At 44.7% G+C, this 144,179-nt stretch overlaps 1 protein-coding gene across 1 annotated transcript; it reads right to left on the reverse strand.

Annotated features, from left to right (window-relative positions):
- Positions 1–310: 310 nt before the first annotated feature.
- VWC2 (von Willebrand factor C domain containing 2) lies at positions 311–110,579 on the reverse strand. The gene is made up of 3 exons (XM_045865155.1): positions 109,887–110,579; positions 89,528–89,657; positions 311–462 (listed from the first exon to the last, which is right to left on the reverse strand). The coding sequence occupies exons 1-3, from the start codon at positions 110,577–110,579 to the stop codon at positions 311–313; spliced, it is 975 nt and encodes a 324-aa protein (XP_045721111.1).
- Between the last annotated feature and the right edge of the window lie 33,600 nt (positions 110,580–144,179).

The following is a 144,179-nucleotide window of genomic DNA, read 5'->3' on the forward strand; positions in this document are numbered from 1 at the left end:
GGGATTATAGAAATACATTTAATATAGAATAGTGTCCTTCGGTGTACTTACTGTGAAAATAGCACATTTATTTAGAGAGGGGGGGTTTATGCCCAAAGTTCTTGTGGATGTTTTGAAATATACCCATTTCCTTCTTTTGCAGTAACTGTTAGCAAGAAACGCAAAAGTACCAACCATGTTCCATATTCCTCCTCAAAAGTCTTCTCCTGTTGAATGCTATTCCCCAGAGTCATCTAGAATGTTCCCGTCAGTAAAAGGTTCTAGAAAAACGTCTGTTTTTTTGTTCTTGTGTGTGTGTGTGGTCCCGTTCCTACATTTGCCTGCACTCATGCCTCGTGCACATGGCCTGTCTCTCGATCCTCCACGTGCCTTCCTCGTAAGTACAGTGACATATGGTGCATTCGTCAGTCTTGACTTCTCTTCCAGCGGGGATGACAGTTGTTTCCGCAAAACAGTTTGGGCCTGCAACGCAGAAAAACGTTTTACATTAGCAGTGTGCATAAATATATAATGCATTTAATTAGGTAGCCAGCTTCACGGTGTATGTTTTATTCCCTCTCCTGTGAATGACAGTGGGAAAGTGACCATTTAAACAATATGAAGCACTCCTACTTTTGTCCTGAAATGAAACTGGCCCTACTTAAATCTTTTATGATTGGCAATACTGTGATCTTCACTAACTGTTCCATCCAGGGGGCCTTCCACAGAAGTCTAATCTGCAATCACTTGATTTAATTAATTCTAAGTGACCACAGAAAAAAGTTAATTAACTGTGACTTTCAAAGAACCGGTCTCATTCTTCATGGCACCTTTACGAGAGGGAGTTTAAATAAGCAAACTGCTTGGAGTGACAATAAGTCCCGTGTAACTTCCGCACCTCTCGGAGCGGGTTTTTGGATATCGGACATCAGTGCCCGAGGGGCTTCTGTTGGTCCCACCCCCAGGGCCTCTGACTCACTCAGTGTGGGATGGAATCGAGAATGTGCTGTGATAACATGTTCCCACGCACTATGCGCTGCCGCCCGTCCCCCAGACCGGGACCCCTTTTGAAAAGCACCATCTTAGCGTTAACCAGGGCTGTATCTTCCACAGGCTTCCACGCCAGCCCAAGATCTGCTCTACCTCCAGACCTCCCTCTAAAATGGAAACGTGAGCACTTACTGGGGCCTAAATAAGGGCCCCCAGCTTTGAACTTGAGCACTGAGTCAGATTCTCATTCTCCCTTCTTTGCCTCTATAATCTTTGCTAACGTGCTCACAACCAAAATATGCTTAATTGTGATGTATGCAGCCATAAAAGCGATAAAAAAAAAAAACATTCGCCTACAAATTTTTTAAAAATAAACTAATCCAAACAAGCTCCAGGATAAAAACTGGCTCTTATAATTCTAAGCAGAAAAACTCATGGTTTCGTGGCTACTGGTTTTCACATTAACCAAGTGGTCAATGTCATCCTCTGGACCCCGTGCCCCAGTATACACAGCCCCTTCTCCCTGCAGGGGCTCTGCTTTCTTCTTACCCCCAGCCCTTCCTACTCAGACACAGCCCTAGGATTCATCCCTTCACTTATTTTTTTCTCTGTTGGAGACCTTGAAGCATGCACAATCATCCATGTGGGGATGAATCCAAATTGCAGCTCCAGTCGCCTCTCTCTTGAGCGTTGGTTCCGTGTTTCCAGCCTGCTGACACTTCAGACTTACCAGGTGTGGTCAAGACCCTCTCCTCCATCAGCTTTGGTGAATTACAATGTTTTAAATACAGACCCTCGCACACCCAGTTGGCCAATGTGAGGTCCTCTATCTCTGCACATTCCCACACAACCTACTCAGGGCTGCCTCCTGACCCCCGTGGCCCGGGATGGATTCCTCAGCTCTCTCTCTTTGAGGTCAGAGCCAACAGTGGTGTGGCAGCCGGTCTGGGCAGGACCCACTTTGTCAACACTTGTCCCACTCGGCACGTGAAACACCTGTTAATTTTACATTCCACTCTAGCTCTCTTTAGCATGCTTCTTTCTGTTTGTTTCTTTTGCAGAGTTTAATCTAAAGACACAATCTCCTTCTCATTTGTCCTAATATCTACCAGTGTGCTTTGCACATAGAAGACACACCATAATTGCCCAGAAAACCTGTACTTGCGGGTGTTAGGTCCTTACAGATCTCCTCTCCAGAAAAATCTGGATTCAAAATCTGATACCACTGCTAATAGTTATGTGATCTTGGACTAAGTAATTTCATTGTTTTGAGCTTAAATAGCCTCATTTACAGAAGGGCAGAGGACCTGGATAGACACTTTTCCAAGGAAGACATCCAGACGACCAACAGACACATGCAAAGATGCCCTACATCACTCATCATCAGGGAAACACAAATCAAACCCACAGTGAAATACCACCTCACACCCGTCAGAATGGCTAAAATCAAAAACACAAGAAATAAGTGCTGGTGAAGATGTAGAGAGGTGGGAACCCTTGTACACTGTTGGTGGGAGTGTAAATTGGTACAGCCACTGTGGGAAACAGTATGGAGTTTCCTCAAAAAATGAAAAATAGAAATACCATACAATCCAACAGTTCCACTACTGGGTATTTATCCCAAAAAACCAAAAACACTAATTTGAAAAGATACATACACCCCTATGTTTTTGCAGCATTATTTACAATCCCCAAGCTATGAAAGCAACCTAAAAGTCCACTGATGGCTGAATGGATAAAGAAGGTGTGGAATATATACTCAAAGGGATATTATTCAGCCATAAGAAAGAATGAGATCTTGCCATTTGTAACAACATGGATGGACCTAGAAAGTATTATGCAAAGTGAAATAAGTCATTCAGAGAAAGATAAATACTGTATGGTTATGTATTTATGCATGTGGATGCCCGATTGTTCTACCACCATTTGTTGAAAAGATTATCTTTTCTTCAATGCATTGTGTTTACTTCTTTGTCAAAGATCAGATCACTATACCTATTTGGATTTATTTTGGGGCTCTCAATTCTGTTTATTGATCTGGTTGTCTTTCTTTTGCCAATACCACACTGTCATTTCATGTGGGTTGTCAAACTTGTAGGCACAGAATTGTTCCTTATATTCCTCTGTTCTCTTTCTAACTTCTGTGGGATCTGGAGTGATGTCCCTTATTTCATGATATTAGTGATTTGTGTCCTCTCTCTTTTTCCTTTAGTTAGCCTGGGTAGAGGCTTCTCAGTTTTATTGATTTTTTTTTTTTTTTTCAAACAACCAACTCTTGGTTTCTTGGACTTTCTCTATTTCTCATTTTCAATGTAATTGATTTCTGCTCAAATTTTTTTTTTAAAGATTTTATTTATTTATTTGACAGAGAGAGAGATAGCCACAGCAGGAATACAAACAGGGGGAGAGGGAGAAGCAGGCTTCAGCTGAGCAGGGAGCCCGATGCAGGACTCGATCCCAGGACTCTGGGATCATGACCTGAGCCGAAGGCAGACGCTTAATGACTGAGCCACCCAGGCGCCCCTCTGCTCAAATTTTTATTATTTTTTTTCTTCTGCTTACTTTGGATTTAATTTGCTGTTCTCTTTCTAGGTTCCATAGATGGGAGTTCAGACTGATTTCAGTACTTTCTTATTTTCTAATATATGCATTTGATGCCTTAAGTGTCCCTCCAAGCACCGCTTTTCTGCATCCCACAAATTTTGATCAGTGTGTTTGCATTTTAATGAAGTTCAAAATGTTTTAAAATTTCTCTTGAGACTCCTTTTTTGACTGATGTCTTTTTTAGAAGGCTGTTGTGTATCTCCAAGTATCTGTGGATTTTCCAGCTATGTTTCTTTCTTTCTTTTTTTTTTTTAAGAAACAGACTCTTTTTTTTTTTAAAGATTTTATTTATTTGAGAGAGAGAATGAGATAGAGAGAGAGCATGAAGGGGGAGGGTCAGAGGGAGAAGCAGACTCCCTGCCGAGCAGGGAGCCCGATGCGGGACTCAATCCCGGGACTCCAGGATCATGACCTGAGCCGAAGGCAGTTGCTTAACCAACTGAGCCACCCAGGCGCCCCATCCAGCTATGTTTCTGTTACTGATTTCTGGTTTAATTCCACTATGGTCTGAGAGAAGACGCTGTATGATTTCTGTTCCTTTACATGTGTCACAGTGGGTTTTATGGCATGGATTGTGCTCCATCTTGGTAAATATTCCATGGGAACTTGAGAAGAATGTGTATTGTGCCATTGTTGGATAAAGTAGTCAATAGATATCAACTGTATCCAGTTGAATGATGGTACTGAGTTCAACTGTGTCCTTACTGATTTTTTGCCTCCTGGAGCTGTCCGTTTCCAATAGGAGATGTTGAAGTCTCCAACTGTAATAGTGAATTCATGTATTTCTTCTTGCAGTTCCATCGGTTTTTGCCTCATGTACTCTGAAACTCTGTTGTTGGTGAAAACACGTTGAGGACTATTATATTTTCTTGGAGAACTGACCCGTTTATCATTATGTAATTACCTCCTTTATCTTGGATATCGTTCTTTGCTTTGAAGTCTACTCTGAAATTAATATAGCTACTCCTGCTTTCTTTTTATTAGTGTTAGAATGATTTATTTTTCTCCATCCACTTTTAATATACATGTTTTATATTTAAAGTGGGTTTCTCGTAGACAATACATTGCTGGGTCTTAAGTTCTGATCCACTCTACTTCTGTCTGTTAGACCATTAACATTTAAAGTGATTATTGAAGGGTGCCTGGGTGGCTCAGTCAGTTAGGCGTCCAACTCTTGGTTTTGGCTCAGGTCATGATCTCAGGGTAGTGAGATTGAGACCCGCATCAGGCTCCACGCTTAGTGGGGAGTCTGCTTGAAGATTCTCTCCCTCTGCCCCTCCCCACACTTGTGCATACGCATGTGCTCTCTCTCTAAAATAAATAAATAAATCTTTAAAACAAATAAAGTGATTATTGATACAATTGGATTTCTATCTACCATATTTGTTACTCTTTTCTACTTGATGCTTTTGTTCTTTGTTCCTATTTTTGTTTCCTTCTCTTTCTGTCTTTTCTGGATTTAACTTAGCACTTTATATGATTGTATTTTCCCTCCTTCTTAAACATATGTTGCACTTCTTTTTTTTTTTTAACTAATCCAAGCCCACTTTCAACTAACGCTCAAGTGTAGTGTGAATAATGACAAATAACAAATAATCCCAACTCCTCCCTCCCAGCCATTGTATCCATATTATTATTCATTTCACTTATTCATAAGCATAAATAAAGGTATCTATCCAACTACCTATCAGCATACATAACTGAATCCATAGTTACTAGTATCATTTTGAAGGAACTATTTTCTGTTAGATCATTTAAGAGTAAGAAAAATAAGGGTCACCTGGGTGATTCAGTTGGATAAGTGTCCAACTCTTGACTTTGGCTCAGATCACAATCTCAGGGTCATGAGATCAAGCGCCACGTCCAGCCCTGAGTTGGGCTCCACGCTGGTCATGGGGTCTGCTTAAGATTTTCTCTCCCTCTCCCCGTCCCTCCCCACTGCACACACACGCTCTCTCTCTCTTTAGAAAAAAAGAAAAAGATTAAGAAAAATAAAAGTTTTTGTTTTACCTTTACTTAATCATTCTCTGATGCTCTTCCTTTATGTAGATCCAAGTATCTGCATTTCCCTTCTCTCTCTCTCTAAAGAGCTTCTCTTGACATTTCTCGCAAGGGAGGTCCATTGGCAGAAAGCTCCTTTAATTTTTGTTAGCCTGAGAAAGTCTTTCTTTCTCTTTCAGTTTTCAAGGACACTTTTGCAGGGTATAGAGTTCTCTCAATACCAAATATTTTACTCTACTCTACTTGCTTCAGTGGTTTCCAAAGAGCAGTCAGATATAATCCCTGTATTTGCTCCTCTATAGATGAGGTGCTTTGACCTCTGGCTTCTTTTAAGATTCTTTCCTTATCTTTGATTTTCTGAAGTTCGAATATGGTATGCATACGTGTAGGGTTTTTTGTTTTTTGTTTTTTTTGGCACTTATTCCGCATGGTGTTCTCTGAGCTACCTGGATCCATAGGTTGGTGTGTATAACATTAATTTGGGGGAAATTCTCAGTTATTCCTTCAAATATTGCTTCTGTTCTTTTTTATGTGTCCTCCCCTTCTGATATTCCCATTATGCATGCATTACACCTTCTGTAGCTGTTCCATGGTTCTTGGATAGTCTGCTGATGAGCCCATCAAAGGCATTCTTCATTTACGTCAGTGCTTTTGATCTTTTTTCTAGCATTCTGGAATTTATTTTTGGTTCTTTCTTAGTGCTTCCATCACTCAACTTACATTACCCATCTCTTCTTGCATGATGTCTACTATTTCCATTTGAACGCTTAACATATTAATCATAGTTATTTTAAAATCCTAGTTTGAGGGGCACCTAGGTGGCTCAGTCGGTTAAGTGGCCAACTCTTGGTTTCGGCTCAGGTCATGATCTCAGGCTCAAGAGATCAAGCCCCACACTGGGCTCCATGCTCAGCGGGGAGTCTGCTTCTCTCCCTCTCCCGTTTCCTTCTGCCCTTCCCCCACTCCCTCTCTTCCCCTCTCTCTCTCTAAAATAAATAAATAAATCTTGAAAAAGAATAAAAAATAAAATTCTGGTTTGAGAATTCCAACATGCCATATCTGACTCTGGTTCTGATGCTTGCTCATCTCTTCGAACTATTTTTCTGGCCTTTTAGTATGCCTTATAATTTTTATAAATTTTTTGAAAGTTAAATAATGTATTGGATAAAAGGAAGTACTGTGAATAAAACTGTAGTAGCATGGTGGGAAAGTGTGGGGGAGGGGAAGCATTCTCTAGCCTATGACTCGGTCTCAGTCTTTTCCCAAGCCATTGACTCTGGACTGCAAAACTCACAAGTGCTTCTTATCCCTACACCCACTTTGGTTGTTCAGGATGGCTAGATTGGGCTAGAATTGGGTACTTCCCTCCTCCCATATGGAAAGCTAGGGTGAGATGGAGTTGGCTATGTCCTGTACCCCAGGTCAGTTAGACTCTGGTCAAATAGTTTCTCCTGAGGGCAGACAGACGCTGTTAAAAAGAATAGAATACTCTGAATGATTTCAAAATGGTTATTTTCCCTTTCTCCCTCCCTAAGACATTAAAGCTCACAAAATTAAGGGAACCCTCCATGACTGGGTCCCACTGGAGTTTTTGACTGTCACACTCATCCACACTGAACCTCCAGCAATTTCTCAATTACAAGTTGGGTTTTCATCAACTACAGTTTAGGTTTTCTTAGCCCAGTACTGGTTCCCATGGAGGTTTCTGCTCTGGTAAGTTGTGCTTCTCTGTATCTATCTGTCTGTGTCTCCAATTTTAGGGGGAGCGGTTTACCCTGTGACCTTACTTCTCTGATGAACTGGAAACCACAATGACTGATTTTTGAAGACTGAACCAATTTTGCATACCTGGAATAAATCCCACTTGGTCACAGTGTAAAATTCTTTTTGTATATTGGTGTATTTTGTTTAATAATATTGTAGTAAGAAATTTTGTTTATATTTATGCAGGATATTGATTTGTACTTTTTTAAAAAAAATTATCTTTTTCTATTGTCTTTGCCTGGTTTTGGTATCAGAATAACACTGACTTCATAGAATGGGCTGGAACCTGCTCCGTCCTCCTCTGTTGTTGGAAGACATTGCATTGAAGTGGTATTAATTCTTAAATAGTTGGTATTATTCTCCAGTGAAACCGTCATGGTTTTGAGGGAGTTTTAAAATTATGAATTCAATTTCCTTAATAGTTTTCATATAAATTATCTATTTCCTATTTGGATGAGTTGGAGTAGTTTTTATTTTTCAAGGACTTAGCTCTTACCTTCCGAGTTGTGAAATTCATGCATGTAGAGGTGCTGATAATATTCCTTTGTCACTCTTCATTTCTGTTGGGTTTAGAGGGGTATCTCGTTTTATTCCTGTTATTAGTAATTTGCATCTTCTCCCCCTGCTAAAATCCTTTGTTTTGCTAGAGGCTTATCAATTTTGTGGATCTTTTCAAAGAACCAATTTTTCTTTCATTGACTTTTCTCTAGTGATTTTCTGTTTTCAATTTTATTGATTTCTGTTCTCATCTTTACTATTTTCTTCTTACTACTACTTTTGGTTTATTTGGCTTTTCTTTCTCTAGTTTCTGAAGTGATGAGTTAATTGATTTGAGAATTTTCCTCTTTTTTAATGTCAGCATTTAGTTCCATAATTTCCCCTCTGGTACTGCTTTAGCTGTTAATCTCATGGGTGTGGATGGGTTGTATTTTCCCTTTTCATGAAACATTTAATTTTACAGGCTGTAACTCAAGGACTGCTGAGAACCTTGAGGAAAAAAAACCAAACAACTTCTGCTTCTGCTAACTTCATAAACTAAAAGATCAATTACTGAAGAGAATCCTCATGTATAAAAATAGATTCTGGCCACCAAAGCCATTTAGTGGCAAGTAAACCTCCATATATTTTACTTCATTAGTAAATAGGGTAATAGGGAGAAACAGCTTTTAATCTTTATCAATTAATCTCATTATAATTTAACTTTCATATTTATATGCTACTTTAGCAGAAATAGGAAGCATAGAGAACAGTTTGACAAATTTGGAAAATGAGATTTAGAACAAGTATTAGCCAAGTCACATGGCTCGTAATTAATTACTGCTACATTACATCATGTTCTTCTCGCCTGGTTGTTAGGAGAGGACCCTCTGGCTAAAGATGGCTAACTTCAAAACGAACACAGTATAGAATGCTTTCCTTGCCTCTGGGACAGTTGTTCAAGGTGACAGCGGGTAGACATGGCTAAACCGAACCTCTCTGTGCTAATCTGCTGTCAGGGCAGAGGGTTCGCATTATGAAAGCTGCTGTCTGTACCATCGGGACCCCGATGTGGCTAGATGTGGCTGATGCACAGAATCAGAAGAGCTTGTACCAGACCGAGCGTGGTGAACGGAGGCCTGATCATGGAGGGCCGTCCACGGAGGGAGCTTCTCCCATCCTGTCGGGGTCCTCCACACTGCATCTCCTGAGGTGTAGTCTGTGTCGAGTCCCCGTTTTGCCCTGGTTACCAGCACAATTAGCCCTGACAGGTGTGTTCACTTAGTGTGTCCTCAACTCACGATACATGAGGCTGAGGCTCACAAATGCCAAATCCTGCACCTGCTGGGACATTTGTAATGAGCCATCCCCCTGGCTTCTCCTGTGTCTCCACCAGAACCTCCCCTCACAGTGACAACCTCCGAGCCCAAGAGGGGTGCTTTCCCTGATGGGGAGCCCCAGGGTGCTGGAGCCACGACCACACTGCAAATTCACCCCAGGGTCTGGGATGGAGCTCAGGACACGCACAATCGGATTACAGTTTTAGAATTAAATCATGAACTGACCTAACTAAAATGAAACTAACACGGCCATGCGGTTGGGTAAGTTGCCAATATGCTTAAATTTTAATAACAAGCAATGGTAAGCAGCAAGAAGACGTGGTGTTAATGAACGCAAATGTCCACAGGTGCCTGGCACCATATCTCCTTCTCCTGCATCAAAGACTAAACACTGAGGCACAGCCCGGCACCCGAGAATGACAGGGCACTGGGGCCGAAATCCATAGGAGCCCGGCAGGGCCAGCATGGCTCAAGGCAGCTCATTTTATCTGAGGCGCTAGGTTATTGGCATTTGTTCCTTGGGACCCATGACGTTAAAATAAGAATAATTCCCATGTATGCTGAACTTCACATCAGTTCCTAGTCTTGAAACAGTGACGTTTTCTCGACCCTACTGTAAATCACATTCCTTACCCACAAATCTGACTTCCGAACATGAAATCCCCCCGCTGGTATTTACAGAGGAAGCAATGTATTTCAATTTCCTTGTCATGCACCTGGTGTATATGGTCTCGAAAAGGAAATACTATTTTCCTAACGTGCATTCTCATCTCCCGGCCAAGTCAAATGAAATAACCAAGTACATGTTCGTATGTGTGTGCACCCATGTCCATGTGCACATGCACGTTCTTCCGGGAAGGATCTAGTACAAAATCATTGTTTAACTAGAAATCGACAAAAGGATTGAGGAGGGCACATTCTGCATGGAGTGCTGGGTGTTGTGCACGGACAGTGAATCGTGGAACACTTCATCTAAAACTAATGATGTAATGTAGGGGATTAGCATAAGAATAAAAAATAAATAAATAAAATAAAAATTAAAAAAATAAAAAAAAAGAAATCGACAAAAGGACAATTAAATAAGGAAAAATTTAAAATGGCATTAAATTATGCACGAAAAGGAAATAGGTTTAATCTCTGTAAAAGAGACCTTCTTCTTCAAAGAAAGCTATTCTGTCAAAGGGATATCCTGTCCGGGAGGCAGCTCCAGGAGTGAGCCATGAGGTCACGATGTCCCATCTTTCAGCTCCTGGGAGCTGATGTTCCTTTCAGCTTCCTGGGAGCACAGCTATATTCCAATGCCTGGAACTTAGGAGTAGGTAACTCCTGGGTCATCTTATTCCGATCCTTCCAAACTGATTCAGTTTATCGTAAACCACCCAGTCTGCACCGAGATTCAAGAAACAAAACAATCCCTCATTTTTAAGCGAAGCATTCTCAGAAAACACTTTAGTAAATAATAAGGAGAAACGAAAGAAGTATTCCCCAAAGTTCTGAAACGTGGTGAAAGGTCTGCTGCTTAAAAGAAGTCGCCCCCCCTCAAAAAAAAATTTTTTTTTTGATTTAAAAAATAAAAGAAGTTCCCACTGTCAGATAAATCAGGGCAGGTTTCGTTAAACAAAGCAAATGGGGTCTGTCTCCTGCAGATCTGATCTGCGTCTTCACTACGCCAATCTGTACCAAGAGCCAGGGAGGAAGGGCTCGCGTGTGCAACCTGTTCTAAACTCACCTGACCGTGGAGACCTTTGTGCACAAACAGTTACGAATATCCTGATGGGCATTTTTATTCCACAGAGCAGTGTTTGAAAAATGAAGCCACAAAGTAAGCGCAGAGCGGGGGACAGACCCCCCCACCCCCCCGCCATGCACGCGCTTGCAGAGCCCACAGGCGGACACTGGAGACCAGCACAGGCCAATTCTCCCGCAGGCTAGCAGATGCGTGGGGCCCAACCCGCAGACCCCCCCCCCGAAATGTTTCCTAACCCAAGCACACTGCTCACCTTGTCACTGGGGAGGCAACCACGGGTTTCGGTTTTTACTGACCTTGGTTTCAGAATTATAGATTATGTTATTCCCTGGTAATAATCCACACCCATGAAACCACCACACGAACCAAGGATCGGGACATGACTGCGACCTGAGAAGCCCCCTGTGCCCCGACCTCAATGAGCAACAGAACTCATAGGGTTGAGCGTGTCTGCACTTTGTAGGAGTAGACTCGTCATGTATAGACCCGTCAGCGGCAGGTGGCTCTTCTTTGTTGGGGAGTTCCTGCGATCATGCATCTTTAGTTCATTCTTGCTCCGTTTTCTGAATATTCTACAATGCATTTATCCTTCCTATTATTGATAGATGTCTGACTTCCAAGTTTCTGTTAACAGTAGCTGGCTAGACTAGTATTGTGGTAGCTGTTATGGACGTAAAAGCTGGACCCCAGGAGTCGGGTACTCGGGTCACATCGGGTATGTGACCTTTCAGCCCTAGTAGAAACCCATTCATACACATTTTCCCAAAGTGATTGTGACGATTTAGTCCCCAGAGTCAGTATGTGATAATTCCAGTTCATCCAGGTCCTTGGCAACATTTGACATTGTTAGTTTTTATTATATTTTATCAGATCAAGTGCATGTGTCATAATATTGGATTGTGGGTTTTTTTATTTTTTAAATATTTATTTATTTATTTATTTATTTATTTATTTATTTATTTATTTATTTATTTATTGGAGGGGAGAGAGCACAAGCAGGGAGAGGGACAGGCGGATAGGGAGAGAGAATCTTAAGCAAGCTCTTTTGTCTCCCTGCTGCTTGGTCATTAGCAATTAAGTACAATTTTGCATGTGTTCTCTATCCGCTTATGTAAAAATATAATGGGAATACAATTTCAAAGTCTGTAGCAAATACACCTGTCCTACCATTAATAGGATAATAATCACCTAACATGCATGTGGTTCTTTGTGGCTAAGAACTTCGAGTTCTGCTTTATCTTTGTCTCGCGTCCATTTGTTCCCACGGGAGAAGCGTGGGTGTTAACTGAAGGTGGGAAGGTTGAGGTTTAGGATATTCGACCTACAAAATACCAGACCTGGAAATCTCGTGCTCAGACGCCCTCGACCTACAGATGGGAGAATGGAAGCCTAGAAATCCGAGACAGTGGAGGTGAGATTAGATATTAGGCTTTCTTTTGCAAAATGTGTATTTGTCTCTCGAACTTTCTGGATGTCATCTACTGTGCCAGAAGGCCTCCCTGTTTCACAGTCGCAACTGTGAATGACGGTGACACACGGGGACACGTATGTGCTGTTGCCGAGGACCAATGAAAGCTTCTGGAATTCAAATGGGATATTAAAAAACCGTGTTAATTAGGCCTGTCATTCCTTTCCAATATGCACTTTTCCCTCCAACAAAAGTTTACTGGTCACCCTGGAAAGCCATCTGTGGGAGCCCTGAGGAGGAGGGGAACAGGGAGGGTCTGCAGGGATGTCCTTGTGTGTCCCCAGAGTTCTGCCCAGAATACTCCCCTGCAGCCACCTCCTTGTTTGCTCGCTCTGACAGCCCTGGGTCCTCGCACCTGGGATGTCCTCCTTCATTTGGCCATCTTAACTGCTGTCCCCCTCCCCTTCTCATGCAGACCTTCCCGCTGTCCCAACCCATGGGGCACAGATGCCTCAAGCGGGAAAACACTGGCATTGTCACCTGACTCTTCTCGTGGCACCCAGCTCTGTCCAATGCCACGTCACCCAGGTCAACCTTCAACACAGGGCCGACGTGGCATCCTGCAAACCCATGGACAAGCGGCAGTCCAAGAAATGGCCCTTTTCAGTGCCGCGGATACATCTAAGAAGTCACAAGAAACACACACATCTGTGATCGTGGTGAAGTGAGCCCGTGTGACCCCCAAACAAGGGATGTACCAGCGGGACTGGAAGAGAGACTCGCCAGGGACGTCTGGTGTCCCCCGAAGTGCCCACTCTGATGGCCACACGCAGTGCTTGGCCCGTGCGCATGTTCCCGCCGGCCTCGCCCTGCCACACAGGTGTCGGGGCTCAGCCTCTGCGCCCCCCGGGGCTGGGGCTGCACCGGGACGCGGCTCCCACTTCAGCCAGGCCTCCCAGGTCCCAGCATTTGCAGCAACCCCTTCCCATGGAGCGCGCACAAGGGCTGTTGGACCTCACTAAACACAACCAGCAAGCTTGGGATAAACCATAATGTTACGAAAGAGGGGGAAGAAAAAACCCCATATTCCTAATAGAATAGCACGTACTAGAACCACACCTTTATAGCCTGATACCGCACCTAAATTGTTATCTGAGCAAGAACTAAACTTAGAAAGTTCAGTGAGCAACTGAACCACAGCTCCCGAGCTGACAAAAGAGCTAAACCCCATATTATTCTGTACAAATAAGGAAAAGTAAAGCAAAGATGGCCCCTGGATAACGTGGACCAGGATTGCACACAGGAGGAAAAAAAGAAAAAGGGACATCTCGTGGTGTCCTGGTGAGGGTTTGACAACAGGCTCTCAGAAAAGAAAGAAGGAGAAAAAAATGTTAAAGATGTGGGAAAGAGAGATGCCAATTAGTCCCTTCACGGAGTCCAACCTGGAACTGCCAGGGTGTGCGGCTGGGCTGAGCCAGGCGCCAAACCCACACGGTTCAATTCGAGCAAGAGAGACACCTGCATATCACGTGCCACTGACAGGAAGGGTCAGGAGTCATTCTACCTAGCTCATGCCATTTTATGGAAGAATAAAACCTATGGCATGCACACAAGAAAACGATGAGAGAATTAGATACTAAAGGAACATTCTAAACCCCTCCTGGGGCGCCTGGGTGGCTCAGATGGTTAAGTGTCTGCCTTCGCCTCAGGTCATGATCCCAGGGTCCTGGGATCGAGTCCCGCATTGGGTTCCCTGCTCAGTGGGGAGTCTGCTTCTCCCTCCCCCTCTGCCTCTCCCCCGGCTTGTGCTCTCTCTCTCTCTCACTCACTCTCTCTCTCAAATGAATAAATAAAAATAAAATAAACAAACAAACAAATAATGATGTAATGTGTGATGATTAACATAACATTAAAAAAAGTAAAAAAACAACAACAACAACAAAATAAAACCCTTCTAAAAATCAATCAAGTCAAGGAAGAATCTGCCAAAGGCACAGAGAGAGGTCCAGCGTTCTGGGGTCAGCAAGCAAGGGGGACCACACAGAAGCATCTGGAGACAGACTCTGCCTCATGCATTCTCAGAATGTTCCAGAAACTCCAACAGGAACATAAATATGTTTAAAAACACCGAAAGGATAAAAGCAAACAACACAGATTGAAAGCAAAGTAAAAAAACAAAACCGATAAAGGTCCCATAAAATAGGAAACAGAACAGTCTCATCGGGTCCTACGATTGTAAGGTAGGGATTACTGGGTCTACGACAAGCTGCATGTTTTCAGTTAAAAGCAAGGAAGAGAAGCCGAAAGAAGCAAACCAAAATGCGGCCAGCAAAGAGCGCAAGCACAGATCAACGATCAGCAAATCTGAATAGAAAGATGACTTTTAAACAGTGCATCATTCCTATAGAAAACAACTGATCATATTACATAAAGAAATGAATACAGACATTTTGTAATAAAAATGAAATCTAAAATATGATGAAGGAACATTTTAGACTGTACATATATACCAAAGAGCATACCGATGAAATACTTGAAGAAAAATCCATTTGAAGTCAAAACCAGAAAGTACGGTCCCGTCATTCTAAATTGCATCTACACCGTGAGGCGGTTCAGCTGAGGGCTTATGGCTATAAAGAGACATTATCTTCGTAGAGGTCAGGCTAATATGGCCGACTGGCACCTTCAGATAAGAATATGCTTCATGTCTGAATATTCAAGGGCTTTTACTAAAAGTGACTCAGAGCCACACAGATGATTTCAGTAAACAGAATGCAAACACAGTTTGCCAGGGTCCCCTCTTCCGGGACCGTGCGGTGGTGCCCAGGACGCACTTGGCATTCACCCAGCGTGGTGGCCTCAGACCCCAACCAGCCCCCAGCCCCGAGGGCCGTTCCTCCCCTGCAGCTCCCCAGCCTCCACCACTCACCTGACCTCTCCACCTGTCCACGCTGACACCCAAGGAGCCTTTTCGAATTTGTGTCGAAAATTTAACTCTGGCCTTTCCTGAACCTCCTCCTTCCGCACATCTCCCCATGCCTCTGGTTACTCAGAGCAGAACCCAGACGCATCTTTGATCCCTGTCCCCTTCTCAGATGCCCAAAGACCAGCACTCTCCACCTGCTTTACCCTGCAATGCTTGGGGCCACCACCCACTTCCCACCACCTCCACTACCTCCCCACCCCAACCCCAGGGCTCCAAGCCCCAGGGCCTCTGGGCTCCCCCTGGCCCCCCTTCTGTCCTTGCAGGACGTCCTCCCGCGGGTGGGCAAAGGGATGCAGCCAGCAGTCAGCCAGCCCATCCCTCCTCCCCTGCCGCCTCACCTCTGCACTGTCTGGCCCATCTGCACACCTACCCCCTCTGCTTCCTATCTGTCCTCAGGAGAGAGTAATAACCTCCAGCAGTGTGAGCATCTGCACTCACGCTGCATCCCCTGCCCAGACCAGTGCTTGGCCCACCGCAGGAGCATAGTGTTTATCCTCCTCACAGAATGAGCATCCCTCCTTCACTTCCACTGTTTATGGCTGTTATGCAAAATTCCACTTTGTGTAGTTTATCCTGGATCAGTAGAAACAACTGAACTCTGTTATGATTTATGTTAGCTACCCATTACTTTATTTTTAGGGTTGCTTAATTGAATAATTGAAAGCTAGTGGAAAATTATCCTTTTCGCCCCCAATAATGAAACTGGTACGCTGGTTTCATCTCTTCTTAGACTTGGTAGACTTTCCAGATAAAATGGGAACAATCTTAAAAGCATACCTTGGCATTTTACTCTTAAAGTGAGCTTCAGTTGAAACAGACATTCATTGTATTTAAAAATGTTGTTAGAACAAATCCTAATTGTTTCTGGAGTGATTACCTTTTAGGATGTGTTCTGCTTATATTTAATTTACTGTCCTATCCATATCAGTAAGTGGGATTTTGCTGTAGCTTTCTTACAGAGCCTTTTTTTTTTTTTAATTTGGTTGTGGTGGAATCATCCTAATCTTATGAAATGTATCGAGAAACTTTCTCTCCTTTTGTAAGTTCATGACCTGAGCCAAAACTAAGAGTCCGACACTTAACCGACTGAGCCACCTGGGCGCCCCTCTAACTAGAGACATATTATTTGCTTCTTGAAAGCTTGCAAAAAGTCACCATGAAAATTCTCCTGAAACTAAATTATTCAATGATCATGTCCATTTCTTGTAAGCTTTTAAGACCATTCCAATGTTCTACTTCTCCTTTTGTGGCATTTTTAGTAAACCCAGAAATACTTCATGTCTTTGAGACTTTGATATTTTATTAATAACTAACTATGTATTAAACCTTACACTTGTACAATGCATTCTTCAATATTATAAACTCAGATCCACCACTATTATATCCTCTTCATGGCCCCTCATTTTGTAAGTTAATGTTTTCCATCTTTATCTTTATTTGACTCGTTAGAGATTGTATTTTCATTGGTTTGGTCAAAGGAGTTGCTTTCTGAGTTTCAGTTTCTTATCTTGTCTTGGATTCTCTGTCTCGGAGGACAGACTGGGGAGACAAACCCCAAGTGACAGAGCGGCGGGGGTGGGGTGAGAGGCGAGAGGAGCGTTCATCCCTCCGAGGCTCAGTGACAGGCATGACTCAGCCTTGGGTGGGTTCCTGCCTCAGGGAGGACAAGGCACCAGAGAATTCAGATGTGAAAAATACATAATTGTTGCTTAAAAATTGCTGTAATTCCCTTTTAGGAATTCGAATAGAGAATCAGATGCCTTTAGATAGTTTCTCCCCATGCTTCTGGAATGGGACAGTTCCCACATGTGGCTTTAGGAGGGGTCCACGTTCATCTGTTCATCTCTTCAACTGAAATCTGGGGTTGGGGAAGCCAAGCACTTGCCAGGACATGCAGACATGTCTGTCTGTCTGTCTGATGCTCTCCCTCCTGCCCCCCCTCCTTTCCTACCCAGCTACACCGTTGTATCCAACCATTACAGTGGAAATCTGAACTATGTGATGTACGTGGGAAAAGAATAAAGGAGAACACAGAAATGAAGACAGTGATGGTCTATTGATATGAAAGAAAAATGTTTTCCTCTCTCTTTTCTTCATTTGCTTTTTATTGCTATAACGTATGTGCGAATGTTGTAAGATGGGGTGGGGGACAGGCATTGCAGAGCGGAGAGAAATACCCAGCAACCTATGCTCCTACTTCTATTTGCAAATATTGGACAAATTCCCTGTAAGGAAGAGAGTGCTGCTCCCTTAGTTTTGTTTTCTGTTAAATTAATAAAAGAACAGAACGAATATTAATTATATCTCCAGTTGATTAAGTTTCATGGCATGTGTAAATCTATTCTTAAATATTTATACACAATCATTTTCTGTGTTAAATAATTTTTAAAACAGAAAAAAAAACCTGTGTGCAACAGTTAAGCAAGCAGATGGCACTTGGATGCTTATCGAGAAGCTGTCTTCATTTGCTCTCAGGCATGTAAAATGATATAAAAATATAATTTATTTTCAGGACAAGTTTAAACAAAGAATAGCAAAACTTTATTCAGTTAGAGATTGACTATACTAAATAATAAACATCTTTATTTTAATATTTGTTCATTCTTTTTTAAAGATTTTATTTATTTAGATCTATAGATATAGGTATACAGATATGAAATATATAGAAATCTATAAATATATAGATATGATATAGATAGATAGATGTCGATGTATATATATGAGACTTAATCTTCCACAAAAGTGCCAGAAATGCAGTGAGGAAAGCATAGTCTCTTCAACAAATGGTGTTGGCAGAACTGGATTTCCACACGCAAATAGAAGAAACTGGACCCCTACCTTACACCATACACAAAAATCAACTCAAAATGGATTAAAGGCTTAATTAAACATAAGACTTGAAACCATAAAACTTCTAGAAGGAAACTTAGAGGAAAAGCTCCTTTACATGGGTCTTGGTGATGATTTCTTGGACATGGACACCAAAAGTGCAGGAAAAAAAATAAATAAAATAAACAAGTGGGACCATATCAAGTTAAAAAGCTTCTACACAGTAAAGGAAATGAAAGGCAACCTGCAGAATGGGAGAAATAGTTGCAAACCATATAATCCAATAAGGGTCAATATCTAAAATACATAAGGAACGTATACAACTCAATAGCAAAAACGCACAAACAAATCACCCAAATAAAAAATTGGCAGGGGACCTGGATAGGCATTTTGCTAAAGAAGAAGACATCCAGATGGCCAACAGGTACATGAAAAGATGCTCGACATCTCTCATCCTCAGGGAAATGCAAATTAAAACCATAATGAAATACCACTTGGCACCTGTTAAGATGGCCAATGTTAAACAAAACAAAACAAAACAAAAAAGGGAAGTGTTGACGAAGACCCGGATTAAAGGGAACTCTCATCCATTGTGGGTGAGAATGTAAATTGGTGCAGCCACTGTGGAAAACAATAGGGAAGTTCCCGAAACAATTTAAAGCAGAACTACCATATGATCCAGTGATCACATGAAGGAAATAAAATCACCATCTCCAAGAGATCTTCTGCACCCCCATGTTCACTGCAGCATTATTCACAATGGACAATATATGGAAACAACCTAAATGTTGATGGATCAATGGATCAAGAAAATGTCTACATACAATTAAATATTACTTAGCCTTAAAATAGAAGGAAATCCTGCCATTTGCGACCATGTGGATGCAACTGGAGGCTATTTTGCTACAGGAAATAAGCCAGACACAGAAACGTAGATACTGCGTGTTCTCACTTATATTTGGGATCTCAAAACGTCAAACCAACAGAAACAGAGCAGAACGGTGGTTACCAGGGGGCTGGGGGTGGGGAAATCAGGAGATGTCGGGCAAAGGATACAAACTCTCAGTTATGAGATAGTCGGTTCTAGAGATCTAATGGACAGCCAGCCTGATAGCTATAGTTAATTGGAATGTATTAATCGTTTTGCCTACTTGAAATTTGCTAAGAGAGTAGAGCTTAAGTGTTCTTACCAAAAAAAAAATTAACCACATAATATATAAGGTGATGGGTAGCTTTTGAGCTATTGGAGGGGCCAAATTGAATAAGATAGCCTCAAACATCCAAAAGAAATCAAGAAAGGACTGGAAAACCTAATGTAAATGATACAGGATGCTGAACTCCACAATAGAACACATGCTCTTTAAGCACAGCCACAACACGGAGCCCAGATTTGAGGGGAACGGAAGCAGGTGGGGGCATGGCAGGTGCTTACTAATGGGGGCGGGGGAAAGATGGGGAGAGTACCGCCTGTTTCAAAATAATAATAATAATAATAAAGTCTTAAATGAAAGCAGCTGATAGTGGCTGTCCAGGGTTTAAAAGCTAGGACTTGACATACGGCTTGCAACCCCCAGTCCTTGGCTCTTTGTGTCCACTCCCCAACCCCCACCCCCTGACACACCACAATGGTGACAAATCAGAATCTGTCCACCCATGAGTCTGGGCAAAGGAGGAGAGCAAAAGAGGATGAATGAGTGAACAAGGGGCTCAGGGAAGACTGTTGAGCACCCAGCATGCACCAGGAAAGCCTCAGGTGTCTGCCCACATGTTTTCTCAATCGACTCTTCCACCACTAGTGATGGATGCTGGTGGCAACATTTTTCCTTCTGGTTCCTTCTGGCACCGTCCCTAATTCTGGAAAAGACTGGCATTCAAGCAGAAAGTCCAACTCCAGAGCAAGTGAAGGAATAAATGTGGTTAAAAGCGTACCCTCCAAACCTGTCAAAAGGAATTGAGCAAAGGCACCAGGAAACGAGCACATCAAAAGCCCCGCACTGATAAATTTAGACCTTGTGTTTTAAGTTGACTTGGCAGGTTGTCATATTCCTTAGATTTGAAGGCTGAGCAAATAAAGCAACTCTACAACTGTAATTAAGAGACTCGTTTTCAAGCTAATTATGCCATATTTATGCATACCGAATAAAACTGTGGTGATAGGTGATGATTGAATGCAGATACGGACTGTCAGAAAAAGGAGGAGGAGAAAGGAGATCTTAAAATAGGATAAAATGTCAAGGCTCCTGAAAAGGAAAATTCTTCCCCTGACCCCTGTTCTGGGGCTGGTCTCAGTTACACTCATATGGTTCCTTCAAATGGGTATTTAACTGAAATACTAAATTAAATATGAATTATGTAAAAAAGCGTATCTCTGGATGCACCTTAAGATTTCTGCCCTATGTAGATATGGGTCTGTGGTCTTAATAGACCTTTTGCATACATTTAGTTATTTTTAGAACTCAGTGAGACAGGTGCTATGCTCCCACTTTATAGATATGGAAACTGAGGCTCCAAGTTAATACGTGACTTGCCCAACCTTGTCAACCACAAAGTGGCAGACAGAAAAAAATAAAATCCAGGCTTTTAAATGGAGGGCATATGGATTTTCCACTGAACCAACCATAACTGCTCCCCATGTGGAAAATTCCCCTGTGTTTTCCGATTTCCTTGCACGATACATTTTGGCATCCTACCATCCTGACGCGACTGACTCAGCGTTAGAAGTCCTCACCAGTGACTTATGTGCTGTAAGTCATGGCCTACCAAGTGGATTATTTCCTTTTGATAAGCTTCTAGAAGTACAATCCCCAGGTCATGCATTCTCAACTTCTTTTTTTAAAAAAAGATTTTATTTATTTATTTTGAGAGTGAGTGTGTGCAAGTGGGGGCAAGGGCAGAGGGAGAGGGAGAAAGAGAATCTCAAGCAGATGCCCCACTGGAGCCCAACGCAGGGCTCAATCTCACGACCCTGAGATCACGACCTGAGCTGAAATCAAGAGTCCGATGCCTAACCGACTGAGCCACCCAGGCGCCCCCTGCACGTTTTTAACACTTGATATACACACTGTCAAGTGGTTTTCCAGAAATACTATAGATTTCGCATTCACTGTACAGAATGAGTGTGTTCGTGCACCGCTGATGTCTCCTGCTCGTTCTTTCATTCTGAGTGTTACCTGTTGTACAGGGTACGGCAGCGGGAAAAGCAGGCACGATTCCTCTCCTGCAGGAACGGAGCCTCGCGGAGACACAGACACTACGCCAACACCCCAGTAATAAGTAGCTTCCCTCTGTGTGTACTTGCTGTGTTTGCACAGTGCTTACCCACTAATGACACATGAAATATCACAACTCGCATACAAGGACACGCGCTCTCTTGGTGCGTCTCGAGCTCGGCACAGGGCACAGCCCTCCACATGCACTGTGAATGGATCAGATCCACACACTTGCATTTCTCCGTTATTTATGTCTGTTACCAACTCTTGTATTTTTCATAGAAACAATATCATCAACAGTTTCAACAGTTTCTGGTCCTATCTCTGAGACTTATTTTACCCATTTGAATCAATAAATGATAACTTCAACTGCATCTTTGCATACTTTAAAACCAATCTCAATGGGAAACTGGAATTCCAGGAAACGCTCCTCCTACAAAGTGGGGACGGGTGGAAGGCAGGAATCTTCGGTGGTGGTTGGGACAGACAGACAAAGGAGATGAAGACTCATGGCCGACCACTTCATGGCCCCAAGGGGCTTAGAAGGAAGGTGACCTGGCCCAGAGCTGCTGAGATTCTTGCCATTTGTACAGTAAGTAAAAGTCCCAGAATAGAAAAAGGAATAGCATAAATGCTTGCAGTCCAAGCAGCTACATTAGCTTCTAACTGTTTTATCTATATTCATCCGTGTGTGGACAGGTGTACGGTTTTGCTGTTTCCAAACCATGGCTGTAACACACAGGGTGCGGGGCTCACCTGCCCCTCCATCAATCCTATTCTGTCCCGTGCTGCAGAGAAAACCTCCCTCAATCCATGTTGTGTCTGCTGTGGCTCCATGAAAACACACACACACACACACACACACACCATGAAAACACACACACACATCATGAACACACACACACTCCAATTGAAATAATGCACTGACTTTAATTTGCTTGATTTTTACACTTAAACCAATGCACTGTCATATACTAATACTAATGCACCTTGCTTTTTATTTTTTTATGTAGTTATCGTGTCTTGTGACTTTCCTCCATGTTGATATAAATACAAACACCGTGTAGCAGTGCGTTATATGAGTGTGCTATAATTCACTCCTCCATTCTTCTGCAGAAGCCCACTATTTACACTGTTTCCACTTTCTCTCTGTTATTAAAAACAACAATTTAATGCACACATGCGTTCCAGTCTCCTCATACAAATTCCACGAGGGCTTCTCCATCTACCCAAATCAAAAGTGCATGATCGCTGCAAATGGCTTTGCTATATGCACATCTTGAATTTTAAAACATACTGCCAGACGTTTTTCCAGAGCTGCCCTTCGGTTCATGCTCATGCCCACTGTGTGCAACACGGCTTGTCCACATCCTCGCCTCAAAGTACCAGGTGAGAATCTGCTTTCTTCCATATTGTTTTGCGTTTCCCTGAAAACTACCAAGTTTGGACATTGTTTCATAGAATTATTTTCATCAATATTTCCTGTTCTGGGGTGCCTGGGTGGCTCAGTTGGTTAAACGTCTGTCTTCAGCTCAGGTCATGATCCCAGGGTCCTGGGATCGAGCCCCACATCGGGCTCCTTGCTCTGCAGGGAGCCAGCTTCTCCCTCTCCTCCCCACTCGTGCTCTCTCACTGTCTCTCCTTCTCTCTCTCTCAAATAAATAAAATCTTCAAAAAAAAATATTCCCAGTTCTGCACCTGCTCCCTTCTCAACCATTTTTTATTAATTTATAGTTTAATTCAATTTTTCATATATATTGGTTTATCATTTCTTCTTGTCTCTTTCCCCGTGTGTGGTGTATGTGTGTGTGTGAATGCACATATATATGTGTGATTGGGTGTGTAATTTCCCATAATTCTGATTATAAAATGCATGCTGTTTTCTACAGTCACTCCTTTTTTTAAAAGAAATCTATAGGGGTGCCTGGGTGGCTCAGTCAATTAAGCATCAGATCCCTTTTTTTTTTTTAAGCATCAGATTCTTGATTTCAGCTCAGGTCATGATCTCAGGGTTGTGAGATCGAGCCCCTCACAGCATAGAGCCTTCTTGAAATTCTCGCTCTCTCCCTTTCCGTTTTCCGCTCCATCCCTCGCTCTCTCTCTCTCTCAAAAAAGGAGAAACCATTTATTTGTTTTGATTTTTACCGCTTCCTTAATCCAAATCCCCTGCCCCACATGTGTGCAGACTAATGGCATTATACCCTAGTGTGCTTCCTTCCATAATATCCCATTCTCGTTCCTCATAGAGGAACAGAATGAATAAAAACACACAGAGGTTTTGTTTTGTTTTGTTTAATGCTTCTCTTAGGGAAAACTACTTTTCTGCCTCTTTTCTACCTAAAATCACATCCTGGAAACCCCACCAAGCAGCTCATCTATAACTAAGTTGTCCCCTTAAGTCCCTGCATATCAACTCATGAATGCATGCAGCATACTGTATTCAGCCATCCCACTGTTGACGAGTATTCACCATAATTCCTACTTTCTCTTGCTACAGGTGGTGTTACAGTAAAAAGGAAACCCGTGGGATACACCTTCACGTGCCATGGGTCTCACTGTGCGGTGGTCCCCGAAATGAAACCATGGGGTTGAAAGGTGCATTTGATTTCAGTTTTAGGCAATAATGCTTCACTGTTCACCCAGAGGCAGTGAGAAGTCTCACGGAGACACCGACAACAGATACTGTCACTCATCTTACATTTACTAATAACATTTTGCTGTGAATGGATACTGTGTTCCTTTATCTCTTTCTTCTTTCTTTTTTTTTAAAATTTTAAACGATTTTATTTATTTATATGAGAGAGAAAGAGCACGGGAGAGAGCACGAGTCGGGGTGAGGGGCAGAGGGAGAGGGAGAAGCAGGCTTCCCGCCAAGCAGGGAGCCTGATGAGGGGCTTGATCCCAGGACCCTGGGACCATGACCTGAGCCGAAGGCCGATGCTTAACAACCAGGCGCCACCCAGGTGCCCCTCTTTCTTTCTTTTTTTAAGAGATTTATTTATTTTAGAGAAAGAGAGCACGTGAGCAGGGGTAGGGGCAGAGGTGGGGGGTGGGGGATTAAAGGGGGAGAAACAGACTCCATGCAGATCACGGAGCCCGACTCTGGGCTTGATCTCAGGACCCTGAGATCATGACCTGAGCTGAAATCAAGAGTCAAATGCTCAACCAACTGAGCCACCCAGGCGCCTCTCCCTTTATTTATTTTTAATGACTTGTTTGAGGTCCATTTTGGAATGCTCCGTTATCTCTGCATTCTTAGGGGTAAGTTCGCCAACGTGTTGGTTCTGTGGGATGTTTTCCATGGCTCTGTAGTTTTTTAGCATGTTTCCTCATTTTCGATTATCAGCTCATTTTCCAAAGGATTTTCTTCTAAGAGGGTCTGACACATCCCAGAGCGGTTTCACAGGTGCTTTGCTTGGGCTCTATGGAATTCATCTGTCACTAATCGGTTTTTTGAAAGTTTCTTGAATTAGATCCCCACAAAGGGGATCAGTGTAAAATGAGACAGAAGAGTGATATTCCTCTCCAGTGAGGGACTGGATTGTACTCATGACTCATTACGCATGGTGCATCCTCCCAGCCCATGTCAGTGGGGGAATTTTTTGTCATCTACCCATGATAATGGCATGACTTCCCGGCTCCTTCTCCCAAAGGGGAGCCTATTTTGCCCTCCCTCGTGCACAAGGTCCCTGCAGCCTCAGCTCACTTGTGCAGGTTTGAGGATCTCAACCCTCAAGACAAGACCTGTCCATTATTACCCAAGTAACCATCACCGCTATCACCTCTCATTTACTCATCTCTGAAATTTTGTTTAAAATATTTTATTTATTGTAGAGAGAGAGCGAGCACGAGTACATGTGTGAGTGGGGCGGGGGAGAGGCAGAGGGAGAGGGAGAGAATCTCAAACAGACTCTCCGCTGAGCTCGGAGCCTGATGTGGGACTCAATCTCACGACCCTGAGATCACGACCTGAGCCGAAATCAAGAATCAGACACTCAACGGACTGGGGCACCCAGGTGCCCATATCATCTACTCATCTTTAAAAAAATTTTAGTTTTACATACAGTAAAAAATATAAATCTTACAGGCTCAATATTCACATATGTACATACTTGTGTAGCTTCTACCTAGGTCACCAACAGAAACTTTTATTTCCCCAGAAAGCTTCCTCATGCCCCTTACTAGCTAGAACTTCAAACACATAAAGTCATATAGTATGCACTCTTTTGCTCAAGGCTTCTTTTTCCTCAGAATAATATTTCTGAGATTCAACCATGTCTTGCATGTAAGAAGTAGTTCATTCCTTTTGACATCTGAGTGGTTCTGTGCTGCAGGAATTTGTCATAGTTTGTTAATCCATCCTCCTCTTGATGAGCACCTAGGCTGTTTTGAGTTTTGAGCTCTACTGACTAAAACAGATATGTACATGTCTGTAAATGTCTTTTGGTGGACAGGTGAAATTGTTCCTCTTGGGTGTGTCTCCAGGAGTAGAAGTGCTCGGCCATGGGGAAGCACACGTGTATGTCTGCTGAGTCAGGAAATCTGCTGATGTACATCCTCACTATCGCTTGCCTTGGGCAGGCTTTTTAATTTAACCATTCTGGTGAGGAACATATCCATCTTTAGGACACTTATTCCAATTACTCTGACCAAAGTTTATCCAAATAAGGATTTAAAATTTTGCAAAAGGATTGGGGTGCCTGGTGGCTCAGTTGGTTGAGCGTCCGACTCTTGATTTCCGTTCAGGTCATGATCTCAGGGTCGCCAGGTCGAGCCCCACGTCAGGCTCTGCACTGGGCATGGAGCCTGCTTAAGATTCTCTCTCCCTTGCCCTCATATCTCTCTCTCACTTAAAATTTTTTTTTTTTTGCAAAAGGATGAATATATAAATATCTAAGCTACTTAAAACTTAGAGATACTGTGATACAGTGACTGTAACACCGAATTTTATAGTACGTGAGACCATTCTTTTTTTCCTGTCTGTAATTTTCCTACCCTGGCATGGCCCTTGACTTTTATTATTTATTTATTTATTTATTTTTAAAGATTTTTATTTATTTATTTGACAGAGAGAGACACAATGAGAGAGGGAACACAAGCAGGGGGAGTGGGAGAGGGAGAAGCAGGCTTCCCGCAGAGCAGGGAGCCCGATGCGGGGCCCGATCCGAGAACCCTGGGATCATGACCCGAGCGGAAGGCAGACACTTAATGACTGAGCCCCCCCAGACTCCCCTACATGAGAGCATTTTAATGGTGCATGCGAATGTTAGGAAAATTGATCGTAGGTTTATGGTCCTTCACACATGGAAACATTTGTCAGCACTTTGGCTCTTTCTGGGTGGTTCGCATGTTTTATGAAATATAACCATAAGCCCCGAATGGGCACGGTGACCTGAACTAGACGTGCTTCATGTCATCAGTACCAAGTGTCCCCATCAGGTCTGTGATTCAGAGAAATGAACCACCCATGGGTATTTAGAAATTCACTTGGCCGAAGAGGACCAAACCTGGTGTCTGCCTTAAAACAATGAAAAAATAAATAAAAGTAAATAAATAAAACAGTGTATGCCTCCTGTTACCTGAACCTAATCTATCCCCGAGCTCTAGGGACACAGTCTCATTAATGTTACCTCAAGGGACAGGAACACCATTACTGGTAGGGAAAATGGATTATCAACGGAGTCTTTGTGACCGAGATGTAATTTTCCTTAAAAAAAAAAAAAGAGAACATCATGCTGCTGGAGACAGTGGGTACCTGGAAAGAGCTCACTCTTCCTACAGGTGTCTGGGGTGACATTCTCATGCCCTGTGTGTGGCAGACTGACAGGTGTACCTTAGGACCAGGGTTCTCTGGGTCTGCAGCCCCGGGGTCTCTCCCAGAACCAGAGCTTGGACGGATGAGCTCCTCAGGCTCCCACATCCTCTTGCATAGCACAGAACCTTGACCTCCACAGAGCGTTCGGGCAGCCATTCATCCCTTCGTTTGGAACAAATGAGTGTTGTGTGTCAACGTGTGAGGCATCATTTCCTAACCTTTTTCTTACACGTGGTTGCAGAGCAGGACCCCCCCTGGGGTCATCCTGACATGCTTTCCACCACATATATATTGTAGTGACATTTGGGTCAGTAAAATTTCTCTGTAGAATCAATGAGCGGTGTGGACAAATAAAGGCGAAATCTCAGCACAGCAAGTTGGCTGAAGTGGAAAGATTTTTCTCGTGCTCGATTCTGTATACATTGGACTCTGGAGAGACTGCCCGGAATATTTGCAGGACCAATGGGTGTTGTCATTTAAATTTCATGAGCCATTTGTGTCTCTACCGTGAGTTACAGGATAATGAACATAATCAGTTCTGGATGATCCCTGCCCTGGCTGAAAGTCTCACTTGTGAGTCTCTTCGCACGAAGAGGCTGCAGAAGGGCTTCTGGATCTCTTGTCCCGCAGAGAGAAGAGGCTTTGCTTCACTATTGCTGATCACTGGAACCACCTTTGGCATGCCCCTGCCTCTGTCTGTCCAAGTTGAAAGGAAGCAAATGTGGATCCAGTCCAACGACACAGAAGCCCGTAGACCTTAATGCAGAGCTGCTTTGCTCAGAACTCCAGTTACAAGGCAGTGATTACAGCCGTCCGATGAAGGGACTGCTCACATTTACTCCCTCCTTCTAACAAACGGGGAAATAGCAACTCTCCCTCATCCTACAAAGGAGGCACCTGACCACCCCTTTGGGATGAGACTTTACATCTCCTTCCAGGAAGAACTGGACTCTGTTCCTCCACCTCTGGAACCAGGACGTGGCCGTGTGACCTGCTCTGGTCCGTGGAACATCAGCAAATCTAACACAAGCAGACTTGCAAAGGGCGAGCCTCTCACTCCTTGTGCAGCCCCAGGGCCACCAGGAATAGCCGCGAGCTGCCGTGTGGCATCTGTGTGACGACTGGGCCACTGGCAGAGGCTGGGCGAGCAGTGGGCACACTGCCCGTTGAGGCAGGTAAAAGGACAGTGTCAGGTGATGGTCACATGACTGGCATATGTGACAGTAGGGACACTAGGGGGAGGGATGAGCCCAAGAGGGAATGGATGGGAAATATGGGGAGCCGGGCATTTCTGGGTTGAAAAATAAAAGTTTCCCATTTCGCATATCGCCAACCAGAGAAAGACTCTAGTTAGAAGGAAGACATGGCCTTGGGAGAGACATAAAGCAAGATCTTTTCAAACTAAGACCAGAAAGATTGCAGGTGGTTCTCAGCGGAGTCCCACAACGAGTCAAGATGGCTGCCAAGAATCAGGACATCCCCGCCAACGGCATCATGAAACCCTACTCAGTGCAGAGGGCAACCAGGGTGTGGAGACCAGTGGGGTACTGGGTGAGAATTTGGGGGGACTTGGAGACAGCGGGTGAGGAAACTGAGGGCTGGAAGTTTAAGTAACTTATCAAAGATCACCAAATGGATGGGAGATTCCATGATTTGATCCAAGGTAATCTGATGTCAGGCACAGACGTGTTCTGCTCATGACCCATCAAGATGCTTCCACTTCCTCGCCTTGCCCCCGGCCCCTCTTCCAGAATAGTCACCTCGTCTTTAACTCCATGTTCTTATAAAATCAACATACGAAATTACATTTCTACACGATAAATTTCAGTTGGAAAACACGACACAAACCAGGTACCATTTACAATTATTTACAACAGACAATGAGACCTTTAAGAATAAACAGAGTGAGGGCGCCTGGGTGGCTCAGATGGTTAAGCGTCTGCCTTCGGCTCAGGTCATGATCTCAGGGTCCTGGGATCGAGTCCCGCATCGGGCTCCTTGCTCCTTGGGAGCCTGTTTCTCCCTCTGCCTTTCTCTCTCGCTCTGTCTTTCATGAATAAAAAAAAAAAAAAAAAAAGAATAAACAGAGTGGATGGGGCGTCTGGGGGGCTCAGTTGTTGAGCGTCTGCCTTCGGCTCAGGTCATGGTCCCAGGGTCCTGGGATCAAGTCCCTCATCCGGCTCCCTGCTCGGCGGGAAGCCTGCTTCTCCCTCTCCCACTCCCCCTGCTTGTGTTCCCTCTCTCGCTGTCTCTCTCTCTGTCAAATAAATAAATAAAATCTTAAAAAAAAAAGAAAAAGAAAAAATAGAATGGTGTCAGGAAGATGGCAGAACAGGCAGCTCCACACGCCAGCCATCCTCCTCCAGAAACGCTGAGAGACAAGCAGGAACTGTCAGAAACAACCCTGATAGAACTGTGGAAGACTGCCAAAGGTCTACAGCAACCAAGTGAATACTGAAGCAAGAAAAAGGCAACGGAAAAAGGGAAGGAAAGCTCTTCGCCTCCCCTTGTGGGCTCCCCTTGAAGACTGCAGGCTGCCCTCCCCAGTGGGAACTTGGCCCCGGTTGTGGGGGAAGGAGTGTATTTGCAAATCACTGTGTATGTGTATTTGAAGCTGCCTGGGGCTACCTGCGGGACCCTCACAAGGTCTCTGCTTCTCCTAGCTCAGAACCCGCTCGCTCGGGTGGAAAAGCCCCACACAGAGCTTGGAAACCATGTACAGTGACAAAGACCTGCAGCCACTTGGGCTTCTGACACATGCAACACCCTGCCCCCTTCCTCCAGGGAAGGAAGGGAAGCCCGGGGAAGAGTTTATTGGAGATGGTGGAGCATTCAAAAGTGCCCATGCCATGAGGGGTGGGGAAAGATCTCGAAAACCATGGATGCAACCAAAGCCAGATGCATGGTCAGAAAAATCCGGAAAAGACCCTAAGGCTTTTGTCTCAGGCTGATTGATCGCTACACTCAGAAGAAACCTCCAGAAGCACTGAGCAGGGGAAGGCATGGACAGAGCCAATCTGCAGAGACCAGGGCATTTCTCCTTTCCCATTTCTCTCTCCTCCCTGACATTCAAGGACATCTCTGCCAAAACACGAGCTCAACAATTGCTAAGGAGCAGAGACTTCAGTGACACAATGACAAGGGACATATCCTCTGCAAAGAAGGCTGAGAAAAATCCCTAAAACCGATTACGGCAGACCTCAACACAAGCATCAACCAACATGCTAGTTGGTGCAAGCAGGAGAATCTGATCTCTGGTTTCATCGCATTATTGTAACCAAATCTCCAGTTTTTCAAAATAAATTAATGAAAAATATGAAAACACAACATGTCCAAATTTAAGGGATGCAGCGAAAGCAGTGCTAGGAAAGAGATTTATAGCCGTAAATTATAAAAGAAGAAAAATCCTGTATCAGTCACCAAACTTCCACCTTAAAGAACTAGAAAAAAAGTAGGGGAGGGGCAGAGGGAGAGAGAATCTTAAGCAGACTCTGTGCCGAGCATGGAGCCCAATGCGTGGCTCAATCTCATGATCCTGAGATCACGACCTGAGCCAAAACCAAGAGTCAGGACACTTAACCAACTCTACCACCCCAAATCAACTCTCCTTTTGCTCTTAAAAACAAGAAGACTGCAAATCATATTAGGGCCAGATAACTTACTGATAAGGAAGGTTCTCTGCATGTGGTCTATGTTTCTGAGCCCACTGAGCACCTGCCCTGAGTCCCTGAGAACCAACAAGAATCAACAAGGGACTCCCCCCAGAGGCAGTATCTTGGCCAGGGAGCCCCTGAATTCTCTGCTGTGCCCCCCAAAGATGTGTTGGTAATTAATTTCCCTCTCATCAAATAAATCCAGACCATGGCTATCCGCTGTTTCAGGCATGGACGGACATGAGATAGAAGGGGTGCCCTGCCGCATAAGGAGGGGGGGCTGGAAAGTTCTGGAAGGCCTGTGTGGTCTCCCTTCTGCTTGGCGCACAATGGCCACAAGCTTGTGGAGACCCCGGAGCTCAGAGACACCCACAGCATGGCCTCCACAGACCCTGGAGCAGACCCCAGGCTGAGGGGAAGTAATGGGAACTGGGTCTCCACCTGCATGACCATGGCCAACCTCTCAGCGGGGTGGCATTTGTGGGGACAGAAGGGGTGCTGGCCCTGACAGCCAAACCAATCAGAGGTCAGCACCGTGCAGTCAGGTCACACACGTAAGTGAAGAAAAGGCTCAGCAGCACCCTGGGGGTGGGGGTGCTGAGTTCCCCCAAGCCGTGGGCACCATCAGTCTTCAGTCCCCTCACTCTCTCCCTGTCACCAAATCCCCTGTCACTCTGGGAGGCAGGGAGCCAGCACCGAGCTGGCCCCAGGGAATGGTTCTGGCCGATTCACCACTCCCCCCAGAGAGGACAGTGGAGAAAGGCCATGCTCTCCGGTGGTGCTGAGCAGGGACTCCTGTCCTGACTCATTCAGATCCCCCTCTTGCCCCAGGCCCTTCCCCGCTGTCTGCTCACACTGTCCTAACTGAGCCTTGCTCCCCTCTCTCCTAGACTTCAGTCCTCCTTCCCTCGGAACCCGCCACGCCACATCCTCCCAAGAAGTCTGCTCTCGGAGAGTCAAAGTCTCATCCACCATCATTGGCCAGGTCCCCGTCCAGCACACGCGATCTGGACCCCACCGAATCTGGGCTGTCCGGGTCGGGAGGGAGCACCAAGTATCGCTAAGAAGGAAAACTTACTGTCAATTCACTGTGACCCGATGTTTTCTTCGGCCACTGAGTGCAACACATCCCAGTTCCAAAGGTGATGACGTGCAGAACAGAAACAGGTGCCTAAAATTTTAGGAACCATGCAATATGCTCATCGCATTAACTATTAAGAACGTAACGGGCTCACGCTTCTCGTCATCACATTTATTCCTACTTCACAGTTGACTGAGAAACATATTCATTTCTCCCATTTAAAATATGGAAGCGGAGCAGTCCCAGTCCCTCCCAAACAGATACAGCGGGCCTTGCATCTTTACCATACTTCCTATTTCTCTCTTAAAAAAAAAAAAAAGATTTATTTATTTATTTTAGAGAGAGAGAGAGAGCAGGTGGAGGAGCAGAGGAAGATGGAGAGAGAGAAATCCTCAAGCAGACTCTCCGCTAAGCGCTGAACCCCATGTGGGGCTTGATGCCATGACCCTGAGATCATGACCTGAGCCTAAAACCAAGAGTGGGGCGCTTAATGGACCGAGCCACCCAGGCGCCCCCATATTTCTCTTCTGATGGAGAAGAGTATTCTCCTCCACCCTCAACCAGGCAGTTCCAGCGTTGGGCACTGGCCAGACTCCTTCAGCTTCGTCCTCTGAACACATGTGGACGGTAACAGGGACTGTAGCACGTGTACCTGAGCATTCAGCGGGCTCCTCGTGTGGGTAGGGTAACAACAGGGAGGTAGAGAACAAGCCTGCGGTCACCGGTGAGGGGCCCCGCCTCTCTGGACGGTGCTCCCCGCTTCCGACAGGAGTCAGAGCAGACACCACGACCATCGCCAGTGACCCCTCGACCTGTGACCCCATCACGGCTGGACCCAGCAAGGTTTGGGCCGAGGTTGAGGTCCTGGGGCTTTTGCTTCTGTCCTTTGTTACTGTTGTGTTTCACGCGTGGGGCGAGGAGGAAGAGGGAGGGGTGTTGGGTCAGATGTGTGGCCATGAAAGGCTGTAGTTTTATGGAAGCTGATTATTCTCATCGTCACCTCCGTTCCCAGCCCCCTACGGGGGTTCGGGGATGCAAGGCATTCGCAGGATTCGCAGGCCCCCCGTTTGTCTGAGCCTGCAGTTCAAGCATGCCGCCACCAGACGGCACGACCCCGGGCAGAGGGGCGTCCAGCCCAGGGAGGTGCGTGGAAAGCCGAGGTCCCAGAGGCCGCTGCAGGACCGGGCTCTGGAGGAAGGTCACTGAGCCAGAGACACTTCCCACCCCCCAGACACAGGTCTGGAGGAGCGTCCCCCGCTGCAGGGGGACCGGGCTCCGCCTGAGGACCGAGGGGCCGCTTCGCCCTCAAGCATCCCTTCCTCCGACACGAAAGCCGCAACCACAGAAACGGGAGCAGCTACTAAGTCCTGTGGTCGCAGGAGACCCCCAGCCCTCGGCCCCGAAGTTTAAGAGGTTTACAAAGGAGGGAATGACATGGTCTCCCCGAAGGGCTGAGCGGTGCGTCAGACTCGGAGCGAAGCGAAGCCAAGGGCCGACCGGCGAACAGGCCCCGGAAAGGGACCGCAGGCCATCCCCGCCCCCGGGGGGCCCAGCGCGGCCGTGACGCGCCAAGGCCGAGGATGCGGGCGAAGTCCGGGGGCCCGGGGCGCTCACCTGGCTCAGGGCGGAGCTTCCGAGGCTGCCCTGGGCCCCGGGCTGGGTGGCGAGGGCGCGACCCCAGGCAGGAGCCCAGGCGCCGGGCACGCGTGCTGGCCTCGGGGCCCGCGGCCCGCGCGGGGACGTGTGTGCGGCCGGCGCCGGCTGCCGGCTCTCGCGGGCTCGAAGGCGGGCCGAGGCTGGGTGCAGGCAGCCACCGCTGGGGGCGCCCGACCCCCCCGCCTGCGAGCGCTGGAAGGGCGGAGGGAAGGAGCCAGGCCGGCCTCGGAGCCCGCGCGCGGGGGCGGGGCAAGCTCCGCAGGGGCTGCGGGCTGCGCACGCAAGCGCTTTTCTGCTTCAGGCTGGGTCCCGGGTTCGGGATCTGATCCTGCAGGGCTCATCCCGAACCCACCCACGGAGCCCCGGGGAGAAGGGGTCAGACCTGCAGTGCGCCTGCATGAAAGGAGGATGTGATTCGGGGCCCCGTGTGTGGCCCGAGCAGGGGTCTTTACCGCCAGACCCTCACGGACGACAGACCCTCCGTGTGTGGTACAGCGGTACTGTGCTCAGTCCTCCGATGTACTTTTGTGGTACTGTGCTCAGTCCTCCGGTGCTACCCACTGCACTACGTGACTATGCTCAGTCCTCCTACCAACTGAGCTGTGGTACTGTGCTCAGTCCTCCGATGTAATAGGCTATGGTACTGTGCTCAGTACTACCTACTGCACTACAGGACTATGCTCAGTCCTCTTGTGCAATATGCTATGGTACTGTGCTCAGTCGTCCTGTGTACTGTTCCGTGGTACTGTGCTCGGTGCTACCCACTGCACTACGTGACTATGCTCAGTCCTCCTACCAACTGAGTTGTGGTACTGTGCTCAGCCCTCCGGTGTAATAGGCTATGGTACTGTGCTCAGTCTTCCTGTGTACTGTTCCGTGGTACTGTGCCCGGTGCTACCCACTGCACTACGTGACTATGCTCAGTCCTCCTACCAACTGAGCTGTGGTACTGTGCTCAGTCCTCCGATGTAATAGGCTATGGTACTGTGCTCAGTACTACCTACTGCACTACAGGACTGTGCTCAGTCCTCTTGTGCAATATGCTATGGTACTGTGCTCAGTCGTCCTGTGTACTGTTCCGTGGTACTGTGCTCGGTACTACTCACTGCACTACATGACTATGCTCAGTCCTCCTACCAACTGAGCTGTGGTACTGTGCTCAGTCTTCCTGTGTACTGTTCTGTGGTACTGTGCCCAGTACTACCCACTGCACTACATGGCTATGCTCAGTCCTCCTACCAACTGAGCTGTGGTACTGTGCTCAGTCCTCCTATGTAATAGGCTATGGTACTGTGCTCAGTACTACCTACTGCACTACAGGACTATGCTCAGTCCTCCTACCAACTGAGCTGTGGTACTGTGCTCAGTCCTCCTATGTAATAGGCTATGGTACTGTGCTCAGTACTACCTACTGCACTACAGGACTGTGCTCAGTCCTCTTGTGCAATATGCTATGGTACTGTGCTCAGTCTTCCTGTGTACTGTTCCGTGGTACTGTGCTCGGTACTACTCACTGCACTACATGACTATGCTCAGTCCTCCTACCAACTGAGCTGTGGTACTGTGCTCAGTCTTCCTGTGTACTGTTCTGTGGTACTGTGCTCAGTACTACCCACTGCACTACATGGCTATGCTCAGTCCTCCTACCAACTGAGCTGTGGTATTGTGCTCAGTCCTATGTAATAGGCGATGGTACTGTGCTCAGTCTTCCTGTGTACTGTTCTGTGGTACTGTGCTCAGTACTACCCACTGCACTACATGACAATGCTCAGTCCTCTTGTGCAATAGGCTATGGTACTGTGCTCAGTCCTCCTATGAACTAGGCTATGGTACTGTGCTCAGTCTTCCTTGTACTGTTCCGTGGTACTGTACTCAGTACTACCCACTGCACTATATGACTATGCTCAGTCCTCCTACCAACTGAGCTGTGGTACTGTGCTCAGTCCTATGTAATAGGCTATGGTACTGTGCTCAGTCTTCCTGTGTACTGTTCCGTGGTACTGTGCTCAGTACTACCCACTGCACTACATGACTGCTCAGTCCTCCTACCAACTGTGCTGTGGTACCGTCCTTAGTCCTCCCATGCAATATGCTATGGTTCTGTGCTTGGTCTTCTTTGTACTGTTCTGTAGTACTTTACTCCGTCCTCCTACCTACCGTGCTACACCACTGTGTTCAGTCCTACACTCGGTTTTCAGACTGAGCCCCGGCTCGGGAGGAAGGCAGGCGGGAGGCCGGCGTGCATCTGGAAGTGCTGACCTGGCCTGACCCCCTGCGTAGCAGGAGTGCAACTGCCTGTGGGCCTCGGACACCGTGCACTTCACAGAGGCCGTCTGAGCCCCACGGGCAGGAGCCCTCGCCCAGCCCTGCTTCCAGAGCCTTCCGGGGCAACACATACAGCTCCCTTCTTGGCCGCTCTGTTCCCAGTGTTCCCCTGGCCCGACTGCCCTGAGGAATGATTTCTGAGCAGGATGAGGAGCAGGGAGGATGCTCTTCTCAGCTAAAGGACAATCTGTTTGTCAAAGACCAAAGTATCACGTACTCAACACCTGGAAATTGTGCCCGTTTCTCCCCCAGTGGAGGAGCTGAGCTCTGTATCCCTCCGGGGGCCCGAGACCAGGAGCCAGTGGGGCCTGGGTGGGGGGGAGCCCCAGAAGGGGACATGTATCGCAACAGGACAAGAAGCCACAAGGCTGTACCTTCTTGTGTCTGCCACATACAGACCAAGCAAGGCTCCGGGAGCCGTGGAACTACTGGGTACTTCAAGGATCACATGTCATAAAAACACACTTGCCAATTATCAATACACTTGCAGGCTCCTTGTAAGATCGTCATGCATCACAGATATGGAGCCTTAAAAAGATACCCAGGAATATTCTTGGTGGTACTTGTCACCTAGATTCTTTTCTGGTTTACCAATCCAGACACAACATACTCATTGCATTGATTATACTTTTAAAACGCATTTGATTTGTGGAACAGAAAAATAATTAATGGGGGGCGCCTGAGTGGAACTGTGGGCTCGGTGTCCGACTCTTGGTTTTGGCTCAGGTCCTGGTCTCAGGGACGTGAGATTGAGCCCCCCAAGTCAGCTTGGAGTCTCTCTCCCTTTCCCTCTGCCGCTCCCTCCCCTCAAATAAATAAATAAATCTTAAAAAAAAATAATTTAAGGACCAGAGACTAATTACCAAAATGTCCTTCGATGTCATCAACATGTAAGAAAAATTCTTTATACAAAACACAAAAACAAGTTTGCTTCGGAGATTTTGAACGTATGGGATCTGGGGAAGCAGGCATGGACAGTCAATGGTTTATAGATGTACAGTTTGGGGCAAGATTTCACGAGTGGGAAATAGAAGTGATAGCTCCTGCCAAGAGCTAGAGGGGAGATGGAAGGCAAGTGTGGAGACAGAAGGCAAGTGGGGAGCACGAGCAGAGACCCCCGCCAGGGATGGAAGAATGGGTCAGGGCTCGGCAGCAGCGGCCCGGGGCCAGGCGGTCTGGACACAGCCAGAGACGTCTTGTCCGGAGCCCCTGCCCTGGCTCACAGCGGGGGGTTGGGGGGGAAGATGGCTGGGAGCAGATCCGGGATGCCTGCGGTCAGGGGGCGGCAGAGACCCCGTGCTGGGGCGAGCAGGGGTGCGGGACTGCTGGGCAGTGGCTGGACACACACAAGACACACACAGATACCCCGCGGGGTGTGCCAGGCTCCATCAGCCTGGTCTGTTTCCCAGGTTCTGGGGTTTGGTCACTGGGGGGCCCTGTGACCTGGAGAGGCTGCCCCTCCCAGGGCTGCCCAGCTACCTGGCGGCAGCAAACAGCTCCAAAGGAGTGCCTTCCAGAAGCATAACAACGGATCCCGAGGCACACCCAACCCCTCCTCTATGGGGGGGCTCTCACACTCGGGGGTCCCTATCTCCCACCCTCATCACTGCAGAGCCAGGGACCAGGCATGAGGGGCAGCCCCGATGCCCAGAGCTCATGGAATTATTCACAGCCCTCAACCTGTTCACTGGCTTCCTTCCCACGGAGACCACAGGAACGGTCTGGTGCACGTTTCTCCTTCTCCCTCGGCCTCCCGCCAGACCCTGGTGCTTCCCCATGTGACCCCAATGGCTGGCGCGCCCCTTTTCTAAGGGCATTCATCTCCCCACATGTTGGCTTGCCATCCCTAATCATCAGGAGTGGTACCCCATAAAGTGTATGCCCCCAAGAGGATCGCAAAGAAATCACCTGGCTGATACTCAGGGACCACTTTTGGCTCTGCACTCAGCGCCTCCCCCCCAGTGATGTTGAACCCTCACGACCATCCTGTCACACAGGTCCCATCAGCACCCCAAGTTAAATATGAACAACGAGGATCACAGACTATATAATTTGTCAGAGGTCACATGCCCGATCCCGGTCAGATAAAGAATGTATGGGCCAACTCAGTCATTATATTACAAAATGCTCTTCTGTGTTTTCATGTCTTAAAATCACATACCGGGGAAGATTCTTACAGCCCGGGAGAGGCCCTTTTTAAAATTCATCTCTTCTTATCACGAAACCGTCCCTGTAGCTTGCTGTTCTTTTAAAACACTTTGCAAGTAAGCCAACATTTTCAAAGACATCCACAATCTGTAACACAGACCTTCTGCTCACTACGAGCTACAGCTAAACTCTGCGTCTAGAAAATTCACAGCCTCGCACTGAATAATTCACATGTGCGGTCTGTCAAACTGCTAATTATTCTTTCAAAGAAAAACAATCAGATATTTGTATCATAATATTTTACCGCATCCAGGAGAAACTGCCAAGGTGTCAGGGTGATTAGCGAGCGTGCTTTTCTGCCTGTCAGAGGATGCGGGGGGAAATATACATACGCAGCAAGACACAAGGAGGGAAAATGTGTGCCTTCCTCTGTTGGGAGGTTATGAATTAATTCGAGGAATACGTAGTGGGGGACTAGAGTGTCAGCAACTCTTTAGGTCCTGTGGATGAGATACAAGGATGAGAAAGTCCGTGTGGTGGTAACAGCTGAGCGCAGGAAGTAGAATATGAAAATATTAAAATAAAATATGATTGTAAGGTGATGCTCATAACAGTGCTGTTAGGAGAAAAGCAGAGAGTGGTCTTAGACCCAGAGCTTCCTAAAGAGAGGCTGCTTGAGCTGAGTCCTGCAGGGTCACGGCCAAATCAGGAAGGTGGCAAGGGCGAGCCTTTGGGGAGGGGAGAGCAGGGGAGAGCTCGCATCACAGGGGAGAGCAGGTGCAGAGGTCGAGGGAGGGAGAGGGTAAGGCCCTCTGCGGACCTCTCGGAGGGTCCGCAGGCATGGGGTGCAGCTTGCCCCTGGGAGCAGCCGGGCTGGGACCAATGGTACAAATGTTCGAGTGAGAAGCTAGCATGTGTGACGTTACGTCTGATGCCTCGGGACGTCAGGGAAGGATGCGCACTGGATAGTGAGGTGAGACTATTTTTATCTTGGACACTATGTGATGTGTGAAAGGAAAGCGATGGTGGGAGGCCAGCCTGGAGAGATCCCAGAGAAGGGAGAAGAATGTCTAGGACTCTGTCCAGGTGCTTGCTGGTCTACAATTTCTATGGAAATGTACATTTTCATATACAATCAATAGTTTCAAAAATAACATTCGCGATTACAACCATCCAAACACTAGTAAGAGAGTTACCCTTGAAGGTTAGTAGTTTCACTCTAAAAAAGACTAAAGCGGGACACCTGGGTGACTCAGTTGGTTGAGCATCCGACTCTTGATTTTAGCTCAGGTCATGATCTCAGTGTCGTGAGATCGAGCCCCACTTCAGGCTCAAGCAGAGTCTGCTTGAGTTTCTCTCTCTCCCTCTGCCCCTTCTCCCACTTGCTCTCTCTCTCTCTCAAATAAATAAATCTTTTTTTTTTTTTTTTAAAGAATGAAGGTAAACAGTGAGAGACAGGGAGCGAGAACACAGGAGAGAGGCAGGCCACCAGTCTGTGAAACTGGTCAGATGCTAACACAAGACAGAATCTTTGGGGCCAAGGACAGTGGTCAGTCTCCAAAAACAGAAATCCCTAACGTGGTACTTTAGAGACAAATTATAATTCCTAGTAGAAGATGTTGACATTTTAACACCATGAAACCCAAGAGCACCTCCTGGTACAAAACAGAGTCAGCTCTCTCCTCCTCTGTGGCAAGTCTTAGAGGGGCCAAAAGTTCCAGAAGTTTGTCCTGTTGGGAGTAGTACATGGAAACATCTAGGGCGCAAGGAGGGTGTGTGTGTGTGGACGCTCACACAGTTTCTCTTAGTATTTTTCAGTACCGTGAAGATTTTTCACTACCGTGTCTCTGAAACCCATCCCTGTGGATATTTTGGTTTGAGCCCTTCCTTGGCACGCTCATGATAAAACATGGCTCTATGCCATGGAGTTGATCTGTCACCCCCCCTTTCCGAGAGGCACTTGACGTGGCTTCCCAATGTTCCCCAAACCAGCATCTCCTTGCTTAACACCATCACACTGTCTGCCAGGGCTACGGGTCCCGAGGTTGCAGGCACGCCGACCGAGCCCGCAGGTGCACCATCCCACGGAACACGTGTGCCTGGTTCCAGACCTCTCCTCTCTGCAGGTGCAGGAGCCCCACGACGGGTCTCCTCAGCCCACGGATGCTGCTTCTCTGGGAGCCGTGGAACAGCGAACGAGGTGATGTGTAGGCACTTGGAATGGAAAACCTTTTCTGCACTCCTGAAATCTTTCATCAAAGGGTGATCCTTAACACATTTTTTCTTTTCTTTTCTTTCTTTTCTTTTTTCTTCTTTTCTTTTCTCTTTTCTTTTCTTTTCTTCTTTTCTTTTCTCTTCTCCTCTCCTCTCCTCTCCTCTCCTCTCCTCTCCTCTCCTCTCCTCTCCTCTCCTCTCTCTTCTAACTCAAGTAGCTACTCTAGGGAAATAGGAGAACGCTCCTGGGTTAGCGGTTTGGGCTGCATCTCTGCCGACTGAGCTAATGAACAGCAGGTCACTGCTCTCCTGAATGAGAACCAAAGGCACATGCACTCATCTCCAAAAATGAGTGCCTCGTCATCCGATGGGCCTCACGGAGCCACGTCCCTTCTTCACTTAGCAAGGCCATGGGTCCGATGATTCCTGATCTGCAGCCTGAGACCTTCGTGGGCCTGGAGTTATCTGGTGGCGTGAAGAAAAGTGGCTCATCCATAAGAAAATGAGGTTTAAAGCAGAACTTGAATCTGGATTTACATGAGTATGGCCAAGTACTGGAATTCCCGTATTTGCCACTTCTTACTGGTTATAGGAATCAAGAAATTTTAAAGCAAAAGGGTATGGATAATCTCATGGGGGTATCTATTATCCATTATGAAGCACAGGGAAACAAGATTCTTTCCCACAGGGTCCCACTGGCCTCCACGGTCCGGGGGAAACAGGGCCAAATTCACACTGAGAATTTCTTCTCTCTCAACATCTCCGTGCCAATCACTCACTTAGGATTTGCACAACTTACTACATTATCTCCCAAACTTATTTTCAATAACATCAAGGACAGTTAATCAGTATGCGAGTGAACAGACTACTCTGACAAGAACTTCTTAATTAAGCTCACTAACACAGGTTTGGTGATCTATTTCTGGAAGAATCCTATAGACGAGGGTGTAGGTTCCTTTCATGTCATCGAGTATTTCTGGGGTGGACCTCCCCAACATTAGTAAGCTAACCCATGCTTTGTGCACATGTTATCTCTGAATTTTTATGTTCTCCCATACTGATTTGTCTAAACTATCATATCGAACAGGGATCCACTTAAAAATAAAATAAAATAAAATTAAATTAAATTAAATTAAAGTAACAAAGTAAAAAAAAGAAAAGTAAAGTAAAATAAAATAAAAATAAGTCATGGCATCTTTTTTTTTTTTCTATTCTAAGTTAAAGTGGATGGGTAATAGATTTTTAAATGTTTTTGATTTCCTGAATGATAATATTCTCATATGACCTATGGTGCCATGCTTTATTCATGCATATGGACAAAAATTTAGCGTGTATTTCCCGAGTATTTCTATGATGCTAACGACATCACCTAAAAAAACTGACTTTAACAGGTTCTCTTTGTAAGAGTGGCTTATTTTATATCAAGCACAATGTTGAACTTGTCTTGGTGACCACTAAGGGGTTCATGAAGACAGGCGCCACAGACAGGATCTGGTGCTAAGAAAGGCAGAGAGGGGGGCACTGATTTCCCATAGAAGTGGGCTCAGTGCAAAACGTCTCCTTAAATTAGGACACAATTATAAGGCATGTGGACAAGGCCATTGAGTGGGATGGAAGATTAGAAGAAAAGTGAGCCAAGCTAAGTAACTTTGTACCACAGGACCTCTCATGTGTGTCCCACGGAACATCTCACCTACTAGAAGTTCTGACGGAAAACGCTCCCCGTCCAAATTATTTCAGGAAATTTGCTGTACTGATCCTTAGAGATTTCCAATATGAGCTGCCAAATTGGACCTCTTAGGCATGAAACTCCAGAAGAGAAGACACTTGATCGTTTCCATTTAGGTGAAACTTTTATATCCGTGTTTAAGTGGTGAATCCCTCACTTAAATTCCACCAACATGTTTAATTTCCTTTCTCCACTCAAATCTTTTATTTCTGCTTGCCTACAGTACTTTGGGTTGACAGTTCCACGTACGGATTTTGCCTGATTCTCTTCCTTACAAGAAATGTAATGTGCAATGTCTGAGGCTACCTCGACAAATGCTACTTCTCATAAAGGGCCGTAAGCCTCAGTTGTGTTTGTCTGTGTCCACAGGGGACTGTCAGGGTCCCCCCTTTCTTGCCTCCATGGTCCCTTTGCGAGCCTGGCATATAAAGACCGCTTTCTCTGGAATTCCTCCTGGACCAGAACAGACAGCTTCACTCCCACACATACTCTGTCTCATCAGACAGAAAAAAATCCCAAGCCACACGCCTCCATGCACTCAAATAAGACCAAGTATTTCTACTTCCTCTCCTTTGGGGGTATCTGATCAAGAAGAAAGTGTTCCTTCTCCTTCTGCTCCTGATGCCGTTCCTTCTCCTTCTGCTCCTGATGCCTTTCCAGTCTGCCCTCCCTGTCCCCATCTCATGCAACGCTGCCTCACTGACTAGTGGTGGTGCTGACCTGCCCACGGGCAGAGGCTGCACATTGCCCCAGGGGTTAGAGAGACCGCGACGAGAAACAAACCAAATATAAGATGGGCTTGGCTCATTGTGAGCCTGAAATCTGCTGAAGCTGCAATGGGAACTCAGGAGAGTTCTCCTGAATGCCTGATCCATAAAAATAAACAAAACAGTGAATAGGCAGCTTATGATGCATCAAGCTCCTGATGCTGCATTGAAGTAAGGGTCTTAGATATTTGGGAAGGAAAAAAAATAATCTCACCATACCCCTTCTATTCCCGGAATAAATAAAAGCAAAGGAATTTCCAAAAACATTCGCTTATTTGGGAACCTAACACTGATTGTGCTTAGTGATCCAAAGCACCTGCTCCCACCGCCGAACATTGCCAACAGCACTGGAGTTTTACTAAGTTTTTTTTTTTTTTTTAAGATTTTATTTATTTATGCATGAGAGACAGAGAAAGAGAGGCAGAGGAAGAAGCAGGCTCCCCAAGGAGCAGGGAGCCCAATGTGGGACTTGATCCCAGGACCCCGGGATCATGACCTGAGCGAAGGCAGATGCTTAACTCACTGAGCCACCCAGGCACTCCTTCAATGACCATAATTTCAATGCTATGGTGTATATTCCACAGGACTATTAGAATATTTTATACTCAGTCTGGAGAGACCCCCTCCCTCACCCCACATTCTCTGCAGCTCTAGACCATGGTGGTGATTCTAATAGTTTGCATTTAGTATCCAAGAAGCATTTACTCATCTATGAGCCATGTTAGGAAAAAACTTCCAAGATTTACTCTACCCCTAACCAAAGAATGGTGGCTTTTTAGGGTAGCCTTCCTCACAGGAGGGAGGGAGTGGGTTTCTGCGCAGGATGCTCAGTCGGCCATGTGGGCCTGAGTGGTCCCCACAGTGAGGGAGAAGTGTCCTAGCTTCCATCCCCAGGAAGGAGACATTCCACACTACTCCCTGGGGCCTCACCAAGGCTCTCACCTTAGGAAGACATGATATGGCCCTTAGAGTCATTCATGTGGGAAAACAATGACAGACACTTAGTGTAGAAAACAATACACCTGCTTTGAACGTTTGTAACTCGAGGTTCTAGAAACACAAGGTCTCACAATGAGAAACACAGGGTTCAAACCCCGGCATTGGACTCGAGTTCTGGTCAGAGGACCCTTCTTCCTCAAGTGATTCCATGTCTTTAGGCAGCTCTTTTATCTCAGGACGTTTCCAGCTGTCCCTGAGCTCCCACGTGCACTGACCCTGCAAACAGGAGGCTCTCTGGCATCACTGAAGGAAAGCGCACACCCAGTTTCCATGGTGTAGCCCTGCCCTTACAGAAGGTGGTGTCCTTCCCAGATCATGTCTAGGTGCAAGCTGCCAATCAGTACACTAGTTTCTCTGCACTTCAGTCCCCAAAATGTGAAATGGGATTCCAGACATTTCTTAGCCAGCAGAGCCTTGAATCCCCTGCAGTTCAGGCGGCCTAAGAACATGCGCGCCCAAGCGCAGTAAATTCAATGACGTTGCTTCTTGTGAGTCATCACCATCGCCCGTGAGGTCTCAGGGCATCTGTTAAAGACTTCGGGGGACACAGAGTCCAAATTCAGATCCTGCCTTTGGATCTGCTCTTATGCAGTTCAGGCTGCCCGAACAGAATGTCACCGACGGGGGAGGGGTTTCAACAACAGAGATGTATTTCTCACAGTTCAGAAGGATAACACGTCCAAGATCAAGGCGCTAGGGACTCAGTTTCTGGGGCGAGCCCTCTTCCTGGCTTGTGGACAGCCATCTCCTGGCTGTGTCTGCACATAGAGAGAGCACTCAGAAGTCTCTTCCTCTTCTCAAAAGGACACCAGGCCTATCAGGTGATGGCCCCACCTTCATGACCTGTTTCAGCTTTATCAACCCCCACAGGCCCTATCTCCAAATACAGTCCAATTGGGGGTCAGCTCTGCAACTCATGAATTTTGAAAGGACGTAATCCAGTCTGGAGAACCTCTTCATAGTTGTGTGATGCTGGGCACCACGTATACCCCCTCTAAGCCTCATTGTTTTGTTTTGTTCTGTTTTTTATTTGTAAAATATACATTTCTTTTGTAGAGTCACCGTGAGGTTTAAGTGATACGGTATAAAATAAAAACTCCCAGAAAATCCTGCAAACTTTTAGGGGTTGAAAAATAACTTCAGTTATTATTATGACCACTGGGACTTTACCAGGCTGTTAGTCCATCCCTCCCTCCGAACACTTCTTGCACCCGGGCCAGTCTACTCCAAGAGCGGTATGCAACCACACGCAATTTCCAGGACAGAACGTCCTGGAGCCTCACTGACGTGGGCCCTCCCTTTCCCCCGGCCACTGGAGGGATTCCAGCTGTGTGCACCACATCCTTAGCACCTGTCCCTGCCCTGCACTTCCCACGGTCAAGATGCAAAGAGACGAGAGTCTGCTTCCATTCTGCCCTGGCTTATCTTGCTTGCCTCTGCCAACAGCCAGATGCCCCCCTCAAAGATCCAACCTGTTATCCTAGGAAATGAAACAGAGGGCTGATATGCAGAAAAAGACATGATTTAAATAAGAGATTAGAGATAAACCACACCATAAACCTTTCACACCATATCATTCAAGAGTCTCCGATGAGAAATGCGTCACACTCACGCAGCCTTTCACCCTTCCTGGTTATGGACCCCCAGCGCTTACTTACCAAAGATGATAAGCCCTGACTCTACCTCCCAGTTCTAATCAGAGGCTCACGCATGAGAGAGGGATATGGAACAGAACCTTCTGGAGAGTCCTGCAACCCCACAGAGTGTGTACCTTTAAAACTTGGACTAACCAGACCATTTGAGACTCCCTTGTCTGGCCTGGAGAGCTCAGACTTATCTCTGATTTTGCTTCCACTGAGCGGTGCTTGGTCCTGACCCACCGCGTACACAGAAAGTTATAAGCAGATTCTTGAACTTTATGCTTGCATTTTCTGTAAGGATTTCAAAGATTTTTATTATTATTTTTTTAAATTATATCATAAAGACTGACAGGAATTTTTCTCTGAGTTCTCAAAAAAATAAAGAAATAGCCTCCTCCTGTGTGAGATGCATTAGATTTCTCCCCCCTTGGGTACTGGAAAATACTGTGTATCTCATCTCTAATAAGTGCGTGCGACCTTTGAAAAACATTCAGGGGTCACAGCCTTGGTATCAGATTGATCCTTTTTTCCCTCCTTCCTCCCAGATTACATCGCTTCTTAAATTTCAAATCCTTCTGTATTCTGTATCTTGGGTGCATGTTGTCAAGACTTTTCTTTTTTTCCAGTTTTCTTGAGATATCATTGCAAGTCCTTTCTGAAATGAGGTGGGGTGCAGAGGACAAAGATCCTTTTCTTTTTTCGTGTACATTTCCCAACTGTGAGTTTCAGTGCATCCCTCCAGATGCCAGTGATTGCCCTGAGGTTGGGCGTCCAGTGAGTGTCTTGTTCTGAGCAGGTGCACCGGAGCCTGGTTCTGAGCTTTTCCATGCCCACGCCCATGTCCACGCCCAGCCTTCGGGACTCCAGGGCAATGCTTTGCATGAAGGATCCGCATTTGTAGCTAAGAAGGGGGGACCCAAAAGTCCTCCATCTGTGCCCTCGCCTGACACAATAAAACACATAATCCAGGTCACTTGTTGTTATGGATTTCCTCGCACTGAATACCAGTTTTTGCAAAAGATAGACACAATTTTCAGCAATTACTCCAAGAATGTCTGAATTTAATTAAGTTTGATTACACAAGGCAGTAGGAAAAACGTTTGCATGGTCCACTGAGTTTCACAAAGCTCTGGTTATTTAAATATTCCCTCATTGAGTATCACAGTTGTGATTCTTAATTTAAAACCCTCACATCTCTATGGAATATGTTTAATAAAAATGTTTGAAAAGAACTGGGCCATTTTCGTTAAGTTTCTCAACTCACTTCAATAGCTGCCACATAGTATCTCGAAAGCCAATTTTTAATGTCCACACAAACCAAGTAACTTAGACTTCAAAGACTCAAACACTGAGTAATTACTGACTATATTCTTTAGCAATTAATTGTGCACACATCCTCATGTCTTTTGAAATTCTGTTCATGGGCAGGACCAAGGTAGTGTGAACCTCTGACCTGACTTCTCTCTGAGCAGAATACATAATATGGATATATCTACAACTAAACAACCGTCTGGTTTCTTTTTGAGTGCACAGATACCGTTTTGCATCTCAAAATTCTGAAATATTTTTGCCAGGCCCCAAGAAAGATTTTTATAAATAGTGTGCATGCTTAAGTATAGATTTCAAATGAGGTTGGAATAAAAGCCAAAGACCAAAACATTACTTTAACAGTAAAAATATTAATGAAAGTCATCAACCTACTAATTTATCTCTTAATTTATTGTAACTTAAACATTGTTACCAATTTGTTTTATACCTACCAATACACCTCTTGAGTGATCTCGCTAAAATATTGTCTCCAAATTAAATTGATGGCTTGATTCCTGTATTGGATTAATCTGGGAAGAACATCACAGTCTTTGGTTAAACCCAGAATGAAAGCAAACCACTTAACGAAGCCTCATCCTCCAGCTTCTATTCATTATTATCTGCAAATTATCATGTAACGTCCAGGAATGGAAAGCCAAGAAATTGTATTTTCATCTCAAGCAACTGAATTTATCTTCAGTTGTTTTGTATAAGGAACCTACATCATGGTAAAGACTTCAATTTTTTCTTTCGTCTGATGGTCCTTATAACAAATTAGGAAAAAATGTGTCAAGAAGGAAATGAAAAGTATTAATAAGCCAGATAGCCAATGACGATAGGTTGTATATGTCCTTCCAGTAACACTTGATCAATCAATAACCCATTTATCACACTTTCTAATTAGTTGTTTTTGGTGTATAGGAAAACCACTAATTTTTTTTCTTTTCTTTTCTTTTCTTTTCTTTTCTTTTCTTTTCTTTCTTTCTTTCTTTCTTTCTTTCTTTCTTTCTTTCTTTCTTTCTTTCCTTTTTTCTTTCTTTCTTTCTTTTTCTTTCTTTCTTTTTTTTATTGACAGTCACTAGCTCGATGGCTGATCTCTAGATTCTTTGGATTTTCTACATTCTGTCTTCTGTGAATAGAACTGAAACCTTACCAGCTGTTTCTACAGAAGCCTGGACTCAAGGTCAACTGATATATTTCCAGCCCATGAGCAAGCAAGGTCCTGCACTCCTAACCCTTTATGGTCTTAGACCACAGAATAGCCCTAGACCCCCCAAGAACTAGCCAGCCTGAGGCAGCCCAAGCCAGCTTGAGCTCAGCTTCATTATAGTGTTGAAGTCTCTACCCTAGGAAGAGCACAAGCATCATGAGGATCACGTACGATGCACCTACAAGTATGTTTTCTAAGGACGCCTGCATGATCTTATGCCCACTTTTACATGTCACAAAACTCCCCTTTCTGAGTGATCAACCATCCTGACCCTAAATAAAAGGAACTCACTCACCCCTACGCGGGGAGCCAGGGGTTTGGAAGTTATTTCCTGTGATCTCCTTATTTGCTGTAAATAAAATCTCCTTTGTGTGACAACTCCCCATGGTGTAATCACTAGCTACAACTCACCACCGAGCGACTCACATTAGTGTCGTTACAACACGACCTTCCGTCTTCCAATTCTTATTCCCACATGGTCTTCCGCTTGGTCTCACTGTATTTGTGAGGATTTCAAAAAAAATGTTGAATAAAAAAATGATGAGAACGGGTAGTCTTCCCTTTTTCTTGAAGAGAACACTTGATGTGTTTCACCTTTAAATATGTTTGCTTTAGGGCTCTGTCTTGTTTGCATACTGTATCAGATTTTAAACCTCCCTCTTATTCCTTATTTATGGTGGTTTTTATTTTTTGGTCATGAACAGGAACCGAGTGTTGTCAGATACTTCTTTTAAGCCTGTGAAAAGAATCGCACATTTAATCCCCTAACAGGACTAATTATCTCACCTGCTTTTTTTATCTTGGCTGTCTCTGAATTCATGGAGAAACGCTACTTGATCATCAAGGGGTTTTCATGTCACTTTGATGGATTCGGCTTGATGATATTTCATGTAGTAATTGTTTTACCTATGTTTGTGAGAACTAGTTACAGACACTACATTTTTCAAGGAATTTTTTTTTTTTTTTTTGGCCTCATGAAGAGCTGCACTCAGATCTTTCACATTCTTTGTTCAACCACACACTTTATAGAAGCACAGGGTTTACCTGTTTCTTGAAAGTTTGTTAAACAATCTAGACCTATTATTTGGGAGCAGATTTTTAAAAACTAAATCACTTAGACACTGGAGAGGGTATGTGCTCTGGTAAGCACTGTGAATTGTGCAAGACTGTTGAATCTCAGATCTGTACCTCTGAAACAAATAATGCAATATATGTTAAGAAAAAGAAAAAGAAGAAGAAGGTAGCAGGAGGGGAAGAATGAAGGGGGGGAATCGGAGGGGTAGATGAACCATGAGAGACGATGGTCTGAAAAACAAGCTGAGGGTTCTAGAGGGGAGGGGGTGGGAGGATGCGTTAGCCTGGTGGTGGGTATTGAGGAGGGCACGTTCTGCATGGAGCACTGGGTGTTATGCACAAACAATGAATCATGGAACACTACATCTAAAACTAATGATGTAATGTATGGGGATTAACATAACAATAAAAAAACTAAAAAAAAATAAAAAATAAAAAAAAATAAATCACTGATTCCATTTTTTTAAATACGTTTGTATGGCCATTCGGATTTTTATTCTTTTCTTGTCAATTTTGGAAATTTATCTTTCTCCAAAAATGTTTCTTTCACTCACATTTTCAATATTTTTGCATAAAATTATTCACTGTATTTTTTTCGAAATATTGTAACCTCCATTATGGTTGTGGCTAGGTCTCATGACTTTTCTCTTTCTAAATATTGCTTGCGCCTTTTCTCTATTTTATGTTCCATGTTGTGAGTTCATTATTATTTTTCACTGTGACCTTATTTTCAGTGCAGTTTTCTACTTTCAGGGATTCCTTTGTTCCTGATTTGTGAAAATGTCACCAGAGTGGTGTGAGCTTCCTTCCACCAGTGTTCGTGGGTCTAAATGTTAATTTGTGAGCCTTGAACTCCCAGGTGGGACAGGACCTCTGAGACTGTGCTGGTTCCCACCCGTCTGTAGCCGGCTTTCACCTGCATAGACCACTGAGGCCACCCCAGCTCCTCTGGTCTTTGATGAGTCTCTGCTCAAGAAAACGCAAAGCTGCCAAACACTACCTCATCCAACCCTCAGCCGAGCCATGTTCGGTCCTCTCTTCTGGCACTTTCCATTTCCCCAGCCTCCCAACCCCTTCTTTGCTCCTCCTTTTTCACTTCCCCATAGCCCCTTCTCTTCTCTCTGTTCTCTGCTAGAAACCCCCTTACCTGTCTTGGCTGGAGCTGAACTCAGTCTACACTGGTCTCTCTGCCCAATGGCAGTGGGCTGAAGAGAATCAGTCTCACCTTGACCCTTGCAACAAGTGTCCAATGATGCTGCCCCTTAACAATTTCTAACCCTGTTTTTTCTGATCCCTACCCTGCACACAGAAAACTCTGCACCCAAAGACTATGTGTGCGATGGGTGGCAGAATTCTCTCACCCTAAAATATGCCTCTTTGGCATAAGGACTACTGGGGCCTGATCATTTTTGAGAGGCTGCAAACACAGGAGAATCTCTGCAAACAGAAATTGCCCTTTCAGAGGAAAATTTATATTTATAAGAGAAATTGTGATTCATATCTGGAAGAGAAGGAAGGCTCAATCACAAGAAACTCTTATTATTGGGGAAGGCAGTGACTTAAATCTCTTAACAACCTTACCCTAGTTTGCTGTTTTCCCGGTCACCTCCCATAACTGGCTTCCACGCCCCAACATCTCTGTCTTTAGCCAAAGATGGCTTGGGCCATCCTGGGGCCTTATTCAGTTTTTCTGGGTCTCTCCAAGTAGACATGAGGTGCACAGTTAATAAGCCTGTCTGTTTTTCTCTCATTAAATCTGTCTTTTATTACAGAGGTCTTGGGCAAGAACTCATAAAGTTAGAGGGAGTTATTTTCCTTCCCTACCTGTCACCTACAGCCAAATGCCTCGTCCCCACAGGCTATCACAAGGCCATTTGCTGCGGCCTCCAGCTGGTCCCAAACTGCCAGGTCACTGTGGTACTGAATGTCTGATATTAGTCTGGTTTCTGCTTCATGTCTAGCACCTGGGGGATTTTACTTTTTCTCTTTCAGACCAGCTACATATTTCAAAAACAAATATATATATATATATATATATATATTTACCCAGCATTTCTTGTGTGTAGTAGGAGGGGTTTCATGAGCCTCAGCTCTGTCTGCCATGTTGCCAGAAAACCTTGTATTTTCTACTGACACCTCAGCATATAATACAGACACTGACACTTAGTAGGATTGACTAAATTGTCGAATAATCAACTTGCTTGTTAACTTGTTGGAAGAATATATATCCATATCCTCGGAATTCTACTCTTAAAGTTCTGTATCTTGTTTCCAGCATGGGCTTCTTAATGTGTGATGGAAGCTCTCTGCCTAGATTCACTCTCCATATAATTGAACTATTTGATTCCCACAGAGTCCCTCCTGGAAATGATTTAGCCACTGGGGATAATGAATGGAAGACAGAGGAACATACAAATGAACTGCATCAAGTCAACCTTGAAGTTTGCCCCAAGGCCCACATAACCCATAAAATGTTGTTCAGCTGAACACAACAGCCCCACTCAACGATCAGAGAGGATTGTTTTGGAAGACAGGAACCCTACCTCACTCCCAAATCCTACCCATCAGCCCCGGACTCCAAAAGACCACTGCTAGCCTTGCCCAGCCAATATACTGTCCCCATGGTACAAGGCCAACTTTCCAGACCGTGGCTACGATGATGCAAAGGCCACTTCCACATTCACCTCTCCGGCCGGGATGCCTCCTGTGGGTTCCAGACTCCAATTCCCTAAGTGATAAAACCACCTGGATCTCTAATAGCCTTGCCAAACTTAACTCATCTAAAACTGGACTCCTAATCCATCCCCCACCATCTTGATGTGCCCACATTCTCAGCATCAACAAATATCAATCCCATTCTTCTAGGTGCTTGGCTGAATTTCTTGTAGTTAATTGGGATGCCTCTCTTTCATGCCCCAAATCCAATCCATCGGCAAATCATACGGGCTTCCTCATGTGCTTTTAGTCCTGACTCTACTCATCCTGATTTCCTGGATTTTGTGCATTTCCCACTCAAGATATACATGGTCAATAGCTGCAATTCTGGAAATGTCTTTCTCCCTGGAACATTTTTAGTGTGATCTCCTTAGGGCAGGGTCAATTTATGCGCCACACCACTAATCCCAGGGCCTAGTGGAGCACATGATAGGCATTTGATAAATGGCTGAGGAAAGCAAAAAGACTATGGGGCACAGCTCACTGCCAAGAAGCTAAGAACACATGAGAAAGTCTGGACAATGTTGAGTTTTATCTGAAGGCCCAGGATCCCCCCCCCCCTTTTGCGTTCTGGAAAATGTTTGACTACCAAGGATGACTCTTCCCCACATGACTTAGATGAGTTCATAGATGCTCCCTTGTTCACCCATGACAAAGTCAGACACAGACCTTCCAAATCCCCACTCTTGCCCTCGTAAATGATTAGCCGGACTGATTTATCCCCACTGATCAATCAGAACAAAATGCCTGTTAACCTCTCTTCAGGCCCACCATCAGCCTGAGTAGCAGACAGCACCGCCCCTACCCAGAACATGCTGGTCTCAGGTAGAATGTTCTCTGATGTACTTTCCAGTCATTCCTCCCCTTCATCCCACGTTCCTACACCCAGTCCTCTCTGCCTTGTTTATTCCTCTCTATCAAAGAAAACCTATTGGGCCTAACTCAGGGTACCTGCAGGTCGTAAGACCACAGTGATTTTGCCTTTTGCAATGGTCCTTTCCCCCCTTGTAATAATCTTCTTGAATGAAAGTCTATTCTCACTAAGTTGGAATTTTTTTAAGTTTTTTATTTTATTTCCAGTAAAATTAACATAGTGTTCTATTAGTTTCAAGTATCCACTATAGTGACTCAACGTTTCTGTACTTTATTCAATGCTCATCACGACAAGTGCACTCTTAGTCGTTATTAGGAGTCTCTCTTTACACTGAGCCAAAATCTGCCATCTGTGCATTCATTCTACCCATAGGGCCCTCTAAGCTATGCAGAATAAATCTACTTCCTTCCCCATTAAGTAAGTGCTCAGTTACTACATTTCTCCCTTGAAACTTCAAAATCTTCTCCTCTCCAGATTAAATAAATACTCTAAGGAAACACAACATTTGTCCTATCATCCCTAAATCCTGCTGTCCACACCACATGGAATGTTCCTTTTTATAACAGTGGCTGAAAAAGTTTTAAAAATTCAAGTACCAACGATCTAAAGAACAGAATAATATTTCAGAAAAAAGAATCATATTTCTCTCAAAATTAATTAAGACAACTCCAAAGAACCACTACATAAACAAGTTCGTTGGAATAACAGGAGAGCGGGCAACTGGGGAGAAGTACCCTCCACTAGGAGCCAGGAGCAGCCTCCCGAAGCAAAAGAAGAAGGGTTACTCCCTAGAGAAAATGACAAGAACGTGCTATCGCATCGGTCATGCTAAAACATGAATTCAGGGGACTCGAGCATTATTGAACTCCCCAGAAGGTTAAAACACCAACTAGAGAGGAACAACGAAAGATTAACGTGAGATACATGCTAGTCCAGGAAAACCATCACGAGCCAAATGGACAGGAAGACAAGAGTAACACAAGGTGAATTCACAAATTCTGAAATCACGTCCAGTAAACTTCCCCTGCCATGATATCAAGATGCCAGAGAGACCAGAGAACTCTAACCACATGGAGCACCCAGCACCCCACAGAGGAGCAGTTCTTAAGGAAATGCCTTCACTTCCAATCTGGGACTTCTACATGCTAAAGATATATATTTTTTAACTTTAAAGGAAAAATGAAGATACTACAACTTGCAAGAAGAGAGAAGAGGAGAATGCCTCAGATTTGCTCCCGGGGACTTGGAAGAAGGGGAGAGCTGCAGGGAAGAGCTGAACATAGCCGAGAGAAGAAGAACCACCACTGCCAACACCACACTCCGATCTGTTCACTGTTCTTTTGAAGGCAGAAGAAAAATGTCTCAGTAGCTGGAGACACGAGAAAAATCTGTAAACACACTCCCATGATTGCAAAAATCATTACTAGCAGCAATAGCGATCTGAGAGCAGACGAACTAGAGAAATAACAACAACCTGAAAGAGAGTTGCTGATACACAAATGAATCCCTAGGAAGCTCAGCCTCCAGGTAGCAAATACACAGTCTCAGGACATCATCCCTCCCATCAAAACCAGAAGGAACTGGATGCACTCTAGAACCATAGCTGGGCTTGAGGTTTAATGTGTTAATCATCTGGGAACCAAAAGGCCCCGAGTGGATAAATCCACAAAAAGGGAAGCCTTCTAGGAGAGAACAGATGCCTTCACAGTGGCAGCTGAGTTCCTGGCCAGGAGGGGGCAGCTAAATGGTCGTCAACTTTAATGGCCACCGGCGGGTGGCCTGATGCTTTGAGTTAGTCGGCACTCAACACCTGCCCCTTTCCACAGGTTCATCAACTGCCCGGGGGAAGTCCGGGGCAGGGCAGCAGAACTGACAGACTGCCAGTCTGTCTGGGTCTTCATTGAGCACTGTGCGTGCCATCCAATGGCACAGAGCAGAGGGAAACCACCAAAGCCAGACATGCCAGGAGCACAGCCACAGAATGAGGGGAGCCCCTCAGGGACCAAAAGCCAGTGGCCAGGTTGTGAATGGAGAAAGACCCTAATAGTTCAGAAAGATGGCCACTGGAATATAAAACTTAAAAAAAAATCAGGTCAAACTGGTTTTCAGATCCCAAGCCCTGGTAAAGGGATAACCCTGGTCAAGCCCTAAAAACACCTGACACCAGTGAAGAACTGACCCCCCCCCGGCCCAAGGCGGCAGCCTGATGCAGACATCCAGGAGATACCACTCTACACCCCTGGATTTTCAAAGTGACAATACAAAGTCCTTCCTGGTGAAGAGGTTTAGCAACCGAGAGTCTCATACATTGTTGGCAGGTGTGTGAAATGGTACCAAATGCTTGCAAATTGTCAATTTCTTGTGACTTTATATATAGACATAATGCGTGGTCCACTCGTCACTGTTCCCTTAATAGCCACAGAAGTGCGAGTCCATGCAAAGACTGTTACAAAATGTTCATGCACCATGTGCATTATAGCCAGAATGGAAGCGACTCCCATGTCCACCAGCAGGGGAACAGATCTCCAGACTGTAGCGTGTCTGCACCATAGAGCACCACTCAGGAAGAAAAAGGAGCCAAAATACAAATGAGCACAGCACCATGGATGAGTATCAGAAATACTGCTGGAGTGAAAGAAACAAAATGTCTCATGTATGACTCCACTTCTGGGAAGCCTGCAAACACGCAAAAATTACCTATAGAGATAGAAACTAGAACGTAGGTTCCTCCGGCGAAGTGGACTAGGGTGGAAATTAAGTGCTGTGTACCTGAAGGAACTTTTCTGGGGTGATGGGTAGGTCGACGTACATGACATAAATGTACATATCAGAACAAAGTGGATAATAAAGATACATGAGATTTATTGCATGTAAATCATGCCTCAATACAAGCTTGATCCGAATACAGAAATAAAATTTACTCTGAAAACGTATTCAGAGATCAGCCTAGGGCAACAAAACTAAAGGACTAAGAAGTGAAGGGATGTCCACAGGGGTTGTCCCAATGCTCCGTCAGAGAAGCTTCCTAGAAAGTCAGTAAAGCACCGAGTCAATGGGCTGTTACAGATAGCATACAATGTTCCCTGTACGAAGTGGGCATCTCAAATGGTGATTACAATAAACAAGAGAATTTCCCGTAAGAATGGCAGAAAGCAATGAAAGCAACTTTTTTGAATGTAATATTTGCTAAGTAAGTAAGTCAGACTGAGAAAGACAAATACCATATAATTCGGCTCATAAGTGTAATAAAAAATGAATAAATGGGGCGCCTGGGTGGCTCAGTAGGTTAAGCATCTACCTTCGGGCTCAGGTCATGATCCTGGGGTCCTGGGATCAAGCCCCATGTGGGCTCCCTGCTCAGCGGGGAGCCCACTTCTCCCTCCCCCTCTGCCCCTCCCCACAGTCATGCTCTCTCTCTCAAATAGATAAAAATACTTTAAAAAAAGAATAAACACATTAGATCTCCAAGTAGAAAAACTGATGGGTGCCAGAGGGGAAAGGGGTGGGGTATGGGCAAAATGGGTGAAGGAGAGTGGGAGATACAGACTTCAGGTTATGGAGTGAATAAGTCACAGGTGTAAGAGGCACGACGTAAGGAATAAGGCCAATGATACTGTAATAATGTACCAGGATAGCTGGTAGCTATATTTGTGGTGAACACAGCACGATGCATAAACCTGTCAAATCAGTAAGCTGTACCCCTGAAAATAATGTAGCTCTGTGTGTCAACTACACTCAAAATAAATCTAGAAAATAAACTGAATCACATGCAATCTCGTCTTATACAAAGAAAAAAGGTGGTTACTGTTCCATAGAATAATAAATACAAAAATAAAAGGAGACAATAGGCAGTCTAAGATGGCAGCACAGGCAGATCCTGAACTCACCTCCTCCCATGGCAACACTGCATCTACAGCTCCATATCCACTAATTTCCTCGAACTCACCTCCTCCCGCGGAAGCACTCAATCTACAGCTCCATATCCACTAATTTCCTCGGAGAAACACCTGAAAACAGCTGACCAGCTCCTTCTCAACAAACAATAAAAGGACCACGTGGAGATGGGTAAGAGAGACAGAGATGCAGTCTTGCCAAAACCCCATCCCTGGCACGGTGAGCCACCACCGGGAGAGATCTCAGAAATCCTGAGCTTCTCTCTGAGAAGCAAGTGGTTCATGCCCCCATCGGGCACCCCAACCTTTGGGAGCTGCACTGGAGAGAGGAGCCCCCAGAACGTCTGGCTTTGAGAACCAAGGGGGCTCATGTCCAGGAGACCCAGAGGGCTGTAGGGAACTGCAATGCTGCTCTTAAAGGGCTCACGTGCAGACTCCCTCACCCTGGACTAGCACAAAAGTAGCACTTTCAGAAGGACCTAGACTATAATGAGGGCGATTCATTTGCTAATCATAAAGGGTCTGCTGGAGGGCAGGGGCCGATCAGAAATGTCGCCAGAAATGGAGGCACGGTTGTTTGCCATTTGTGCACTCCCTATCTTGCTAGCACTGGCAGGTGCACAGTCCCTAAGCTCTCCTGCTGCCCCCACTAGAACAGGCAGGTGGATCCCAGCCCTAAGCACTCCTGCTGGTGCTCTAACGTTGGCAGATGCACCCTGGCTTTGTGCTATCCTGATACCTTGCGAAAGCCAGCCCACACAGGGGATGCCCTTTGATCACATGGCTCTGGTGGCGGTGGGCGGGGGGAGTGTTGCATTTCTGGGCCCCATGGATCTGAAACAATTGGAGAGACAGTTCTTGGCAGGTTACCACCCCCACCCAGGTACTTCACAGACAGTGGACTGAAGTGTACTTCCCATCTTTCTGGGGAAAAAGCCTATTTACTTGTTCTAGAGCTTCAGCCTGAGGGACAGGCTTCAGGTTTATATCACATCTAGAGGCTATGGAGATGTTCTTAGGAGCAAGGGGACACCATCTTTGCGTTCTCCCTCAGCCTCACTAAGTCTCACCAGTACCTCCCAGAAAGGATCTTATGCATTTGTCGAGGGCTCTGATTTTTGCAACTATCACTTGGGAGACACCTCCAGCTCACCTAGTCTAGTGACCAGCAAGGATTACAACTGTGGTCCCACAGGACTATATATGTTTGCATACTTTAAAAGCTGCTTCATGGGGGGCACCTGGGTGGCTCAGTTGGTTAAATGACTGGTGATTGATTTTGGCTCAGGTCAAGATCTCAAGGTTGTGAGATCAAGCCCTGCATCAGGCTCCATGCTTAGCAGCGAGTCTGCTTCTCTCCCTCTTCCTCTGCCTCTCCCCCCACTCACACTCATGCTCTCTCTCTAAAAATAAATAAATAAAATCTTTTAAAAAAAGCTGCTGCCTGAGGGTCTTCCTGCTTTCAATCAGGCTGAAACTAGGTGCTAACTGACATCCTTCCCTTTGGAACAGTGACACCTTCAACAACTCGGACCTATCAAGAATAAATCAGGCTCCTTAAAAAATCACAAAGCATAGAAAGACAACCAAGAGCTAGGGCAAGGTGGAATGATAAGATTCATCTCCTACCCAAAGCCAACTCTTCAAGACGGGTAGAGGTAGCTGTTTCACCTAATACATGGAAACAACCACAGCAAAACAATGAAAGAACAAGATAAAACCACACACACACACACACACACACACACACACACAGACCTTAATGAAACACAAGTAAGTAATTTACCTGGGGAAGGGTTCAAAGTAATGATCATAAAGATGTTCACCAGACCCAGAAAAATGGGTGAACATAGTGAGAACTTCAACAAAGACATATAAGAAAGTATATAATTTTTTCCTTTCTCCCTCCCTCCCCTCCATTCATTTTCCTCCTTCCTTCCTTCCTTCCTTCCTTCCTTCCTTCCTTCCTTCCTTCCTTCCTTCCTCCCTCCCTCTCTCCCTCCCTTCCTTTCTTTCTTATATAAGAAAGTACCAAACAGAAGTCACAGAGCTTAAGAATACAATAAATGAACTGAACACTACAATAGAGGGTTCAGCAGCAGGCTAGATGAAGCAGAAGAAAGAATCAGTGATCTGGAAGACAGGGCAGTAGAACTCACCCACACACAGAAACAAAAAGAAAGACGAATTTAAAAACTAAAGATAGCTTAAAGGACCTATGGGACATCAAGAATAATAATATTGACATGATAGAGGTCCCAGGAAGAGAAGAGAAAAAGAAAAGGGCAGAAAATGTATTTGAATAAATAATGTCTGTAAACTTCCCTAACTTGGGGAAGAAAACACATATCCAGATCCAGGAAGTCCAGAAAGTTCCACACAAGATGAATCCGAAGAGATCCATGCCAAGATACATAATGAAAATGCCAAAAGTTAAAGAGAGAATCTTAAAAGCAGCAAGAGTAAAACAACTTGGTACATACAAAGGAATGCCCATGTGACTATTAGATTTTCAGCATAAACTTCACAGACCAGAAGAGAGTGGTATGATACATGCAAAGCACTAAAAGGAAAAACTTCCTAACAAAAATACTCTACCCACCAAGTTTAGCATTCAGAATTGAAGGAGAGATACAGAGTTTTCCAGATGAGCAAAAGCTAAAGGAGTTCATCACCATTCAGCCAGCCTTTCATTAAAATGTTGAAGGGAGGGGCACCTTGGTGGCTCAGTGGGTTAAGCATCCAACTCTTGATTTTGGCTCAAGTCATGATCTCAGGGTCATGAGATCAAGCCCTGCATCAGGCTCTGCACTCAGTACAGAGTCTGCTTGTCCCTCTCCCTCTGCTCCTTCCCTGACTCATGCTCTCTCTCTCTCTCAAATAAATAAATAAAATCATTTAAAAAAATGTTAAAGGGACTTCTTTAAGCTGAATAAAAGGGGCACTAATTAGGAATGAAAAAATATAAAAGTAAAAATCCCTGTGATAAAAGTAAATACATAGTAAAAGGCAGAGGATTTTTCACTTATAAAGCTAGTATGAAGGTTGAAGTCAAAAGTAAAAATAGCTATAATTACAATAATAGTTAAAGGATACACAAAATAAAAAGATGTAAAATGTGACATCAAAAACATAAAATCTTGAGGGGGGGCAGTAAAAATGTAGAGTTTTGAAATGTATTCAAACTTAAGTTGCTATCAACTTAAAATAGACTGTTGGGGCACCTGGGTAGCTCAGTTGGCTGAGGGTCTGATTCTTTTTTTTTTTTTTTTAAGATTTTATTTATTCATTTGAGAGAGAGCAAGATCACAAGCATGGTGAGAGGCAGAGAGAGAGGGAGAAGCAGACTCCCTGCCGAGCTAGGAGCCCAATATGTGGCTCAATCCCAGGACCCTGGGATCATGACCTGAGCCAAAGGCAGATGCTTAACCATCTGAGCCACCCAGGTGCCCCATGAGTGTCTGACTTTTGATTTGGGCTCAGGTCATGATCTCAGGGTCATGAGATTGAGCCCATGTCAGGCTCTGCACTCCACAGGAAGTCTGCTTCTCTCCCTCTCCCCACCTCTCCCCCTGCTCTCTCTCTCTCTCAAAAAAATTTAAAAAAAATTAGACTGTTACATTGATAGGCTGTTTTATGAGAGCCTTATGGTAACCATACAGCAAAATGCTATAGTGGATACACCTAATAATAATAATAGTAATAATAAAAAAGAGAAAGGGGGGCGCCTGGGTGGCTCAGTTGGTTAAGCAACTGCCTTTGGCTCAGGTCATGATCCTGGAGTCCCTGGATCGAGTCCCGCATTGGACTCCCTGCTCGGCAGGGAGTCTGCTTCTCCCTCTGACCCTCCTCCCTCTCATGTTCTCTGTCTCTCATTCTCTCTCTCTCAAATAAATAAATAAAATCTTAAAAAAAAAAAAAAAGAGAAAGGGATGCAATCATAGCACTACAGAAAGTCATTCCCTTTCTCCCCTAAAGAAGGGGAAGAGAGAAAAGAAGAAAGGAATGGAGAGAAACTACAATACAAAGCAACCAGAAAACATTTAGCAAAATGGCAACAATTAAGTACACACCTATCAATAATTAATTTACATTTAAATGGACTAAATTCGTCAATCAAAAAACATAGAGTGTCTGAATAGGTTTCTAAAAAACAAGATCCATCCCTGTTTCCTACAAGAAACTCATTTCAGATGTAAGGACACATACAGACCGAAAGTAAAGGAATAAAAAAAAAATGTGTCATGCAAATAGAAACCAAAGAAAGCTGGAGTAGCTATACTATCATACAAAATAGGCTTTAAAACAAAGACTGTAATAAAAAACAAATGACCTTACATAATGATAAAGTGGTTAATCCAACAAGGGTTAATATGTGTAAATATTTATGGACCCAACATAAGAGCACCTAAATATTTAAAACAAATATTAACAGACCTAAAGGGAGAGACTGAGAGCAATACAGTAATATTAAGGGATTTTAACATCCCACTTACATCAATGGATAGCTCATTCAGACAGATCATCAGTAAGGAAAGAATGTGTCCTTAAACAGCACATTAGACCAGATGATTTAATAGATATATACAGAACATCCCATTCAAAGGCAGCAGAATGCACATTCTTCTTAAGTGCACATGGAACAATCTCCAGGATAGGTCATATGTTAAGCCACAAAACAAGTCTCAATAAATTAAAGATTAAAATCACATTGAACATCTTTTCCAACTATCATGAACCTAGAAATCGATTAGAAGAAAACTGGAAAAATCACAAATATGTGGAGATTAAACAACATGCTACTGAACATTTATGGATCAACTAAGAAATCAAAGGAGAAATCAAAAAATACACTGAGGTGAATGAAAAAGGAAATAAAACATACCAAAATCTATGGGATGTAGCAAAAGCAGTACTAAGAGGGAAGTTCATAGTGATACAAACCTACCTCAAGAAACATGTAAAAAATCTCAAATAAGCAATCTAACTTTGCACCTAAAGGATCTAGAAAAAGAACAAAGTCCAAAGTTAGTACAAGGAAGGAAATAATAAAGATGAGAGCAGAAGTAAATGAAAGAGAAACTAAAAAGACAATAGAAATGATCAATGAAATTAAAAGTTGGTTGTTTGAAGAGATAAACAAAATTGCCAAATCTTTAGCTAGACTCACACACACACAAAAAATCCCTGCGAAGCTCTCAAATAAATAAAATCAGAAATGAAAGAGGAGAATTAGAACTAATACCACAGAAATACAAAGGATCATAAGAGACTACTAGAAATAATTATATGCCAACAAATTGGACAATCTAGGAAAAAAATGGGCAAGTTCCTAGAAATATGCCATCTTCAAAGGCTGAATCATGAAGAAATAGATAATCTGAGTAAACTGATGACTAGTAAGGAGGTTGAACCAGTCATCAAAACATCCCAACAAACAGAAATCTAAGACCAGAAGGCTTCACTGTTGAATTCTTCCAAACATTCAAAAATTTAATACCCATCCTTCCCAAAGTCCTCCAAAAAATTGAAGAGTAGGGAATATTTGCAAACTCATTTTATGAGGCCAGCATTATCTCAGTACCAAAACCAGAAAGCACAAAAGCACAAAAAGAGAAAATTACAGGCCAATCTCCCTAAGGAACATCAAGGCAAAAATCCTCAACAAAATATTAGCAAACCAATTTCAACAATACATTAAATGGATCACAAACCATGACCAAGTAGAATTTATTCCAGGGATGCAAGGATGGTTCAACACCTGCAAATCAAGTGATGCATCATATTAAAAAAAGGAAGAATAAAAATCATATAATCAACTTCATGAATGCAGATAAGTCATATGACAAGTTCAACATCTTTTATGATAAAAACTCTCAACAAAAAGGGTAAAAAAGCAACATAGCTCAACATAATAGAGGCCATAAATGACAAACCCACAGCTAATATACTCAAGAGTGAAAAGCTGAAATTTTTCCTCTAAGAACAGAAACAAGACAAGGATGCCCATTCTTGCCACTTTTAGTCAACATAGTATTGGAAGTCTTAGCCACAGCAATTAGGCAAGAAAAAGAAATAAAAGCCATTCAAATGGGAAAGGAAGAAGTAAAATTGTCACTATGAATGGCATGATTTTATATATAGAAAGCCCTAAAATCTTCAAAAAAACTGTTGGAACTAATGAACAAATTCTGTAAATTTGCAGTACAAAATCACCGTATAAAAGTATGTTGTGTTTCTATACACTAAAACTATCAGAAAGAGAAATTAAGAAAATACTATTTACTTATAAAAATACCTAGGAATAAACTGAACCAAGGAGGAGAAAGACTGAAAATGATAAGCCATTGATGAAAGAAGTTGCAGAAGGAACAAATACATGGAAAGATATTTTGTGCTCATTGGTTGGAAGAGTTGATATTGTTAAATGTCCACAATACCCAAAGCAATCAATGCAATCCCTATCAAAATTCTAATAGTATTTTTCATAAAAATAGAACAAATGATCATGAAATTTGTATAGAACTATAAAAGACCCCCAAGTAGCTAAAGCAATCTTGAGAAATAAATACAAAGGTGGAGGCATTGTGCTCATGTATTTCACATTATACCACAAAGCTACAGTAATCAAAACAATATGGTATTGGCATAAAAATCAACACACAGATCAGTGGAACAGAATAGAGAGCCCAGAAATGAACTCACAGATATATGGTCAATTAATTTATAACAAAGGAGTTAAGAACATAAAATGGTGAAAGGAGAGTCTCTTCAATAAATGGTGTTGGGAAAACTGGACAGCCACATACAAAAACATGAAACTAGACTACTACCTTATGCCACACACAAAAATCAATTCAAAATGGATTGAAGACTTGAATGTAAGACCTGAGACCATATAACCCATAGATGAAAACATAGGTGGCAAGCTCTTTGACACTGGTTTAGTGATTTTTTGGATTGGACTCCAAAAGCAAAGACAACAAAAGCACAAAAAAACAAGGTGGACTTACATAAAACTTAAAAGCTTCTGCACGACAAAGGAAACTATCAACAAAATGAAAAGACATTCTACTGAGTGGGAGGAATATTTGCAAATCATATATCTGAAAAGGAGTTAATATCCAAAATAAATAAAGAACTTATACAACTCAACAGCAAAAAATAAATAAATAAATAAATAAAAAAAAATAATAATCTGATTAAGATTGGGCAGAGGTATTTTTCCAAAGAAGACATACAGATGTTGAACAGGCATATGAAAAGATGCTCAATATCACTGATCATCATGAAAATGCCAATCAAAACCATTATGAGATATGACCTCACACCTAAAAGACAAGAAATACCAACTATTGGCAAGAATGTGGAGAAAAGGGAACCCTTGTGCCCTGCTGATTGGAATGTAAATTGGCAAAGCCACTCTGGAAAACAGTGTGGAGGTTCCTCAAATAATTAAAAATAAAACTACCATATGATCCAGCAATCCCACTTCTGGGTATTTATCCAGAGGAAAGCAAAACACTAATTTGAAAAGATATATGCACTCCTCTGTTTTCACAGTAGTTTTTACAAAAGCCAAAATATGGAAACAACCTAGTTTGAATGAAGAATGAACGAAGAAGTAAAGAAGATGTGATACATATATACAATAGAATACTATTTAGCCATAAAAAAGAATGAAAATCTTGCCATTTACAACAAAATGGTGGACTCAAGGTTATTATGCTATGTGAAGTATGTTGGACAGAGAAAGACAAAAACCATATGATCTCACTTATATGTGGAATCTGCAAAACAAAACAAATGGACAAACAAAACAAACTCATAGATACAGAGAACAGAATGATGGTTGCCTGAGGAGACAGAGGTTGGGAAGTGGGTAAAATGAGTGAAAGGGGGTCAAGAAATACAAAGTTTCAGTCATAAAATAAATAAGTCCTGGGGACACAATGTATAGAGAGGTGACTATAATCAATGATATTGTGCATATTTGAAAGTTGCCAGAGAGTAAATCTTAACAGTTCTGGTCATAAGAAGAAAAAATTTAACTTTGTATGGTGCTGGATGTTAACCAGACTTAGCACAAGAGATCATCTCACAGTGTATACAAATACTGATTATTATGTTGTAAATCTGAAACTAATATGTGTCAGTTATACCTCAATAAAAAAAGAGACAACAAAAGACCAGCAACAATGTTGAACCTACGGGAAAATGGGAATCACTATTAATCAAAATACCAAAATAGGCTGAAGTCTTGTGTAAAAAATTAGACACTAGTGCCTTTAGAATGAATAATAAAATTTAAGGCAGTTGAAACAACTTTTCAAACTATAAAAAGACACCAAAAATTAAAATTCATGTATTAAAGTTCTAGAATGGGCAAAACTGCAACCTACCTGCAGGAGTATAAATGCATCAGAATTGACTATAAAAACCCCCAAATACTGAAAACTACAGAAAATCAAAAATACAAAAAATGCAAGCCCTACTCAAAAACACAATTGCAATCTGAAATATCTAATTGCATTACCAGAATATGAAACACCGGGGCACCTGGGTGGCTTAGTCGGTTAAGCATCAGACTCTTGATTTCAGCTCATGTCATGATTCCAGGGTTGTGGGCTTGAACCCCGTGTCAGGCTCCACCCTCAAAGTGAAGTATGCTTGACGATTTTCTCTCTCTCCCTCTGCCCCTCCCACTCACTCTCTCTAAAATAAATAAATAAATCTTAAAAAAAAAGAATATGAAACACCAAGCTAAGAAAGAAATTATAAAAATATTTGAAAATACAATAAATATGTTAAAACAGGGAAGTTATAGGGATGAAATATGTACACATATGGTGTACATAAGACAAAGAAAAATTAGTTGTGAATAAATTATTTGGCTAAAGTTAAAAGTTTTACCTAAGAAAATATACATGACTTATGTAATACTAAATTTACCACAGGAAAATAATACATAGTACTTGCTGAAAAAAATTCATATGTATATTTACACAGTACACCTAATTAGGTGTCAGAATATGTTAAATAACTTACATCAGTTTTTGTGATAATGTTTTCCAAAGTTTCAAATAGGAATTTAAATCTATCTAGAAGCATAAAAAATCTACTGAAGCTGCAGAAAACTTCCGACCAGATTGTAGTGTATAAAAATACTACTAATAAGAATTATCACTCATTGGGGCACCTGGATGGTGCAGTTGGTTCAGCGTCTGACTCTTGATTTCAGCTCAGATCTGATCTCAGGGTTGTGAGATTGAGCCCCACATTGGGCTCTGGACTCAGTGCAGAGTCTGCTTGAGATTCTCTCTCTCCCCCTTCCTCTGCCCCTTCCCCCTGCACTCCCTCTCTCACTGAAATAAATATATAAATTTTTAAAAAGTTATCACTCATTTTTTGACAGGTAATATTTATTTCCATTTATTTATTTATTTATTTGAGAGAGCGAGCGAGCAGGGGGAGGGAGAGGGACAAGCAGACTCTGAGCTCAGTGTGCAGAGCCAGACACTGTGCCAGATCCCATGACCATGAGATCACGAACCTGAGCCGAAACCAAGCGTCAGACAGAGCTGACTGCACCACCCAGTCACCCCTCCATTCATTTCTAAACAGAATATAATTTCAGTATGATTTGCTAAAAATAACGGAGGGGAGAATTTTTCTTTTTTAATTGGAATCGTTTAGGCCATACCTGGATGCACCTGCAGACACAGACCCATGCTTGCTTATCTGCAGACCCTGTACTTAGAACCACACCTGGCAGATAGCAGACACATGACTGAAAATCACTGATCCCCTGATGATGGGCCCCCCTTTTTTGAATCCATCAATAATTTATTAATGGCCCAGTCCATGATTAGTTGTTTTAGAGGTCCTACGATGTTTAGCCATTTATTTATTTTTTTTGGCTATAAGATTTTATTTGTGGATTATTGAATTGAACTTGTTAAAGAATTCTCAGTTTCATTTTAAAAACTACTACTTTAACAGTAGAGATGCAGTTGAAAAAACCCTCCTACATTTGACAATGATGAAAACAACACAAAAAGAGTAACTATTAGAAGGTTCTGGAAAGCTACCAAAAGCAAGCCAAAAGCCCAAGAGTATTTACTTTCAATAGGCACAGACAACGAAGTATAAGAATAATGAGTTTGTGGCTTTTTGCTTGAAGGTGCTCCCAACTCCCTCTTTCCCCTCTAGTCACAGAAAAATCAGTCTCACTGCCCCAAGGACAGAGTCAGGGTTGACAGAACAGCTAGAAATTTACAGGCTTGAACTGAGCCAGTAAAGGGTAAGATGCAAAGTCCAAGTATAGAATCTACCTGTATTCATAGCAAGTACACACATGTAGCACAGAGTCTGCGGAGTTAGCTACAAAGTAGGTGCAAATGAGGGAGACGTCTATCCTTGAAAGACAAAGTCTATACCATGTAATGTCTGCAAATATGCTGCTCCCTGACACCATGCATTTCCCAGCACAGGCATGGTTTGTGCAAGAGAAAGCTGAAGCCTTACTGGCTGGAGGTGTCAGAGGACACAGGTGGGATAAGCAGAGAAGCTGGAAAGTTGGACAGAAAATTGGAAGCAAGAAAGCTTATAGAAAGACTGGACCTGATAACAGCATAAACTGCATGAGTACATGGCTGGGCACTAAACTGACCAGGTACAGCGAGACCCAAGTGGGCCAGGCTGGAAAAGAAGCAGCCGTGAGCACAAAGGACAGGGCGAGGCTGCCATGCTCCTGGTCAAGGTCAGCATTTGCAGTGTGAGTTCAGGTAAGCTCAGTGCCCACTGGAGCAGAAAACCATCAATCCTCAGAAGAAACAACAGAATCCAGAGTTGCTGCAGCAGCTTATATATAATGTACAGTTTTTAAACAAAAATTCATAGCCACAAAAAGAAACAACAAATAGGTCTGCCCCAAGCAGAAGGAAAAAGACTATACAAATGGTATCTGAGAGGGTCTAGATGTTGGATGCCACAGACAAAGACATCAAAGCAGCTATTAAGATATGTACAGGGGTGCCTGGGTGGCTTAGTTGGTTAAGCATCTGACTCTTGATTTTGGCTCAGGTCATGATCTCTCAGGGTTGTGACAGCAAGCCCCGCATTGAGTCCCACATTGAGCTCCATGCTCAGCATAGAGTCTGCTTGAGATTCTCCCTCTCCCGCTGCCCCTCCCCCTGCTCTCTCTGTCACTAAAATAAATAAACAAATCTTCAAAAAAAAGATATGTATATATTTTTAAAATATGGTCCTAATGAGTCCTAATGATTGGACATAGACAGAAACAAAACTGAGAGATAAAAATTTTAAAAATGATTTAGTGGAATTCCTGATATGACAGAAACTCACAACATGAACTCCACAGCAGATTGGAGAGAGCAGAGGAAAGAATCAGTGAACTTCAAGGTGTATCAGTAGAAATTATCTAATTAAACAACAGAAAGGAAATAAGAGAAAAAGGACTATGTCCTCAAAGACTTGTGGGACGATATAAGAAACCTGCATATGTTTAGTTGGAATCCAAGAAGGACAGGAGAGACAAAAAGAAGCAGAAAAATAACTAAACAAATGATGGCTGAAAAACTTGCAAATCTGGTGTATTTAAGCAAGGTGGGAAGATGCAAGATGAATAAGCAAAAATCAAATTCACTCCTACACCAAAGCAACAAACAACTGGAAAATGAAATGTAATAAAACATTTCCATTTAAAATTAGGGAAAAATAATGCTAGGAATTAAATTAACAATAGTTGTGCAAGATCTATACAATAAGAACTCTAAAACATCACTGAAAGAAATTAAAGACCCAAATTGTGGGACATGCCATGTTCAAGGACCAGAAGACTCAGTCTGGCTAATCTGACATGCCATGTTCAAGGACCAGAAGACTCAATCTGGCTAATCTATTCTCTCCAAAATTGATCTCTAAACTCAATAAATCCCAATCAAAATCCAAATAGGCTGTTTGTAGAAACAGAAATCTGATTTAAAATTTTTACAACAATGCAAAAACCAAAGCAATTTAAAAACAAAGTTGAAAATCTTATAGTTCCCAGGGTACATGGGTGGCTCAGTCCATTAAGTGTCTGCCTTTGGCTCAGATCATGATCCCTGGCTCCTGGGATCGAGTCCAGCTTCTGGCTCCTTGCTCAGCAGGGAGTCTGCTTCTCTCTCTCCCTCTGCCCCTCTCCCCTGTTTGTGCCCTCTCTGTCTCTTTCTCTCAAATAAATAAAATCTTAAAAAAAAAAAAAAGAAAATCTTGTAGTCGCCAACTCCCAATTATATTAGACTTAATATAGTTCTACAGTCATCAACAGTCTGACATTGGTACAAAGATAAATAGGGAGATCAATGGAATAGAATAAAGGATCCAGAATTAGGTCAAACTTAAATGAATTGATATTTGACCAAAAAGCCAAGATAATTCAACATGGAAAAAATGTTCTTTTCAGCATATAGTGCTGGGCTATCAATATGAGATAAAAGTGAGCATTATCCCCTTTATCTTCACTTACTATAAGTATGGCCACAGTCAACAAATATGAGACCTAAAATCATAAAACATCTGGAAAACAACATAAGAGAAACTTTCATAATCTTTAACTAGGCAAATATGTCATAGATAAGACACAGTGTAAGCCATAAAAGAAAAATTGACAATTAGATCACCCATATTTAAAACTTCTACTCTTTGAAAGATGCCATTAAGAAAATGGAAAAGGAAGACACAGACTGAGAGCAAACATTCACTATGTATACCAGGCAAAGGATGTATATTAACCTAAGTCATTTATGAAAATAAAATACCTCAATAAAAAATGAGCCAGAGATTCGAGCAGACATTTCATGAAATAAGCAGTACAAATGGATATAAACCATGTGAAAAGATGCTCATCATCTGTAGCCATAACGGAAAGTCAAGCTGAAGACCACTAGAATTATCAGAATTTCTAAAATTAAAAGCTGTCAATGCCATTTGTTGGCAAGGATGTGAAATAAGTGTATAACAGATTTCAGAAGTGTGGTGTTGACCCAGTTGAAGTTGTGGTTGAAAACTCTCAATCCCCCTTTGAAGGCAGTTTGTGAAGCTCCCAGTCTAGCTCCTTCCCTCATTAGACACTAACACTCCCGAGCTGGAATACACACATCTCCAGGTTCCAAAGGCCCTAATACTTCACACCCAGGAATGGCCCCTTCTCTCTTGGGACCATGGAATTACCTAAATACCCAGCCCCCAGGAAGCCTAGGTAGCTCTACCTAGCTAACTGTGTGTCACTTGCAATACACAAGGCACCTCCTATCACTCAGTGTGCTGTCACTCTGCCCCCGGATGCAACCAGCTGTGTGGCCCTGCTTGGCAGCCTTCCTGCTTGGAGCCGTAACAGAGTTCTGCCCTTCAACTATCTAAACGCCTTTGTGTTGTTTGTGACTAAGTTAAACACACACACACACTCACGCCTGGCAATTCCATTCCTAGGAATCTAAGAGACCCTATTTCTGCACAGAGGCTTATACGTGAATGTTCATAGTATTACTATTCATACTAGTTAGAAACTGGACACAGCTCAAATGACCTTCAAGTAGTCAGTGGATATACTGCAGTATATTCATAACCGTAATTCAATGAAATGTGGTATATCCATACAATGGGATACAGTAAAATGTGGTATATCCATACAGCAGGATGTAGTAAGACATAGTATATCCATACAGCAGGATGTAATAAGAAGTGGTATATCCATACAGTGGAATGCTACTCAGCAAGAAAAAGGATGGGACTGATATATACAACAACAGTGTTCATGAATCTCAAAAACCTGGTAGGTGAAAGGAGCCAGACACAATGACTCATATTCTATGATTCCATTCATGTGAAATTCTCTAAGAGACAGGTTAAAAAAAAAAAAAGACAAAACTCTTGTGACAGAAATCAGATCAGCAGTTGCCTGAGAACAGGGTGTATCATGGGGGCTGAGAAGTGAACCACACCATCAAAAATGGGATTTTTTGTTACATGTAAGCTAAAACAATGTAAATACTAAAACTGAACTTAAAACACGATAAAATTTATATATGATGAAACAAAATTAATTTAACCAGGAGGGAAAATTTGTACAAACAAAACTTGCTAAGCCACACTTATCTTCCTAGTACTTCTTTTCTTAAATTAATTAATTTTTTAAAAAATAATCTTATACTGAACATGGGGCTCAAATTCATGGCCCTGAGATTAAGAGTCCCATGGTCCTCTGAATGAGCCAGGCAGGAGCCCCACCCTTGTACTTCTTCAACACCAACTACCCCAAGCCCAAACATGCTTGGAATTCTTCACAAATGTATTGTTTGTCTAAAAGGTCAAAGAGCTGCCTGCTCTGGTCATTCTTCAGGTTTTCATTCTCTTGTGAAGACTCCCATAAATGTGTAAAGATTTAATAAAATTTGTGTGCTTTTCTCTTGTTGATCTGCCTCTGTCAGTTTTCTTTTCAGACCTAGCCAGGGGACTCTAAAAGGGGCAAGGAAAACTGTTTCCTCCCTTACACTAGGAATAATTATTTTGTGTGTAGTTCACAAACTTCATTTCAGTTTCTATACTACAATATACTATGCAATCCCATTTTTAGAGAATTTTTTTCAATAGTCTTACTATTTTAAATGTTTCCATAAAATTGCCTGGAAATTGTTTTCAAGTTATGTTTTATGGCTTATAAATTTGGAATTATTAGTATATTGAATTGACTTCTCTGAAGGGTATACTATTAATTGAGAAAATTCTCTCTATAGATGCTGAGTTACTACCTGGCAAACTCAGAAAATCTGGTAAATGGAAGACATCCTCATTTCTAATCACGGCTTTCATGGATATGCCAAATATTTTCATAGGTACTCTATAGCACTATAGAGTGACTTTCCTTAATAAATACATTTTAAGACAAAATTCACCAAATGTTTTGCCTCTGTTTATGATTTTTTTTGAGTGTTCACTGAATTCAAATGTTGGAAAAATCACAGGGCTTCTTAACTTTGTGTCATTTCAATACAGAATATCTAGAGATCCAATTTAACCTATGAGCTCAATTAAAATATTTTCCCCACACACAATGATCTGAAAATTAAATCACACACAGCGGCAGCCCCATTGTGTAATCCACTCCATCTGTCCAGAGCCATCTAAGTCCTGCCTGGTTCACAAGTTTGGTTCTCACAATCACAATTTTCTAAAGCTTCAAAAGCTAAAGTCTTTTTTCTATTTGTTGAATACTGTGACTAAAGAGTCCCAATTGATTTTGAAAGAAATATACAGCCAAAATATAGACAATGCCTTTATTTAAAACAGTATGTCAAAAAACATTGTTAGGCACTTGGGTTAACTTTACAAATCTTCCAAGGCTCACCCGTTTCTGAAGAGAACCCAACTGGTAAAAGAGGCACCAACAGATCTGCCAAAGAGATTGTTTTCTTCACAAAATAAGGTGCTTGGATTATTTTAAAGTTTTGACAATTACAGCTTCCATATTTATTTCTAGGATACCAGTTTGTTTGGAAGCAATTACGAACACCATGTGTGCCACATTCAACTTCAAATATATTTCTACCCTACTGGTTTATTAAGTTAGCAAGATCATGGTGGTTTTGTTTGTTTTGTTTTGTTTTTAGAAAGAGACCGAGATAGAAAGCAAGGTGGGGATTTGAGGGGGTGTAGGAACAGAGGCAGGGGGGAGAGGGAATCTTAAGCAGGCTCCACGACCCTGAGATCATGACCTAAGCTGAAATCAAGAGTCAGATGCTTAACCGACTCAGCCACCCAGGCACCCACGATCATGTTTTTATGATATGCTGCTCTGCCAAAAATTTATTCATAATAGCAGCCAAACAATAATTTTACTTTCAACCTTGAACTTATTAAAATACATCTAAAATAGAATTAGCAATTGTTTCAGATGTTTTCCTTTTTTTTTTTAAAGATTTTATTTATTTATTTGAGACAGAGAGAATGAGATACAGAGAGCATGAGAGGGAGGAGGGTCAGAGGGAGAAGCAGACTCCCTGCCGAGCAGGGAGCCCGATGCGGGACTCGATCCCGGGACTCCAGGATCATGACCCGAGCTGAAGGCAGTCGCCCAACCAACTGAGCCACCCAGGCGCCCCTCAGATGTTTTACTTTTGATAGAATTAATTTCTGAAAGATTTGCTTTGATTCCAGGAATTGAATTTCAAAAACAAAACTGACTTTGGTTTTGAAAATAACTGAATTGATTTTCTATCTGAATCACAGGAGAAACTGACAGAAAAAGGACATTTTTTTTTGCTGCATTTTTCTTCTGTTATTGGAGACACCATATTAACAGCTGTTGTTTTAGCTTTTGTACAAATACAAAACCATGCAACTGAAAATAAGTGACATTAACCCAGAGTAAGTGGCTCTCAATGAGAATTCATGATTCAGAGACAGACAGGTAAGTATGCCTTCTGTCGACACACATCTTAAATCATTGTCATTAGACAGTCTTCCTAAAATTACTACTAACTTCTGAACCAGAAGCAATGTTTCTTTCTTTTTTTAATTTAATTTTTTTTATTTATTTGAGAGAGAGACAGAGACAGAGACAGAGACAGAGAGAGAGAGCGAGAGCACAAGTGGGGTAGAGGGAGTGAATATCCAAGCAGACTCCTGCTGAGTGGGGAGCGGGACGTGGGGCTCAGTCTCATCACCCATGAGATCAGGACTTGAGCCGAAACAAAGAGTGGATGCCCAACTGACTGAACCACCCAGGAGCCCCTGGAAACAATGTTTCTTAAGCAGATTCATGTTTTCCAGTTTATGTGTATCTGTTCAGTGAATTCACTGTGACCCCATCAGTGATTAGACAAAGTGTATAAATTACAAGTTCATCATCAAGAGCCTCGAGAAATGTAAAGTCAATACTGTCTGCTAAATGTTCACTTTCGGGGCACCTGGGTGGCTCAGTCGGTTAAGCATCTGACTTTTGCTCAGGTCATGATCTCAGGGTCCTGGGATCAAGCCCCGTGTCAGGCTCCTTACTCAGCAGGGAGTCTGCTTCTCCCTCTCTCTCTGTGCTTTCTCTCTCTCAAGTAAATAAATAAAACCTTAAAAAAAAATAAATGTTCACTTTCCTCCTTATTTTATCCCTTTCCTTTTTTTCTCCCCCTCCCCCTTTTTTTAGCTCATTGCTAGTAAAATGATTAGTTAGAAAACAGAGAGTTCCAGAGCACAGCTCCGGGCTGTGGGCAGCTCATCTCTGTTCACGACAACCATTTATTTTCTCAGGATGCCCTGGAGTGCTAGACTCCCCGTATACTCACAAGTTCAGGCTTGCATTGCTTCCTTGGGGTGTGATTGTCAATTTTCAACTCTTCGGTCATTTCAAATGATTGATTTCTACCAGTTTACTTAGAAACTGTAAAGGCACTATCAGTTTAAGTGATGGGAAGAGCCAATTTCGGTGAAGTGGACCATACGTGTAGTCCCAGTATATGCTTTTAAACATATTTACTTTCCTTCCGAACACAAGACAAAAACCAAATTCTTGTCAGGCTGATTAGGATTTGTGAACAAAATGAAGGTAAAAGGCCTCCTCTTTTGCAGACACTGGATTTCGTTGTCATTATTATTTCTTTTAAATACATATACATTCTCTACAAAGTTCTTCTAAAGTAAGACTAGACAGGACAAAAATGGATTTCTTTAAAACAAATATCTTTTTATTCTCACCTGCTTATAAAATCTTAATGAATGAGCCCTTCCTTCAGGCTTTTCATTACTCACGGGGCCTGGAGGGAATATAGTCCCGGCATCTTCATTATTCTGAGGCTTTTATCTGAGATAATGAACGTAAGGCTGCCTTGGTGATCATCATTTCATGGAGTCTGGAGTCTGAAGCAGTGGCGTGAGAGATGTTTCTGGTACTCAAGATGTTTCAGAGCCCAGAGAAGCCCCGGGATAGCGGGTCAGTAAAATATTCATGAGAGCTAAAGAACAAAAATTCCTCCTGGGGTCTCCAGAAGCATGGCATGGTCACTCCCGCAAAGCTGGTCTCTCTGGGCTCACTTTATTGAGATGGGATCAAGACCTCAGAAATATATAATAAAGAAACACTAAATTTTCCGCTTCCGTCTGCACAGCTATGCCCATGTGTGGGTGCGGCAGGGGACAGCGCAGTATGAAATGAGCAAGTTCTGTCCCCTGGCCCTGGGGCTGTCCACTGCCACGTGGGAAAAACCAGGCCAACAAGGACTGGCTCCTCAGGGTGGCGAATGTCAGGGGGGCACCTGCGAACAGGCAGGTAAGGAGCAGAGGCAGTGGTCCTAAAAACAGATGGAGTTTTGCTTTAGTCAGAGGGTTTCAAGGCATTTCGGGCAAATTGAGCAACTAGGAAAGAGATGTGCCTGCAGCTTTGTATGCATTCAACACGGGGAAGGCAGGACTCCGAAAATCTAATTACTAGGAGATAAGTGAATTTGCGGTGTTCGGGGGGAAATGTGCGACTTTTTGTACATTGTGCACAAAATGTGCAATTTTTGTAAATACATTTGACAAACAACATGGAGGTTATGGGCGCTGACAACCCACACAGTCGAAATTCCATATAAAACTTTTGACCCTGCCAAAACTTAACTACTAACAGCCTACCGTTGACCAAAAAGCCTTACCAGTCACATGAATTGTTGATGGACACATATTTTGTATGCTTTGAATGGTATAGGACATATTCTTACAATAAAGTAAACCAGAGAAAAGAAGATGTTTTTAAGAAAACCGTGGGGGGGAGGGGGCGGCGCCTGGGTGGCTCAGTCATTAAGCGTCTGCCTTAGGCTCAGGTCGTGATCCCTGGGTCCTGGGATCGAGCCCCGCATCGGGCTCCCTGCTCTGCGGGAAGCCTGCTTCTCCCTCTCCACTCCCCCTGCTTGTGTTCCCTCTCTCACTGTGTCTCTCTCTGTCAAATAAATAAATAAATGAAATCTTTAAAAAAGAAAAAAAGAAAACCATGGGGGGTGCGGGGCGGTGCCTGGGTGGCTCAGTAGGTAAAGCGTCTGCCTTTGGCTCAGGTCATGATCCCAGGGTCCTGGGATCGAGCCCCGCATTGGGCTCCCTGCTCAGCGGGAAGCCTGCTTCTCCCTCTCCCTCTGCCCTCCTCCTACTTGTGCTCTCTTTCTCTATCTCAAATAAATAAATAAATCTTAAAAAAAAAAAAAATCATCAGTAAGAGAAAATGCATTACAGTCCTGTACTGCATTTATTGAAAAAAAAAAATCCATGTATAAGTGCGCAGTTCAAATCTGCGTGGTTCAAGGGTCAACTGTATTAATCACATTTCCTTTCTGTGCTGAGGCATTTCCTCTCCTTTAAATGACACACATTTTGAAGAAATTCTGAAGGCACGTTCATATGCAACCTCTCCCACATGACCCACTTCTTTGACAGATGAGGGGAGCGAAGCCCAGATGTGTCAGGTGGCTCGGGCAGAAGCAGCATCCCCGCCCGAACTCTCAGATCTCCCCCTGCCCGGAGTCTCTGTATCTCTCCATCTACGAGAGTGGGCGGACACAGGCCCTTCTGTCTGTGGGTCTTCAAAGAATAAGTGCGTATCTTGTTTTCAGCGACTATCTTTTCATTTACAGAATGACTCACTGACATAAGTAAGATGGGGAAAGACAAGAAAATGCGTGAATTAACCAGAGAAAGGAACACGGTTCTTTCTGTGCACCCCAAGTAGATTGCTGAGTAATGATGTCGGAGACATTTATGCATTAGTACCAAACAATAATAACGTTTTAGCACTGAAGGGCTCTGCAAATCATCCGGTCCAGCTCGTATCTGGATTTGGCTCCACAGCCTCTGAACACTTTTGAGGGATTGTTCCAATGGTCAGAAGCATCCCCCATCTGCTTTTCCATGGCCACCCAGTTAGTCTTTCTCTCCAGACGTGACGTGGATGCAGACGCACCAGCATTTGGGGCTCTAGGGGGTGGAGTCTAAAGTGTATCTACCATGGTCAGCACCTCGTGTGACCAGAGTTGTTCGAACAACTGCTTTTGTCTCCCCGTGTTATGAGAATCAAGTTAGAACACGGGTCAAAATAGGGACCCTCCTTTTAGGGGCCCACCATTCTTATTATCTATGAACTCTGATTGCCTCTCATTAAAGAATTGGTGCTGTTTTTCTCCCATAGGATAATGCTTTTCTCAGTTGACGTGCTTTCAAAAGACACTTGGCAAATGTGTGATTAAAGATAAATTCAGTACACAGCTGTCAGGATTACCAAATTGTAACTGCTCTTAAGTGAAGGCATTTGTTTTAGAAAAGATGAGATATAATTTTCAGAACCGGTGGTTTATGGATCCCTCCTGGGGTAATGGGCTCTTTGATACCTGAAGTTTATCTTCCCGCAAGACAAATAAAAGGGGTGAGTTTTCTGTCGCCGTAAGAGCAGAATGTGTCTTCTGATCAACACGGGGGGTATTTTATATTCCCTGGTGCACCCCCGAAAGTCCTCTCTAAGAATACTCATTGGCTTATTCTCCCTGGAGACGGAGACAGATTGGGGAAGCCATCCACGGGGCTATTTGTCTTCATGCTGCCAGCCTATTTCTACCAGAACATGTAAGCATTTCGGATGCAGTACAAGTTTCCTCTGGTAATGGCACCATTGATCATGTTATTGGATGTGGTGAAGATATCTGCCTGCCTTGGGATGAATAGCTTTATTGTATATTGTGACAATTGATTTCCCTTTGGCTAAGGACATAGGCTGGGGATATTTTAAGCCACTGTATTAATGACCAAGCGGCTTTTACCAGATGAATAATGGCCAAAGCCTATGAATGGATAATCTTCTGGAGGACAAAGGGAAACGCAAGCATTTTTGCAACCTCGGTCTGCCTGAGGCTGGACAAACTGCCACAGCGGTTTGTGGTACAAATTCAGGGGCTCCTCGCAAGAAAATCTGGTGCCAGGCATCACTTTTAAGAAGCCCACCTGGATGGAGCTCCAGGAGGACAAAGGAGGGAGAAAATAGTCTTGAGTCTTGACTCAGCAGAAGGTGTTGATGTGTCTGACCCTCATGCTAAGCAGGCAGGGCGCCCACAGATCGTCCCCGTTTGCAGGTGAAGAAGCCAAAGAAGCTGAATTAAACAAGGTGACAGGGACTCAGCTGGAAAGTCACATCCGCTGAGCTCCAAAGCCAGGGGTTTCCGCACTACTTCTTCAAGGAATTTAGTCTAACTTGACAGCGCAAAATGCCACACAAGGGCATCCGCAAAGACGTTGTCTTCCAACAGAGCCTACAGCCTGCTCTTCCCAGGGGTCTGAGCCCCACACCCAGAGTGACCGCTGCGGTTCAAATAGATTTGTGCCACTTCTATCCTAAAGCCCCTTGTGGGGCTCCTCACTTAGGATTGAACCTGACCTCTCGCAGGGCATAAAGGTCCTTGGTGAGCTTGTGTGTGCCCATCCTTGCAGGCCCCCACTCCCTCCTATCTCCAGGCTTGCGGGACTCTCCCAGCCCTTTCACTCCTGCACAGGCCCTGCCCCCGGCGACCCTCCTGGTTCCTCCTGCTTCCAGAGCCCGCAGGGTGCTCCTCCCTCCTCTTCCCTGCGCTTCTCAGCTCTGGAGGAGCAGGGGCAGGGGGGTGGGTCCCGGTTCCCTCATGGGATCTGTGTTTCTAGAACTCTTCGCATCTGCCAACTCATCTCCTATAGCAGATGGTGAGGGTCAGTCAGTATCTGTGGATCGAATGAATGAAACACTTGTAAACCCACCCTGTGGCTTCGCTGTTACAAGATATCCACAGATGTGGCCGGATGTCCACTACACAGATACAGAAAGGATGCAGAGAAATCAAGTTACTTGATGAAACTCTTAGTCCCCACACCTTGTGTTACAGGGCACTCCAAGAATTCATTTGTACAGCACTGATGTCAAGGACACTTGAGGTCCTGCTCAAAGTTATTTCATTAAGAAGTCAGCAAAGTAGAATACATTGCAGGGGCCGGCGGGGGGCGGGGGGAATGAAAGTTTAGCAAATTTATCATAAAGTCAGGAGCTTTACAAACGTGCACACTCTTCTGCAAAACGACATGACAATATGTATCCAAATCATAAAAATGTCCCAACCCATTGACCTAATCATCTCACTGTTGGGAATGCATCCAAATGACATGATTCAAAAACAAATAAAGGCCATACACAGGGTAACGTTTACCACCCTCTTACTCAGGATTTCCCCCTATGTTCCTCACTGCTGTCATCATAAATTCCAGCAAAGTAGCAGATACCAAGTTATTTACAGGACTACGTCCCCTCTACACTATGAGCTCATTAAGGCCAGGCACCATCACTTGACTCATCTTTGTATCTGCCGTAAAATAAAGACATGCCTCAGTGTTTTCTAAAAGCAACACATACGTGCCCACACACTCCTCTCTAATAATCTAAAAAAAAAAAAAAAAGCGCCCAACGTTCAACAAAAGAACATGTTTAATTATGGTGTCTTCCCAGTTCCTGCATCGGAAAACAAGGTGATTAGGGCTCTGGCTTCTGAGAAGAATCAACAGGGCCATGAGCTTGCCTTAAGAAGCAGGCCAGAGAAGGTTTACCGGGTAAGGACAGTTGAACACCGGTCTTCACAAAGAGGGGAGACAAAAGAGAGACTCCTGGTCTGGTCCTCAGTGAAATCAAAGCCACAGTATAAAATGGAAATGGCCAAGCTTGGTGGCCATGAGTTTGTGACCGGAGTCCCCACTTGCCTGCAATTCACGGCTAAATACACTTGACTTTAGGAAACATACAAAAAAAAAAAAGAAAGAAAGAAAGAAAGAAAGAAAGAAAGAAAAAGAAAGAAAGAAAGAAAGAAAGAAAGAAAGAAAGAAAGAAAGAAAGAAAGAAAGAAAGAAAGAAAGAAAGAAAGAAAGAAAGAAAGAAAGAAAGAAAAGAAAAGCCACTGTCGGGGCACCTGGGTGGCTCAGTTGGTTAAGCGACTGCCTTCGGCTCAGGTCATGATCCTGGAGTCCCTGGATCGAGTCCTGCATCAGGCTCCCTGCTCGGCAGGGAGCCTGCTTCTGCCTCTGACCCTCCCCCCTCTCATGTGCTCTCTCTCATTCTCTCTCTCAAATAAATAAATAAAATCTTTAAAAAAAAAAAAAGAAAGAAAGAAAAGGCACTGTCATACACCTTCTGTCTAGAAGTTTAACTCAGAAAAGAAGTTCTTCATCATCATCAGGTAGCAACGATTTCAAGACAGTCTGGGTCTCACTTGATTTACTCATCTTATGAACTGGATTCTGTCCCCATGTTTGAAAACAAAGGTGTCCTTTTAAGCTGCTGACAAATTTACAAAGAAGAGCTGCTAATGGGAAGATTTCAGGAGGAGATGGAAACAAATGAAGCTCCTGAATTTAAGATTTCACACTCTACTCATCCCTGCTCTTTAGCTAACTTATCAGAAAGGAGAAGACCTGAGAGTCATCCAAGCTTCTCTGATGACCCTGAGGATCTAAACTTGGAATGTGCAACCTCAAAACTGGGGCTAGTTAGGGGAGTGAGGAGGAACACCAGGGGACATACAAGAGCTTCTCTAAAGACCAAATGATTAAGGATGCCTGGGTGGTTCAGTTGGTTAAACGTCCCACTCTTGGTTCCTGTTCAGGTCATGATCTCAGGGTCATGAGATCGAACCCCATGTCAGCTGCTCACACACAGCGAGGAGTCTGCTTGAGATTCTCTCGGCTCCCCCCTCCCTCTTTCTCTCTCTCTAAAATAAATAAATAAAGTCTTTAAAAAGAAAGAACAAATGACTGATGCTCACTGGGCTTTATGAGCATTAATGGGATGCCACCTGAATCACTATTCCCACAACACCAAAATGTAAGTAAAACAGAAGACACATGGAGAAGAAACATGTTGGCACTCTGGAGTCGAGCTCTTGATCTGTGTTGGGAAATGCTAACAGAAGATGAATAGAACTTTTACATTATTTTTCTCTTTTTTAAAAACTTTTTTTTAAGTAATTTCTACACCCAAAGTGGGCCTCGAACTCATGACACTGAGATCAAGAGCCACACGCTCTTCTCACTGAGCCAGCCAGACGCCCCTAAAACTTTCACATTTGTAAAAAATTCATTTATGTTATTATTCCTAGGCAAACTGTTGACTAGGAAGTATGTCTGCTGAAAAGCAAAACTGTGGTATATTTCTCTTTGCAGGTCGTATTTATTACACTTCTCACTCTTGCTTTGGCTTCTAGGAAGCTTGGAGTCAAATCTGCCACCCACCTGTCATACTAGGTGTGTAGGGTGACAGCACAAATCATGAGCAACCTTTTTGACTGGCCATGCAAGTCATCTTCTCTCTGCCCTGATATTTCAATTTCTAAAATATTATTACATGGTATATATTATATTATATTTCTCTAAACTCTAAAATCTCTAGAGAAACCAAATATAAAATAAGGCATTTGGAAATGCATCCAAATTTCTGAATGACCTCATGCATGTCTAAAGCCTCGCAACTCCTGTGTGTGCTTCTCTTCTTACACTTGACTAGGAGGACAATGGGAAAATGCCTGCCTGAGATCGATGGGCCTCCAGGTGTGGTCCCCACACTGACAGCAGGAGCGTGCCACTCTTGCTCTCCGGGTGGAGTTCAAGCCCCATGCTGGGCATAAAGCTTACTTTAAAAAAAAAAACAAAACACACAGGGATGCCTGGGTGGCTCAGTCAGTTAAGCGTCTGCCTTCGGCTCAGGTCATGATCCTAGGGTCCAGGGATTGAGTCCCACATCGGGCTCCTTGCTCAGCAGGGGGGACGGCTTCTCCCTCTGCCTGCTGCTCCCCCTGCTTGTGCTCTCTCTCTCTCTAACAAATAATTAAATTTTAAAAACCTTAAAATTTTAAAAATGCAAATTTTCAGGCCCCAGGCCAAACCTTCCAGGTTAGGAACTCCAGCAGGGGTGTGAACCAGGTCTGTGTTTCAATTAGTCCTGGAAGCAATTCTGATGCTCACCAAGGTTGAGCTGCATCTGGGTGAAAGGTGCATCCTGAAATCTGGGCTCCCACATGAGCATAGTACCTACCTGCATGAGACCTGTAAGCACCTGGCGACCCTCATTGTCCCTGCATTCACAGCCCCAGGTCCTGGGAAGCTGAATCATAAAAAGGAAGAGTCTAGAATGACTAGAAGTGTGCAGCTGAAGGAGGCAGAGAGATGCAAGTGAAGAATAACTCAACAGGGGGTAGCGTGGGGAGCTTGACTTCCATTCCAGGTACAGGGGATCTAGAGCACAGAAGTCTATGAGAAGCCATCCACCTCGGTTGGGTTTGTACGTCTGTTATTCTTTTCAACTTCCTAGCTCCTAAAGGTCAATAACAGTATATACTTAGAAGGGTCTCAGCTTCAACAGGCTTAATTAGAATATTTCATAGTTATCAAGGGCACCAGACCAGGATATGAAAAGGCAGTCTCTGAGGAAAGATGAAAGGATATGTATTCAGACTACTCTTAGGCGTGAGTCAAGGAAAATTACAAAAATTACACTGTCTTTTTTTTTATTAAAGATTTTATTTATTTATTTGAGAGAGAGAGAGCGAGCACACAAGCAGGGGGAGGGGCAGCGGGAGAGGGAGAAGCAGACTGCCCCCTGAGTGCAGAACCCAACGTGGGGCTCGATCCCAGGACTCTGAGATCATGACCTGAGCCTAAGACAGATGCTTAACTAACTGAGCCACCCAGGCACCCCAACTTTGTTAATCTTTTTAAGAGATTGTTAGTACTTCTAGCAGCATTATTGAGGGATATTTTAAATAGCACAAAACTCACCCATTGTAAGTACACAATTTAATAATTTTAGTAAATTTATTTAATTGTGTAACTACCATAACAACCCAACTTATAAATATTCCATCACCTCAAAAATCCCCTCGTGGCCATTTGCAGAGAATTCCCTCTCTGACCCCAGGGCTAGGCCACCAGTGAGGGGCTTTCTCCCTGTGTAAATTTGACTACTCTAGACCTTCCAAAAAAATAGAATCATACAGCCGGTTGTCTTTTGTGATTGGCTTCTTTCATTTAGAGTGAGTTTTTGAGGTTCATTCCTTTGTTGTTGCACATATCATTACTCATTTTTTATTGGTGAATTATATTCCATCGTGTAGTTATACCACATGTTGTTTATCCATTTACCAGTTAATGCACATTTGGAGTATTTCCATTTTCTTTCTTTTTTTTTGGTTATTAAGGATAATACTGCTATGAACATTTACATACACATCTTTATGTGGGCACATGTTCTCAATTTTGTGGACATACAGTTTTTGTTAAGTATCATAAGTTTTTTTGTTTATAGTGCTTGTTTAATTCTGTTGAATTCTGTTGTGCTCAAAAAATATACTTTATGTAATTGTCTTTTATATTAATACAGTAAGACTTGTTTTATGTCCTGACAAATGGTCTGCCCTAGAGAATGTCCACCTGCACTTGTAAAGAATTCCTCAGTGGTTGGTACTATTTTTCACACGTATGTCAGCTCAAGTTACTTGAGTGTCATTCAAGTCTTCTATAGCCTTGCTAATTTTCTGTCTAGTTTTTCTATGAATTATTGGATGGTTTGTTGAAATTTCTAACTACAATTATTTGAAGTTTCTATTTCTCCTTTGAATTGTGTCAATTTTTACCTTAGGTATTTTGGGGCTGTGTTATTAAGTTCATACATTTTTATTTGTTTTCTGCAAGTTTCCTGGGTTTTAATCTTCTGTTCCTCTCTGACTACCTTTTTTAAGTTAGATAAGTATTTTTAGTGTGCCGTGTTTAATTCTTTTGTTGATTTTAATTACTGTTCTAAGAATTAAAATATGCATCTCGATTTATCACAATCTACTTTAGAGTAATTCTAATTTAATTTCATTAAAACAGGAAATCCAGTTTTCTTTCTCTCATGTCTTTGTACCAAGAATAGGCCCTGGAAGTAGTGGGGAGTGGCAGTACTCAAATCTCACTGAGAAGATGTGTCTCTCTGATCAGTGGAACAGGAGGACACCCAGATCCAAAGAGAGTTGGGAATCTGCATTATGGTTTTCTCTCTTTTTTATCTCTCAGCTTCGTTTTTATGTATTGGAGTTGTTTAGTCATTTATCAGATTTATGTGTTGCATTTTTTCCTATATATATGGGCTTCTTTGCCCTGGCTTAATGAGTGTTGTTTGATGAACAGAGGTTCGTAATTTTAACAAAGTCCAATTTATCAATTCCTTTCATCATGGTTGATGTTTTTAGTGTCCTTTTAAATTAATCTTTGCCTACTCAAAATCATAACAGTGGTCTCCTATGTTTTCCTCTAAAAGCATTATTAGTTTAACTTTCATATTTAAATGCTATCTGGAATTGATTCTTTTGTACAGTGTGAGGTAGAAGACAAGGTAGCTTATATCTTATAACCAATCTCACCTAGCACCATTAATTGGAGAGGTCCCCCTACCCCAGCCCACTGTACTGCAACCCAGCTTAATCGTACATCTAGTGATCTTTATGTCGGTGTCTTTTCTGATTCTATTCTGCTCCCAGTTGTCAGTCTTTCTATCTTTGAGACAATATCACAATATATTATTTACTTTCATACATTTTCCAGCTTTGCTGTTCTCCTTCAGCATTTCACTGGCTAGTTTTTGTTTTTGTTTTTAAAGATTTTATTTATTTATTTGACAGAGAGAGACACAGTGAGAGAGGGAACACAAGCAGGGGGAGTGGAAGAGGAAGAAGCAGGCTTCCTGCGGAGCAGGGAGCCCGATGTGGGACTCGATCCCAGGACTCTGGGACCATGACCTGAGCCGAAGGCAGATGCTTAATGACTGAGCCACCCAGGCGCCCGCACTGGCTAGTTTTTAACTTTTATATTTCCATGTGGATCTTAGAATCAGTTTGGTAATATCCACACATGTACACACATACACAACATCATTTTTGTTGTTTTGTTTTTTGCCTTTTTTACTGGAATTGTGCTGAAACAAGAGCTTCCTTTGAGGCAGACTGACATTTTTCACATTATTGAGTCTTCCCATGATGAACATGCTATATTCTTTCATTTACTTAAGACTTCTTTAATTTCTCTCAATAAAGCTTTAAGATTTTTAAATGTGGCAATCATGCCAAATTTTGTTAGATTTACTTCTAAGTATTTAATATGTATGATGTTACTTGAAAGATTAGTTTTTATTTTTTAATATTTTTATCTTTTGTTTCTCCTTTTTATTTTTTAATTTAAATTCAATTAATTAACATATAGTGTATTACTAGTTTCTGAGGTACTGTTCAGTGATTCATCAGTCTTATATAAAACACCCAGTCCTCATTACATCATGTGCCTTCCTTAAGGTTCATCACCCAGTTACCCTATCCCCCACTCCCCGCCCCCCCCAGCAACCCTCAGTTTGTTTCCTATGATTAAGAGTCTCCTGCGACGCCTGGGTGGCTCAGTTTGTTAAGTGTCTGCCTTCGGCTTAGGGTCCTGGGATTGAGTCCCACATCGGGCTCTTTGCTCAGCAGGGAGTCTGCTTCTCCCTCTGCAGCTCCCCCTGCTTGTGCTCTCTTTCTCTCTAACAAATAAATAAATAAAATCTTTATTTAAAAAAGAGCCTCTTATGGTTTGTCTCCCTCTCTGATTTCATCTTTTTTACTCCCCCCCCTTCTGCTATGATCTACTCTGTTTTGTTTCTTAAATTCCACATAGGAGTGAAATCATATGATAATTGTCTTTCCCTGATTGACTTATTTCACTTAGCATAATACCCTCTAGTTCCACATCGTTACAAATGGCAAGATTTCATTTTTTTGATGGCTGAGTAATATTCCATTGTATATATATACTACATGAAAGATTAGTCTTTAATTCATTTCTACTGGTCGCTGGTATATAGAAACATGGCTGATTTTTACATATTGACCTCGTACAACAACTCTGTATCAAGGATTAATTCTGATATCTGTAGTTTCCTTTATATTTTTAATGGACAAAAATCATGTCATTTTTAAATAGCAACCAAGCATTTCCAAAAGATTGGTGTTATTTCTTTGGTAAAGATTTTGGAAAGATTCAATGGTGAGGCCAAATGAGAGTAGGTTTTTCCTTGTGAGAAGGATCTTGATATGAATCTCTCTCTCTCTCACACACACACACACACACACACACACACCATTCAGTTCTGTCCAACTCACTACATGTGGTTTAATTATGATTTTATCCTACTCTTTGAGATACACGGGAGAAAAAAAACCCTCTAATTCTTAGTCAGTGTTTCTCACATATTTTTCATGAAAGTGCTTCTAATAATTTGAAGTCTCAGTATTTTTCTTACAAATTTTATAAAAGTTTTCATTTTCTTCTCCAAAAAAATATTTATTTTCTTGGGGAAATAAAGCTGCAAATAACTAGTCGACCCTGGAACAATGTGCAGGTTTAGGGAACTGACCTCTGCACAGTCAAAACTCTGTGTATAACTATTGACTCCCCAAAAACTTAACTACTCACAGCCTACGGTTGACCAGAAGCCTTACCGATAACACAAAGAATTGATTAACATATATTTTGTATGCTGTATGTGTTATATTCTGTACTTCTCCAAGAAAGTAAGCTAGAGAAGAGAAAATGTTAAGAAAGTCATGAGGAAGCAAAAATACATTTATAGGACTGTCTTGTATTTATTGGGGAAAAATCTGCATATAAGTGGACCCACACAGTTTAAACCCATGTCATTCAAGGGTCAACTGTATTGTTAAGGGCAACAATACTGCAGTGAGATGTACAATCGTTACACTCAGGGCCTTAGTGCTCTCAAAGTACCTCATACCACCTTGGGTATGCTATTCCCCTTTAGAGAATCAGAGCTGATTCTAACAAGGCCCAGAGTCAAGGTCATGCCCTGCTCACATGCATGAAAGAGGAGCGTCCACACGTGCAGAACAGAGGCTCCTGATTTTTAATGTCACAAGTGTTCTGAGACTAAGAGGCTTAAGTGGAATGAGTGCTGTGAACCTCACCTCTGAGGTGCCCCTGTCTCCAGAGCAAATCTGAAATCCTGAAAGTCCATATAAATAACATTTGCTGTTTGTATCACTGGGAGAAAGGAAAGAAAAAACCAACAGTGCCACACAAACCATTTTATCAAAAGAAAATCCTTGGGAGATTGAGCTATACAAGTCACCAAAGTGAACATATTAAGTTGTACTTGATTTGTGATCATTTTTTTAAATCCCATGCATTCTTGGTTTCAAACTTTTGCCCCTTTGACGCAATTGACTTTGGCAGCTTGCAACTGATCTGTAATTTTCCCTTTGTTGGGAGAAGGAAGTAGTTAATGCTACAGGTGAAGACATTAAGAGTTTGCAGAATAAAGGCCTGTTTCCTGAGATCGGGACTTAAAACCTTCATATTCCATCCAAGCTATGTCTATCCTAGCATCTAATTTTGTCTAAGGCATTGTTTTTGATGTCCTATAATCTTTGAGTCCACGTGTAATATTTTCTCGTGACAACACTGTTTTGTGTATGTGGGTGGCAGAGATCGACAACCATAAATTATTCACTAATCTTAGTTAATTATTACAGAGTATGCAAGTTCAATAGAAACTCTTCTCATTTTTCAAGCCAATCTTTAGGTAAGAATTCCAAGAATTCCAAGCACCATTTAACCTGTCAAGGTCAGAATACTATAGATGGCAGAAAGCCTTTCTATCTGGCTCATTTAAACCTCTTTCTACTTGGTACTCCTGAAAATAAGAAGTTGTTGATGTTTTGACATAATTGGATCAAAATCTTTTTTTTTTTTTATTTGACAGAGAGAGAGACACACAGTGAGAGAGAACCCAAGCAGGGGGACTGGGAGAAGGAGAAGCAGACTCTCTGCTGAGCAGGGAGCCCAACGCAGGGCTCAATTCCAGGACCCCGGGATCATGACCTGAGCCAAAGGCAGACGCTTAACGACTGAGCCACCCACGAGCCCCTGGATCAAAACCTTTTAATACAAATCCTTCTTGAATCTGTAATCCTTCTTGAATCTGGTTTTCAAAAACATATTTATGCTCCTTCTAAGAATCTCTAGTATGCCATTTCCCAAATCCTGCCCTATTCCATCCCATGCTGTCTATCAAAGTAAGAATCCTTAAAATTTTAGCATACGCACACCAATAAGGAATTAATTCAAGAACAAACCAGTGACCACCACAGGGGAGGGAGTGGGAGAGGGGAGAGACAGATGAAGGGGATTAAGAGGTACAAACTTTCAGTTATAATATCAATGTCATGGGGATGGTAAAAAAGAATTAATCCAGATAATTTCTAAACAGAGTCCACTGACTCTGTACCCTAACTGGGATAAATCCTAAGCACAAGCAGACCTGCAAAGAAAAATCTTGAACTGTACTCGGTAGGCTTCCTGCTGGTGGTGATATAAATAGAAGGTGTCCAGGGTGTATGATGGGAAGGAACAAAGAAATAAAAGTGATGGAGTTGGATTATATACAGAGATGGGGAAGAGTGGGGACAAAGACAGAGACCAAAAGAGATAAAGCAAAAATGGCAAAATGTTCATGAAAGGTAAATGTAGTGAAGGGTCTACACCTGTTCATTGTACAAGCATTTCAGGTTTTCTGTAGGTTTGAAAGCTTTACCAAGTTTCAAGGACTAGAACTTCCTCAGAGATTGAAATCACATCTTCCCATCTTTTGGAAATATCCAAACACAGATACCCTATCGAGTACCAAAATGTTGTTTCTTATCGTGCTTGGCAAGAGACAACACACAGTATCTTGGATATTTAAGGTAACCAAATATTTGAGCACCCCACAGTTAAGCCTTCCACTGAATAGCACTGACTCCATGAGAGGTGACTTGGGCAGTGCGCTCCCCTGTCCACGAGCAGGTACTGCAGCCTGGACAGGAGCCGCCCTGATCTCCTGATGGACGCCAGGCGCCCACTGGCTCCTCAGCAGGCTCGCTTCACCCCACACCCCCTCGAGGGCCGCCAGCCTCTCTACCTGCCTCCCCTTCCCCACCCCGACTCCATTCCTGCCAGTCCTAACTGACCCTCCCAAAGATTCCCCCTGGACACTAACAACAGCTGTGTCACCGTCTGCCACCTACCAAGCCCACATCGCAGGGCCTCCAGCTTGGGCCAGTAACGCCCGCAGCGACGAGCTGACCACCTCTCGAGCTGACCACCTTCTCCGAAATGCTGAGGTCAGGGAAATGCTCCCATCTTTCTGAGCCAATCTGTGGCTCTGACCTTGAGTCCTAGCACCACGCCCTGGGGCCACACAGATACCGCCGAAGGTCCCTCCTTCAGGGAGAGGACTCAAACTCTTGAAGACGTGATCATGAATCCAGAGTCAGCTTGCTTCCAACTCAACTGCCTCATCCAGCCGCCCTCTCGAGCCATCGTTGGTAGGCCCACTGTCCCTGGGAACGCACTCTTGTCAAATACCCTCTTAAAATGTGATGCCCAGAACAGCACTCAGTACTTCAAGGTACAAAGTCATTCTCGTTATTCAGTTTGAGGAAACGCTCTCCCTTTAAAAATTATGATCCAGGACATCTTGCCATTTCTTTTTCAGAAAGCAGATGAGGCTTTTGAGAGCCCGGGCTCTCACTGGACAGGGGGTGCTCTTCCTGCCTAATTTACTTATGAAAAATATTCAATTATGTCCGAAGTTTAATTCACTTAATAATGAAAAGTAAATGAGCCCAACCAGCATGTTTGATTTGTCTCGGAAAGAGAGAAACTGCTTTGCAAGAACAAAGTTAAATGAAAGTAAGGGACTCTCCTCACTCTGGAAATTGAATTTCTCCCCCAAGCGCTTCTTGGGTCCTCTATAGAGCATGGGGCTGACACTGGCAAGAGAGCGCACGCCTCGGTGCAGAACAGCTCCCAACTGTCCCCCTGGGCCCCCGACTGTGCGGACGCGCCTTCAAACACACACATGCATGCATCTTTCATCGACCACGAAGCAGGCAGGGAACTTGGGGTGAACCGGGAGGCGGCTGGGAGGCGGGCCTGCGCTCGACCTGCGGCTCACGTACCATTTTTGCAGATGGGGCAGCACTGGTCAGGCTCGTACACGGGGTCCACACACTCCGTCTGAGGACACGCCGACACGGTGCACAGCACCTCCCCGTTGGCTTCGCAGCGGCACCGCTCACATGGGGACACCTGAAACACACGCCCACGGTCAGGGTCAGATCTCCCGCCATCCTCCCCATACAGACTCACGTCTTCCCTCCCGCCCGACTTTCCGTGAAGACGCCCAGGTGTTTTAGGAATGTGAAACGGGATCCAGCCCGGTGGTTTGCAAAGGGCAAAGCCAGGGTGCTGGAGCAGAGCGGGTTTCCCCCGGAGGGACCCCTTCCCACAGCGCTGCCGGGTGCCACACCAGAGCTGGGCAGATAGCAGAGGGGGGTGGGACGGGCCAAGGCAAGGAGGTACCTGGCCAGGAGGTGGCTGAAGACGACCCCACGTAACCCTCGCAGCAGCACTAAAATACCTCTATCGAATTCTCGCCCTGTGTACCGATGAGGAAGCAGACGGGGGACACGCAGCTTGCCAAGGGACCCGACTCCGGAGCTCAGGCAGGCGCTCCCTCTCTCCCCCACCGCCTCCAGGGGGCCCTCCCTCCACCACCCCGTGCCCTGGAGCCTTCTCTGCACTGCACCGGCCCAAATTCTACCTCTCGGATCACTCCAATTAAGCACGATGACATTCCTGGAAAGGCTGCATGCCACCAACTCGATCCTGCCACGGTGACACGCAGGCTGGGATGCGGATGATTTTTTTTTTTTTTCCTGGAAATCACCACTAGAGTGATTTTCCATCGGGGTTGACCCAGGACAAAGCAGAAACAGCATATGCAGAACCAACAGCCAGAAGCAGAAGGTGCTACATGGAAATAGACACTTTAAAAGATAGTGGAGGTGGGGGGGGGTGGTTGTCAGGCTGAGCGCCCTAGGCAGGGGGGTCCTGGGCACTCTGCATAACACACCCTGACCAACCAGCACCTGTAAGCCAGAGAACGCTCCCTTACAACACTCACGGATGCCTCCTCCTAGCCAACGCCAAAAATAACAACTCAAATTTCTACCAAATACACTGGTAATCTCATGAAGCAAAGGCTCAGTTTGTATTTAAACGTACAGGCTTTTGTCCAGCTCTAGACCACAGTCAACCTGGCTGCGAGTGAGCGCTGAGGCGTACCTGTGTGAGTGTGAGTGTGTGTGGGTGTGAGTGAGCGGCCCAGGGTAAAATGTTGAGCTGGTGTGCAGGACAGCCTTAGAAGCTGGCGCCAATCTTGCAACAACACAAGGGCGCATTTTCCAGGAGCGCCCTGGGCACCATGAGGCTTTCTTGCTACTGTAACGAACTTTGCTTTTTGTTGCTACTGTCTTTTCTTTCTGCCCGCTACTAATTCCCCCTTCAGCCTGTAGCATCCTTCTGTCAAGGGTGGATTTACTTAGCAAGCAGGATAAGAAAAGGATCGCGAGTTTTAAAAGCAGAGACCTTGAGCTGCAAGAGACACGGTTCATTGCATGTCTGAGCCTTCAGCGCAAGGACTCGGACCGAAGCCACACAGCACAGAGAGGGTGGATTAGATGGTGGGGAGCCAGGCCCCCTGGACCCAGAAGAGGTAAGGACAGTCACATCTAGAGGGCAGGCTCGTCCGAAAGGAACAAGAGGGTCAGCAATCATTGGGGTCTGTCCTCAAGAAAGGGGTACAGCCTGGCACCACCCCCATGCAGGCTGCACTGCAGGGATGCAGGAAAAAGCCCCACTTTGGTTTGGGAATTTGAAAGAAAGGGAGCCCAGTCCTCCCAGCTGTCCCCGAGGGGAGCTCCAGGAAAAACCACAAAGGAGCAGGTGTGGGTCACAAAGACTGTGGACACTAGGGAAGCAGGACTAGAGGCGGCCTCACCCCACAGCTCCCCACACAAGTAAGCACATCCTGGGCAAGACAGCCCGGAACCTCCTGCTCCTGGCTCTGCAAGCTCACCGTGTCCACGGCACAGAGCGAAGCTCGGACCGTGGATGCCCCCAGCCCGGACTGCTACCTTCTTAAAGGTTCTGCAACTTCATCAAAAGTTCTACTATGAGCTTTGCTATCACAGAACATTTAGAAATCCTGATTCAACTCTTTGGAGATGTGTTCATGTCTCAAAAATATGAGTTGAGGGGCACCTGGGTGGTTCAGTCGGTTAAGCATCCGACTCTTGGTTTCGGGTCAGGTCATGATCTCAGGGTCCTGGGATCGAGCCCCAGGTAGGGCTCCATGCTCAGTGTTGAGTCTGTTTGGGATTCTCTTTCTCCCCCTGCCCCGCCCCCTGCTTGCTCGCTCTCTCTGTCTCAAAGAAATAAACCTAAAATAAATATATATATATACATACATATGAGTTGAGGCTCAGAAGCAGGATCACCACAAACCAGAATGTCACACTCAGGCCTCACCCCCTACCACCTGCTCTGCCTGTCCTCACCACACCCCACGCGGGACTCCAGTCCCTCACACAGGAGGTTCAGCTCTGCTGAGTCCCACACAGAGCCAGGCGGCCAGGCCCTGCCCATCCCCCGAGATGACACCATGTCCACAGCGGTCCCACCTGGGCAAAGGCCTCCACATGCTGTTCATAGGGCTCCTGCCTGCTCTGAGTCAGAGCTCCCCATCTGATCATGGTTCCCAGGACCCCTGCCCAGGAAGGGGGTGACCTAATAGAACTCTCCAGCCTCCCGTCAGTGGCCGGGTCCCAGGGCATGGGGTGGTCCCAATCCCGCCCCCGAGACCTCCTGCTGGGCCCCTCTGCCCGCCTCTGCGTGTCTGGCCCTGATCACTGAGGGTCAGGCTTCACCCAACTCTCCACTGGGAAGCACAGGTGCAGCCGGCCCCTCCCCTCATTAAGCCCATCACCTCACTTCCCACCCACGTGAACTCACTGGCTGGCCCAGGAAGACGCAGCTGCACGAGCTCAGCGTTACTGAGTCACAGAGGAGAGGTGTGACAAGACCCCGCTGGACTCAGGACAGCTGAGATCTCCCTGCTGCCAGTCCTGTCCCACCTCTGCACCCCTGACTCCCACACTAGCGCTGTCGCTGGGTCTGTCCGATCCTCAGGAGAGCACCTTCTGCTCAGGCTCCTCTATGGGGGAGCCACCGGGGTCCTCCCCGGGCTGAGATGGGGGGAAGCTACCCAGAAGACTGGAAGCCTCAGCCCAGGGCCTCGACACAGGGCTCGGGTCAGCAGTCATGGGGCGCACCTGGCATTCCGGGTGCCTGTGACCCTCTTTCTGGCTTATTTCATCACGTCACACGTATGGCTGGAGCGCTGCCCCCCAGTGTCCCCCACAGCAGCAGGTGCAGGGAGCTGACTCCTGGAGCCCCCCGCCCCAGGATCCCCCACAGAAGCAGGTGCAGGGAGCTGACTCCAGCAGGAAGGACTCTGGTGGAGGTTTGCCTGCCCCATGAGAGGATTCTGACCCTACCCACCGGGTCAGAGCAGTCCCAACGCTGCAGAGTCCTCACCCACCAGCAAGGGCACCAGAAGGCCTCCCGCCGTCCCCGGGGTTCTTTGTCCCCCGTGGAAGCTAAAACATGCCCTGTGCGTTACTGAGTCTGCGACCAGCAACATGAACTCGCCAGGTGCATTTCTGCAGTCAGGCAAGGAAATCCTTTCTCTGCTTCCAAAGCTGTTCGGTGCCCAAAAGACATTTTACCAGGGGTAACCTAACTTTGAAACAGTAGCCCCTCTCGTTAGCAAATCACAGCCTACATTCTGTACGGCATGCCTTCCGACAGAAATACCCTTCTCTGCCATCCTCCAGTTACAAACCCAAGGTCTGAATAGATAGAATTTAGACGCATAGCCTAGAAGAACAGCTGGGCATGTGAGGAAAGGTCCCCATTCCCGAGGCACCCACTGTGTGCCAGGAGGATGCAGGACTTGTGTCAGGTAAAGAGAATAGGAACTGGGAGCGAGACTAAAGACAAGCTCCGTGGTATTTGTTCAGTCATCCCTGTCCTGAAACCAGAGAGATGAAGACCACTTCCGCCATGTTTCTGGAAGGGAAGAGCAGAGCATGGGCGGGAGCTGGGCTGGTTAGCAAGAATGGCAGCAGGTCAAGTGCCCTGGGGCTAGCCTCAGATCCAGGGTCCAGGCTGAGGGCGCTGGCCTGGCTTACTCGGCCAAATGATTCTCTTCAAGGTGGATCCAAGAAATTTACCCTCAAACCTGAGCATTTTCTCAGTGAAGCGGCCATAAACACAATGCACAGCAGAAGCTCCAGAGAGCTATTAACTTGAGGGTAGCTCAGAATTAGACCCTCGTAATGTTCAGTAATTATACACATGTCTATATCGCATGTACGTTGGCTGTAAGGACCATAAAATAAAGATTGCACCTATTCTGAAACAAATAAGCAGGAACAGGAACCATAATTTATAGGTGAGACAATTCTCAAATGTGAAATGACGCCTACTCAAACGGATATTGCTTAAGTCGAGTGCCCTATACGTACAAATTAAAGATCTATACGAGAGTGGGACAGAGGTTGAGTGGGACGCTTCTAAACGAGGAGTATATGAGCAAATTTATATTTTATCACCTATATTTTACATTAATGAACTCAGTTGCAATGAGGTGTCGATCTGTAGGAAGCACTGCCTTGTATAATTTCGTAACCGTGATTATAATCATTATCAGCACGAGAAGGACCAGGCTCTGAAATATTGCAGAAAGCGCGCTGAATAGGGAATCCTGGTCTTGTCTGTGTCCCAAATCTCTTTCCCCTCGGGAGGGCAGAAACTCACTCCATCCTTCTTACAGAGCAGATTCGCTCCCCGTGCACCAGAAGACCCGCCTTCTTTCCTCAAATCCAGCTTAAACACACCCTCCTGTTCTGTGCTGCCTAAAAGGGCCACTGGCTGGGTGAGAGGCAGACAATGCCATGTGCCACCTGAATCCGGTTGCCTCAGTGGCAACCACTGCCATATGCCAATCTGGAACTTTCTGCTGGGGTTGCTGGAAGAGGACCATGACACCGGCGTGCCACCAAATGCACTGCGTCCTCGTGGTCAGGGGGCAATTCCAGGCTGGATGCAGATGCTTCCTTAGGAACAGACAACTGGGAGGCAGAACATCCCCGAACAACTGTAACGTTTTCATAGATGGGATTAATTTCCACACAGAGAAGAAAGAGCAGAGGAGCTGAGAGCACAGAACCTTCACAAAGAAAACCATTCACCATCAGATAAAATCTCCCCATTTCGGTTTCCTCCATCGGCAGAGGCGTTCCGTTGAGAACCCCCAAACTGTTGGACGCTGCAATGACATGAAGTAAGATTAACATGACAACAAAGAAGGACACTGAGATCTGGAGTTCCTTCTACCTACCCCCCACCCCCGCCCGTGCTTCCCTTCCTTCCAAACCCCTTGAATTCTCCCAGGCGTGCTGGCTTAGAGCAGAGACTCTCCGGCACCGAGACCCCCGATCCCAGGCTGTGGATGAGCAGCCAACTCAATTCAGGGACAACTCAAAACTAGGGCCAGGTCTCCGTCACGTCTGGGATTGTTACGGTTACTGAGCCAGTGCAAATATCCAGGCTCACTAGATCTTGACGGAGTCGAGAAAGAGATGGCCGGAAAGAGCTGAAATGAACTTGCATGGCCCATTATGAAAAACACAAAAAATAAAACTCTCAGCTTTGCCGCAGGAAGAGTGGCTCAGCGCCTCATAAACAGCTGCGCCGGGATCAGACACCCACACCTGGAGGCGAGGGAACAAAGACGAATCTCTCCCCTGAGAGGGATCGGGATTTAGAGGACACATGTGATCCACAGATGGAAGAGAAGGTTCGGTCGTCAGCGGGACGTGAACGCTAAGGCAGCGACTTTGCAGAAGGGACCCGAGAATGTGTAAACCAACGTTTGGGAACTGAGGAGCTCGATGCATGCCTGAGATCAGAAAGCAGAGCCTCCAGATTCTGAAGGAGTCGAGTCCCGAACTCGGGGGAGGGGCTGAGCCATAAATGAGTGAAAGAGAAACCAACAGAATGGAAGAAAGTCACAGACGCCAACTGAGATGTGCACATAGTAAGAAATTTCAAGGCAAAGTTGTGGCTTCTGGTTGGAATAAGAGGAAAGATGGTTAAGGAAGGTGAGGAGGATGGGACGGCCATAGCGATGGGGAGGGACCTGGAGCGGGGGGACCTCACAGCCAGACAGCCCAGTGGGGATCCTGAGAGCCTGGGGATGGGGCAGCAGCATAGAGCAGAAGGGAAGCCCACAGCCACAGCCCCGGGGGACAGCACAACACCCCCCTCCTGGCCACACGGGAGCCCCTGCGCCTGGCACAGGAGGCCCTCTCTACACGGGACAAGGTGCGCTTCCCAAAGCCAAGAGGCTACGTGAGCTCCCAGCACCACCTTGGGAAGAATAAAAAGAGATGAGAGACATCTTCCAAGGGGAGAAATCCTGCAGTGCTGAGTAATTACCCCAAAATGATGAGATTCCTAAGACCTCAAAGGACCACGCTTTCCATTATCATCAGATGTGGGGAGTCACAGCACAGAAGGACTCCTTCGAAAGCTAAGGCGCAGTACTTCGGTGTTTGCACGTCTGAGTCGTGTTTACACATCCTGACCCTGCTACGGAATTAATCTGAGGATGGTGAATTAATGACTTAAGCTGCAAGTTGCCAGAGGCACCAAGCAAAAAGGCTGGTCACTAACAGCGGTCATTGCGGGGGATGACAAGCAGCTTCTCCAAAAGTCACTGTCACATTTCAGTCACCAGATGGCGGAAGCGTCCTTTCCAGCGGCTGAGCCTGTTTCCAAAGTGCCCAGTGTCACACTTGTTAGCAAGATGCACTTAGAGGGAAATCACAGAGTCCGCTTCTATGTAAATTACCAGGTCTTGCTAGCTTCCGATCACCTGGAGCTGTGTTATTTGGGAGCTGGAGAAAAATGCAGGAGCGCTGCCTTTCAACTGTGCTTTTTAAAATTTTTTTCCTGGCTCGAAACACACCCACAAGTCTGGTGCATTGTCAAGAACCACACAGCAAGTCCCAGCAGCAGCCTGAACGCAGGGTCTGGTTGGACCACCTGGCCACTCATCTATGAGTGTCATGAATGCACTGAATTCACCCCACTGCCTCTTACCGGCCTCGTCCGACTCCCTGCAAGACGCTGGGACCAGGACAATGCTGTCGCCTCGAACTAAATCTTTCCCCCAGGCTACCTCAGGTTCCTTACCTGGAACTGTCTTATTCAACCAGCCCAGGCACCCCAAAGCTCCGTCTCCACACAGGGCAGCAGTAGGGTCCAGCGGGGACACGGAGGCACCTGCTGGACCTCGTCCTCCAGGCTCCCTCGGCCAGTCAGGCCAGCACGGACGGCTCCGGACCCCTGCGTGCCCCTCTGCCCTCCCTTCTGCTTGATCTTCAGCCCCCTTCCAGCCTCCAGCACAAGCCGGTTGCCACGCAGAGCCCTTCGAGAAAGATTATTTTTTTGTTCTCTTTGTCTTTCCACTCTCTGTCAGAGAGCGGATTTGCACACAAAGGGACTTAATTAAGAACTGTCCCCAGAAGCTGTCAGCCTTCCAGTCTTGGGAAGAAAGCCACCCCACCTACCGCCCAGCAGATCAACAGTACAACAGTCTGACAACCCAACGCCACATGAAGGAATGACTTTTCCTTCTTTATGGCTTAGCTTGTGGCAAGACCGTCTGTCTAAGAATGCCTTTCAAATCCTCTTGTGATGAATTCCCTCAGATTAATACAGAGCATGTGGGATCTCACCTAAGAGAGGGGGGAAAATGCTGGCAGTATTTACATGGCATCTTCCACTCTGAGGCCAACAGTTGAGTGGCTAAGACAAAAATGAGGAAGATTATTTCTTCTGGGCTAAAGATCCAGACCTGGTGAACATTCTGGAATGCCCTGATTACATGGTCAGATCAGATGCAGCCAAAAGTATGCCAGCCTCCTGTTATGCACTGCATGTTTGTGTCCCCCCAAAATTCATTGGTTGGAGCCTTAACCCCCAATGGGATGATATGAGGAGGAGGAGATGTTAGGAGCTGAGGTCAGGAGGCTGGGGCCCCAAGGTGGGGATCAGTGCCCTTCGAAGGAAAGGAAGAGCCTGGCGATCACGCTGGGCTTTCTCTCCACTGTGGGAGGACACAGGGTGGAGGCGGCCATCTTCGAGCTTCAACAGAACCAGACCCCGCTCCCAGTCCCCACAATGGTGAGACGTGTCTCTCAGTTTCTGTGGTGGAGGCAGACATGTGCTCACGGTGGGCCAACCCGCGGCCCTCTGCACACAGAGCAGGGCATGGAGAGAGGAGGCACCATGACCACAGGCAATGGGAACCACACGGGGCCTCTGTCCACCCACCCCGGGAGCAGGTAACATTGAGATTTTTGGTGGGCTACTTTAATAGAGGATCTGCTCATTCACAGATTCCTAAACTAAGCTCTTAATAGAAGGGACACATTCCCAATGGGGCTCTACCACCTACCTGGGGGCAGAGTGGGTTGATAATGTCCCTGTAAAAAATGTCATTAAAGCCAAAATTCTCTGGTTTTAAAAATGGGAAGATCGAAAGCCTCTTGTTTTAGAATTAGAGTAAAGGGTGAAAGATAAGTAATCCCTGTGGGAAAGAAACAGAGAGCTTGGTCCTCCCTTAATATATAAATGATTAAAATTAAATGCCTTCCAAAGAGTAGGCTTTTAAAAGGTGGGCATGAGGGACGCCTGGGTGGCTCAGTCGTTGAGCATCTGCCTTTGGCTCAGGTCATGATCCAGGGTCCTGGGATCGAGCCCCGCATCAGGCTCCCTGCTCAGTGGGGAGCCTGCTTCTCCCTCTCCCTCTACTGTTCCCCCTGCTTGTGCTCTCTCGCTCTCTCTGTCAAATAAATAAATAAAATCGTTAAAAAAATAAAATAAAATAAAATCTTTAAAAAATAATAAAATAAAAGGTGGGCATGACATGGGATCGGGTCTCTCAAGGATCATAAATTCAATTTTTTCAGGGGCCTGTCAGGTAAGGAAACAAGGTGGTGAACGAGTGCACAATAGGGAGTGGTGGGGACTGTGACAAACTTGAAAAAAACAACACACTGAAACCAAAGGGCATACCTCGTCCCAACACACACACACACACACACACACACACCCGAGAAGAAAACTAAACCCCGCTGCTCATTTTGGCATTCCTTGTTTGAGACGATGGTAATAATGCTCATCTTCAGCAGGAAGGAATGAAGACGACCAAAGGAGTGTGTCCACTTCTTCTGCCCAAAGTTGGCCAGGTTCCAGGAACAGGGCTCACACTCCCCAACTATCAGGTGGCCACACAGACACCCGTCTGGACAGCATCTGAGGTCAGAGTCTGGCTGCCTTGAAACTCCGTTCAGCCTGTGTCAGCTGCCAATTACCCGGAAGGTGCTGGACCACGGCCTGAGCCCAGGCCGGCAGGCACTGCCGACTCACACCGTTGGCCCTGCATTCTTCCTGAAGCTGAGCCTCTTCCAGAGGATCCTGGAATTACAACAGGACACTGCCAGCCGTGTCTCCAGTTAATGAAGTCCCTTTCCATGGGGTTTTCGGCTTGGGTGGAGAAGACACTGCAGGGCTCTCTCCCAAGAAGAGCTCTCTTGGGGCTCAGGCCCAGGCAGTGTGGTGCCAGAGAGCGGACCATGAAGTTGTGCCAGGTGCCCCCTTGCTGTCACCGGGAGCAAGATGAGCTTTCTTCCTTGGCGTCCTGGAGGGTGTGGGGACCAGAGGGGAACTCTGCCATCAGTGGGAGTTGACCTGAGCCGAGAGGCTGACATCAGAGCACAGCTCGTCCCTCAGGCTGCCTGCTTCCCCTGCTCGCACAGGCCAAGGAAAGGCAGTGGCCTTGTCAGATCTCCTTCTCTTCCAAGCTACGCACCCCTGACGTGTCTGCGTGTGTGACATGGCGAGGCCACCAGCGGGTCGAGGCACAGGTGTGCAGGGCAGACGTGCCCTACAAGACAAGGGACCGCTGCATCCTGGCCACCTGGGGACTCCCTGCACTGTGGCTGCGGGGACAGAGATGCCACCCTAACAGCCTGTCCGCCGGCCGAGGGCTCTGTGTCCCTGTTCAAGAGTGTGACCAGGAACACATATCGCTTCTGACACCTTAATGGGAATTAATGAATGAGTCACAGCTTGCTGGAAACTAAGTTTGTGTTTTATCTGCTTTAAGCCTCTACGGAGATACTGAGATACCTTTTCCAAAGTCCCATGAGATTTGGAAGTAAAACAGAAGTCAGAAATTGTTTTTAAAGCTGAACGAGGGCAATACGTTAGTGTGGCCTGCCAACCTATGGGGACAGCAAAAGGACCATACAGAAGGACCGGTCCCTCTGGTAGATTTTGGTAGAGACGATACTATTTACTTCTGAGCTACCTCGTGGACCACAGGTACTGAGAGCGGTACCAAGAGCCAAGCAAGAGGGGCGCATCACCTTGAAGTGATCTGAATGTGACCACAGGAAGGGCAAAAGCACACCTCCACAGGTGATGGGAGCTTGGCGGCGTCCGTGACCAGCAGCCCTGGAATGCAGGAGGGGCCTTTGGAACTGCTCACCTATGGCATGACTTGGCCTAAAGCTGAGCTAGCTGGGCCCCCCACAATGACTTTTCTCCAAGAACATTTGCGTTGTATCTAGTGGCATTTCTTGCGTGTTCAAGGATAAAGTTCCCAACTCAAAATTCAGCCTGGAGACCACCCCCCTCCTTAGGTAGTCTACAGATGGGGTGTTCAGCCCCAGCTCTCCTGACAATGGTTGTCAGGGGCTGCTCTCCATCCTGATGGTAGGACTTGGGCAGCATGTCCGGATGTCAATGGCCTCCCACCCCACCCCAGTTATGACCCAAAAATGTCCTCACACATTGCAAACATCCCCTCAACATGAATGACCCCCAGTGGAGAACCACTGGTCTACACTTCAATGAGCAGTGAGTTTTCTTCCATTCCTTCTTGACTCTGTGGCTTGGCTTTCAGGGTCACATTCCTCCTTGCTGAATTTCATTCTTTAGATGGCATTTTGAAGTTCTTTCAGTAACAGTTTGTCAGATGGCATGCTCTATTTTTGTTTAAAAATATCTTCTTTAAGAGGCTATTGGGTGGCTCAGTTGGTTAAGCATCCGACTCCTGATTTTGGCTCAGGTCATGATCTCAGGATGTGAGATCGAGGCCCAGGTCAGGCTCCCCATTAAGTGCTGAGCCTGCTTGAGATTCTCTCTCTCCCTCGGTCCCTCCCCAACTCACTCTCTAAATAAATAAGTAAATAAATACAATCTTAAAAAAAATGAAAATATCGGATGCCTGGGTGGCTCAGTTGATAGCGTCTGCCTTCGGCTCCGGTCATGATCCCAGGGTCCTGCGTTCGAGTCCCACGTCAGGTTCCCTGCCCGGCGGGAAGCCTGCTTCTCCCACTCCCCCTGCTTGCATTCCCTCTCTCACGGTCTCCCTCTCTCTGTCGAAAAATAAAAATTAAAAAATCTAAATAAATAAATAAATAAAAATAAAAAATAAATAAAAATATCTTTATTCATGCTCCTTCCTGAAGGATAGTTTTGCTGGATACATAAATTGGATTAACTCTTCTTTTCTCTTTGCTCTTTAAAGATGATCTCCTACTGTTTGGAGTTTTCCACTGTTGAGAAGAAGTCAGCCGTACTCATAGTTACTATTATTTTGCAGGCCAAGTCTTTTCTCGCTGGTTGCTCTGAAAATCTCTTGCATTGGGTGCTCTGCAATCTCACTATGATATGGCTAGGGGGTTGGATGTCTTTTTATCTTTCTTTAGATTCGTGGGGATTCCTGAATCGGAAAATAACTGTTTCAAGTAGATCATCTGGGACACTAACCCCTCATTTCTCCCATATTCCCTCCTGCCCCTTCCAGAATTCTGATCTGATCCATATTAAATCTTCTCTCCCTGTCCTCCACGAATCAAAACATCTCCTTCTTATGATCCATCTGTGCATCTGTGTTTCACTCTGGGTGGCTTCTTCAAATCTATCTCCTGGGTCACTGAACTGTCCCATAAACTATCTGACGTGCTGTTGAACCTCCCACTGAATATTAATTCAGACTATTATATCGTTCCTTTATGCAAGTTCTACCTGACTCTTCAAAGCTGACTAGTATTTGGAACATGCTTGTTTTGTTTACCCATACGGTTTATTTCAACATATATATTTTTGCATATTAAGTAGTTCCGTTTGTATCCCAACATCTGCATCTTACTGGCCTATGTTGGTCTTGGCAGACCCTTGTTGATGACACACGCCTACTAGTGTGTGGTTTTCATTCTGCTGTCACATTCCTTTGGAACACTACTTGTGGGGATTCCTTGCAGCCTGGGTGGAGTGTGCATTCCTCCTGGGAGCATTTGCTTCTCTCAGGTACCTGTGGCCCCTTTAAACAAAAATATCCCACCTGGATTTTTTGGACCACTCAGGGAAGCATGAATATGAGCTTCATGCTTGTAAGAGAGTGCGTGCACTAGAGACAGCAAATATTCACAGCAAACCTGTCAGCTCAACCCAGCCCTGAGGCCCATCCGGGGCACTCTGTCTGCACTGCCCCCTTGCAGTACATGCTCTTCGGGGGAGCACAGCCTTATGAGACACATCCTGATCTGATGCTCTCCCCTTGGAGCCCTGGGCCTGTCATGTGCCCCAGCCTGGCTGCGAGGACCCAAGGCCTGGGCCCCAGGCATCAGGGGATGCTCTCTGATGGCCACCACTGCAAGGCTGACTTTCCTGTCTAGATTCTATCTCCGAGGATTAATTTCTCTTATCTTTTTTTTTTTTTTTTTTTTTTGCCATTTCAGCTGTGCTTTTAAGAAAATGTGTTTTATATGATATCTGGGATTTCATGAGTTTGTAAGTGATAGATTCTCAGGCTATCATTCTTCTATATTCCCAGGCAAGCAAGTGGTGGTCTCATCGTGTTTAAAGCAAAATCATTTCTGGAATGCTCAGAGCCACATGGCATCTTAATTTTCCACCCCTATGCTTTTCTACAGGCCTAGGGCTTCCGAGAGAACTTGCAGGGCCATGGGCAGATGCCTGACATCATCCTTTTCTACAGATTCGAAAGGCACTCCATGTCCTGGCCGCACCCCAGTGCCCGACAGAAATAGAATGAGAAGTGAAATCCAGCTGGCAGGATCTCAGGCTTGGAACAGAAGCAGCAAAAAAAGGATTTCCAGCTATGTGGTCAGAACCATACCACGAAGGATGGCTATAGGGTATGTAGGCTGGGGTGGAAAACCGTATCCTCTACCCAAACTCACAACTGTTCTGTTTGTGACAGACTCTTATCTCTTCCCCGGAAACCTGCCCCAGGATTGCTCAGTCACTTAAAAACAAACCATCAGCCACAGAGTCTAGATGGGCCGTTTCCACCTGCATACCCTGCAGAGCCCCATGATGCTCCTCACAGCCCATCACACACTCCTGGGTCACTGCCTGTTTACTGGACGCACTCCAAAGCTTGTCATTATGTCTCCAGCATCTTGTCCAGTGCTTGGCAAATATTTGTCCAAAACAATTTTTTCTGAATTAAAAAAAGCAAGACTAGATTTTTGTTGGGATTTATCAGATTCGGAGATGCCATCCACTGAGGAAATATGTATGGGCAAGCCCCAAAGAGCCCCTCCCCGATGACGAGTCTCTGCAGGAAGTCTGCCCAGGGACCAAACACCCGGCTAGGGGATAGTCATCTCCCACAAGATGCACACTCAACAGGAACCCCCCTAGAAACCACACTAACCTAGTTGCAGGCTTTTTTGGTTTTTGTTTTTTCATTTGTTCAGAGATTCTTAGGTTCAAAGTGCTTTCACATGTATTTCACTGACTTTTCATAAACGAAGAGATAATCAGGATACTCTCCACTCTGGTCCACTGGAAAACAAGGAGGTAAAAGATTTGCCAAGGGACTCATGAATGCAACAGGAAAATGGCCCACCCAGACATCTTTAGACGGTAAGTACTCTGACCTCGAAGTTCTAGAAGATGCTGACTCAAACTGAAGAGGCGGGACATGACAGCACAGGATCTGGGCTCCTAAAGTGACATCTCTCTCCATGTGGCTGTAGGACCATGGATAAATCGTGCCAAGTGGGGATGTGGTCAGCTGGAGAGAAAATGCCCTTCGAAGGAGCCACCCAGCACAGCTCTGGCAGATGACTGCCATTTGGAATCATTCCATTTTGACAGCAAATTGGCAATCTGGGTATATAGATGAACGTCTCATTTGTTAAATATCTGTACTAGTCAAACAAATGTCTTACGTGTGGTGAGCCAAGCAGAACACCTCCTTGGGCTGGAGTTGGCTTTGGGACACCAGTCTGCTTGCTCCGGGCCTGATAAGGTCTGGGGTCTTGTCTATGTCTGGAGATCTACTGTTCTGTCCGCTGCCCCTTGCCCTCAGGGAGCTCCAGGAACTCAATGTTTCTGTTCTCATTCCAACTCAAGATGTCATACTTTGAAGGACACAGACCTTTATTTTGTCCTAGATGGCCTGAGTCAAATGTAGGATGAATCCACGTAAATAAACACTTGGCCAAGTTGATCCAGCATTTAGTGGACACAAATGTGGGGCAGGTGCTCTAAACCTGTAGGAGCTTTCCCTTCTTCATGTATCTAGAATTCTCTCGGTCACACACAAGATACCACTACATCACCATTTGTCATGGACGTAAGGTGGTGCAGCTGGAAGCACAAAATCATCAGCGTGCCACAGTCTAGGACTCAGATCTTGGTTCCACCACGTACTACACCCATGACTTTGATCAAGTTATTTAACTGGGTTGAATCCTAAAGGTCAACATCTGACCACGTCTAAAAGTTCCCAAGAAAGCATATGGACCTCCCCCTTTTAAAAAACTGTTACTGTTGGGGTGCCTGGGTGGCTCAGTCATTAAGCGTCTGCCTTCGGCTCAGGTCATGATCCTGGGTTCCTGGGATCGAGCCCCGCATCGGGCTCCTCGCTCAGCGGGAAGCCTGCTTCTCCCTCTCCCACTTCCCCTGCTTGTGGTTCCCTCTCTCACTGTGTCTCTCTGTGTCAAATAAATAAATAAAAAATCTTAAAAATATAAAAAAGAATAATAAATAAATAAATAAATAAAAAACTGTTACTGTTTAGGGGCTCGTGGGTGGCTCAGTCGGTTAAGTGTCTGCCTCTGGCTCAGGTCATGATCTCAGGGTCCTGGGATCGAGCCCCACATCAGGCTCCCCGCTCAGTGGGGAGTCTGCTTCTCCCTCTCCCTCTGCCCCTCCTCCTACCCCGCTCATGTGTGTGCACGCTCTCTCTCTCTCAAATAAATAAATAAAAGTCTTTTTAAAAAGCAAATACATTAAAAAAAAAAAAAACGGTTACTGTTTAAATGGCTTTGGACAGAAAGGCAGAAACTGAGAAGTCCAGAATTTAGAAAATCTGACTCAGAACCAAAACAAACTCAGAAGTAGCAACTTCTGAGCACGAGCATCAGGCTGACTTATGAACGTTAGCTTTACACAGCTAGATTCAGTTCTCTTTGCAAAAGTAAATAATAATAATAGTGTTGTTTTATGCTAAGTGACATCAGCCAAAAGAACATAAATACCATGGAACTGAAAAATATGATGAATGTGTCCTTCTCTCTGCTGGCACCTTTTGGTAACTACAATAGAGATCTACTTAGAGCTTTTGATTCCAAATTTCATGGAAGAATTGTTTTTATTACTAAGCTTCTGGAAATGAGACTCGGCAGCAGGGTTAATCACGGGTCAGACACTGACGCCCTGGGAGAGCCTGGGGTCACCTGTGGATCTCCATCCAACTGCTTCTGGTTCCACAGTCCTCACACTTTGAAAGACAGTCGAGCGAGCAGTACGTATTAATAATCCAGTTTCCCTTTTTCCTCAAAGACCGACACCATCGCCAATCAGAGCCCCTGGTCACTACGAGAGCCACGCGGACAGACTGAACTGGTATCACACCAGCCAGAAGAGTCGTATAAATTGATTGGGTTCAATAAAATGCGGAAACAAGCTTGCAGACCTCACTCCTAGCTTCATGGTCCCCCAGGGGATCGGGAGGCCCCCACGAGGGGAACGACTTCTTTTGCTGCTCAAATTGTAAATTCCAAATTTGGGTTGCTGCTGGCCTGCCTGGTAGCCATCAGGGGCGAATCTGAAACTGCTCCGCAGAGCCCCTGAGAGCCGCCCGTTGGTTATATGCAATGCACAGCTCCAATCAGCAAACATAGTACAATAGTGCTTAACGCGGCGCTCAGAATGGAAAACACACAGCATCAGAGTGGTTTGGGTGGGCTGCCTCACTCTGCCTCTCAGGCATGGAGTTTATCACCAATCACTCTGGGCCTTCTTTGTAAATTCTTTCTTCAATCATACTTGCTGATGAAGCCTCCCCCACCCCTACCCCACATTTCTTGTATCTCCTTGGGCTCATGCATATGAGGTCAACTCTGGCCTTTGACACCTGTTAGAGCTACGTTACAGCCTGGATTGTGTCCTCCTTCCCAAATCCACATGTTCGAGTGCTACCCCCCAGTTCCTCCCAATGTGACTAATTTGAGACAGGGTCTTAACCGAGAAAATTAAGTTAAAATGAGGTCGTACAGGTGGGCCCCAATCTGATATGAAGAGGACACATGCGTCCTCATAAGAAGAGGAGATCAGACACAGACATGAAGAGGAAGGACCTGGTGAGGACACGGGGAGAAGGTGGCCGTCTGCACATGGAGGAGAGGGGCCTCAGAAGGAATCAGCCCTGCTCACACCTTGATCTCGGACTTGCAGCCTGGAGGACTGTGAATCAATAAATCTGTATTGTTTAAGCCGCCTGGTCTGTTACTTTGTTATGCCAACCCTAGTGAGTGAATAGACCCTAGGAAGCAGACAGCACACGAAAATACCATTCAGGTATAAAAAATATAAAACCGACAGACAGGTTTCCTTATTCAAAGTTGGATACCTGCTGGTCTAATGTGATGAACAGGATGCTTGGTATAATCTGAGAGGCAGTGGAGAAAATTCTACCAGTAACTATGGTTTTATTTGCATATACAAATTAAGTTGCAAATATCCCCAGAAAAATGCGGATAGGATTCTATTACTAGCAGCCTCATGGGATCCCGTGGAAGCAGTGAGGTCTTCCGCTGACATCTGGCTGAGATCAACCAGGCCGTGAGGAACGGGGGCTGTCATGGGTTTGGGAGCTCGGGGGGAAAGGAAAAGACGGAACTGACTGTGAAAACTGGGCAGGGAGCCACGTGTCCAAGAAAGAGAAGCACTGGACGATGGGGAGAGGCTGAGCCCTCCCTGGGGCCAAATGCACATCCCAGGCACGGGGCAGGATCTGCAGTTCTGCCTGCTTCTCAGATGCCCACAGTGAGCACCCAGCCTCCAGCGGGAGCTTCCCCTCTCTCAGGAGGCAGAGAGCAGATGGTTTAAGTGTCTGTGTGCCTCCCAAGGAAGGAGGCCGAGAGCCGGCCTCCTTGTCACCTCCCTCCTTGCTATGGTAAACAGCATCCCAAGCAGGACCCTACTGGACCACAGCCTCCATATCAATTACATCTGCTTCACAGAAGAGCAAAGCGCTTCAGACAGCAAATGCTTTCCTCTTCCATTCTCCATGCGCTGTGCTATGCAAACCACAGACTCAGTGGCTCTCTCCCGGAAGCCCAGAATAGTCTGAGCAGGCAGGTGAACACTGGTTGTGCCCTGGCGCTCAGCACCAGGATTCTGCATGACTGCAACCCACAGAACCGCCCTCCCACCGGCCCCGGGCTCCCCGCCGACCGTACGCCTGCCCTTCTAGGTCATCCTTCTGACACCCCCAACAGAGTGCTGCATCCTTCCTCGGACAGAGAAGGAAACAAAACCACGGACACGAAATGACATGCACAAAGCCACACTGACTTAGGGAAATGCCTAGAATTTTCCTGACGGTAAGAGAAACGAAGGAGCAGGGTATGTCCGACGTACGACACTGAAATCATTACGAAGCTGTACATATCACGGGAGCAAGCACATAATCAAACATTTGTAGCAGCTGGGCAACATTCATGCACGTGTACATCCAGGATTGGATGAAAGTTAAAAATGAAGTGTCACTTGAAGATGGAAGATGCACTTAATACTCTAAAAATAGGTTCACTGCTGTCTTAATTCTTCCCAGGATGATAATCCTTCCAATCCCCCGTTTGTTGCTCTAACATCTGCCGTCTCCAGAGCCTGAAACACAGTCTACTTACTGACCACCGGTTTTTGAAAACAGGAATCAGAGAACAGTTCCCCCATCCCTGCACACAAAGACAGTTTCTTGGCAGCCCGCACTTGGCGGTGAGTTACGAAAACAGAAGTTTGAATTCTCCCTTCTCTCTGCCATCTCAGGTCAATGAATGGCCACCTGGTGATGTGTTCTGGCTTTTTAGATCAAAACTGCAATAATTCCTCAGCCGACTTCACCGGACTCTTTTAAGAAATGACTATAAAACTACATACAGTGTGAACCATAAACGTGCTTAGTTAAAAACTAACGGCTCGCATTTGTTCTCGCAACTCCTAGATTTTCTTACAAGCCCAGAACTCAAGAGATTTAGTTTGTTGGGCCCATGCCTACAGCCCTGCCCCAGGCCAACAGGGAAGGTCCTGCCTCTGGGTTTTGCCAGGACCTTTGCCTCCACACTGAAACATCTGGAGAGGCAGATGTTTCCCACTAGTCAGAGAGCATTTTGAGGACAGGGTTCCTACCTCACTCAGGGTATATGGTCAGGGCCTGGTTCATATGAGTTTCATACGAGTTTCTCAACAAATTTGTCTTTCTTTCTCCAAAGGGCCGGAGTGAACAACTGTGCTAACCAGGCGGGCCTGGAGATGCACTCAGGGCATCAGGTTGGGAGAGCTGCAACAAGACTTAGCTGGCCCCTTAGCTTGCAGATGAGGAAAAAGGGGACAGGCGCTTTGTGGCTATCATGCAGCAGGTTAGTGGCAAGGCTAGGATGGACACCCATGTTCCCTGACTCTAAATCCAGCACTGTTTCTATACTTTGTACCTTATCTCCAGATCCGTCCTTCCCGGCTTTCTAGTTCTACAACCCTGGGGACTTATTCCTAAAATTCATTCAGTGCCCTTACATCCTGGGCATCTCCTGAATGTGCAGATCTCAGAGGCTGGGTTCTGGGGGACTTCTGCCTTCTCTGCTCAGCTTGGGGGGGGGGAGCTGCAGGCCCCAGGATGCCCCCTTCTGCCCAGGAAACCTCCCATGTGCCAAAGCAAGGACACGTCCAGCAGGCCATGGGTTGAGGCTCCCTTGGCGGGGGTGGGGGGGGTGGGGGGGGTGGTCCAGATGGAAGGCTGTGCATTTCTGTCCAGGCCACCAGTGAGAGGCCAGGCTGTCAGAGCTCCCCAAGGGGCCAGCACATGCACGGGCCAGTATCTCCATCCAAACCTGGGCCCCAGTGGGGCTGGGCTTTTGTTTCACATAGAATGTACGGGGAAAGCGGGCACTGGGGAGTACAACCCGCTTGGCCTGGCACAGGAGTCTGCTTAACAGCTACCTTGCCTTCACCACGTTATTTAAAGATTCTGTGCCTCAGTTTCCTCTTCTCCATCAACTGGAGATCATAAGTAATAATCTCTCTCTCATGGCATGGTACGAGGTTTAACCAAGGTAATGCACGTGGAAAATGCAGCCTCTAGCCTGCCACAAGGTAGGCATTCAGGGGATGGCCAGCGCTATTAATATCCTTACTAGTCCTCACCTAAAACAAACAATTTTTACCCACAAACTAGGCTTCTTGTTCTTGCCCTCCACTATGTGTGTTGGCATCCAATGAGGAAGCATTTTCTTTGCCTTTTCATTTTTTAGAACATCTGCATGATACCCCGCCACGTAATCTAGGGAAATGGCTTATTTATATGACTAGTCTTCCTTAATTAGCCATTAGCTGAAGGATATATCCCAAATGGCACGGCAAATTACCCTGTGTTTGAAAACAGGTTGAGCATTTCAGCGGCAACACTCTTAAATTAGGAGCAGTGGATTAACATGAACGGTACAGCCAATAAGTGCTCGGGCTGTCCCTTCCGGGGCCTCGGGCCTCACCCTCTCCCTACCCTTTTAAGGCGAAGACCAGAAGATCGAAGGAATGAATGTGGATCGGCCACACTGCTTTAGAGATTACCTCCGCACTGACAGGGAGATCGCGCTGAGGGGACGCGAGCACAGCGCTGTCCGCCTCTGAGAACCAGAACGCGCCTCTTCTCCAAAGTAGGGGCGCATAGTGCACAGAGAGGTTTCACCCCGCGGTGGGAGGTGCAAAGTGGCCCGGCGGGCGCTGGCCTCTTACCACGAACTCCTCCAGAGTCTGGTAGGTCTTGCCCCGGAACTCGCAGTAGTTCTTCCTCTCCTTGCACTGCGGGCAGCACTGGCTCGTGTCGACGTGGATGCAGCGCGGGTGGAGCCGCGGGCACTCGGGCTGCGCGCACAGCGGCCCCTCCTCGGTGCACAGGCACGGGCAGGCCGAGGGGCCCGGCGCGAACTTCTCCCCGATGGCGTACACGAAGCCGCTCTCGTCCACGCAGCCCTTGCCGCGGTAGTCCGGGTACGCGTACTCCTCGGGCGGCTCGGGCGTGGGCGCGAGGTCCGGGCCGGTCGCGTCCTGGGCGGCGGCCGGGGGCTCCCCCTGCGGGGTGTCCCCGCGGGGCCGGCCCTGCAGGTCCCCGGCCTGGGCGCCCCCGCCCTGGGCGGCCCAGGCCTGCTTCTGCTTGCTCCACGCCTCCCGGCCGGCGAGCCCCCGGCCGCCCTTGCTCTTCCAGTCCCGGCCGCTGCCGCCCTCGTCCCTCGCGGGGCGCCCGAGCTCGCTCACCCGCCCCGGGCCGTCCCGAGACGCGTGCTCGCGCTTCTCCTGGCCCGGCTGCTCCGGCGCCTGGGCCAGCTTCTCCAGCGGGATGCTCGGACTGCACAGAGCCACCATCAGGCAGCAGGTGACCAGGAGGGAACTGGACAGCGCGCCAACTGCCATCGCAGTGGAGCTGGGCATCCCCTACCACGTCCCGGCGGGCGGGCGGGCGGGGAGCGCGGCCGAGGGGCAAGTCGCATTCACAGCCCGGGGGCGCGCCGCCGCCAGCCGGGAGCCGCCGTCCCTGCGGAGAGAAGAGCGGCACAGCTGAGCCCCGCGGCCCGCGCGCGCCCGGCCCCCACCCGGCCCCGCGCCGCCCGGCCCCGGCGGCGCTCTAGATTAACGAGCCGCACGACGCGGGCGGGGGCCGCATGCCCAGCGCCGGTGCCCAGCCGGCTTCTGAGCCCTCACAGATGGTGGAGACGGACGTGGAAGCGAAGTCCGGGAGAAACACTGCCATTAGCGGTGGGGACGGCCCTGGGCGGGTGGCGGAGCCGGAGCTGCGGGAATGCAGCGAGCCGGGCCCGCGCCCCCGTGCTAAACTCGGATAGAGCCACATAATCCGGGAGCCCGGGATGTGCCCCCCTGGGTGCTAGCCACACTTTCCCAAAGGTTACTAAATGGAGAATTCCGCAGTGGAGTTGGGCGCGGAAGACCGTGCAGTGCAGAGAGACGGGAGGGAAAGCCTCCCCGGCTTGCCTCAGGGCGTTTGGGGAAAGGGGCGGGAGGGGGTTAACGAAGCTCCCAGGACCCCGTGATTCATCTCCAACAACTTTTTTAAATGCCTCGAGCGCAGGGAGCAGACGTCGCTTCCCCGCCCTCCTCCCCAGGCCCCGAGGCACGGAAGGATGTCCCCCGCCAGCCCCGGCGGCGGGGTCGGGGGTTCCGGAGGCTTCGGCTCCTCCACCGCCCCCCCACCCCCCGTGCCCAGCCAGCCGCTCGGCGACCGGGAACATTGATGCGAGAACCCCTCGCGGGCCGCAACGCTGGGCTCGTAATCGCTTTCACCCAGGAGGGGGTCGTAAGGGTGGAGCAGAAGTGCCCAGGCAGCACCGAGGTGTGCGGTGGGGGAGGCTGCGGATGCAGGGCGGGGGCGAGTCCCTCTCACTCTCCCCATCTCCAAAAGCCTCTCTGGATCCCAAAGTTTCTGCCGCCCAAAGGGGCCAAGAGAACCCTAGACGCCGCAGGGTGCGGGCAATCCAGCCTGTCTCCCTCTCTCCCTCTCGCCCTCCACCCCCCCATCCGGCGCGCTCCAGGGGGTCTTCACACCCCCCCAACCCGGTGCAAATCCCTCCTCCACCCCAGTAGAGCTGGGACAACCGTGCCCTGTGCTCACTTCCAGCCCCGGCCCGATGGACCCCAGCCCGGGGCGAGCCACCCCCCCATATTTACAAACTAGGGGTCGGGGTCGCAGGGAGGTCCTCCCGAGCAGTGAGAAGGTGGAACGGTGCCCCGGGCGCGTCCCGGCGCGCTGGGTGCGGACAACCCACATGCACCCTCAGCCCTGGGGGCGGGCGCCCAGCCTACATACATGAGCGCGGGGCGCGGGCCGGACGCCGGGCTCGCGGCGGGCTCGGGGGCAGCAGCGGCGGGCGCGGTCCCGGGGCGCCGGCGCCCATCCTCCGGCCGGCGGGGAACCGGCGCGGGGTGCACGGCGGCCGGCGCAGCCCCACCTGCGCGCTCCGCCCGGCGCGTGCACCCGGCTAGGGCGTCTCCGCGGGCTGGCTCAGCGCGCTGCCCTCCGCCGCTCCGCCCCGGGTCTCGTCCCCGCGTCTCCGCCGGGCAGCGCGCCCGGGGGCCGCCCGGCTCGGCCTCGCTTTCCCCACCCCGCGGGCTCGGAGAGGTCTCCGCGCCAGGCCACCGGATGCCGGGCCGCCGCGGCGCGTGGAGCGAGAGGAGACGCCCGGCGGGTGGCACCGAGGCCGGCGTGGGAGCCCGCGCGCCCGCCTCCCGCCTCCTCCCGCCCCGCGCGCTCCCCGCTCCCTCCTCTGCGGCCCCCGCTCTGTCGCGAGGCGTCGCTGCGGCGGCCGGCGCTGCGGGGAGTTGGGGACTTCTCGCCCGCTCGCCGCCCTGCCGGGCCGCGACCCCCACCTGTCAGTCCCCCCCGCGGCCGCCTGCCCGCCCCGGCGGCGGCGCTCCTGCCTTGCCACTCACTCTCCGCGGGACCTTTCATGCGCGCCTCCTCTTTCCTTTTCTCTTTAATTTCTTCCTTCCTAATTGGCGCCCTCCGGCTTTCCTCCCCGCGGACGGCCGGGTTTTGCCGCCGTTGAAAAACCTGAACCAAACTGTGTTCAATTTGGAATTCCAAGGCCGCGTTGGCTTAGCAGGCTGTTGGGAGTTAGTTTCCTCTTAAGGGTCGGAAACCCAGAGGTATAGAGGAAGAAACTCATAAACTTTCAGAATCTCCGCCAATCTCCCTCCCAGCCCCTCAGTCTCCCTTTTCCTGCCCGCTCTCTCTTCTGCCACAAATAGAAACATTTCGGATTAATTTTGCAAGGATGCTAAACTGTTAAGCAGAGCCCTGTGTTGCGCCGACTGGGATTCACCCTTTGATCTTGGTCCGTGGATGTGCTACTTTTCTTGGATAAAGGAAAAAAGGTACCTGTTCACATTAACTCCCCAAATGGAATTTTTATGGGCATGTGCATTCCCGGGGCAACGTCATCCGAGAATCACTGAAAATGCTGGAGCAAAACACCACCTTTTCCCCACAGTCTCTGGGCTGGGGGACTGGGGAGGGGAGGAGGACTTTAAGACAAATTCCTGTTCTCCTCCACCTCTTTTATTTATTTATTTATTTATTTATTTATTTATTTATTTATTTATTTATTTACTTTTTCTTTTTTCTTTTCTTTCTTTCTTTCTTTCTTTCTTTCTTTCTTTCTTTCTTTCTTTCTTTTTTTTTTTTTTTTAAGTGGGCTGCAGGTAGAGCCTGGAGCCCAACCAGGGCTTGAACTCAGGACCCTGAGATCAAGACCTGAGCTGAGATCAAGACTGGGATGCTCAATCAATCGAGCCACCCAGGTGCCCCTCCCCCACCTCTTATCCTGGACAAAGGAGACGTACCTGTGGTTCTAGAAAGGACAAAGAGGTCACAGGAAGAAGGGAGAAGCTTATCCACACACACACACAAAATACACAAAACAAACAAAAAACAAATCCAAAAAAATAAAAAATCCCAAGGCTGGGTAGAGGGTCTCTATGTCCGAAATGATTTGAGCCTTTCTGCCTTTGAGTCCCTACTGTCTCTTCTTGCTGTCACTTCACCTTACTTCAAGAGGCAGGTCATATGTGCGCATGGAATGTAGCAGCCTGGCCACCCAGGCTAAGTCTTCTGACCCCGTTAAGTATCACATTTGTTTTGTCAAGTGCAGTCATGTCGTGGCATTGGGGGTAGCCCTAAGCGCATGTGACTAATAATAAAACCCTAGTGATATGTGCGCAAGCTTGTACTTCTAGCTGAAAAATTGGTTGGGGGTCTGATTGAGGGAATCGTGATGTCTCTGTATCGATCTCACCTCAATCACAGTTCCTGTTGAATCAGAAAGCCTTTGTCCCAGCCTCCTGGTCACAGTGGAGAGCCATGATTATGAGGCAGTGGAGCTCGCAGGAAGAAGCCTGACAAAATTAGGAGCTAATTGTGTGGCCCAGCATCCAAACCACTTTCTGTCAGATGCTCTCAGAGGTGGTGGGATGAAATGAAGGGGAAAAGCAGTTTTAGAAGGATCTCTGTCCTTCTGAATAACAATACCCATGCAGCCTTGATTAGCTGAGAAATTCAAGGAACTATTGGGACTTTGCAGGCATCAGAAGAATTTACAATTTATTGCATTTGCAATAATGATCCTCCCTTCCTTCTTTTTTTTTTTTCCCCCATTCTTTCTTTTTTCTTCCTGTCTTCCTCTCTTTCTGTTATTTGTCTCCTGTCTCCTCAGGCTACAGATAAAGAGCAGAAAGATTTCCAGTCAGGGTGTGAGGTGACATGGTTGTCATCTGGGCTCCACCAAGGGTAGATTGGGGGACCTGGGATGAGTCACCGGGTGTCTCAGGAGCTTTGTTTTCTCATTGAGAGAAGAAAAAGGAAAGAAAATCTCCAAATGGATAGGAAGCCCAAAATGCCCTGGCGCTGTGGCCTGTTTCTGCCCCCTTGTCTGTGTGAACCCAGTCTGTTCCGTCCGTGTTTCCTTCCGGGCGCCGGAGTTTAAACCCACCAGCCAAAGCAGCACCTTGCTCAGCAGTGAGTCGGAGAGTCAGTGCCCATCCCGAGCAGCGGACAGAGGAGACTGGGTCCAGGCCAAGGTCCTTTTTTTTTCCCCATTCTTCAGTCCTCTCTTCTATTTTAACTAAGACTATGACAGAGTTTTATATGCCTATAATGAATCTGACCTTCCTCACCCAGCAAGACTCCGTTTATGTCTCTGTGACAGGCAGGTGACTTTCTCAGAGCTCCTGGGTGGCTGCACCCACCTCCAAAACAGGGGCTCCCATGATGGGCAGGAGCTGCACACGATTCATCTTTGGGAGCAAGGGAAGAAAACGCTTTGAGAAACACACTCATGTCTCACACAATGCTGAGCACGGTCAGACGCATCTCATCCACTCCCGTACCATACTCCCAAGTCTTGGGGGCGCCATTACTATCTTCCATGTTGCCAGTGGGAAACCATACCTCAGTGAGGTGGTGAGTTCACTAAGGTCACGGCTAACAGGGTAAGAGCCTGAAACCTCAGACCCTTGTCCTGGGGCGCCAAGACGGGTGGTCTCCAGGGGGGAGGTGCTCTGTCAGGCACTTATTGTACTTAACGTATCGCTTCTCCCAGCCCCCCCATTCAGCCACTCCCACGGGACTGCACACACTGGGCCCTACACCCCCCGGGGAACAGAGAAGCCCTGGGACATGCAGGGGACGAGACCAGGCTGTGAGCCCTAGAGGTCAGTTCCTGGCACTCTCGCGTGGGTGCACCTGTTGGAAACTATGACAGGAGCTCAGTTGACCTTTGCTGAGGAATGAGGGAGCAAATCAATAGGTGCGTAGCTGAGGAAGGATAACTTTTTTTTTTTTAAGATTTTATTTATTTATTTGACAGAGAGAGACACAGCGAGAGAGGGAACACAAGCAGGGGGAGTGGGAGAGGGAGAAGCAGGCTCCCACAGAGCAGGGAGCCCGATGTGAGACTCGATCCCAGGACCCTGGGATCATGACCTGAGCTGAAGGCAGTCACTTAACCAACTGAGCCACCCTGGCGCCCGAGGAAGGATAACTTGATGAAGAGCCTCTCAGACCTAGAGGAGGAATGAGGAAAAAGGAAAAGGAAAAACTGCACAAACAAAAGCTGTCAACCTTCACCGTTCAGGGTTAGGAGGAGTAAAAGCCACTTCCATCCTAAATCTAGGGTGAGCAGGACTTTTGGGGTCCAGACAGAAAGTGGACCACTAATTCAACCTGATGAGTGGGAGAAGCCACCTTTGGCACTCCGGTGGCTCTTTATGGATGTGCCCAGAGCACGCCTGGCTGTTCAGGGAGCCAATAATTAAAGTTCTGCTCTGGATTGGGCTAGTAGACAGCAGAGGCAACAGTTCCATTCCTGCTTACCCTTTGATACATGCCTGGGGTGGAGAGTTACCGCTCCCCGGGCCAGCCTGCTGCCCCAGCTGCCTGGTTACACCGCACTTTGGAGACTCATCCTTTCTGCTGTTATGCCAAAAGTCAGCAGGATCTGTTCAGATCATCGAGTGGATGACTCACAGATATTCTCAAATCAGAGGCAAAACGGCGTTCCTTGAAAGGAGGTTTCCAGGGATCTGTTGTTAATATACTATAAAGTCAACCACTGCATTAACATCACAGACCACATACACATTCACCAGTAAGAAAGTTTCAGAAGGAATCATTCGGAGACAGGGGCCCATCAGAGCGTATTGGTCTGAGGCGTACAATAGGCAGTGAGGTAAGGGGTGTGTAATTCTGCTGCCACATTCTGCAGGCACTTTCCGAGCCCTGGGAGGAGAGGGCCTGCGTGCACCGGGCAGCGGTGAAAAGCATTCAGTTGCATAGCTTCAGGTTTTCTCCTTCTTCTAGACAGTTCCAGAGGAGGAAGTCTATGGCGGGTGATGGGTGCCCCGGGTACTCAGGGCAGGATTTCCTTGGGGTTGGTAAAGAGAATCTGGAATCCACTCTGGGGCACTTCTGATACAGGATGTGTTCTCTCGTGGCTGCTTCTCTGGCCCGTGGTCTTCCTCGGAGTCAGGCACCAGGCCCAGCTATGGCACAACCAGAGACCTAGCCTTATCTATACTCTGCTCCCAGGGCCCCCAAAATGGGCCGTGCAGGGCATGCCTTGCTGGGCTGAGCACGGCAGATCGCAGTGTGAGGGGGAGGGTATGTCCAGGTGGATTGAGAACATAAATGGTTGGTACACGTGCCTTTGGTGGAGAGTCGGGCAACGTGTCTTCCGGGGATGGCTTCTCTCTCAGTCCCCAATCTGGCTGGCTTCTGGAACCTTCCATGGTATACCAAGGGGACTTTGAAATAGCCCGGGGCATCTCAATGTTCTCCCCGATGTCATCAGCTACTCTAGTGATGGAGATCTGAGGATGGGGAGCTACAGGAATGGGTTCTGGAAATGGTTGGGCATGGACACTGCTTGGGGCTCAGATGCAGGGCTGGGCTTCAGACATGAGCAAGCGCTCCAATGAGAATTGTGGGCCCATTGTCACGAGGAGTTGCTTCCCTGCCCCAAACTGCTTCTGCATAGAAACTGAACATGGAACTGCCCGGGTATCTGGGACTAGTATGGACACGAGCACGAGTGAGTCATAATACATCTGTGGTCAAAGTGGACGGGACAGGCTGTTCAGGACACAGTCATGGGTCAACACTTAAACCAGGAGAAACCAGGGACCCAAGGTAGTGAGGAAAGTGTGTAAGGGGTACAGGACCCTGCAATGATGCATTTCCACGCACAAGTGAATGGGTTTCTCCTGCACACAGAGCCTTCCATGGAATCCACCTGTAATGGTCTCACCAGGCAGGGTGTGATCTGGGCCAGTAAGCCAGGCAGGGCTGACACCATCATATTGCTGGAGAAGCCTCCAGAAGCCTTTTGTCCCCCTCCCAAATCTACACTCCTCAACATTTGGAAGATGATGTTACATACACTGGTTTGATCATCTCCCTCTCCCTCCCTGCTCTAAGCTCCTCACCGTAAGTCACTTCTGTATTTCTAGCATCTGGCTTCTGTGGCTTCTGTAGCTTATAGACGAGCCCTGGCAAGTGTTTATCAAATGAATTAAGGAAGAAGCGCAAACAACATGACACAAAGTGTTTTTTGAGATCTGCTTTTGCCTCCATCCCCTGCTCCTGCCCCCACCCCTGCGCTGTGCTTGATCTTGAGGACAGTCCACAAGCATACTGAATTCTCACTCCCTTGGAGGCCTCCTGACTTTTCTGTGCCCTTCGCTGGGCTCTCCCAGGCACCCACTCTTCTCCCTCTGATCCAAGAACATGCAAGTAAGGTTTTATCTCCAGCTATGTAAAGATACTCCTGTCTTTTAGCACCGGACATGAGGAGGCCTGAATTTTCCCACCGTCCTGGGCCAAGAAGAATTTTGTTCTATACCTTCTGCATCCTGGTCATACCCTACTCTCTTCCAATATTCGAGAAAGAAATCCTTTGAGGCTTTGACTGAGGGTTGAGGGATTCAACACCTGGTCCCCACCGCTGGTCACAAAGAGGTGGCTCAGGTGTCTGCCCCAATTGAACAGTAGGCATTGGCTTCCCATTACCTACTTGTGGAGTTGGTCTTAGGGAACGAGCCACTTACATCAAGGTATTCAATGTGGCCCATGAGTCTGGTGATCCTCCTTCTGTCTTCCCGTAAATTAACTCACCAGCCAACATTTGTTTCGTCTAAAGATTTGATGAGCGCAGCTTGGCGGTTCACCATAGGTTTGGGACTTTTCCAAAAGCACACCATTGCTCGTTTGCTTCCGTGTTGAAACCAATTCATTAATTCGTATTCTTGGGGCAAAGTTTTTCAGACCTTTACAAAGCCACTGCAGGGGCCAAAGGTGGGCTGTCCCCAGTGTGCCACTTTGATAAAAGTTACCTAAGAGACCGCTATTCAAGGACACTGAGACCCTCCTCTGCCCCTTCAAAGCAAGAAATAAATCTCTCGTGTGAAAGGCACTACCCTATACAACGAAGTAGAGAGATAGGAAATTTAGAGCCCAGAGGCTGTTTAACTAACCCTTGTTACTTTTTATTAATCTATCCCCCAGCCCGAATTCTGGTTAGAATTCCTCACCAATTGAAGCTCTCAAAGGTAAGTTTTCTTTGTTCTGTCGACTCCTCACAGATTTATAGTCTCTTTGTCTAAAAAGTATGAAAACTGCCTGCCTTAGTCATTTCTTGAGGTCCTGACTTCGTTATTAGATCCACATAATAAAATTTTGCTTTCTTCTCCTGCTCATCTATCCCATGTAAATTTAATTCTTGGTCCATCCGGAACACCTTGAAGGGTAGAGGAAGAGTTTTTCCTTCCCTTCATTCAATCTATACTGGCATTCAAATGTATTTCTCGTGCCCCAAAGATATTGTTGCTATTCATTGATTCGAGGTTTACTTATTCATGCTTATAGGTGTTTCATTGGAGCTTGTGGGCAGGTAAAAAGATACAGATATCTCCGTGGCTATAGAAATATAACTGTTTGAAATCCAGTGCCCATTTAATTTTTTCTGGTAACAAACACCAACCTGATTTTCCTCTAGAGAACCAAGCCCTACCCCACTTCTCAGCCACCTGCTTCTTAGGGAGAGCTGTCGGATGGGGCAGGTCTGGCCAGCAGCGTGGTCCCTGGGCCACAGTGGGAGGTCGGGGATGCTCCCATGGTCTTAGTGAGGACCACGAGAGTCACACTTGAACCATCTGAAAACAAAAGTGTTCTCTTTCCCACTGGACTGGAGTCTTTTTTTTTTTTTTTTTTAAGATTTTTATTTATGTATTTGAGAAAGAGAGAGCATGAGCATGGGGAAGGGGCAGAGGGAGAGGAAGAAGCAGGTTCCCCGCTAAGCAGGGAGCCCCACATGGGGCTCAATCCCAGGAGCCTGGGATCTCGACCTGAGCCAAAGGCAGACACTTAACGACTGAGCCACCCAGACGCCCTTGGACTTGAGTCTTAACAGCAATTAAGGCCAGATCTGCTAGGGGCTTCGGGAGTTGTAGGTTCAACCCGAAATGGAGCCAGCACAGAAAAAACCAAAGCAAGAAAACGAGACAAATTAGGGTGTCTGGGTGGCTCAGTTGGTTAAGCATCTGCCTTCGGCTCAGGTCATGAGCCTGGAGTCCCGGGATCGAGTCCTGGGATCGAGTTCCATATCGGCTCCCTGCTCAGCAGGAAGTCTGCTTCTCCTTCTGACCCTTCCCCCTCTCGTGCTCTCTCTCTCTCTCTCATTCTCTCTCTCTCAAATAAATAAATAAATAAAATCTTTTTTAAAAAATGAGACAAATTAAGTCCCCAAAATGTTTACGTGAGGTCCTCTCAACCTCAAGAAGGCTCCACCTGCGGTCTGCGGCCACCAAAGCCAACATCTCTCTCTTTTGCCCCCGGGGGGTTTGAATTGGAGTTTTCTATCACTTGCAAATGCAAAAGCCCTGACAAATAAAATAGTTCACTGATTGAATTCAGTGATATCCCAATTCAAACGGCAGCCCCAAACATATCTGCAGACCCCCAAATCCCACCACAATGGCCAGACTGTAAATGGCCTCAGCCCCGTCCTCGGCATCCTCCAAAATGCCCCCTCACTTGGAAATTAAGCCCCGCTTCCTTTCGCACAAGAATTCCTTTCATGCTGTTCCAGCAAATCTGCCTCTGTGTGCTCAGAGGCAGAACTGTTCCTGAATTGTGCGAAGAGTCACCCTTGCCAGCCCTGCTACATTTTTTTCTGGCAGCCCCAGCATCCAATCAAGATTTCTGGATCCCTTCCAATTATAACACCATTTAGAAATAGTCAGCATTTCCCAGCCTTGAATAATGTATTGATCCCTTTAAAAGGAGAAAATATTCTCACAGACCCCCAATGTTTACTTACATTCTTTTTATTGTAATCCCACTTAAATATATGCAAACATAAAACACTCCAGACTCTTCGGCTTATAGCTTTTAAGCAACTATAAAAATGAATTTACAGATCAGATATAAAAGAAACTCCAAAACCAATGAAATTGAACCAAAACACCTTTGGTTAAGGTGACAGAAGAGAGGGATGGCTGTTCACGGTGTGGGAGGCCCGTGTCCCCTGTTACTCAGGTTCTTCTGAGCTCAGCATCCTGACAAGATTCGGGCCTTGTGGGGGCTGGATTCTCCAACATTTCTCTCGTTCAGACTCCTTCAAAGCTTCATGAGCATGGCTTCTTACAAAGTACTGGCCCCTCCTGAACACAGCCACATTTATTTATAAAGACCTGCTGTTGTTCTTTATTAAGTCTGCGAGTATTAAAGTTGTACCAAGTTCGGTAGCAGCATGGTCATTGATAGATGTGAGCCGCGGGAAACGAAACCCCATCACGATTCTCCATCCTCTCCAGAAGGTGGTCATCTGAGGGTCGAGCACATACTCTGTCATTTCTAACCAATCGTATCGGGGAACTGTTTTATATACAATACATTGCACTGCTTTTATTTACTTTGATGAAGGTTGGCGAAGGTATATATGGGTGTGGCCAGCACACCACTCAAGATATCCATTGTCGCTGCTCACTTTCTGCTCAGCGGAACCTTATCTGACCGCAGACGCTGTCTGTCCTTCACGTGCCACACCCAGGGGACCGCTTTCATTTTGCTGGGCTAGGACTTCCCATACATGGCATCGTGTGGTATCATAGAGCCTTCCAGGTCTGGATGTGTCACTCACTGTGATGTTTTTGAGATGCCTACCTGTGTTACGTGCCCCGGGAAACTGGTTGGTTTTCCCATTCACCCAGTAATGGACATTTGGGCTGTTTCTGGCTTTTAGAATAACAGCCGATATGATCATTCTTGTACAAGTCTTTTTGTGAATATAGGTTTCCATTTTCCTGAGAGGGAGGATTGATGAATCTGGGTATTATTGTTACCTGGGCTCCGTTCACTTATCAATTCTAATAATTATTTTTTTTTACATTCCTCAGGATTTTCTAAGCAAAAATTATAAGGATGTCAAATAAAGCCAGCTTTAATTATTTTTGAATCCTTATTAGTTTTTATCTTTTAATGCCTGCCCGCATCCTTTGGGGACCACCAACAAAATGTGGAATAAAAGACTCAGAGCCTCGTCTCTGATCACATGTGGAAAGCATTCAAAACTACATGATTAAATATGATGTTGGCTATCGTTTTTATATCTGATGTTCTTTATTGGATTGGAGAAATGCCTTCCTATTTTTCCTTTGCTGATTGTTTTTATGATGAACAAGTGTTGAATTTTGTCCATCTGTTCTGCATCTGTTAACCTGATCATAAGATTTTCCTAATGTGTGAATTACACTGATTGATTTTTGAATGTTGAACAAATGTTGCATTCCTGGGATGAACCCCATTAGGTCACAAGGTTGGATTCAATCATGCAGATTTTTGTGTTTATACTCACAAGAAATACTAGTCTATAATTTTTTTCTTGAGATCGCTATCAGGTTTTGCTGTTGGGCAATGTTGGTTTCACAGAAGAGACCGTGAAGCATCTTCTCATCCTCTCATTTCCGAAAGAGCTTAAAATGATGCCTTCGTTAAGTGTTTGATGTAACTCATCTGTGAAGCTATCCACACCTGGAGGGTTTTTTGTTGTTGGAGGAGGTCATCGAGAGGACGTGACTGCCAGTGGACCCGAGAGCCGGACCTGGGAAACTGGGGGTTCCTTACGCCCTCCCCTGGTCTGGGAATGTGCCTCCCACTTGCCTTCCCTGCTCGCAGAAGCTGCCTCAAGGACACAAAGCCTGGAGATAGGGATGTGCTGCAGAGACTGAGCCCAGTTACAGTGACTGAGCCCAGTAAATGCCTCCTTAAGATTTGGGGGGGGCGGAGAGCTCCTCATCTCTGGGCACTCAAGACTAAGCTTGTGTAAATTCCCTTGCTCATTGCACCTGCAGCCCACCCATCCCCGGTGGCTGCCTCTGTCTTTAGTCCCTGCCCTCCGGGGCCAGGGCCGGTTTCAGACCCCATCGGGAAAGCTCCCGAGGCTATGAACCAACACTCGTGAGTAGATTTTTAATTATAAATTCCATTTTAAAAATAAATACCTAACAATTCAGACCTAATTCGTGCCACTTTGGTAAGATATTTTCAAGAAGTTTGGTCATTTTAATTGTCAAACTATTTCGGCACAGTGTTGTTCATAATATGCCTTTGCCATCTTTTAAAACCTGAACAGTCCAATCTGTAGTTGTCACTCCAATCTCTTCCTTCTAACATGGGTTTTCTTCTATTCCCTTGAAAGTTCCCATCAATCTTTTAACGACACCGAAGTTGGGCTCCACTGATGTGCTCTATAATTTGTTTCCTATTTCAATGTTCTTTTTTTCCCCTAGTGTTTTTATATTGGAAGCTTATGTAATTAATTTTATATTCTTCTGTTAAAATGTAACTATTTAAGGCTATTAGTTTTACTCTAAAAAACACTATGTTATATCCGGTAAATACCTTCTCATCATTCGGTTCAAAGTATTTTCTAAGTTTTCTGGGGATTTTTTTTTTTTTTGAGGACCCATTTCTTATTTAAAGTCTGCTGCAAATTTTCCAAATATTTTCTACATATTTTATAATCACTAACATTGAATTTTAATGTAAGTGACATGTCAGAGAACGAAATATTTATGATTGCCGTCTTTTGAAATCTACTGAGGCTTGTTTCATGGCCTAGCATGGTCTCTCTTGGTCAATATTCCATGAGCCCTGGAAAACATTTTGTATTCTGCAGACCTCAGGCGTAGTGTTTTACAAATGTCAATTGTGTCGAGAATATTATTCATATCTTCTATATTCTTAGTGAATTTTTGTTTGCAAAAATATTCTATCATCTGCGGGGCATTAAAATCTCCAGCCATGACTGTTTGCTTTGAGTACTTATGGTTCTGTCCATGTTTGCTTCACATGCTTTCAGATCTTTATGTATTTTCATACACTTTGAGGATTGCTATACCTTTTTGATTATTTGACCTTTTTGTCATGATGAAAAGATTCTCATTCTATCCGGTGTCAACCATGAAGGGGCAGTAAGGCCACCAGAAGGGTTAATTTGGGGTCTTAGGGATTGCAATCAGGGAGACACAGAGTTGACCCAAATTGAAAGTGTGATCCGAATTGCAAGTGGGGAGTACAGGCTTACAAAGGCAAAAAGTACAAGGTTACATAACTTGTTTTGAAAGAATTATGATTGGTGCTGGCCAAATTAAACTGACAATCTAAACCATGATGGGCTATTTAGCTCACAGATGCTGCATTATCTCTGTTTCAGTCCACAGGAGAGGGATGTGTTCTAGGAGGTGGTCCAGGTGCAACTAAGAAGTTGAAATTCACAGAAGTCAAAAGTTCATGGTGTTTGGGGACTTGGAACAGGAGACCTGCACTGGTGGGACTTCCTTTACACCCTCTGGATGCTGTTTTGAATGACTCTTTTAGCAAAGCTCACTTCACTTTGCAGTCTTCTTTTGTGCTGTCAGTATTCCTCGTCCGAAATTCTATTTTGTCTGATATAGTCACGCCAATCTTCTTTTTTTTTTTTTTAAAGATTTTATTTATTTATTTGACAGAGAGAGACATAGCGAGAGCAGGAACACAAGCAGGGGGAGCGGGAGAGGGAGAAGCGGGCCTCCCGCCGAGCAGGGAGCCCGATGTGGGACTTGATCCCAGGACCCTGGGATCATGACCTGAGCCGAAGGCAGATGCTTAACGACTGAGCCACCCAGGCGCCCAGTCACGCCAATCTTCTTATGCTTACTGCTTGTATGATCTTTTTCTATTCTTTCAGTCTGTCTACACGCCTTTGCAGTTAACATTTTGTATTTAACATTCATCCCTTGGAAACAGCATGAAGGTTTAATGCCTTTTAAATGAAAATCTCTGCCTTTTATTGGAAGTGTTTAAAGCATTTTCATTTGCTGTAATTGTTGATATGGTTGAGTTTACATGTACCATCTTGGTGTGTGTTTTCTATTTGTCTCTTATGATCTTTGCATCTTTGTTTCTCTTTTTTTGTGTCTCTTTTTTTGGAATGATTTTTTTTAAATTATATCATTACATATCTTTTATTGGCTTTTTAAGCTAAATGTCTGTATTACTTTCTCGTTATAGTTGCTCTGGGGATTATAAGAGGTACCCTTAACTTAATCACGGTCTGCCTTGTTTACTGTTGTAGCACTTCATGTAGAATGTAAGAATGTTACAACATTATCATTCCAGGTAGAACCTATGTTATTCTTCATGCTACTGTGGTTATGTAGTTTACTTCTACATGTGTTATAAACACCACAACATACAACTATTATTTCTTTACTTTGAATAGTCACTTAGATTTAAAAAAAAATAAGAATAAAACCAAAATAATATTTCCACTTCTTGCATATTTACTCTTTCCAGTGTTCTTCATTTCTTTCTCTAGATACAGGTTTCCACTTGGTATCCTCTTCTGGTTTATTTCCAGCGTGAAAAACTCCCAGTAGCCGGTTTTACGTTCAAGCAACAGAATCTCTCAGCCTTCATTTATCACAACAGTTGACTTTCATTATGGAAAGTTCTAATCGCTGGGTATTGAATTCTAGGGTGATAGATATTTATTTTCCCCAGAACTTTAAAGGTGTGGTTTCAATACTTTTGATTTTCCATTGTTTTGAATGAGAAATCCAGCATTTAAACAACAACAACATTGTTCCCTTGTATCTATTGTGGATTTTTCTTTGGCTTCATTTAAGATTTTGATATATCAGTGATTTTAAGCCATTTAACTATGCTGTTCTCAGTTATCATTTCATTTGTATTGATCCTGATTAAATTTACAGAGCTTCCTGCATATCTGGATTGCTGTTTTTGATCAAGTTTGACAAAATTTTGGCCGTTTTAAAAAATCATTTTTCTTTCCGGACCCGTCTCTCTCTCCTATTCTTCTACTGGGGCTCCAATTACACATACTTCCAAATGCTTGACAACCCCAGGTCACTGGGGTTACAAATTATTTTTCCCCAGCTTTATTGAGATCTCATTTGAACGTACAACGTTGTATTCATTTTAGGTGTATGATGTGATGATTTGATATATGAATATATTGCAAAATGATTACCACTATAAATTTTTTAACATCCATTACCTTGTATAGTTATAAATGTTTTTTTTTTTTTTGTAGTAAGAACTTTTAAGATCTACTCTAGTTGCAACTTTAAAATATACTATGCAGTATTGTTAACTTTAGTCACCATGCTGTCCATAACATTCCCAGAACTTAGTTACCTTATAAGTTTGTACTGGGAAGTTTGTACTTTTTTTTTTTAGAGAGAGAGAGAGAATGTGCATGCCTGCGGGCATGTGTGAGTGAGCAGGGGAGGGGCAGAGGGAGAGAAAGAGAGAGAATCCTAAGCAGGCTCCCCACTCAGCAGGGAGCCCAATGTAGGGCTCAATGTCAGGACCCTGAGATCATGACCTGAGCTGAAATCAAGAGTTGGATGCTTGACAGACTGAGCCACCCAGGCGCCCCAAGTTTGTACCTTTTGATCACTCACCTTCACCCATTTCACCTGCCCACAACCCCTACTCTGGTAACACAAATCTCTTTCTCTGTACCTATACACTTGGTTTTTATAGAGTATTTGTGTTTCTTTGCCTGACATACTTCACTTAGCACACCACCCTCAAGGTCCAACACTTTGGTCACAAATGGCATAATTTCCTTTTTTCCAATGGGTGAATAATATTCCATATGTGTAAATAAACCACATATTCTTTATTTATTCATTCACCTGTAGATAACTTCCGTTGTTTCTTTGTCTTGGCTTTTGTAAATAACGCTGCAATGAACATGGGGGTGCAAGATCACTTCAAGATAGTGATTTTGTTTCCTTCCGGTATATGTCCAGAAGTAGAACAGCAGAGGAACCTCCATACTGTTTTCTATAGTAATTTTACCAATTTACATTCCCTCCAACAGTGCACACTGTTCCTTTTTCCTCCACATCTTTGCCAACATTTGTTAGCTCTTATCTTTTTGATAATAGCCATTCTAACAGGTGCAAGATGACATCTCATTGTGGTTTTTACTTGAAATTCTCCGATGATGGGTGATGTTGACACATTTTCATGTACCTGTTGGCCATCTGTATGTCTTCATGGAAAAAATGTTCAGTTTCTCTGCCCATTTTTAAATTGGATTGTTTGGTTCTTTTATATTGAGTTGTATGCATTCTTTTTATATATATATAAATCTAAATATATATTCTTTTAACATCTCAGGTGTCTTACTTGCAGATTTATTTAATTTTACACAAAGTTTAATATGAATTCTTTGCTCTAAATAATAGTCATGTTTTTATGGTAGAAAAAAGAGCAATTCTACTCACATGTATGTATTCATGGAGTTAGCTGGCAACCTTGAAAGCACTGGGGTGACTTCACAAGCCACACATGAAAAATTAGTCAAAATTAAAACAGAAGAGGGGCTCAGTCCAGGCCAGGTCTGGAGCCCACAAAGGTCTCCAGGTGTCTGAGGACTATATATTTTGGACATTAACTAACCCCTTATCAGATATGCCATTTGCAACTATTTTCTCCCATTTCATAGGTTGCCTTTTCTTTTTTTTTTTTTAAAGATTTTATTTATTTATTTATTAGAGAGCGAGCGAGAGAGAAACAGCATGAGAGAGGAGAGGGTCAGAGGGAGAAGGAGGCTCCCCGCTGAGCTGGGAGCCCGATGTGGGACTCGATCCCAGGACCCTGGGATCATGACCTGAGCCGAAGGCAGTTGCTTAACCAACTGAGCCACCCAGGCGCCCCATAGGTTGCCTTTTCATTTTGTTGATGGTTTCCTTTGCTGTTCAGAAGCTTTCTAGTTTGAAGTAGTCCCACTTGTTTATTGTTGCTTTTGTTGCCTTTTCTTTTGGTGTCAGATCCAAAAAGTCATTCTGAGACCAATGTCAAGGCGCTTACCTCTGTGTTTTCTTCTAGAGTTTTTGTTTGTCTGTTTGTTTCATGTCTTACCTTGTAGTCTTTAACCCATTTTGGATTGATTTTAGTGTATTAAGTAAAGCAGAGGTCCAGTTTCATTCTCTTGCATGTGGCTGGCCATTTTTCTTAATACCTTTTATTGAAGAGATTATCCTTTTTCCATAATATCTTCTTGCCTCCTTTTTTGCATATTAATTGACCACATATGTCCACGCATTGACTACATATGCATGGGTTTATTTCTGGGCTTCTCTTCCTTTCTATCCATATATGGGTCTGTTGGTATGACAGTACCATACTGTTTTGCTTACTATAGCTTTGTAACATAGTTTGAAATTTCAGGATTGTTCTATTTCGATTAAAAATGCCATTGGAATTTTGATAAGGATTGCATCAAATCTCTAGATTGCTGTGTGTAGTATGGACATTTTGACAATATTAATTCTTCCAACCCATAAGTATGGAATATTTTTTATTTGCATCTTCAATTTTTTTGTTATTAATGGCTTACAGCTTTCAGTGTAAAAATCTTACACCTTCTCAGTTAAATTTATTCTAGGTTTTTTGGTCTTTTTGATGCAATTATAAATAAGATTGTCTTCTCAACTCCTCTTTCTGATAGATTGTTATAGTGCATAGAAATGCAACTGATTTCTGTACATTGATTTTGTATCCTGTAACTTTACTGAATTGGCTTATTAGTTAAACAGTTTTTTGGTTGGAGTCTTCAGCATTTTCTATATGTAATATGTCATCTGCAAATAGAGACAGTCTTACTTCTTTTCTGATTTGGATGCCTTTTCTTTCGTGTCTTTGCTCTGGATAGGACTTCCAATACTATGTAATACCATGCATAAAAGGGGTGAGTATGGGCACCCTTGTCTTGTTTCTGGTCTTAGAGGAAAAGCTATCAGTCTTTCACCACTGAGTATGATGCTAGCTGTGTGCTTGTCATGTACGGCCTTGATTATGTTAGGGCATCTTCCTTCTATACCCAGTGTGCTGAGAGTGTTTATGATAAATGGTTGCTGGACTTTGTCAAATGCTTTTTTGGCATCTATTGAGACGATCATATAAGTTTTAAAAATTTTCTTGAGTAATCTCTACACCCAGTGTGGGGCTCGGAACTCATGACCCTGAGATCAAGAGTCACATGCTCTACCGACTGAGCCAGCGAGGCACCCCTATGATCATATTATTTTTATGTTTAACTTTGTTAATGTGGTGTATCACATTGTTTGATTTGCATATCTTGAGCCATCTTTGCATCACTAGAATAAGTCCCACTGGATCATCGTGTGTGATGCTTTTAATATATTGCATTTGGTTTGCTAACATTTTGTTGAGGATTTTTGTGCCTATGTTCATAAAGGATGTTGACCTCTAATTTTCTTTTTTTGTGGTGTCCTTGTGTGGTTTTTTGTATCAGGGTAATGCTGGCCTCCTAAGTTTGGAAATGTTCTCTCCTCTTGTATTATTCAGAACAGTTTGAAAAGGATTGATATTAATTCTTACTTAAATGTTTGGTAGAACTCACCTGTGAAGCCTGGGTCCTGGACTTTTTGTTTGTTGGGAGGTTTCTGATTACTGATTCCATCTCCTCACTCATTACTGATCAGTTCAAATTTTCTAATTCTTCATGATCCAGTCTCGGTAGGTTGGATGTTTCTAGGAATTTATCCATTTCTCATAGTTTGTCCATTTGATGGTGTCTAAGTGTTCATAGTGTTACTTGTATTTCTGTGGTATCCGTTGTAATGTCTCCTCTTTCATTTATGATTTTATTTATTCGAGTCCTCTTTTTCTAGATGAGTCTAGCTAAAGTTTTGTCTATCTTTTCAAAAAATCAGCTGTGAGTTTCATTGATCTTTTGCAATGTGTTTTTAGTCTCGACTTCATTTCCTGTATTCAATTTTTTAAAAGTAATATTTTCCCAGCCTATAATTCAATTTGGATGATTTATATGGACTTTTCTTCCAATTCACTTTTCACTATTTCTCTGTGTCCAATCTGCTGTTACTCCTATACAGTAAAAGTTTATTTCTGATATTGCATGTTTTGTTTCTACTCTGTCATTTTATATAGTTTTTTGGTCTCTCCTAAAATTTTTCATCTTTTTACTCTTTTCCTATACTTTAAAAAATATATTCATTTAATAGTGATTTGAAAGTACTTATCTGCTGATTCTAAAAGCTGAGCCATCTGTTGGCTTGTTTCTACTGATAGATACTTCTCCAGAGTGTCATTTGTAACCTTTTATTTCCTTGCATATTTCTTTATTATTTGCGTGCTGATGTGCTGGACATTTTCTAAGAGGATAATATATGCTGAAAGAAAGTATGTGTGTGTGTGGAGACAGGTACCGTTTAGATATAGACAGATACCGATATACATGATATAGATATATTCTCTTTATTTTAGGAAACACTCTTTTGTCTGTTTAGCAACTAGAATATTTGGACTGATCAGTTTGAACCAATCATGAGTTGAGCTGGTTGGATGGGAGTTTTATACCTAAAGCAGCAATTTAAGCAACAAAAATCAGTTTGTTTATCAGCTTGGCTTCCAAGTTCCTGAAATGCCAAGGAGTGTCTACCTTTAATTTTAACACAAGTTGAACTGGGTTGGTGTTTGGTTGCATCTCTGTTTAGACTTAGCTCATCCATCACTTCAGATGCTTTGTGGGTGAGTCCAGGCTTTTTGCTCTTGTGGGGTTCTGGACTCTGGAATCACACAGGAAGACCTCCAGGTTACAGTGTCTCATGTCTGGAAGACCCAGAGAAGCTGCCAGCTACGGAAATTTTGGGGCCAGGAGGCTGAGGTCCAGATGCTGCAGGAGTGAGATTCACAGGGAGTGGCATGCCAGCCCATAGGTTTATCAGCAGTCTGTGTGATGTCTTCTTATCCCAACATGCTTGCACTTTCTCGAGCTGAGTTAAACCCCGCCATTCCTGCCACCAAGCTCAGTAGTGACAGGAAAGGGTACTGCAGTCCTCCATCACCAGGACAGGCCTGTCCTTCTAGACTTTAGTTCTTTCAGGTTTCTTTGCATCCTACACTTTCTCAATGACTTGTTAAAATGTTTCCTTGCCTTCTTGTTGGTGCAATGGGAATGTTTTTCCCCTCACATCCTTCTAAATACTAACCGGACATGGCACATGCTTATGTGATTTTTAAAAAATATTAGAAAAATGAAGCTAAAAAATTTAAATCAACGAAACAGGTACAAATACCTCAAATCCTATGTCCCAAAATGCTCAGGTCCAAATCTGGCAAAAAATATTTTAGGCCGTCACAACCGTCGGAAAGCTTCTTATGGGTCATGGTCTCACCCTGCAAGCCTCTACATAGAACATCCAGACAGTTGGTAGCCAGTGTCCTATTTAACATGGAAAACTGAATACTAGGTCCTAAGGCCAGGTAAGAGCCTAAGATAAAAGATAAATCTTCAGGGGTGCCTGGGTGGCTCAGTCAGTTAGTTAAGTATCTGCCTTCGGCTCAGGTCATGATCTCAGGGTCCTGGGATCCAGCCCCGCATCGGGCTCCCTGCTCAGCGGGGAGTCTGCTTCTCCCTCTGCCCCTCCGTGGCTCCTACTCTCTCTTTCTCAAATAAATACATAAAATAAATAAATAAAAATTAAAAATATAAGTTTTCTTATCCTGGACCCTTTCCACTTGGGATTGCCAGAAAAAAGCATAACCACTGCAGGAGGCATACTTATACTAAAAATATTGTATGTTGTTTATCAGAAATTCAAATTTAACTGAGAATCTTGCATTTTTATTTGCTAAGCTTGACGACCCTATTTCTGTTGCATAATACTAACTCTTTTTTATGTTAGCAGTTTCTACAAGAAGACATTATCATGCAAGTTTCCTCCTTCCCCCCCCCCAAATCAAAAGGTGAAAAAATGAGTTTTTGACATTCATTCTTCTATGTGATCAGAGTTTTGCTGATAGAGAATTTTGACATACAGAGAAATCACTTTATGATCCTGGGGTTTGTGGGAAGGATCGAAGCAAATGTTTTAGGGATCTAACATTTCTTTCATTATACTGTAATTCCCTTGAGGGAAGGGACACACTCTTTTTACTGATATTAAAGATTATATGAATGGCATTTAACAAAAAAAATATACCCATATAAGGACACTTGGAAAATTATAACCTTGCATAAGAAAACAAAGCAACGAAAATTCATGACCCAAGAGAAGTGGTTTCACATTCTGATACATTCATTTTACTCTTAATAAGAAGGGTGGGTATGTGTACGTGGGATGTGTGTGTGGAGGGGTGTGTGTATGTGTGTAATACCTGGAGATTCATAAGGCCTCAGCCTGTGACGATAGAGTTACAGAAACAGCTTTTTGTAAAACCTGCCAGGTGACTTTTTTTTTAAGATTTTATTTATTTATTTGAGAGAGAGAGAGAGATCAGGAGCAGGGGAAGAGGGAGAAGCAGACTCGCCGCCGAGCAGGGAGCCCAATGCTGGGCTTAATCCCAGGACCCTGAGATCATGACCTGAGCCGAAGGCAGATGCTTAACTGACTGAGCCCCCCAGGCGCCCCTCAAGCTGTACCTTCTTAACAACAGTCTCCAACCTGTTAGATTTCTCTCAATTGAAATAACACTTCGAAGGAGGCCTACAGTCTGTTTAAATGCTGTACCACTATACAAGGAAAAATACCAATACCAATCTGTACCAAATTTAATGTTGTAAGCAAGGAAAACTCTGACCTTTGAAAATCTATAGAAGTCGACTATTTATGAGCCTGTGTGTTTTTCCATATAAAACACAATTGGCATGAGACAAAAAGCAGTGTTCCATTTTCCAAGCAGAAACTATCCAGGTAATGACTGAAACGTTGTTTATCTGAATGCCATTTTCTAGAATTCTCTGCCATTCTGTTGCCACGGGGGCCCCGTGCAGAGCAGAACAGCCATTGACATTCATGAGCTATGGGTCAGAAATCAGAAACACAACTTGTATTCCCTATAATTTGCATAATCAAAAGAAATAACTATTTAGCTGCCACCTATAAATACTTGTGGTTTTTTTTTTTAAGATTTTATTTATTTATTGGACAGAGAGAGACACAGGGAGAGAGGGAACACAAGCAGGGGGAGTGGCAGAGGGAGAAGCAGACTCCCTGCTGAGCAGGGAGCCCGATGCAGGGCTCGATCCCAGGACCCCAGGATCATGACCTGAGCTGAAGGCAGACGCTTAACGACTGAGCCACCCAGGCGCCCCTAAATACTTGTTTTTAATTAAAAACTGTATTCTGGACTTTTTCAGTTCTTATTCCCCAAAGTAGAAGTGGATGACTTGGAATCCTCATTACCAGGACCGTTTGGGGACGTCCCTGCCTCTGTTCATTGATTTTCCTGGAAAAGAATGTGTGCAGAAACATCCTCGAGTCTTCAAATATGTAAAATGCCTGGCTCTTTGCTATCCCTTCTAAATTTTAATTTAGAAGTTACAGGCATGCCTTGGAGATGTTAACAGTTTGGTTCTAAGCCCAGGCAATACATCAAATATCACAATAAAGCAAGTCAAGTGAATTTTTTGTTTTCCCAGTGCATATGAAAGTCCTGTTTACACTATACTGTCTTCTGTTAAGTACTCACTAGCCTGATGTCCAGACAACGTACAAACCTTAATGAAAAATACTTTATTTATAAAAAATGCTAACCATCATCCAAGCTTTCAGCGAGCCATAATCACTGAGCACAGATCACTGTGATAAATAGAGTAATTACAAAAATGTTTGAAGTATTGTGAGGATTATCAAAACATGCAGTGAGCAAACATTGTTGGGAAAATGGCGCCGAAAGACTTGCTCAAGGGAGAGTCCCCACCAACCTACAATATGTAAAAAGCACAAGGTCCGCAAAGCACCATAAAACATAAATGCTCACTTCTCTTCTCTCCTCATTTTAACTCCTCTAGTTATTCTTACTCAGCCTGTTGATGTGGAGCATTAATGCAGTTCCAGTCTTGATTCTAAGGCCTGTTTCAGGGATGAGGGAATGAGCGCAGGCCATTGTGTGGCTTAGCCTTGGTCCCACAGGGGTCACCATTACAGGGACAGACCCCCGGGGGCCTTGCACCTCCTGTCCCCCCCTCCAACACAATGACTTCTTACTCTTAAAACATCAAATTCTTTTAAAGAAGTGTTCTATTTTATCGCAGAAAAAATATTGACCATGAGATCTGTGATATATGATGAATCGTGTTGATTAACGTCCCAATGCTGAGCCAGCTTGCGTTCCAGAGAGAAACAAGCTTGGTCATGATGTATGAACCATTTGTACGTGTCTCTGGGTTTTATTTGTGAGGACTTATTGAGAATGTTTGCATCTATGTTCACAAATAATATTATTCTGTGGGTTCCTCTATTTGTAGGATCTTCGTCGGGTTTTGGTATGAGAGTAAGGTGTGCATCATCAACTCTGTTCTCCCCTTTTGTGTTCTGGTTGAGTCTGACCACTTTTGGTATTTTTCCACCCTTAAGGGTTTGCCTGACTTGGACAGTGGAGGCACCTGCTTTTGTCATTTTCTGACCTGGAAGATGACTAACCATCAAATTAATATCTTTAATAGATACAAGACAATTCAGACAATTCTTTTAAAGGATTTTCCATTTCATCTAAACTGTTGGATTCCTGGGTAAAGTGTTGTTCCAACATTTCCCTTATTATCCCTTTAAGTTATGTGGAATGTGTAGAGGGATGTCACCACTCTTATTCCTAATGCTTATAATTTATTTCTTCTATATTTTTTGTTGGTCATTCTGGTTAGAGGTTTTATAATTTTATTGATTTCTCTCAAAGAGGCAGTGTTTTGTTTCACTGACTTTTTTTTCCTATTGCTTTTCTATTTAAATTTTATTGATCATGGTTCTTATCTTAACTCTTTTCTTCCTCCTGCTTGCTTTGGATTTACTTTATTCTTTGTTTTTTTTTTTTTTTGGTTTCTCAAAATGACATTTTAGGTAATTGACTTGAGACTGTCCTTTCTCTCTAATGCTATAAATTGATACTATAAATTTCCCCTTAAGCACTGATTTAGCTGCATTCCACCAATTTTGATGTGCTGTGATTTTATTCTTGTTAAATTAAAAATATTTCCTATTACTATCTTGTTATGGGTTATTTAAGTGTTTTGCTTGATTTTCCAATATTTGGGGATTTTTCCAGATATAAATCTCTGTTTCTTTCCACTTTATTCTCACTCTGATCCAAGAATATTTTTGGTATGATTCAAATATCTTCAATTTGTTAAGAGTTGGGGTTTTTTTGGCCAAAAATAAAGTCTATTTTGGTGATTGTACCATGTGCACTTAAAAAGAATATGTATCTTGTATTGTTGGAATGTTCCAGAAATATCAATTAGGTCAAATTGGTTGATAGTGTCATTCAGCTCCATCCTATCTACATATTTTCTATTATATTGATTACTGAGAAAGGAGTGTTGAAGTGTCCAACTATTAATGTGGATTTTTGTATTCCTCCTTTCATTTTGTGTATTTTGAAGTATTCTTGCTACAAGAAAAATTAAGCAGTGACCCTCTTTATCCCTGGCAGCACTACTTGTTTTAAAGTTACGATGTTTAACTTGGGTGGCTCAGTCGTTTAAGCGTCTGCCTTTGGCTCAGGTCATGATCCCCGGGTCCTGGGATCGAGTCCTGCATCGGGCTCCCTGCTCAGCGGGGGGTCTGCTTCTCCCTCTCCCTTTGCCTGCTGCTCTGCCTACTTGTGCTCTCTCTCTCTCTGTCAAATAAATAAATAAAATCTTAAAAAAAAATAAAGTTACTATGGCTAATATTCATATAGATGCTCCATTTTTCTTTCAATTTGAATAATATATCTTTTTTAATCCTTTTACCCATCTTTTAATTTATTTATGTATTTATTTATTTAGTAATATTTCTGCCCAACATGGGGCTCAAAATCACAACCTGGAGATCAAAAGTGGCCTGCTCTACTGACTGAGCCAGCCAGGTACTCCTATGTCTTTATATTTAAAGTGGATCTCTCAGAGATATCATATATTTGGGCCTTACTATTTTATCCATTCTGGTGGTCTCTTCTTTTAAACGCTATGCTTAGATCATTTATATTTAATGTGGTTTTTGATATAGCTACATTAGGATCTATTATCTGGCTAGTCATTTTTTATTTGTTCTCTCTTCACTTTATCACTTCTTTTTCTTTTTCCTTTATTGCATTAATTCAGTATTTGTTTTAAAGATTTTATTTTGAAGTAATCTCTACACCTGACATGGGGCTGGAACTTACAACCCTAAGATCGAGAGTCCCATGCTCTACCCACTGAGCCAGCCAGGCACCCTTAATTCAGTATTTTTTTATGATTCCTTCTGATACTCACTTTTGGATTATCATTCGGTCCTCATTGTTAATATCTATTTTTGGGTGACCTTGGAGGGGGGGATTTAGGTGATACATTTGGAATTAATCACATCCAATCTTCAAACATTATACCACCTCTTCTGATGTGTAAAGCTCTCTCGACTGGATTCATCCAACTTCTTTCTCCCATTATTCGTGATGCTTTGTCATACTTTTTTACATATGACATAAACACAGAGTGTGTTGTTCCTATGTGGGTTCTACGCAGCTCCTCATGTTGTAGAGTAATTAAGAACACGAAACAATAGATCTCTGTGTAGCTTTGTGTTTGTCACGCACAGCATGTTCCTGTCTCCGCGCAGATCCGCGTTTCTGCCTCACATCCTTTGCCCTTGCCTGCAGAGCTTCCATGACCGATTCTCACAGGGCAAATCAGCTGCTAATGGCTTTCCCATGCTTTTGCTTACCTGAAAAAGTCTTTATTTTGCCTTTTATTGAAAGGTATTTTCAGTAGAATTCATTGAATTCTGGGTTCCCTATTTTTGTACTGAGCACTTAAAGCATATCCCTCATTTCCTCTCACTTGGAAGGTTTCTGGTGAGAAGTCTGTCTTCGAGATTTTATCTTGCAGTCTCGGCTCTTTCCTGGTTTCAAGAACAAGTCTGATTTTGTAGATTATCCCTTTTTTCTTTCCTTGTAGTGAGGTTTGGAGTAACGCTTCCCAGCTTCTTAGATCTTAGTTGGAAACCAGAAACAAAGCCTTTTAACTGAGCACTTCATGTCCTTTTGTTCTTGGAAGGTTTCTTGAATTACTTCACTGATGGTTGTCTTGACTTTGTTTCCTTGGTTATCTTTTCCTGGAACTCTTTTTACTGGGCTGTTGGAGCTTCTGTCCTGAAACTACGTTTCTTACCTTTTATATATTCCATGTTTTAGTCTTTCCAATAATTTTCACAGATTTCCTTGACTTTACTTGTATATTCTTCTATTCAGTTTTATATTCATGCTATCATGTCTTCAGTTCTTATGAATTCTTCACTCCTTGCTGAATGTAATATATATGACATGAATATATGTATGTCAAATATGTATGTATATATAATTCTTATTTACTAAGAATTATTTATATATAAGAATTATATTCTTAATTACTAAGAATTACTTATATATAAGACTTATATTCTTATTTATGAAGAATTCTTATATATTAAGAAGAATTATGTATGTATATGTATATATAATTCTTATTTATCAAGAATTCTTATTTATTGGGCGCCTGGGTGGCTCAGTTGGTTAAGTGACTGCCTTCAGCTCAGGTCATGATCCCAGGGTCCTGGGATCGAGTCCCGCATCAGGCTCCCTGCTCTGCGGGGAGCCTGCTTCTCCCTCTCCCACTCCCCCTGCTTGTGTTCCCTCTCTCGCTGTGTCTCTCTCTGTCAAATAAATAAATAAAATCTTTAAAAAAAAAAAAAGAATTCTTATTTATTAAGAATTATATATTAGTTAATAATATATCAGTATATATGAGAACATATATAAAAATGTATATATAAGATAACATATATATTTGCACATACCTCTTAATTATATATAATTACTTCACTTACAGAGTAGGTCTTTTCTTCCTCTGAGCATGTTAATTTTGTTTTGTTTTAGTTTTCTTCAGCCAGCATGATCTCTATTTCCTCCAAATTACTATTTTCCCCCTGGTTATCTCAGGAAGCCTCTCTTTTCGCTCATAAGAGCTTTCTTCAGATATATGATAATACATGGCTGCCCTCTCATAATTAAGAGTAGGGGATTAAAAGCTAATTGGAAGCTCTGAAATGAGTAGGGCTCGTTAATTTTGACCTCAACTAGTTAGAGCTGTTTGTGAGGGTTATTACTGACACTATCTTTAGGTCTTTCCTATGGGGTTAGCTGAATTACCCAGAGAAGAGCATTTCCATCTCTTGCTCAGGAGGCAAGGGCCTTATTTCCATTCATTATTCTGGAAGCTCCTGGTGGGGAGGTGGGAGTAGATTCTCTGCATCCAGCCATCAGCCTGCATGGTCACTGGACTCTCCCTTATTGGCGGGCACAGTCTCTGCACTCCCAGCAGAGCTGAGAATCCCCCAGTGCATCTCCAGGCTTCGGGCTGGTGCCCAGACACATAGACGATAAGAACCTCTCTGAAGCGTTGTTTCACATCGTGCCTTTACTCAGTCATAAAATTCTTCTTCTTCTCCTTTTTTTCCTCTTCTTTTTCTCCTCCTCCTCTACCTCTTCCTCCTCCTCCTTCTTTTAATCTTAAAAGGTTACTTTTTATCCTAAATAACACATCTTTTACACATTTTAAGGACACTCTCCAACATGAAGCTCTTTTCCTGGGTTCATCAGAAACAGGAAGGGAGACCTAGGTGGGTTCATGGCCACAGGCAGGGAGCACAGCCCAGCTCCACCTTCTGAACGCACACAAGGTCACGCTTTCGCTCCCGAGGGCACTGACCACACATACAAACACAACAGAGCAGTAGACACGCAGACAGGATTTTTGACTGAAGTCACTTGGTTTCCAGAATTGTTTTGATAGGCTCCTCTCCCCATATTTTCTTCCTTTAACCAATTTATTTAGACATTACGTGAGCATTTCTGTGATTTATTTACTGGATCCACCTTTAGGTCGGTCGCTGGTATGTTGTTTCACATATTAAATTGATGAAAACCACAGAAGTTCTATATGACATTGCAGGGAGGAAGAAGGCTGGAAACGTTACAAGAAGGAGCACTAGCTAATAACCAATGACTCACTGTGTTTCCATAAATGCCCCAAATACTTTACAATCTGAAATTAAATATTCATGTATTTTCAGTATTAGTAACAGTTATAAATCCTCTGGAACTTTATTTAATTGTATGTTGGCACCAGTCTTGACCAGAATCTCATAAAATACGTGAGCTCACTAGTTTCATACATATGATAATTTTTGTCTAATGGATTTCTGGCAAATCCATTAGATAAAATGCCCAGGTGAACTTGATTTTGAGTTCATGTGTTATAAGTAAGTTCATGAAGTGGACCCATGATTTGAGAATGCTTCAAGCAGCCCAAGAAATAACACTCATCCTAGTTTTTCCTGAGAAATACTGAAATGCATACTTAAGAAGTGAAAGAGTATCTGATATCCAAAAAAAAAAAAATCCCTTTAAAAAGGCCTCTGAGTTGCATCTGGTGAATCCTGCAGTGTGCAAGCATGTGACTGCCGAAAGGAAAGGCATTTCCCCCCTCCCCACCCCCACCAGGCGGACCCCCGGACCCTCCCCCCCTCCCCGCCCCCACCAACCAGGTCCTATGCCTCCATCTTCACTTTGCTGTCACCAAAGCGTGGGTGTTGCTGGGAGGCCACCTGAGCTTGCCTGACTGATGGGAACTGGTATTCTACAGGACGTGAGTGACGTCAGCGAACGGGGGATCGTGCCAGCGAGCTTTTTCATGGGGTCTCTCTGAATTGGTGTGGATCGCATCACGCTGGGCACTGAAGCCTGTTGTAATTGTCCTCTGACACTGGGTCTTGTATTGGCCCTGCAGGGCCCTGCAAGGGACCTGTTGTGTTCAGAGCACAATTCTTTCTTTGGTGCAGAAGGGTACTTGGCCTCTGCACGTTCCCAGCACCTACCGAGTCCGTAGATACAATGCTGCCTGCAGTCCTTGGGCCCCCTGGGTCCTGGTTTTGGGCTGTGGAGCCAGGTTTGCTCTAGGTCCTCCACTCGGCTGCTGGCCTTGGGGACCAGCACAGGAACTCCACAAGTCTGCCAGGCCGTGGAAGCATCCTCTGGTCAGTGCCATATGGTGACCCCATGTCGTGAACAGTTTTTGCAGTGAGGGACCCAGAAGCTGTGGTTGGTGGTCATCCCTGAGCATTGGGGACGAGCACCCTTCCTGGCCTTAGCATGGGGAAGCTGCTGGAGTCTGCATCTGGCAGCTGTGTGCTCCATCCACTCTGGTTGGGTACCCACGGCTAGCGCATTGGGAGTGGAGGTCTCCCGGGAGTGACGGACCCTACCCCACGTGTAGCCGTAGGGGAGGCCAGTCTCTGCGGAGGACCAGGAGGCTCTGTGCCTCCTTCCTCTGTATCTAGCCCCATCCCTACAGTAAGTCCAGTTAGGGAGGGAGGAAGTTGTCACTTTCAGGATTTTGCGGTATAAATCAAGCTGCTTCCTGCTTGCCTCTGGGCTGGGGACTCCCCTCCTTCGCTCTGCTAGGTCAGCTCCCACCTCATCATCTGTTCCTTAGCTGTGCACATCTCCTTTGCTCTCCCCTCCCTTTGTGTCACTGTTCCTGTGAGTTTATGTCTCTTTTCAAATTAACCTTTCTTTTTCAAGTGGATCTGGAAGGAATAAATGCATGTCTGTTTTTAATCTTCCATCTAGACCCAGAAGCTGAGCGGAAGTACTGTGGATGAATGTCTCCCACCTCCACCAGTTGCAGAGTACATTCTGAAAGTGATGACAATGGGTCTTATTCTTTATTGAAACGTATAACACCTATAAAAATTAAGAAATCCCAGACAATCAAGGAAACAGAAATTCTTCGAATGGGTTTTGATATACATAAGGTCTTAATATATCAACAAAGAATAACTATAACCCCACAAAGGAGAGAATAAACTATTGGAAATAAGATGTAAAGAAATGAAGTAGTTATGTATTTCAAGAATTTTTTCTTAAGACTGGTTTTGTTAGAGAAGTTTTACATTCACAGCAAAATTGAGGGGAAGGGATAGAGATTTCCCATATACCCCCCCTTATCAACATCCAACACTGGAGTGGTACATTTGTCCTGATAAACCTATGTTGACACATCAAACTCCCTCCAAGTCCTAGTTGACATGAGGATTCTCTCTTGGTGTTGTCCATTCTGTGGCTTTAGGCAAATGAATATCACATGAATCCATTCAAGTTCACTGCCCTAAAAATCCTCTGTAGTCCACCTATTCATCCCCCCCTCCCCCAACCCTATGCAACCACTGATCTTTTACTGTCTCCATACTTTTTCCTTTTCTAGAATGTCCTATCGTCAAAATCATACAGTATGTGGCTTTTTCCGATTAACTTCTTTCATGTACTAATATGCATTTAGGGTTCCTTCACATCTTTCTGTCACTTGATTGGTCATTACTTTTATTACTGAATAGTATTTCATATCCACTCAGCGACTAAAGGACATCTTGAGTGCCTCCACATCTTAGCAATTAGGAATAACCCTGTGTGCAGGTTTTTGTGTGGACCTAAGTTTTCCGCTCCTTTGGGAAAAACATCAAAGAGTGAGATGGCTGAATCATACAGTAATACTATGTTTAGTTTTGTAAGAAACCACCAAACTCTCTTCCAAAGGGGCTGAGCCAATTTTGCATCCTCCTGGGCAACACATGAGAGTTCCTGTTGCTTCATATTCTTGCCAGTATTGGCTGTTGTCTGTGTTCTGGGCTTTGGCCATTTTCATAGGGGTGCAGTGGTAGTCACTGAGGTTTTAATTTGCATTTCCCTGATGACATGATGAAGAGCAACTTTTCATGCGCTTATTTGCCATCTGTGTATCTATTGTGAGGTGTCTGTTAAGGTCTTCAGCCTATTTTTTTATTGTTTGTTTTCCTATTGTTGAGTTTTAGAAATTCCTTGTATATTTTGTATAAGTCTGCTTTCAAGTGTCTTTTGGAAATATTTTCTCTCGTCTGTGGTTTGTCTCCTCCTTCTGTTGACATTGTCTTTCACAGAGCAGAAGTCGTAAATTTTAATGAGCTTCAGCTTATGACTGACTTCTTTCATGGATCATGTGAGGAGAGAAAAACTCTCTAAAGCGCTGACATACAAGGGAGGCCACTTCAGATTTCTTTCTAAGTCAACATGACTGTATATAAACTTTGTTCGAACAACAGCCTGATTTATGGCCCACCACACATGCATTGTACATGTGCTTTGTGCATGAGTAGCCTGAAGGAAAACCATCTTGTCCTAGAGATACGCGTCAGCGCTCCTACTCCTTGCCTTCCTTTATGATAAAATTTGTGATTCCTGCCTATATGCTAATCTCTAATCTTTTGGACTTTTATAAGATGTAAAAAGTATATAATGTTGTAAAACCTATTCATTCTTAGGTGTGCTCTCTTTCCTGTGAAGAATGTGTTTCCAGGCAGCTGTCCTAACTTGGGCTTGAATAAAACTCTCTTTCTTACTCTTAGAGATTCCAAAATGTTTGTTCATTTTCCGTTGACACCTATGGTGTCGTGTCTAAGATTTGTTGCCGTATCCCAGGTCATGGTGGTTTTCTTCTGTGTTATCTTCCAGGATTTTTATGGTTTCGGTTTTACATTTAGGTCTGTGATCCACTTTCAGTTAGATTTTGTGAAGGGTGTGAGGTCTGTGTCTAAATTCTTTTTTTGTTGTTGTTGTTGGCACGTGGATTGTTCCAGCATCATTTGTCTGTTCCATTGTGTTGTCTTTGCTCCTTTGTCAAACATCTGTGGACTTTATTTATGGGAGTCTATTTCTGAGCTTCTATTCTATTCTGTCCCATTGATCTATTTATCTATTCTTTCACTAATACCACACTGTCTTGATTACTGTAGCTTTCTGGTAAATCTTGAAGTCAGGTACTGTCAGTCCTCCAACTTTGTTCTTCTCCTTCAATATTATGTCAGCTTTTCTGAGTCTTTCACCTCTCCATACAAACTTGAGAATAATTCTTTCAAGATCCACAAAATAACTCGCTGGGGTTGTGATTGGGATTCCATTCAATGTCTAGATCAAGTTGAGAAGGACTGACATCTTGATAATTACTGAGTCTCCCTATCCATGAACCTGAAAAGAATTATATATTTTATTTTTTTAAGATTTTTATTTATTTATTTGATAGAGAGAGAGGGAGAGAGCACAAGCAGGGGGAGAGGCAAAGGGAGAAGCAGACTCCCCGCTGAGCAGAGAACCCAATGAGGGGCTCGATCCCAGGACCCTGGGATCATGACCTGAGCAGAAGGCAGACGCTTAACCTACTGAGCCACCCAGGCGCAGCCCCCCCAAAAAAGAGTTATATTTTAAACATAATATAATTATATATTAGAAGAGGTAATCAGCACACGTAGCTGATATGATGAGAAAATGTTTTTTTAGAATAAAAACTGTAGGTGAAATCATGACAAATATATAATCATGTAGATAAACATTTTACATTTTCTGTATTTCCCGGGATTCTCATTGTACATGATTTATCTCAAACTCAGGCAAAAGACCCTGAAGGCAAAGCATACCCTGATGGGGAACCAAAACTATTCCCTCAAACAATAAGGACTACCCTAAGCTAGCAAGACATGCCCCCTTTCCCTTAGTCACCCCAAGACAATGATGGACCTGACCTTTACTGCCCACCTGCATGTACCCACTGACCTTTGTCCCACATTTTCCTTATATCAATTTGGAAGTGTCTTTGGCACTTTGGAGACCGTCTTTGAGACACCAGTCCACTGTTTTCCCAGTGCTGGCCTCACTAGAATAAATTCCTTTCTTGTTTCTCCACCACTTACTTCTCTGCTTTGGGATTTTGTCAGTGGCGAGTGGCTGAACCCGGGCTGTTTGGGATCCCCAGAGCCAGGCGCTCTGGCAGCCCTGTGCCCCGGCTACAGTTTTGCCGTTTGAAACCTTGTTTCTCATTGAGTAATCCATCCCACGATATTTTCCCCCCTTTTTGAGTGTTCTGACTTCCCCAGAATGTTATCTGACAAGCACCATTTATAGATGGACTAAAGTGAACTATAAATCGTTTCCTTTCCAAAGCGGAGATGAGAAATATCTACTCAGTTGCCATTTTGGCAGCCCTATAAAATTTCCCTTCTCTCTTAATTGTTTTCTTGTCAATGAAAGATAAAAGAAAGACATCAAACACAGATCATCCTTAAATACCTTTAGTGCTTGTGAGGACTAAAAGCCTTATTCTCATTTTTAACTAATAAAATCTGGAACTTACTAGCAGCTCACGTTTATTCTAAGCATCATGATCGGTACGGGAATAAAGAGAAAATGAGAGCCAGCCGTTGTTTTGGGCTGCCTTACCTGCTCACGTGTCGAGACAACAACAAAAGATAATTGTGTTATTCACACAGTGAGTGCCGTAATAATGTTTTGATTTGTTGGCAACTCTATGGGCTCATGGGGAT

This window comes from Mirounga angustirostris, unplaced genomic scaffold (assembly GCF_029215605.1).
Source record: "Mirounga angustirostris isolate CCGP_5_RB_7025 unplaced genomic scaffold, mMirAng1.0.hap1 SCAF_12, whole genome shotgun sequence".
Classification (NCBI taxonomy): domain Eukaryota; kingdom Metazoa; phylum Chordata; class Mammalia; order Carnivora; family Phocidae; genus Mirounga; species Mirounga angustirostris.

Excerpts from the sequence above, each read along its gene's own strand:
- VWC2 (XM_045865155.1), bottom strand. The coding sequence starts at position 110,579 with ATGCCCAGCTCCACTGCGATGGCAGTTGGCGCGCTGTCCAGTTCCCTC. Across the intron at positions 89,658-109,886 it reads AGACTCTGGAGGAGTTCGTG|GTGTCCCCATGTGAGCGGTG; the intron begins GTAAGAGGCCAG and ends CGTGTGTTTCAG. Across the intron at positions 463-89,527 it reads CTGCCCCATCTGCAAAAATG|GCCCAAACTGTTTTGCGGAA; the intron begins GTACGTGAGCCG and ends TCTGCGTTGCAG.